Source organism: Peromyscus eremicus, chromosome 10 (genome assembly GCF_949786415.1).
Source record: "Peromyscus eremicus chromosome 10, PerEre_H2_v1, whole genome shotgun sequence".
NCBI classification, from domain to species: domain Eukaryota; kingdom Metazoa; phylum Chordata; class Mammalia; order Rodentia; family Cricetidae; genus Peromyscus; species Peromyscus eremicus.
Window position 1 is genome coordinate 56,345,555 of NC_081426.1, and position 144,179 is coordinate 56,489,733.

At 46.2% G+C, this 144,179-nt stretch overlaps 2 protein-coding genes across 2 annotated transcripts; one reads left to right on the plus strand and one right to left on the minus strand.

The window, feature by feature from the left end:
* Positions 1 to 10,499: 10,499 nt before the first annotated feature.
* Positions 10,500 to 12,123, plus strand: C10H4orf19 (chromosome 10 C4orf19 homolog). The gene has a single exon (XM_059274743.1). It carries the CDS (start codon positions 10,500 to 10,502, stop codon positions 11,430 to 11,432), a length of 933 nt encoding a protein of 310 aa, XP_059130726.1. The 3' UTR covers positions 11,433 to 12,123.
* Positions 12,124 to 26,339: 14,216 nt separating this feature from the next.
* Rell1 (RELT like 1) lies at positions 26,340 to 92,960 on the minus strand. Its single transcript, XM_059275066.1, has 7 exons — positions 92,741 to 92,960; positions 57,809 to 58,036; positions 56,006 to 56,077; positions 49,459 to 49,516; positions 46,464 to 46,700; positions 44,174 to 44,312; positions 26,340 to 27,534 (listed from the first exon to the last, which is right to left on the minus strand). The coding sequence occupies exons 1-6, from the start codon at positions 92,826 to 92,828 to the stop codon at positions 44,177 to 44,179; spliced, it is 819 nt and encodes a 272-aa protein (XP_059131049.1). The 5' UTR covers positions 92,829 to 92,960; the 3' UTR covers positions 26,340 to 27,534; positions 44,174 to 44,176.
* Positions 92,961 to 144,179: the final 51,219 nt, after the last annotated feature.

Here is a 144,179-nt window from a genome sequence, read left to right on the forward strand (position 1 = left end):
TACGATTCGTAACAGTAGCAAAATAACAGTTATAAAGCAGCAACAAACATAACTTTATGGTTGGGGGTCACCACAACACCAGGAACTGTGTTAAAGGGTCTCAGCATTAGGAAGGTTGAGAATCACTGCGTCCATGCTTTCGTCTCATTATCAACCCTGAGAAGCGAGAACCATTGCTCTTCCTGGTTTGCTGACTAGACAAGTGACTCTCAGAGGTAAAGAACATTGCGGGAAGGACTCCTCCGTGGAGCGAAGGAACTGGAGCTCATCTCTGACCTGAAGCTGTTGTTCACTTGTGTGTGCATTCCACTGCCAGGGTGATGCAATGGGTCTTCTCAGTGCTTGTAGGAACCTGATACCATTCCGTGCTTTTTACCCACTTCCACCCTACATACCTACCTCACCCCCTCCCCCAACACACACAGGGTAGCGGGGAAGGAGAGCCTGAGAGCACAAGAGACTGTAAGCTTTCCCAGGGAGCAATTCACAGTACCGCTGTATTCCCCAGACCCTAACACAGTGCCTGGTAGACACCAGGTGTGTACTTTGGAAGAAATGAAGATGCTTATCTGCCAATGATTCATCAAACATCTGTCATTTTATTTTTACTTATGTATATGTGTCTGTGCAAGTATATGCCATGTGCCCACAGAACCATGCTGTACAATGCTTAACTGCCAATGGTTCCTCAAACATTATCATTTTATTTTTACTTATGTATATGTGTCTGTGCAAGTATATGCCATGTGCCCACAGAACCATGCTGTACAATGCTTAACTACCAATGGTTTCTCAAACATTATCATTTTATTTTTACTTATGTATATGTGTCTGTGTAAGTATATGCCATGTGCCCACAGAACCCAGAGGCATCAGATTGTGTGAAGCTGGAATCACAGTAGGCAGTTGTTAGCCTCCCAATGTGGCCACTTAGAACAGAGTTTAGGCTCCTGTGTGAACAGCAAGGGCTCTTAACTATGAGCCCCCACCCCCCTACCCCAGTCAAGCATGTGTCTTAAAGACAATGGGCTAATTACTAAATCAGAAAGGAGGGTGGCATCAGATTTTAAACAAAAGACCAGACCAAATGAAATGTTTTTAAGATCTGTCAAAATACCTGCCCTACGGTAAAGAGCACAGCAAGACAAACAGGGGTATTATCAGGGTATTTGAAGGGAATGTGTCCCCACGTGCAACATGAACAGCCAGGGTCCTGTGGACCCTGCAGCGGTAAAGTCGGGGATCAGGACCTGGCCTGTTCCTCTTGAGTTCTGAAAGTGGAAGCTTCACAGTGGTGGTATAGACACCTCCTCATGTGGACATCCCTGCCGAGGCCAGCTGTGGAGGCAGCCTTCTGGGTGATGCAGTTCCAACAGGCCCCAGGCAGCCTTCCACTGAGAAGGGCCCGTGACAATCCAGCTGCGTCTCCTGAGGAGGTGATGACATAGGATCCTCAGTTTCCTACTCCAGATGTATGGTGGTTTGAATAAAAATGGCCCCCATAGGCTCCTAGGGAGTGGCACTGGGAGGAGGTATGGCCTTGTTAGAGTAGGTGTGGCTTTGGTGGAGGAAGTAGGTCACTAGCGGGTGAGCTTTGAGGTCTCAGAAGCTTCAGCCAGGTCTAGTGAGTGACATTCAGGCCCAGTGGCTCTCTCTCTTCCTGCTGCCTGCCAACCTGGATGTAGAACTCTCAGCTACCCCTCCAGCACCATGTCTGCCTGCATGCTGCCATGCTTCCCACCATGATGATAATGGATTAAACCTCTGAAACTGTAAGGCAGCCCCAATTAAATGTTTTCCTTTATAAGAGTTGTCATGGTCATGGTGTCTCTTCACAAGGTGTTTCAGAAGGCCCCGATGTCTGGACTTGCTACAAGCTCCCTGGTACTTATCACCTTCTCCAAGGCCTACCACATGAAGAAGAGGGTCCATCAGATGCCCCCCCACCCTCAGATGGTTTCCTTAATCTGAGTCTCTCATTCCTTCCAATCACTCTGCTTTTTGCACCTGTGTCCCTATCTCGGAGTCCTGGGGCCCAAGTTGAAGAGACCTAAGTCAGAATACCATAACGTTAGGGAGTGAGATGGAGAAGAGGGGCTAGAGGAGAGGACCCTGGAACCAAACCTTTCTCCACTGGGTCAGGATCATGACTTGAGACCCAGTGGGTCTCATTGGTCTCTCCATGAGGTTATGGGCTCCTTTGCAACCACTGAGCAAGTTCCTCAGTGCAGGGTAGTACAGATGCCACCAGGACCCCGCTCCAGCATTAACAAGTGCGTAAGCCAAAGCAAATCACAGGCAGATGATGGTGTGTGCCAGTTCTCCTTTCCCACTGTCACATCTGGATGGTGAGATCTGGAAGAGATGCAATAGGTTCCTGATGACAGACAAAGACATTAAGGACTCAAGAGAAGAAGCAGCCCTCCCATGTCTGTGACACTGGAGATGGAGTTGTGCCTAAGGTGCAGACTTCTGACACCAAGGCATGAACTACACCTGGCTAAGTGTGTTAGCCCCACAGTATAGCATAGATGTGTAAGACTTCTGATGATAAGGGCCATCCTCTCCATCATAGTTTTTCCCAAAGCATCCCACAGCATGGGTTCTAACAGTTGCTAATAAGTTTACTATGAAAGTAAGTTGTGTGAGCTAATGTTTTAGGGAAATACTGTGTTAACTAAGTAACACTCTTGTTGCTGAAGTTTTTCCCTGTGTCCCGCCTAGTCAGCAGCTGCTCAGACCCAAGTAAACACACAGAGGCTTATATTAATTAAAACTGCTCAGCCATTAGCTCAGGCTAACTACTGACTAGCTCTTACACTTAAATTCAGCCCATTTTTGTTAATCTATGTGTCGTCATGTGTTCCGTGACTTTACCTGTGTGCTATTACATGCTGCTCCCTGGATGGTGGGATGGTGTCTCTCCTGACTCAGCCTTCTTCTTTCTAGAATTCTCCTGCTTGTCCCGCCTACACTTCCTGCCTGGCTACTGGCAAAATGCATTTTATTAAACCAGTGTACAAAAGCATTATTCCACAGCACATTATCCTTTGTTATAACTCGGAATGTATTCATCTTTATCTCTGCTCTCCCCAAGCCTGTTTGACCAGGGAACCTCTTTGGGGGAGAAAACCTCTAAGTATGTCTATAGATGAAAATTTCTCCTGTCCTGCCTTGCCCAGCATTCCAGATGAATCTCTCCCACCTGCGGTCCCGCAGCTACTTATAAATTAATCACTCAGAGGCTATATTAATTACAAACTCTATGGCCTCTGGCTTCAGCTTCTTGCTAGCTAACACTTTCATTTTTAGATTAACCCGTACTTATTAATCTATATGTTGCCACGTGGCTGTGGCATTACCGGTCTGCCGACATCTTGTTGCTCCTTGGGCGTTGGGGCTCCCATCTCTCTCTATTCCACCCTTCTCTCTCTATCTCTACATGGATTTTCTGCCTGCCTCTAAGCTGCCTTGCCATAAGCCAAAAAAAAAGCTTATTTATTAGCCAACCAGAGCAACACATATTCACAGCATACAGAAAGACACCCCACAGCATATGTCTCTCTATACAACTGTCCCATCCGACCCAATTCTCAGCAGGACTTACTCATATCTAAAGCATGCCATCTAACGAAGGTATAAAGTGGAATATTTAAGGGTGTGGATAATAGGAGTTGCCCTATATTCTTTCAACATCTCAAATGTAACAGAAACTTGATGCTTTTGGGTAGGAAAAAGTCATCCCTGTGTGATTCCGAAGCCCACAGCTCATCTTCTAACCCCTCTTCATGTATGGAGTCAGCGTACTCTCACGTTAGGCTGGCTTTTCATGTGTCCTCCATGCACAGTCACACCTGCTGATGTTTCGTCCATTCCTCCCAAGACAGAAGCTCAGGACCCAGGAGTGGTTCCCTAAATACTTGGCCACTTTGCCCTCTGGCCAGGTTCTGGGAAATCAGATTTAGAAAACAGATTCTGTTTTCTAAATATTTAGCAAGTTTTCAAAACAGAGTTGTAATGTTAAGTGTTTCATTTTACTACAGCTTTCTCACAGATACCCCAGTAGCCCCCTAAAACCTCAAACCGTTTCTTGGGAGCGTCTTTAAAGTCTCATTTCACAGGACCCCTGAAGCAGCATGTCCTTGATGCTTGGGAGTGTACCACAGAGGAGGACAGTGACTGTGTCCCATCCCTCGCAGTCACTGGGTAGGGACCTGTGCGATCTGAACCTGGAAATGAAAAGACCCTCAGTTGGAATGGCTTATCCAATCTGATATCCCAAGGGTAGTACACACATGGAACCCCAGCACTCAGGAGGCTGGGGAAGGACCCTAGTGAGTTCCAGACCAGACATAGCAAGACTCTGTTTCAAAACAAAACAACAACACACAAGATAGCCAGCCCCGTTTTTTCCCACCTGTCACTCATCCGTCATTCCTACATTTGACTAGTGAGGACGAAGTGTTCCGTGCATTTGTATACAATATTTGAGGTAGATGTCCGGGGCTTCCCTCTGAGGGGAGGGTCGGCCTGAGGACAAGGGCCCCATCTCTGACTGTTTGGTGCCTCTGTCTTGTGTAGGCCCGATGCAGGTAAGTGTATGAGCTCTGCGGCTATGGCATGTCCAGAAGATAGTGTTTCACAGCCCTGCTCCCCATCATCTGGCCCTTTCATTCTTCTAACCCCTCTCGTTCCCTGGGCCTTCATCGGGGAGTCTTACTTGGATCCATTACTACTACGAGGAGTAAAAAATGGCCATCTTCCTAGTTCCCTTCCCCCGTGTATGTTTGTTAGCCGGCTTCCTACTTGCGTGACAGACCTGGCCCTTTCTCTTTCGAACTCATCTCACCGTGGTCTTGTTGCTCACGTTTTCTTCAGCGGGCTAGAATTCTTGATAGTCCTATTTGTTTTCACGGTCTGATAATGCCAGACTTGGCCAGTAGAACCCCCGTAAGCTGGCTCCAAGCAATCGCTCTCTACACCAGCTCTTACCCTGTGGTGCCCCGATGAATGCGGTCAGTTTCTCTTTTAGAAAACTCCAAGACTCCCCCTGTCCTGCTCTCCCCACCCCCATCCCCATCGTGAAACAGGATTTTCCTGCCTGGAGATTTCACCACACACTAATGCAGCCCTGACCGTCTTCAAACACAGGACTGTTTAATTTCAACACGAAACATGGGACAGAGTTAAGCAGTATGTGGGAGTCCGGGAGCAGGTGGCGCCAGCAGTAGGTAGACTCAGCCATCCTAATGGTATTTGCTTTTCCCCTGTGTAAACCAAACCCTGGCTGCCAAAGATGTGCCCTTTGCTTCCCTGTAGCTGTTTATATCACTCCAAAGACAAAGCAAATTTGGATTCCCCTTAGCTCTCCAGGGCTCCCACTCTAAGTCAGGGAGCTGCTTCCAAAAGACAATCAGGAAGAAGGTGGGTAGCTTGCTCCTTCGGAACTCGGTCTTCCTTCAAGGGCTGGTATTTTTCTAATTCCATGCGTGATGCTGGAGGAGGGATGTTTCCCTTTTGCTCAGAGAGTTCATTTTTCCAGGCAAGAGGTGGATGGGATATTGATATAGGCACAGGGAATTGATTGAACTTGATCTAATGTGTATAAGGAAGAATAATTGCAGATATGGGTGTGTGCAGGAGGGGGTGAGTACATTCGTCCCCACCCTGTTCACCTGTGGGTCATAGAACCTTGAACATTAGAGGCCAGTTGAGAGAAGGAATGTCACCAGGAAAGGAAATCACAAAGTGGAAAGAGAGGGCAGGACCTGAACCAGGAAGCGTGTCCCACAGCTCAGGCTGGTCCTGACTCAAAAGCATGGCTCTCAGGTATGAGACTAGATGTGAAGGAAAGCCAAGAGGTGGACCCTAAGGGAGGAGGTTTGGGAAGGAAAGGCAGGAAACTGACCCTAAAGAGGGAAAAGCTACTCCTACAGCCTGTAATTGCAGGGTTGGGAGAGCAGTGTGGATCCTGTCTCCGGAGGAGAGATGGGAAGCCTGAAGACGGCAGGAAACACGCACAGTTGAAGGACTTGGGTTCGGTCTCTAGCCTGCCCACCTCTGTCTGTCTGCCCTCCTTGGGATAAGGTGGTTTTGGAGGAGGAGTGTTAAATCCCAGCCGTTCTTGCGTTTCTAAGCAATTTACTCTGTGGCCTGAGCCCAGCAGAAGGTGAGAAAAGACTTTCAAGCTTCACTAGGTAATAGATCCCCAGGATCCAAGCAGCTACTAGGAAGCTGGGACGGACCAGCACTCCCAACCCCCTCACCCCCGTGCCCCACCCCCCACACCCCCGGGTGCTTCTTTCTCCCTCCCTTCCGGCCGCTAAACTAGAACTCCAAAAGCTGACCTACTCATCATAATATTCATTTACAGGGCTGTCTGCAGTCTGTCCTTTGTGGTTTCACAAACACTGCTGAGCCCCCCGCCTCTTTTCCTTTTCTTCAACTTTGTCTTCCCTAGTTACCTTCCTATCTGGATTTAAAAAAAAAAAAAAAAAAAAAAAAAAAGACTCCAAAGTAAGCGAAAGTACGGCAGTCAGAATTTCATCACCAGTCCTGAAATGGGGAGGGAAAGGTTGGAGGAGGGGAGAAATGTGCATGGTACTTTCAAATCTAACCTATTTATCCATCTCATCTATGAGTTAGAGCAGAAAGCGAGGCAGTGGGGCGCTAGAGCTAGGAGCATAATCCTAAGTCATTGTGTGTGTGTGTGTGTGTGTGTGTGTGTGTGTGTGTGTGTGTATGCGTGTGTGTGTGTGTGTTTACGTGCTGCTACTTAAGCATCCATCCCTTCTTTCTCTGAAGGGCTGCTTTACTTGGGTCTATGTATGTTTTGCACTTGATGTCATGACTGACAGACATGCACCATTGGTCTTTATTCCAGAAACAGCTACTTCTTGGTGTGGCTAACACCTGCATCATGGCAACCAGATTGCATGTCTTGTGAGTCCCAGATGTGTGTCTTTTAAAAATACATATGAGGCTTGGAGAGCTGACTCTGTCGGGAAGGTGGATCAGAAATGAATCTGTGACATATCCAGACGAATCTGTGACAGGTCTAGCAGGAGCACATGCGAGGAGGACAAGTGGGAGAGAGTCGAGAGGGAAGCCGAAGAGAGACGACTGTGTGGCCAGGCGGACCTGCACATTCAGGAGCTCAGGGATTCGGGGCTTGGGAGAAGTGGGGTGGGTCTGTAAGCACTTCCTGTGATGCTGGAAAAAGTCCAACAAACTTGGGGTTTTCAGACAAGCAGCCAGAGCTTTTAGAGCTGGCATCAGTGGGTTGCACTAAAGGACACTGAGTGTTACCAGGGCCCTGTTCCTCAGGGGTATGTGGCCCCTCTCACTTCTGCCTCTGTAACCACATCGCCTCTCCCTCTTCTGTCTGGGACCAAATCTCCTTTGGCCTTTGGCTTAGGAGCACAAATATAACTGAACTTTGGAACATCCCCATATTGAGGTCCTTGATTACCTCCACATTTGTTTGGTTGCTTTGGCCGTGGTGATATTCACAGATCCCAAGGATTCAAGTGTGTATATCTTTTAGGAAACAGCTTTTCCACTTACTTCGTATCATAGTAAATTGAAACCCCTGTAACTAACCAACAAACCTGTAGTTCATAGCAGCTGCAGACGTTTTCCTTACTGATGGAGTATTGTTATATTAGTATATTATAGAGTATCATCCTGGGGAGTCTGTAATTGAAAGAAAGTAGGTAGAAAGGAAGGAGGGAGGGAGGGAGGGAGGCAGACACAGGCAAATCATCTCTCCTCCAAATGAACTTTGCAGACAAAGGCACTAGGTTGAAGGTCCTGGTGTCCGTTTGTCTTCTGAAAAGCTGTACACATAAGAAACAGAAAACCACTAAGAGGTCCTCCCGTTTCAACACTTGGGATTCACAGAGGAATCCAGCAGGCCAGGGTGGCCAGCTTTGCATGAAAAGAAGATTTTGTTCAAAGGGAAGCGATGGAGAAATTCCAACCTGGGAAGGAGCAGGGCACAGTGAGCAGGTGGGAAAGGACTCCACTACCTTCACTAGGAAGCCCCAGGGCATGGTATTGCAGGCATGATGTTGACCGGCAAGTGAATGGAACTCATGAATGATGACTGGGATTGTCCTGGCTGTGGAGATGGCACATCAGGAGCACACTGGTTCAGGCTAAGCTAACACGGGCATCCTGCTCGGGCTGTACCACTCCAAAGGGCTGAATCAGGAAACACATGGTCAGCCGTCTTTAGTACTCACTGTCTATGCTAGTGAGCTTTCCATTTCCCTGACAAGTCCCTAAGCCAGTCAACGGATAAGAAAGGATGGTTTATTTTGATTCCCAGAAGGGATGGTTCATTTTGGTTCGGAGTTCTGAAAGTTTCAGTCCATAGTCACCTGGCCCTGTTATTTGAGGTTGTATCAGTATGGTACATCATGGTAGGATCATGTGACAGAAGATACTTGGTCACCTCAAGGCAACTGAGAAATAAGAAAAATAAAAAAGAGAGTACTGGGTCCAGATATTCTCTAGGCACACCCCCTAATGATCTAACTTTTGTCCACTAAATTCCACCTTCTAAAAGGCCCACCACCTCCCAGTAGTACCACAGACTGGTGACCAAACCTTCAACACATGGGCCTTTGATGGACATTCAGGATCCAAACCATTGCCTTCTTAATACCTAAGGAGGTGACAAGGAATCCTCTAGGAATGTTTACACCTCCTGCTGCTGAGCGGTACTGTGTCCAGGAAGATTCCTGGGTCCCTGGGGAAGGCCACAGGTCAAACTAAATGTTGTGGGTCCCTTTGCTTCCTGACATTATCCCATCATGCTTTTCTCATCTGCAGATGGGGGTGGAATATAAAGCTTGGATAGTTGAAAAGGAGTTTGTGTGGGTCAAGTTTAAAGAATGTTTGGGAATTCTGAATCCATGACGTCAGAGACATGAAGGGGTTCTGTCTTCATGATCCATGCGCTATCCTTGGACCAGAACTTACAACTCTTCATTTTGAGTGTCTCAAAAGGAAAAGTAAACTTGATTCTCACTAGTAGGACTAATGACATTCTCTTTTTCTTACTCTTTCTTTTCCAGATGGTAACAAAAAATAATCCAGATGGGGTGCAGGTGTTGTAAGATGATACAAAGGTAAAGTGAACAGAGATTGCATGGCAAAGGCAATTGGTAGTCAGTCATGTTGAGACCACGCCCATAAAGTAAGACATGAAAGTAGGAGAGGGACTCTAGGGGGAGAAGGGGACAAGTGGGGGTGGGGAGGACACAGTGGAGGGTGGGGATGGATATAACCAAAGTCAATTATGTACGGGTATGAAAATGTCGTCTTGAAACCCGTTGTTTTATCCAACGGCAAACGCTAAAGCAGTAGCAAGACCGATAGAAATAAATAAATACGTAAAGACAGGACACGTGACAGCAGCTCAAAAAGTCACCATGAAATTGTGACACCATCAGGGCATTTAACCAGCTCACGTTTGACCCACATTGCCAAGACATGAAGCCTTGGCTCCATTTGACAGCATTTAGAAAACTAGATTTTTTTTTTTTAATTTTCTCATTGCTCAAATTCCATTTCGGTCAAATTTATGTTTCTCACAAAGCCTTCAGTGAAAACAAAAAAGCTCAGCTCAAGTTTAGAGGATTCCTGAAGTGACATCGTTGACACTAAAGAGTCCAGTCACCTTTCTTGTGACATTTCATAAAACTTTGAGTGATGTGAATCATAAGGAAGACAGAGTCACTGGGGACATGACTTCCTGGGGGTGGGGTGGGAGAGGCAGGGCGGCGGGAAGCTCTGACTTTGAGTCCAAACACACACTTACAAGCTTTACTCCATCAGAGCCATGTGATGTTGGGCTTTGTTCACAAGGGTTTATTATCTACAGTATTAGTTCTCTACATCCATGGACTCGATAGCCCTAGAGTCCACCAACCATAGATTCAAATATTCAGAAAGGAAACCAAGTCTGTACTGAACATTGGGACTTTCTTCTTGTTGTTCCCTAAGCAGTACAGATTAAAGATAATCTATATGGCATTTATCTTGCCTTAGGTAGAATAAAGAACCTAGAAATGACTTGAAGTGTAATGAGGTGTATGCAGACATGCCATAATTTCATATGGAAAATTTGAGCATCTACAGATATTGTTATGTATGAGGGTCCTAGAACTAATCCCCCAGTGATTGTTTCTTTATTCTACCACATACTTCATATTTGTCATTTTCATGACTGCATAATATTCCATTGGAGAAATATACAGTTGATACTTGGTACTTAGCCCCTTATTTCCTTGTTAGTGGACATTTTTTTTTTTAATTTTCATTTTTAAAGTCCATGAAGTACTTTATAATTCACCTATCCCTTCCTTTGGGGTCCCTTTAGCTCTTTTCATTAGCCAAAGATTTCTATGCCAAGTATATTTATTCTTTTAGACACAATCACAGGAGCTGGTTCCTTCCCCAGCTCCTCTGTCCCGAGGCCAACTTAACTGATGCCCACTCCTCTCACCCCCAGCTATCTCTTTGATCCAGTTCAAGTGCCCTCCCCTGGTTTCGTCAACGAAGTCAACAACTGCAGGTTGGAGGAGGATGACACTGTCAGACTAAAAGGCACCCAGAACAGTGAGGTTGAGGTGCCCAGGAATGCCCTGCATGGTGGGAGCCTGACCAAGACGGAGAACAGAGACGGTACAGCTGGTCTACCTCACCAAGGCCCGCTCCCTCAGGAGGACTCGGAAGAGAGACACTGTGCGGAGAAGCATGGTATTGTCAATGGTATCAGCCCCACTGCCACTCTGCATTTGGTCAGGAGTCCCAGGCCGCACCCGGTTGACGGTGTCTCCTGGGCCAGCAGCTCCTGGGCAGGCACCGTAGACGGCACTCACCCAACTCAACCCTTCCTTGAAGGAGAGGACTGCAGGAAGCAGAGCTGCACCGTGCCCACCTCGGAAGAGACCCAGATGGTGGGACGCGGAGACTGCAGGGCCCCTGCTGAGGTCTTGGCAGGGGCAGACCACGTCCTACACATACCAGCCCCGGATTACCCCCAGCTCTGGAGCCCCACACTAGACCATGCAGACCCTGAAGAAAAGGATTGTCTTTTTGAGAACCACTCTGAGGTGGAGCCCCTGCCGGGAATTCACCCCAGGGTGAGTGAGCAAGGTCTGAGCCTGCCCTTCTCCCTGAAGAGAAGCTGGGACTCCCTGAATGAGGCGGTGACTACGGAAGTTCTGAATGTCTACTTTAAAGAGGAGGGTCCCACTCACCCCCCGCCAGCGGTTGATTGTCGAAATGAGCCGGAAGTCCCCCACACCTACAATGAGGACAGAGATGGGGTGGTGGTAGATGAGGACGCTGAGGTAGCCGAAGCCCTGGCAGCATTAGAAGCTGCGACTGCAGGAGAAGATGCAGAGGAGGCAGATTAGGGTGAGCTGCAGTCACACTGAGCAGACAGAGAGAGGCGAATGGACGGGCCGAGCTAACCACTCTGCAGGCGTGCCCAGGCAGCCTCACCAGCCGCACCACGTGTTTACATCCGTTCTCTTCCCATCGCCAGGACCTGCGCCACCCTGCCTGCCTGCCTGCCGTGTGCAGCATCCCTCTGGGTAGCTGGACCCTGATTCAGAACGCTAGGATCAAAGTCAGCGTGGGCCTCCGTGTCCAGGTCCACCACACATGCAGAAGTTAAGCAGCTTGCTTGCCGGCCCTGGAAGCTCCCCCAGAACATCTGTCCAGATGTGCATGAGAATGCCCTGATATCCCCACACCTGATCCCAGGGGGGCACACAAATATGGGCCATGCTGTTTGAATGTATTTCTTTACCTTGTTTTTGAGAGCCAAATAATTCACCCAACCTAGAAAGGGTAACTACCCACTTAAAGTGCCTACTGTGCGCCAGAGCTTAACTTCAGGGACAGTCACCCAGGGATCTACTAACTAACCACTTGTTGAATGTCAGGTTAAGCTTTGTGGCCTTTGGGGTGGGACAGATGTGACCAGTGAACCAATGGTTAGGCCTCAGCTGTGCTATGAAAACACCTTGACCTTAACTTTTTTTACACTATTACTTTTTAATCTCCTTTGGGATGCGGGAGGCTGGCCAAACTACTTCTTAAAACGAGTGTTGTGCTTTAGTTTCAAGTTCATGAGTGTCTTGGAACAGCAAAGCCATTTACGGAGGGGTTTGGGTCATTAAATGTCTGGTTCCCATTAAAGCGTCATAGCATTATGTGTGTGTGTGTGTGTGTCTGTCTTGTCTCAAAGCTGGATAGGATGGTCCCAGACCATCAGTGACCATTGGTGTTTCCTCCACGTTACACAGGTAGACATTCATTCGCTCTAATAAAAAAAGGAAGGGCCAGACATGGCACCCCCTCTGTGTTAAGGTGGTATAGTCCCACTTTCTGTTTACACCAGGCTGGTTAGCATCTGGTCACTTGGCCACATCTCGCTGGAGAGAAGAGAGAATAGAAAACATAATCAAGCTGTGTATTCGGGTATCCCACATCAATTTGGGATCTAATCCCTGAGGATAGGAGAGAATGGACATTGATTTTGAGGTGAGCAGCTGACAGTCTCTGCCACATCAGAACTCCCAACCCCACAAGCTTATGGTACAACTGATTTGTGAGAGGTCCGAGGATGGCCCTCAGATTGAGTGTGACATATGACATCCTTAAGCCTTTGGATGAAGTCCAGGAGAGGGAAGTCTTGAGAGCTACCACCAACCCAGCTTCAGTCACATCCTCAAAATGGACCCAAAAAGGAAATTCGGACAGGGCCCAGGTAAAGAAGGGATTGACGCAGACAAGGCTGTCTGTGCGTCCCGGAAGCACTGCAATGAGTGCGCACATTCGTTTACTCTCGGAATGGCCGCTGAGTTCGGCAACCCTGACAGCTCTCTCAAGCTGGGAGGCCTCATTTTGCCAAAAGCTGCTTTGAGAAGGTTAACAGATAGCCAAGGATTCCAACCTTTTTTATGAAACAACCTTGGCCCTATTCACCTTTACCCCCACATTCAGGCTTCACCAGAGGACCTCAGAGGAGACGCAGAGCTCTGAGACCAAAAAAAATAAAAATAAAAAAAACCTCCCCAATCTGGTTTTCTCTATGAGGTGGTCTGACAGCCGCCAGCGTCTGTGTGTGTGTGTGCGCGCGTGTGCGTGTGTGTGTGTGTGCGTGTGTGTGTGTGTGTGCGCGTGTGCGTGCGTGCGTGCGTGTGCGTGTGTGTGTGTGTGTGTGTGTGTGTGTGTGTGTGTGTAGTGTGTTTTGGGGGGCACTTAATCGCAAGCGTGATGCTGAAGACAGGGAGCCCTTTGGAACGTTCTGAACATTTTCAAAGCACAGGCACACCCACTGTGAGGGACCAACTGAGGTCAGGCTCAGACATCATGGGTCTCTACAATCCATAGTTAACTGTAGCACATGGAATTTACAATATTAAATCTCAATTTTGTTTTTTTCCTTTTTTTCTTATTAAGAAATTTTCTATTCATTTTACACACCAACCGCAGATCCCCCCTCCCTCATCCCCCACCCATCCTTACCCTCCAACCCACCCCCCATTCCCATCTCCTCCAAGGCAAGGCCTTAACTCTCAATTTTGATTTAAGTTTTTTTACACTGTGTGTGTGTGTGTGTGTGTGTGTGTGTGTTGCATGCATATGGAGATCAGAGAACAACTCATGGAACTCAGTGTTCTCTCCTTCAACTACATGGAGCCCAGGAATGGAACTCAGATCGTCCCGAGTGGCAGCTGGCACCTTTACTGGCTCAGCCTTCTCGCCAGCCCAGGATTATTTTATTTATTGATGATTGCATACTGCTTGCTTTCCTGAATTAAGACTTACATTTCACTTTTCGCTGGTAGAAGCTGAACTACCCTGTATATGAATTGTCATTTCTCGGTTGCCAAGGCAGAAGAGTTGCGGATTGTTAAAATTGTCAAGTCCTCAAAGGAATGAAGAGAATTTAGGTGTCTTGCATGGCACATACCTATTTGTCAGCGACTGATGCCACCTGTCATCTGCCATCTCCCTTTGGGCCTCTCTCATCAGTACGTCCTTTCAGCTCGAGAGAGCTGTCAGTCCTGGGGAACTCAAACCGCAGTTCTTATGTGTAACAGTATGAGCACAAGGAAGTGCCAAGTGCAGGGCTATGAGCAGATCTCATGACTTGCCTGGTGTACTCACCACGGACACACCATAGCAGGCAGGACAGTCCCTACTGTAGCCTGGACTGGAGATGTCTTCCCATCGAAGGCACTCTCATTTGCGCAGGTCTTTGTTTAAAGAATATTATTTTTGATAATTCATATATGTTTGATATACACACATATTTTTCTTGTTTTGTTTTGTGGGTTTTTTTTTTTTTTTGGTTTTTTGGTTTTTTGAGACAGGGTTTCTCTGTGTAGCTTTGTGCCTTCCCTGGATCTCACTCTGTAGACCAGGCTGGCCTCGAACTCACAGAGATCGGCCTGCCTATTGCCCGCCCCCCCCCCCCCCCCCAGTGCTGGGATTAAAGGTGTGTACCACCACACCAGCTTGTTTGCAGTACATACTGAACATATCCAGCCAGGCCTCCATCCCACCCACTCAGACCCCACCATACATCCCTTCCGACCTTCACATCCTTTTCTTTTCTTTTTTTAATTAAATAAGCCATTGAGTTCAGTTGGGGCTCCTGCACATGCAGAGGTGTGGAGACATCCTTTGGAGACTGGGCAACTTCCAAGTGGCCACACCCCAAAGGAAGCCTGACTCTACAGGAGCCATTAACTGCCAATAGCTCCTTGGCTAGGGATGGGGTTCCATGAACCCTCTCCTGTCCATGCTGGAATATGGACTGGCTTTATCTTGCATGCATCTTTACCATGGAAAAAACAACTCTCCCTCTCTGGTTTTATTTTACTTTTTCTCTAGAATAAACTCATCCACTTAAAGATACTCTGTTATAGAGACAGTAACAAACACACAAAAGCCAACATTTGCTTAGGGTAAGTGCTTTCCCTGATCATGGAAAAGTAAGCTTGCATTTTCACTTTGGGCTTTTTGAGACAGAGTCTCATGTAGCCCAGGGTAGCCTTAAATTGACTGTGTAGCCAAGGCTGGCTTTGAACTGCTGATTCTCCACCTCTTGAGTGCAAGGAATCGGATGTGTGTTACCTGTTTATTTATGTACGGAGTATGTAAGTTTCTCACCTGGGTCAAGTTCCAGAAGGTTTAGGGAGCAGACTACAGAAGCTCACCAGCCTCTGGGGAAAAAAAAAAAAAAAAACCTTTGGGTGTCAGCCAGGATGCTGACTGAAGTCAGTCACCTGCATGTGAAAGTCAGCCCCTTGAAGTCAGCTGTCTGCTGTCCTTCCCACTAAAGCAACTAGCAGACAGGTGCCATTGGCCATGCTGGAAGATCAGGTATGGCACAAGCGGAAACCAAGTTCAGTCTTTGCTGAATGAAAGAATAACCACTCTGCACACGGCTTGAGGGGACGTCAGTCAAGACTGCCGAGTGATGACTGTGCGCTCATGTCCCAGTGATATATACATGTATGTTTGTAGCCTGGAGGAGCTAAGGCCCACATGAATCAGGTTTCCTGCAGGCAGTTCACCCCACACTGTTGGCTGTTTGAACCAGGCTGTCTGTGAGCTAGGGAAGGGTGGCCACAGAGTAGAACATCGAGTCCCTTTTCACCTGACAGTGGGAATCCCAAACACAGTCAAAAACCTTAAGAAAGCCAATGTTTAGGCCAAGCTGTTAGGGGCTTGGTGACCTCAGTTTTCAGTCATCTTAAATTTAATTTTTAAAATCCTGAAGAAGGAAAAGCAAAAGACAGGTCTTGGTGGAGAGCTACCCCCGCCTCCTTTCTCTTGATTCCAAATGGTGAAGAAAGTACCTCGGGCTGGCTCTTGACATAAAGCTACAGCCAAGCATCATCAGTCCAGAAGTTCTGACCCCAGGACACTTGCTCAGCACCTCACACACACATGGGATTTAGTCACATTGCTCCTGGAGTCCCCTGTGTGTCTTGCGATGAACCAAAGGTTTAGATTTCTTTTTCTGAGTCTCAGTTTTCTTGTCTCTAAAGTGGAGACCATTCCTCTTTTCTAGCTTGAAAACAGATACTATCCAGCTTTAGTGTGCCCTGGAAGCATGCACTATGCTTACCTTTAAAAAGAAAGAGGAGGAAGAAAACAGATTTCTAGACCTCAGAACTTAGAGACTTGCTGGACCTTGAGTGGGTCCCTGGCATCCACACTGTTGATAGGGGCAGGTTCCTAGGCTTGTCTAGCGACACTGAGGTGGTGGCATCAATGGCCACCACCTTGTTGACCTCATACTGGTCATCAAGAACAGATACTGTACACTCACCCCTACATAGACATAAATAAATGTACTGTCTTATGGATTCTACTTACAGACCAGTGGTAAGAGGAAGCCATAATTAAAACAGCAGAGTTGAAAATTTCTTTCCCTTAGCACCAGGACCTGTGAAACCTACTTAGGAAACCTCTGGTTTAGAAGACCAAATGAACGCACATTTATAGAAGCACTCTGTAAATAAATAAAAAGAGGCTTATCTTGACAGAATATACAGCGTCCGTGTGTGAGAGCCTCAGCCTGAGCACACGCACGCTTGAAAACACCCCATGCCAGCTGCCTGCAACTGTTCCCTCACCGAGGCTGCTGGGGAGCCACTTTCTGGCCTTTGGAAATAGTTAATATGAAACTAGATTGAAATGTGACCTAAAGGCCAGAAAACGGGCAAAGAATTTCACTCACTTCCCTTATCAAAACTGCACATTCCAAACCAAGGTGGGGGAGGGGTGGACTAGTCTAATTAGAGTGATTAGTTAGAACCTTGCTACTTCGTGCTTTCCACTCTCCCAAAGGAAGAGTACCCACACCCCAGCACCCACATTGGGCCACCACTCTAACTCCAGCTCCAGGGGGTCTGACTCCGTCTCCTGGCTTCCAGCTTTCCACAGGCACATACACACACACTGTGGACACAGGTACACACATAAAAATAAATCTGAAAAAAAAAAGGAGAATCTTGACACTTTGAAATCAATACAATACAACAAACATCTCCTTAGAAAATAGTAACTTAACTGCCAGGTGGTGGTGGCGCATGCCTTCAATCCTAGCACTCGGGAGGCAGAGCCAGGTGGATCTCTGTGAGTTCGAGGCCAGCCTGGTCTACAGAGCAAGTTCCAGGACAGCCAGGGCAGTTGCACAGAGAAACCTTGTCCTGAAAAACAAACAAACAAACAAATAATAACTTACCAGCCGGGCATGGTGGTACACACCCGTAATCCCAGCTCTCAAGAGGATGAGGCAGGAAGATTGTGAGTTCCAATCCAGCTTGGGTAATAGAATGAGATGTTGTCTCAAAATTGAAGGAAGCAAGCCAGGAAGGAAGGACAAACACAGACAGATGAGAGGGAAAAAGAAAAGTCTGGGGATGTAGTTCAGTTGGTAGAGTGCTTGCCTAGCATCCATTTCGGAACCTAATAAAACCAGCCTGTGGTGCACGCTTGTGATCCAGCCCTCAAGAGGCTGAGGTAGGAAAGGTCAAATTCAAGGTCAGGCTTATAGAGATGGCTCAGTGGTTAAAAACATACACTGATCTCCTATAGGACCAAAGTTGGGTTCTCAGCATGAACATCAGGAAACTCACAACTGCCTGTACCTGCAGGTCCAAGGAATCTGATGCCTCCGTGGGAAACTGCACTCACACGCACATACCCACATACAGATGCACATACATCCAAATAATTTTAAATAAACATTTTTAAAAATTCAAGGTCATCCTCAACTACATAGCTAGTTTGAGGCCAGCCTGAGCTTATAGGACACCCTTTCCGGAGAAAAGAAGAAGGAAGGAAGGAAGGAAGGAAGGAGGGAGGGAGGGAGGGAGGGAGGGAGGGAGGGAGGGAGGGAGGGAGGGAGAAGGGAGAGAAAATCCCAGGAAAACAAGCCTGATCTCCAGGTTATAGTCATCCTTTTCCATCTTCCAAAATATTCCTAAAGCTCTAAGAAAGGATGCATGTGGCCCTCAGACAAATATGAAAGGAGGATTTCTCAGGTTCAAAAGAGGCAGTCTGTGGTCTCGGGTCCAGCTGAGCGGCTCTCCCAATCTAAAATATTGATGGCTGAAGAGAAACAAAAACGTTTAAATGACAAATTTGCAAATCCATGAGGCTTGGACTCAAAAATTTTCATGACATCAGCCATAAGCCAGGTGACAGTCTAGCAAAAACAAGTATCATATTTAAACTATAGATTATTTATTTGTTTAGAGCTTATTTATTATCGCAAGATGAAATAACTACATAAACCCTACTTCAGAATAATTCAATGAATTAGACGGTTATTGATTGAACTATGGACTGAAATCCTCTTCATCTGCCGTCTCTGGGAGCAAATCCTGCCAGTGCATGTTGAGAGTCATTCTCCACCTCTTGTCACCTGTACAGCAGAGGTGATAGCCAGGCCTCCCGCTACACCATAAGACCACACTGAGACACGATCCAGGGAGAATGTCAATACTAGCTGTCATTTGGACACTCAGCTAAGGTCACTGGCTCACTTTCATGAGTTGCATTCAACATCTTTTTAGTAACTAAGTCTTAACTGCCATGCACTAAAGCTCATTCATCTCTAAAGTGATAAACCCTTTCCCACCTACATCACCAATTATCACCCAACATTAAAAATACAGCACAGAGGCACTTATCTGGAACATGCTCTATTCTCCTGTGGTGATATATTGTGCACCCCAATAAAACTTCTCTGGGGATCAGAGGACAGAGCCAGCCACTAGATTAGACATTGAGGCCAGATAGTGATGGCACACACCCTTAATCCTATCACTCGGGAGACAGAGATCCCTGTGAGTTCAAGGCCACACTGGGAACAGAGCCAGGCATGGTGGCACACACCTTTAATGCTGGCACTTGAGATCTCATGCCTTTGCTTGGGAAGCACACCTGCCTTTAATCCAGGAAGTGATGGCTGGGCAGAGAAAGGTCTATAAGGCTTGAGGAAACAGGAATCTCACTCTCTTGAGGCTGAGGATTTCATAAATGTAAGCTAGTGGCTGACTGTTCTGATCTTTCAGCTTTCACCCCAATATCTGGCTCTGGATTTTTTATTATAAGACCTTACAAGATTCGTGTTACATTCTCCTTTATTTCATCCCTTACTAGCTAAAGCACACATAGAGGCATATGCCCGCTTACACCTTTACGTCACATTGCTCTTGACATGAGTGCCTTATTAAAATGGATCTTTATTTTATCCTTCCTTGCCCCCAAATAAAATTTCATACAATAAAATGCATATTTGATGCATAACAGAACCCTTGAGAGGGCCAAGAGGGTTGGATGGATACTCTGAGGGGTTACATTTGGTTTGGTTTTTATTTAGTATGGCTTATGTTTGATATGGCCAATGTTAAGATATCCATATATAATACACTAACCCATGGTTGCTGCAATTTGAGCAGTGTCATAAACTCTGAGGACATTCTGCTTATGGTTTCTCAGGTAAAATAATTCAGAAGTAACAATAAATCTAGTTATTTCCTACCCTACTAACATGCTCATCTCTTTTTAGTAATAAAATTACTAAAAATTACTAAAATTACTGCTAGTCCCTTCTCTCGTACTTATGAGTCCACTCAACCTCAGGGAAAGACAATTATTTACTCAAATAAGGTGTGTGATCTGCACTAGAAGACTCAGACCCAGCAGGGCTGGAGTCTTGCCTTCCACCTAGCCTTCCCCTCAAGTCCCCAGTCCATCTTCAAAGGCAAAAAAGCATTGTGGTTGGGAAAGAAACAGCAGCTGGCCAAACTCTCAGCATTTAGTCTCAAGAAAGAAGGTGGGAATCTAATTTTGTGTAATTTTGGTATCAAGCAAGTTGAGTGCCAACTCTATCTGGCCCTATACACAACACACTCAAGCTCGGGTAGTGCTTAAAAATGCCATCCAAATAGCACATTATCTTAACACAGTTTGTAGGATGGGCAAACACAACTGGATGCCCAACCTGTGCTCTTACTGGATGTTTAATAATGAGCCCTGTGCTAGATCAAGGAGAGAGAGCAATAAAGTGACCGTGCTAAATCGATGACAGGGAGAGGCATTTGGTTTGCAAGAACTGTGCATGACCAGAACTCCTGGAGATGGACGCAAGGCAGCTCTGGAGTCTGAGCTGCTGAGGACCTCTGAAGGTGCGTGGATCTGGGACTCCTCACTCATCTCCCTTTCAGGAGGTAACTATATTAGTCACCCACTGTCTTAGTCAATGCTGTGAAGAGACACCATGACCACGGCAACTCTTGTCAAGGAAAACATTTCATTGGGGCTGGCTCACAGTTCAGAGTCCACTGTCATCATGGCAGAGATCATGGTCGCAGGCGAGCAGACATACGGCTGGAGTAGGAGCTGAGAGTTCTACATCCAGATCCGCAGGCAGCAGGAAGAGAGAGACACTGGGCTTGGCTTGATCTTCTGAAATCTCAAAGCCCACCCCCAGGACACTTTCTTCAACAAGCCCCCACCTACTCCAACAAATAGTGTGCTACTCCCTAAGCATTCAAACATATGAGCCTATGGGGGCCATTCTTATTCAAACCAGCACACCCACCATATTTCAGTGAATAACTCCATTGATATTTGGAGTCTATTGTTTGTATGTTTGTGGCTGCAAATAACAAGAGCCCAAACTATGTAAGGCAAAAGAGATGCTTCCTTGAAACGTTCATGAAACTCAGAACACCATGCCACAGGGCCAGGTAAATCTGAGATTCCTGTCTTCCCTCTGCGTGCTTCCTTCTATCCCTCACACCAGTTGGTCTCTCACAGGCCCCTGGGCCATAGCTTTAGCTCCAATTTGTAAACATCTCACAGAGGGGCTTCTTTAGGCCAGGAGTCCACTCTGAGCTGCTATGAGCAGAGGAACAGGGTATTCCACTGAGTCCAAAGGAGGAACCATTGGTCCCTAAAGGGACAAGGGCACCATTGATGAAGCCTGGGTGTCCCACTGCACACTCTGCCTTTCCCCCTCAGCTCCTCATCGTATCCTGGGCTTTCAGCACCTGCTGGCCATATGTTACAGTGAACATTAAGGGCTTCACTAAATGTAGCTGTCAAGCTTAGACTTTCCACCACCAACCCCAAACTCGGGACCAAGTAGTCCTTTTTTCCTTTTAAGGGATTCAACCCCAGGTACTGTGTTTATAGTCACACAAAATGCACCAGTAGCCACTAAAGTAGCAGTGCCCTCTGGAAGTGGATGGGGAGACGATGGCAGGCATCATGATTTTGCATGCATTTTTAATTCCCCATAGGGGATCCCTCCAGCAAGCTGGCTAGCTAGACTAGTTGAATCAGTGATTTCTGGGTTTAGCAAGGGATCCTGCCTCAGTCAATGATGTGAAGAGCGATCGAAGACTCTCAACATTAACATATGCATGCACATACTTGGGTCCCCCCCACACATGGGGATGCACAACACACAGGCATACCACAAAACACACACACACACACACACACACACACACACACACACACACACGCATCCACATCACGTGCACATATGCAAAAGTAAATCAGTAAATCCACTGTGAGAGCAGTGACTCTGGAAAATGCTGAGCCTCCAAGAAGCCAAGAGCATGGTTCCCACCTCACAGCTTGAGAGGTGGGGCTGAGGCTTAACACCAGGGCAAACGCCAGGCTGCCTCTCTGAGTCTCAATTATTTACAATAGTCACACCATTTCCATGAGACTTAGGGCCTGACGTTTCCTCTAGAATGCGACATGGTCATGTCTACCTTCATCCAATACAACGCCTTTAGGAACGCAGGAGTCCATGTAAGATAAGGAAGCATTTCGATGGGAAAAACAAGATAGACTGACAGGATCAGAAAACGTGGTCTTTTACTCTTATGAGACATCTAGTGATATCCTTTATTTTTAAAGGTTTATTCGTTCCACAAACACATCCTGGGGGCTCTGCACACCAATGCCTGAAAGATGCAGCAACAAATGGCCAGACCATCCTCCCTGCAGTCCCTACATCCAACCAGAAGAGGGAGGCAAAGTGCCAGCCCTGTGTAAGGCGGATGCTCAGAGCCAAACATTTGCTACAAACCTACAAGTTGTGGGGACCCCACTTCCGAGCAACCAAACGCTTCCATTTCAGACTGTAAGTTTTGGATAGAGCAGGGCTGGCCAGCAAGACAGGCTTGAGAAGGGAACGCACCAGCGTGGAAAACCATGAGCAGTCGCCCCTCTGAATCCACAGATCTTCCGGGAGCCCAGGCACAGGGAGCACTAACCAGGGTGTCCAGGCTGGCCATGGTTTGCCACATTCCCAACATTAACAAACATAAAAGCCAAACAATGTCTTGGCATCTCCAATCTGCATCACATGTGTACCCCAAAAGGCTGATTAAAAACAAAAGATGCCACCCCAAGTAACCCCTTTTGACTATGGAATGGGGAACCTGGGCCATTTCCAGGATCTCCCCTGGTGCACACAGTCCAGGCTTCTGGGTTTTCATGGGGCAAAAGTTATGTGAGCCTTTTCATTTCCCCAGCCTATGCAATAGTACATTTTCCACACTCCAAACCAAAATCACTCAACTCCACAAAGAGTGAAGTTGACTGAATAGTCATTTGAAACTTTCAGCCTGCATAAAGGAGAGCTGGAGTGTGGGCAGTGAGTGACAAATGCCTCTCTGTGTCCCAAATGAATCCTATAACCACACTGGGGGACAGGCACCAAGGGAGCTGACCCAAGGAACCAGCTTTGTGGACACCCGAAGTCCAAAAGGAGAAAGAGCTGAACCTAGTACTGTGTTCTGTTAGTAAAGGTGGCTCCACCGGGGTCCCCCAACTGTGTATGCCTGCAGTGAACAAGTACATAAAATTATTGTCTAGTAAGAGCCATATGATCTACAAAGTTGCAAATAACAAGTTAACATGAATGTCATGGAGCAAGTCTAGAGTCAGGGTTTCATGTGGACTTGGGCTTTTTAACATACAACCACACAGAGATGTGTACACAGACATGGTTACCATACAGTCAAGGCTGGGGCAACCAGCATCAATGAGCACGTCCTGTGGCCTTATTTTCATTCCCAAAAAATCATTCTCTAGTAAAATGATTTAAGGCTCCTTGGAGAAGCAGTTGGTCCCAAGACAGGAGAAAGAAACATGAAAAGAAGAAAAGCCTGGAGCATTTTCTGGGGCCAGAAAGTAATAAAGGTTTAGAAAAGGAGGGACAGAGGCCTGTGAGGAAAGGAAAAGCAGAGGGCCACCTCGAAGATACCACCTTAAGAGCTTTCATTACAGGCACCATTCCCTAGGGAACAGAACCATTCCCCACCCCCCAAAACCTATGTTGATACTGAAATCCCATTTTCTGGAGCAGGACTCATGTGACCATACTTAGAACGAGGATCTTTGCAAATGTAATCAAGAAGAGTTCTTACGACAGATTTTTTTTTTTTTTTTTCAACAGGCCCTAAACCCAAGGGCAGATAGATGGCCTTATAAGGAGGAAAAAGACACCCAGAGACAGACATCTCCAGACACAGATCTTCAGTGACCCAGTCTCAAACCAAGAAAGGCTGAGAACGTTCTAGCAACCACCTGAAGTTAGGAAGGAGGCATGAACCACCTCCCTCAGAGCATCTGATGCACCCAACCCTGGGGCGAGCTTGTTTCAGGCTCTAGACTCCTGGTCTGAAATAGCCTCATGTTGCTTCAGTCACCAAGTTCTTGGTGATCTGTTGATGGGAGCCTGGGGAGTCAACTCCAGTGCATGGTAAACTATCAGATGAAGAGTTAACCACAGGGAAGTTACTGGCCTGATCTCCAAGTATCTCTCCTTTTCATTACAGAGGTAAAAAAAAAAAAAAAAAAGTAACTCTACTAGTGTGTTTATCTAATTCTTTTTCCTTTTTTGTGGGGGGGGGGGGGGTGGTGGTGGTGGTTTTTTTAGACAGGGTTTCTCCGTGTAGCTTAGCTTTGGAGCCTGTCCTGGAACTCACTCTGTAGAACTAGGCTGGCCTTGAACTCAGAGATCCATCTGCCTCTGCCTCCCTATTGCTGGGATTAAAGGTGTGCGCTACCATGTCCAGCATTATCTAATTATTCTTTATCAATAAAAAGTTGAGAGTTAGATATTGGGGTAAGAACCTGAATGATCAGAGAAGCAGTGGAGAAGTGACTAGTGACCGCCCATCTCTTTTGTTCCTCCATCCAAAAGGGCCAAGGGCCCAGACCCTCTCTCAGACCTGCCCTACTACCTCCTGTGTCTATCTGTCCTCAGTCCTCCAAAACCTCTATGGTTAATTTTGGTCAGCTAGTAGCTAGCTTTGCCCTGATTCAAAACAAACTTTATTATCAGTCTTGGGAGCATCAGAATGCAATCAAAGTATCACACAACACTTTACCATGGTGAAACCTGCTAGACAGGCCAACCAAATGACTAGAAATCACAAAATGGCACATATCAACTACATGGTCCCTGACATGTGCTGTGGGATGTCCTGAATGCTGTAAATATGTTGCTATGATTGATTGATAAATAAAATGCTGATTGGCCAGTAGCCAGGCAGGAAGGATAGTGTAGGCGGACAAGGAGAGAGGAGAATTCTGGGAGGTGGAAGGCTGAGGTAGGGAAACACTGCCAGCCACCACGAGGAGAAGCATAATGTAAGATACCGGTAAGCCACAAACCATGTGGCAAGGTATAGATATATACAAATGGGTTAATTTAAGATATAAGAACAGATAACAAGCAGCCTGCCACGGCCATACAGTTTATAAATAATGTAAGCGTCTCTGTGTGTTTACTTGGGGGACGTGAGTGGGAGAGATTTGTCCTGACCGTGGGCCAGGCAGGACCAGGAAAACTTCAGTTACAGACATGAAGCATGGGGAAAAACACATCACCCAGGTAGCATTCTTCCCGATGTAAAAGGTCAGTCTATCCATGAGAAACTGCTACGAAGGACACTGTACAGAGCTGAGCAGCTTATTATCAAGTGTCATGATCAAGACACTAGACTAGTGAACACTCTTAAGGTGATACAAGGGGAATATTAGGGCCAGGTGGGGGAGGCCCCTCACCCCTAAGTTCTGGTTTATTCATCAGTCTTGAACCTATGATTTCTTAGTCCTGATCATGTTCCTATGGAGATATAAGATGTGGATGAACATTAAGGGTAGCAGAATGAAGGGTACACACAAACTCCACACTATATTTACTTCCCCATGTCCAAAATTATCCTCAAATTAAGATAGAAAAAATAACTGGGAGGCAGAGGTGCTATGAAGGGAGAAATCCAAGGAAGACCAGCCTAAAGATCTTTCAACAAGCCAAGACTTAGGACGTCGCTCACTCAGACACACTGGTTTAACGCTTTTATTTTTAACCCCGCGTTGGTAGTACAAAATTCATAAAAAGTACAAACCAGACAGTTAAAAATACATTTGACACTGGAAACAGTGAAAATTTTTCTTTACAATTTGTTTTTTCTACATCAAGGTGGCAAGTGACTCCTTCGTCACACCAAGAAGCTACCCATCATTAGTGTTGTGGACAGTGAGCTCGTCTCGGATCCCCGATCCTTCTCAGGAAGAGGGAGAAGGTGGGACCCATAAACGTCAGTGGGGCTGGGGACACTCCAGATTCTCACCGGACGGTACAAACCAGTACGACACTTACTGACTGAAAAGTGTTGAAGGCTGAACTTTTGGCATCTCTGGAAGCCAGTCACCCAACTGCTCAAATATTTAAAAATGTTTAAAATGTACTCTTGGTATATAAATACGATTTTAAATATCTTTGCGTAGTATTCTTGGTTTTTTTTATTGCTATAGAAAGTGCTCTCTAGAGTGAATAAAATTAAAAAAATAATTAAAGCTGAAGAGTATCTTACATATTAGCCCATCACCACTTAAAGGACATTATGGTTTGTTTTTATGCAAAATGGATGTTTTGTTTAAGTGAAAATATTGGCTTAGCTGCACAAACATTACTCCCACGAACACACAGTCCTCTTCCTGGACCACGGTGAATCCTGCATCCACACTGGCTTCTCGGCTTTGCAGACACCACACACACGCCAGTCATCAGCGGCCAGTGTGAGGTCACATCAAACTGCATCTACCACGCACATAAAACGTTAGAAAAAAGTTAGCTTGTTTCCAGGAACAGAATCAATCTTATCTACAGAAAATACCCTGTGGTACACTTTTACAAAAAAATGTTTTTTTTCCTTTTTTCTTATTTTTGTGGAGCCAAACAAACCCTTTCTCTTTGAAATAAATGAAGCACTCAATGCGTCACACCCGTGGAGGCAGGGCATAGAGCTTGCCCCACCCCCACCCCCACCCTACACAAATACCAGCTGTTTCTGTACACTTCCGGGTGCTTTATAAACAAAGCTACGAGAGAGACCAACCTCTAAGAGTGGCTGAGCATGCCGGGAAAGTGCTCTACCACTGAGCTACATCCCAGCTCTCTTTTCACTTTTTTGTTTTGAGACAGGGTCTGGCTCAGTCACCCAGGCTATCCCTTAACTCTCTCTGTAGCCCACGCAGGCCTTGAACTTGCAGCCTTCCTCAGAAGCCTCTACTGAGCATCAGTTACAAGAAGAACCGCAGGACCCAGAGTAAAACCCACAGAGGTCTCAGCAGGGGCTCATTTACTTAAGGAGTGTTTTGTTTTGGTCTCTGGTTGTCAAAACTGATTTTTTTTTAGAGTGACTTTAAACCATTTCCCCTTTTACTCAAATACTAAAGGAGAACTGTTTAGATTAAGTGAAATAAAAACAGTAATAGTCTCTGTATTTTCTAAGTGACCCAAGAGTGACAGGCGTGGCCAGATGGCAGCAGGAGTCAATGCTGAATTCTTGGTCCAGGAATCCTAAGTCTCCAGGGCTGTGGTTTCCATCTGATTCCATGATCTCCTGGGGGATGGGCTTCTGAGCACTCACTAGATGTTTCCAAGGACCCCTTTTGGAAAGGGTCTTCTGTAACAGCCCAACTGTGAATACGAAGATCTTATAACCAGTATCAAAATGGAATCTGGCTTGAGTAACAGACGTGAACACACCAGCAGAAGCTCAGGCCGTGAACGGCTCCGCTGTTCATAAGGTCGTGATTCCAAGGGAGGAGCTGCTTGTGTACGGAACAGCCGGGAATGGGCAACCGGGAACCATGGTGGGTGGCTAGGGACGGTCCACAAGTACAAAAAAATAAAATGAGCTCTTTCCCTCTGGGAAACCGAACTAAAATTCCCATCAGACTTTGAAGTCCCAAACTTCTTTCAAAGCAAACTGAATTCCGTGTTCAGCATAGCAAAAATATTCCCTTTTGGGTTTGAGCCACATGCCCATTGACTTCATGATAGAAACTGTAAAAAACATATAAAAATATTCCCCAGTCAACTTCATATCTTGCGAGTTTGGAGTCTCTTAGAACGCTTCAAGAAAGCCACTGCTGCAAGAGAAAACAAGAAAAAATGTGAAGCTGTAATAAAAGGGAACCATACCACAAGCTGATCTGCCTGAGGATGTAAACCACAGGAAAGCTGTGATCCCTCCGCACCCCAGCTGACCGCATCTCACTTCTCCCTTCCCCATCACACATTTCCTTCCAGAATTTAGTCTAAGGACGTTTAAGTACCACCCCTGCAAAGGACCCTTTCACAGGGGTCACCTAAGACCATCCGAAAACAGATATTTACATTACAATTCATAACAGTAGAAAAATGACAGTTACGAAGTAGCAATGGAATAATTTTATGGGTGGGGTCACCACAACATGAGGAGCTGTGTTCAAGGGTCGCAGCATTAGGAAGGTTGAGAACCACTGCCCTGGAGTCTGAGAACCAAGGAAACAAGACCGTGTTCACATCAGCTCCCCCTGTGATCCCTGCTTCACGTCTCCAGGGAAACAGGCACTTGAGCCCTGCCCTCAGCTGCCATATCAGGAGCTGCAGAGAGATGACCTCAGCCATACTTATGAAATGGCTTTTCCTCTAATTGACAGCTTTATACCCTTTTATTCTGAAGACTGAGATAGCCCAGGACAGGACTGAAATTCTAAAGATGTCACTGTATACTGAAACATGCATACTGTGCAAGAAACCTATGCAAGGTTAAGGAGCAAAGCGGTCTCTCGTCCACCACACGTTTGCCTACAAACACTGAACAAAAAAGAAGAGGCTAGCTTGCAGAAACATGAAGGACTAACAAGAGTTAGCTGCTAAATCTTAGTTTAAGAACATACTATTGCCGGGCGGTGGTGGTGTACCCCTTTAATCCCAGCACTTGGGTGGCAGAGGCAGGCCAGCCTGGTCTACAGAGTGAACTCCAAGACAGTCAGGGCTACATAGAGAACCCCTGTCTCTAAAAACAAACAAACAACAAAAGCATATTGTTTACAAGGCAGGTCTGGGGGCACAGATTTATAATCTGAGCTAGAGGGTGTGGGCCACACACTAAGTTCAAGACCAAATCAGGCAGCTTAATGAGACCCAATGATAGGTAAAGAGAGAGCTCAGGGGAGAAGCATTTGCCTAGTGTGTAAGGCCCCGGGTTCGATCCGCAATAACTAACATACAGGGGAGGGGAGGAGGAAGAGAAGGAGGAAGGGGAGGAAGAAGAGAGGGAGGGAGGGGAGGAGGAAGAGAGGGAGGGAGGGGAGGAGGAAGAGAGGGAGGGAGGGGAGGAAGAAGAGAGGGAGGGAGGGGAGGAGGAAGAGAGGGGGGAGGGGAGGAGGAAGAGAGGGGGGAGGGGAGGAGGAAGAGGGAGGGAGGACAAAAATTTACCCTCTAAGATATGTACTCTAAGATGATCCATTATTTTAAAGATATATTTATTTTTATCTTATATGATGAGTGTTTGCCGGAATACATGTTTATATACGGAGCTGGTGCCCACGGAGGGCAGAAGAGTGTTAGATAACCAGGAACTGAAGTTAAGGATGGACACGAGCCATGCTCAGAACTGAACCCAGATCACCTCCAAGAGCAGCCAGTGCTCTTCACCACTGAGCAAGGAAATAAAGTTGTTGTGGGATGGTCTGTATGTCAAGTGTGTTGCTGATTGGTCAGTAAATAAATCACTGATTGGCCATTGGCTAGGCAGGAAGTATAGGCGGGACAAGGAAAAGAATTCTGGGGAGTGGAAGGCGGAGAGGGAGACACTGCCAGCCGCCATCAGGACAAGGAAGATGTAAGGTACCAGTAAGCCATGAGCCATGTGGCAAAGTAAAGATTAATAGAAATGGGCTAAATATAAGAGTAAGAGCTAGACAATAACAGGCCTGAGCTAATGGCCAAGCAGTTTAAATAATGTAAGAGTCTGTATGTTTATTTTATAAGTGGGCTCTGAGACTGGCGGGACTTGGTGGCGGGAGCTGGAGAAAAATTCTCCAGCAACAAATGGCGTCCAACGTGGTGGCAAGAGTTTCCACCTAAAAACTTAGAAAAAAGATTCTAAAACGGAACTAAAAACAGCTTCCTAATTGTCTCTCTCAAATAAGCGGCAGCTGCCGGTTTGAGCTACTGGCGGGTTCCTAGCGTGCGCTCTCGACCTGCAGTATGGTGGGAATGAGGCCTCTGCAAGTAGCACATTAAACTGTGTGGTGAATTTAGCCTTTGCTAGTACAAAACAAAAAAAGAGGTTTCTGGGCTACACGCTACTTTGGTAAAAGTGTAGACCCACTATTTCTGAGAGTTATGGCTCCCAGAGCTGGCGGAAAGCGGACCGCCGCCATGTTGGGAAGCTGAAGTGGGCGGAGCCAGCAGCCATAGCGCCAGCACCGTTTCAGGCTTAGAAGGCTGCAGTTTAAAGCAATAGGCTCAAGGTAATATAAAAAAATAAGCCACGTAAAGATGGCTACCACACAAAGAATCTGGATTATGTTCTCTTTGATATTTGTAACTGCAGAAAAACATTTGATTGTAAAAGCTGTTGAGTTATGCCAAAATGTATATTTTAAAGGTACCTTGACTTCAAAATTTGGATATAAGGATATGTTGCTTTGGAAAAGAGTCTCTGCTCTTGTTTCCACAGAAAGCCAGAGACTATGGATTTGTTCCAGATTAAGATACATCAGGTTTGACCAGCCAAGACCCCCTGAAAGGTCTCCAATGACACCATGGCCCAGATGACTCAACATCCAGAATGGTTCCAAGGCAACTGGCTCAGACGATACAGCCTCATGGACTACTCCATGATCCTAAAATTTTCTTCGTGTCCCCATAAGATACAGCGCCCCCCTCCAGCAGGAAGTAGTAAGAAAAGCTACGCCCAAATTCCCAAATATACCAAGCTGGCTTTAGAGATGGAATTGGCTCACTCCCCCTCTAAACCCAGACATATTGCTCAAAAAAAAAAAATGGTTAAGAGATTCTTGTGTCCCAAATCAGAAGAGCCCTCTGGTGTGGGACAGAGAAAAAACAATATTTTTATTTAAATCAGGTTGATTATAAATACAATCTCTTTCTAAAACAAAAAGGGGGATAGTTTAGATATGATAGGATGAAAGGGTAGATTAATGAACCTACTTTTAAAGAGTAACAACTTGTTTAAAATGTTTTGCATTGCTATAGATTTTAGTTTATTGATACAAATTTAAACTTAATTTTGTTATACTGTATATATATTTCTATTCTTGTTTGAGGTATTATGTTTATGTAACTCATTTAAAATTATAATGGATAATTAAAAAATAGATTAATAATTAGTCATCTATGATAATCATATTTGTAGCCATGTTAGTTAAGTCTTCTAGGTATACATAGTTATATTTCAGATAGATAGGTAGTCTTCAAACACTTCAAAGACCTACAGAATATGGCATTTAAAATGTTTTAAAAATTTAGACTTTCTGGACAGTGAGACATGTCTGCTCCTGACAGCACCGATTTACTTCAGAGAGGAGGATGGGCATCGAAGACACTCCATATGGAGTTTATCTTCACCTTGACAAAAATAGCCATTTGGGCAAGAAACTGTTCTTGCTTGGACTGCCTGATCAACTGGACATGCAGGACCCATACAAAGGTGACCACTGAACTTTGCTTGACAAAATGGTCTTTCAGGTTCCTGCTTTGCAGAGAAAACTGCCAGACATTCTACAGGACACAGAAAAAAGTGAATAAGAGACTCTAGGCCTGTGGGCTGAAGACAGATGCCCCAACTTTACAAGAGAACTTTGAATGACTGTCCAGGCTGCCAGCTGTCTCTGTCTACCCTACAAGACTCCTAAAAGTTGCTTATATCCTTCTCCATTTCTCAGGTAGTAATATATCCTTCTGAGGTCTTTGATGTGGTTAAAGACTAGATACTTACAATTTTCCTTAGTTATAATAAAAGATAAGTTAGATATAAAACCTTAAACTTACAAATAGAAGATAGGATCTCTTCTTTAATATTGTAACTGTAATTCTTGCTTGATAATTGTTTTGTTATATGTAATTTTACTATGTTAAAGTTAAAACCTTCCTTTTTAAGAAAAGAAAAGGGGAAGTGCTGTGGGATGGTCTGTATGTCAAGTGTGTTGCTGATTGGTCAGTAAATAAATCACTGATTGGCCATTGGCTAGGCAGGAAGTATAGGCGGGACAAGGAAAAGAATTCTGGGGAGTGGAAGGCGGAGAGGGAGACACTGCCAGCCGCCATCAGGACAAGGAAGATGTAAGGTACCAGTAAGCCATGAGCCATGTGGCAAAGTAAAGATTAATAGAAATGGGCTAAATATAAGAGTAAGAGCTAGACAATGACAGGCCTGAGCTAATGGCCAAGCAGTTTAAATAATATAAGAGTTTGTGTGTTTATTTTATAAGTGGGCTCTGAGACTGGCGGGACTTGGTGGTGGGAGCTGGAGAAAAATTCTCCAGCAACATAAAGTTAAAACTATATTAGAATTTTAGGACATTACCTAGGAACTATGTATTGGGCTGTTTTTATGTCTCCTCTTTAAAGTGACATTTTTATATCCAGGAAAGCAACAAAGTCCAGGGCAAGAAGGTCAGGCCTGGAATGCAAAACTTCATCAGAGTTAAGAGGGTGTGGTAACTCATGCTTGTAATTCCAGAAAGCTGGGGCAGGAGGATTGCCACGAATTTGAGGTCATCCTGGGCTACAGAGACCTTGTATCAGAGAGAGAGAAAAAAGGAAAAAGAAAAAAAAAATCACTCCAACCCAAAATTCATCACTAAAGGAACCATACAGTAGATTCCACTGACTTCTAGGGGTGGGCACTCAAGACCCAGGGTGGCCAACATGAGTGAAGAGAAGAGACAGAGGCCTAGATTCCAACCTAGATCCTTAGCTCAAGCTGCTGAAGGTGTGCCGTCCTCTGGCATCTCCAGCAGGGTTACTGGGGTTTGACCTAAACTGACACTCAGTGCTCAGTATGGCGTCCAGCAGTCAGACCAGCAGCATCAGGCCCTTTGGTACCATCCAGTTCCCTGCTCTAAACCATCTGGTTGGCGTTCTTCAACAGCTTTCTCCACAGCTGATTAAAACTGCCCTGTGCAGAACAAGGATGTGGAAAATCCACACTGCTGCTTAGAGACCTCAGAAACTACATGCAAATAAGGGAAGATACCTTGACAAAAGCCCGTGCAGTCTGGTCTTTGCTCACTGAACGGCAGCTTTGAGTTTCCAGGTGGACACCTGCCTCATCAGAATGATAATTTAGAGGGGGATGCGGGGGAGACACCACACAATCACAGATGTGTCCGGCCTACAGCCCAGAAGCCACAGGCAGCTCCATCCAAGGATGGCTATGGATGATCCAACATAAAATCCTAAACTTCCATAAACATCAAGATGGTGTGTCCTGTCTTGTTTCGGGTACCATTCTCAATTATGAGTTGTGTCAACACCACCATGCAATGTCAAAAGGTTGGACACATCACACCTGGCATGGCTTGCAAATGTCCAACTGTGGTCCATTCTGTGGGGAAATGAGGGACCTAAAAAATGCAGACTGCATTCAGCATGTTTTAACAACACCAAATTCTTTCCATATATTATTCGGGGAGACTGGATCCTTATCGGCAAACAAACCCACTCTGAATCAGCAGCACTTCTTTACCACTAGAAACCAACAAAAAACGTTCAAGGTGCTTTCCACACTGTCCAACAGAGACCAGAGCCTCGTGTGGCTGCCGCAGGAACCAGAAGAGGCCAACAGGAATGGGCAGAGGGCAGAGGAAGGAAATGTGTGCTGTAGCTCATGAGCTGCCTGGCTTTGGGGGAAACGTGATGATAGATTTAGATAAATAGATGTGCAAACTGGAAGAGATCGAGCAAGACTCTGCTGCGTGGAAAACAAGCCAGAAATCCCAAGAAGAACCACTTCCCTCACAAAACAAGACTGGTGGGAAGAACGAAGGCCTTCATTCCCTAAAGACTCACCAGAAGCGAAGGAAAAGATCGCCAGCTTCTCTGAAGCTTGTAGTATATGTGTGTGTGTGTGTGTGTGTGTGTGTGTGTGTGTGTGTGTGTGTATGTATATGTATATATGTATATGTATACACACACATATCTTAGCTGTAAAGACAACAGCATAATGACAATATCAAACAATAAGACATAGCTCACAGAATTGAGCCTCCATTGACGGATACACTTAAAATTCTCTCTAGTGGCTGGTCATTAGGAAGCTAAAAGGAACAGCTTCCAGTACTATCTTCACACCTCTGCATGCTATGTACAATTGAGATTCTTTGGTCAGAGTCCACCTTTAAATTTCTGCCATTTCTAGATCACCACCACAAAGATCTCCATCAGTGAGGCTCTCTGTGTGATTCCCGCCACCTCCCTTCACCCTCTGGACCAGTGGCCAAGTTAACTGCTGGCAGCCAGACACGGTGACACATACTTATAATCCTGGCACTCGGAACTCAGAGGCAGGAGGATTGCTACAAGTTCAAAGCCAGTCTAGGCTATAGAGTAAGAATCTGTCTCAAAAAACACAAAATAGAACAAACAAAACCAATCAGCTTGACTGGGGGGGGGTGTCTCATTCTGATGTGTTCATCCAGATTAATTATTCATTCATTGTCCTCTTGGACCTCAGAAGACTCTTTGGATGTGAGTTACACGGTCAGGCTCATGTTCACATCCACCTTCGTTAAAAGAAAGACAAAGCCTTTTGAATTTCATTACTAAGAAAGTTGGGCTGTGTGTGTGTGTGTGTGTCTGTCTGTCACTGTCTCTGTGTTTCTCTTTCTGTCTCTCTCTTTTTCAGACAGGGTCTCACTGTACAGCCCTGGCTGGCCTGGAACTCACAGAGATCCCCCTGCCTCTGTCCTCTAAGTACTGTCATACACCACCATTCTCACACTAAATTGGGCATTTTTCATGTTTACTGATCACTGTACTTTCAATAACACACAACACTCAGATTTTGATGAGGGGTTTAAGTAATTAAAACCTTAACTTTTAAATAGCAGTAGGGAGCAAGTGTTTACATATTTGGATTAGTTTGGGAGAAAAAAAAAGTGCTTTTAGATTTTTTTCCATTCAAAAATGAAATTAAAACAAGCAAACAAAACCTAACATGGACATCAGTGAATATTCCTGCAAATTCTATTTGTCTTCTTTTCTGTATAATGTCCATGAGAAATCAAGCCTTATCAGAGCCTTGGCTTGTGGTGCTTTGACCATTCTGGGAAGCCTGCAGGCTGTCCTGAACTGGGTTACACGCTAGTGGCAAACCACGTACTTAGCAACACGGGCTTACTCAAGTGATGAGAACTTAAGATTTACCTGCCCTTGGACAAGTGAAACTCATGTACGCTATGTGACATGCCATTGATGTCTAGGTGGCTCTCTACCTGGAGGAATAAGGACTGAACAGTCCTCAGAGTCTCAGCTCACCTCTGACCTCAGTCTCCACCGAGCTACCCTTGGGATCCCCAAGGTCTGTCTTTAGGGCCTCCAGAGTCCCTAAGCCTCTGATGCTCCAGAGTTTGTGGTGAACAGAGCAGATACTATGGCCCCTCTTCTGTGTCTTGTCAGGGCTAAAGGGGAGGACAGATGAGCTCTCTGTGTGGCAATTCATGGTCAGTTATAGAGAAGGGCCTAGCACAGGCCTACCCAGGAGATGATTTGCTTTGTTGACGACAAAACAGAACCTTCTGGTCTCTCAGATCCTCTGACCCAGAAAACACTAGTAATGTATCTCGGGATCTTCTGTGAACAGAAGCAACCTGTTGAAGAAAGGCTTAGGAAGAGCGCTGACATGGATAACCCCAAACTCCCAGATGATGGCCATAACTACCGGGAAGGCTCTATCTCCAACAATAAAAGACAGCGTTAAAGGCACCCAGCGTGTGGAGCACAGTCATGGCTCCGGCAGGGTGGAAGGGGAAGACTGGCTCCTTCTCACGTACCTGTTGGCAGAGGAAAAGCTCAACAGCTGGACCCACAGAGCCTAAGCCAACAGCTGGAACCACAGAGCCTAAGCCATCAGCTGCCACAGAAACCAACTACTGGAGAGCATCCGTGCTCTCAAGTGGGCAAAAGGACCAAGGGGACTCCATACACAGACATGCTGCCCAAGCGTACACATGCGGGCGGTACACAGGACACTCAGAACCACAGTCCCTTTTGGGGAACAGGATGGCGAGATGAGTCAGGGCTATAGACGAAGATGGAAGGAAGGCCTTTGTTTGTTTTTAAGATGTTTTTTTTTTTTCACTAATCCTGCAGCTCTTTCTATTGCTTTACTACTTTACCATGGGTATGCTCAGAATTTACTATTTCCATTGCTGAAAAAAATGACTGCATCTGTAGACCGGAGCCTAGCATAACCATCATTGGGGAGGCTTCATCCAGCAACTGATGGGAGCAGATGCAGACGACTCCCCCTCCCCCGCAGTCAAACATCAGGCAGAGCTCAGAGAATCCTGCAGAAGAGGGGGAGGAAGGATTGTAAGAACCAGAGGGGTCAAGGACACCACAAGAAAAACTCACAGGGGCTCACAGAGACGGAACCAACAATCCAGGAGCCTGCATGGGACGACCTAGGCCCTCTGCACATGTTACAGTTGCGGAGCTACTAGCATGAGTAGATCCGGGGGACAGGGGAGATGGGGAGGGGGGCTGGGAGGAGAGGAAGGTGGGGTAACTGCAGTTGGGACATAATACATGAGAGAAGAATAAACAACAACTAAAAATGACTGCATCTCATACCTTATAATACGCATTAGAGACAGTCAAGGGTCCAAGCCATCAGAGAACCATGTGTAGCCTCCTGTCACCATGACCTTAAACAACACCGTGGCGTCCCAGCGGTCCAGTCTCTTAACTCTGAACCCAATAGATCAACATGCGAAGGGAGAAAAATCTACTACAAACCCAGAACAGACCAGGAGCAGAACGGCATGTGTAGTCATGCGCACTGCTGGTCCCTATGGCCCAGCCTAGCGCAGTGTCTGGCCCCAAGGAAGGGCTCGACAGACTCTTGAAAGATAAAATTATGTCTGAGTTGAACTGTGTCCACAATCGCTGATCCTTTTCGATCTAAAGGTCTGTGACTTTGGTGTCCCTGGGTGAGGACTGAGTCAGGTGCTCACACGCTATCGGCCACCTTGTCCAGGCAGAGCTCTAAAAGCTAAGGACATCAGATGACTCCATGGGGGGGGGGGGGGCAAAGGAGGCGGCCTATAGGCTCCTATGTCTGCATACTTGGTTCCCAGTTGGTAGAACTGTTTGGGAAAAATTAGGAGGTATGGTTTCGGTGTGTCACTGGGGGTGGGCTCTGAGCTTTCAAAAGCCTATGCCATTCTCAGTGTCTGTCTGTCTGTCTGTCTGTCTGTCTGTCTGTCTCTCTCTCTCTCTCTCTCTCTCTCTCTCTCTCTCTGTGCCTCATGCTTGCGGATCAAGATGTGAACTCCAAGCTGCTGCTTCAGCACCCGCCCGCCCACCCACCACCATGCTCCCCACCATGATGGTCATGGACTCAACCCCTCTGAACTGTAAACCCCTAACAAACTGTTTCTTCCGTAAGCTGCCCTGGTCATGGTATCTCTTCACAGCAACAGAAAAGTAACTAAGACACTACCCCTTAATCAAAGCCAGAGGGTTTGAAATGCTTACTATTGTGAGGCCATAGGCATGTTTCTGGTTTATTTTCCTTTTCAAAGAGAGCAACATTGCCTCACATCCCACGGCTACTGAGCACGTGAGCTCCAGAGCTCCAGAGTGTGGATTTCTTTCCACCCTAAGATCTAGGAAAAGTCAGTCCTAAGCCTGGCTCCTCATCTATAAAATGGGGGTGTTAGTACTTCCCACAGCTCCCCAAATCACTGCTATCTCAGACCTTGACTGGACTTCGTGTCTTTCTGACCAGTCCCTGTATATTCCACACACAGGGGCCTGGACAGACACGCCCCCCCTCCTCCTCAGGTAACATCATGGCCGCACCTCCCACACACAAGGGACAGCCTAACCCTGGAAACCAAACCAGGTGACCCTATCCAAGCAGTTTCCTTTGATAAATATGTATTCAATGACCCTATAAGGCCAGTCAATTAAACTAAGGGTCTTTATTCTACCCGAAACTTGTTTATTTAATAAATAAACAATGTCTTTTCCACAAAAATTCTAAAAGCTAGGGGGAAAAAAGGACAAGCTGCTGATTGCAGCTGGCATTTCCCACCATCACCTTTCTCTGTGGAATTTGAATGAATGAATGAATGAATGAATGAGAAAAGCAATACCAAGAACGTGAATGTAAGCAAGGAGGGCACGCTCTGGAGAAGACCCCAAGTATTCTACCAGGCACTTGGCAGCCAGCAGAAGGGGAGGAGAGCTGGCCTCTCTCACTGAGCGGGGTCAGCTGAGGATCAGGAATGCTGACCTGGGATTGGCTGGATGCTTGGGAAAGCAGGCCTCTCATCCCAAAGCGCAGGGGCACCCAGTCCAAAGAGCCTGGGTCAGCAAAGCCTTCCCATCCCCTACAAGGCGTGGTGACTTCTAAGCCTCCTCAGCACAGACAAAAATGGCTCAAATTCCTGAGGGACTTGTCTACAGCTGGGTGTCCTGAGAATCCAAAGCTGTTTTGTTCTTAAGAAGGGGGAATTTACAATGCTCAAGAAATAGCCTAATAAATAACAAAGGCCACTGGGAAGGGCAGGACAGATTTCAGTAATAATGACGACGCCAAGGACTGATTTAAGAATTATACATATTCCTGTCAGGGAAGCCGGCTCAAGAAGGTTAGGGATGCCTGTAATCCCAGCACGCTGGACACAGAAGCAGAAGATGCAGATTGAGAAGGCCAGCCTTAACTACACAGCAAGTTTAAGGCTAGCCTGGGCTATGAGAGGGACACAGCTGTGTGAGTATGGTGATGTGCACCTGTAATCCTAGTTCTTGGGAGGCTGGAGGGGGGGGGGGGGAAGGAGACTGGAAATTCAACATACAGTTTGGGCTAGATAGTAAGTCCCAGGTCAGCCAAGGCTGCACAGCAAGACCCTGCATCAGAAAGGTCAAATGAAAGGAAAGAGGGTTAAGCAATTTGCTTATAATCGTCAGTAGTTAAGTGACAGAGTTTAAAGGAAATCTATACAGTTTAAAGTCCAGCTTTTAATCACCAAAGTAAACAAAGTAAATAACCAAAAATAGAGTACTTTCAATAATAAAAAAAAAAAAATTTTTTAAAAAAGAGATCTCTACAGGGGTGAGGGGGACAGAGGCTGGGGTGAGAGTAGTCAGAATGCAGTATACACGTGTGAAGTCCTCTGAGAACAAATTTAATTAATAAAAATAAAAAACAGAAATGCCTAATAATTAACTTGCTTTAATTTTAAAATTCTACCATAAAACTACTAGAAGAAAACATAGGAACAAATCTCCATAACACGGCCTAGGCAGGAACCCCAAGAATCACTCTCAACAAAGTACCCCAAAAATTGTACTTAACAAAGCACTCCAAGAATCACACCCAACAAAGCAAGAACAGACAAATGAGGTTTTATAACCCTGAAGCTTCCACACAGCCAAGGGAACAACAGAGTGAAGACCAACTTATAGAACAAGGGAAAATATTCTCATTCTCTCTCTCTCTCTCTCTCTCTCTCTCTCTATATATATATATATATATATATATATATATATATATATATATATATATAAAATGTGTGTGAGTGGGGGTGTGTGTGTCTGTGTGTGTGTATGACAGGGAGATAATATACAGAATCTATACAGAATTCCAACAATTCAACAGCAAAAACGCAAAACTCAAAACTAAAACCAATTTTAAAATGAGATGAACGTTGAAAACTAGTTAAGATTAAAAACGTGTGAAATGTTGTGCAACTTCCCAAGTCGGTGTTTTCCATGAGGCGCAGTCAGAGTGGGGAAGGAGGACACACCTCAGAGACGCGCGCCAGAGGATGCGAGCTGCAGCATCATTTTTAGAACAAGCCAGAGAGCAAGGACAATGAAGACAAGGCTGTGGCATCTGGAGACTGAAAGCAATCCGATTTATTTAACTTTGAAGAACAAAAGCTCATTCTTCTAAGGGAAAAATCAAAACACATTTTCTGTGTGTGTGTGTGTGTGGGGGGAACCATTTTGACGGCATTGCCAAAATAAACCAGGCGGAATGTAAGTCAGAATGAGATACAAAAGGAGTTCAAGCCACAGGGGCAGGGAGGGGATGGGCAGAAGGAGAGGACAAACAGACTTTGTTTTTAAAAGAGGGAAGGAGAGAGGGAAAGAGAAACCCTACTCCGTCTGATGTGCTCTATGTAGAACACGCAGTGGTCCTTGGTAGCTCTAAGGGTCAGCTCCAGGACCTCCAGGGACACAAAGAGCTGTGGGTGCCCAGTCCCCTGTATAAGAAGGGACAGTATTTGCATATCACCTGCACATGTCCTCCTGCAAATTCTAAATCATCTCTAGATTGCTTACAATACCAAACGCAAATGCAAGTAAATGCTATGTAAATCGTTATCGTGCTGTGTTGTTTAGGGGACCATGGCATGGGAAGAGAGTCGTATGTGTGCAGTACAGAGGACTTGGTGAGAGACTTTCAGTTGCATATTGGATGAATCCAACAACAGAGCATCTGTGGATATGGGAAACTGACTTCCCCAAGCATAGGTTCTGTTAAAAACAAGAAAGAAGGCGGGGGCGGGGAGTGGGGGTGAGCAGGGAGGAAGAACCTTATAGTGAATGTACAGTAAATTAAGGTACTGTGGTTAAAACCCAATTTAAACAAGCTACCTTTAAGGGGAAAAATACAACTTCAAAGACTAAGTCAACTACATAAAAACAGGACAGCCTTTTACTGCTTTATGAGCTTCTCCCCCCAGACTGGGTCTCACTGTGTAGCCGCAGCAGACCATTAGACACTATGTAGAGCAGGCTGCTCTCCAGCTCACAGATCGGCCTGCCTCTGCCTCCCGAGGACTGGGAATAAAGGCCTGCATGCATCTCACACCCAACTACTGCTACGTTTTATGGCAAATCTTCTCACTCCGTCCAGAACCAGAGATTTTAGCCCAGATGAAAACTCCCAGGTTTTCTCGGTTGAAAGTCAAGCCCAATTAACTGTCCCGAGCATACCTTCTTCAGAAACATAAGAAAATTAGTAGGAAAGTGTTAACTATTATCTAGTATTTTAAATACTAATAACTATTGCTTCCTTCTTTTTCTGGGTCCATACTCTGCATAATTCAGCATGGTCACTACCCCAGACCTGTTCTTGGACCAGGTTGATGTCTGTGACAGCTGAAGCCAGGCTACCTGGGTTCCACCCTAAACTCCACTAATTCCAAATGAGTTGTTTCAACTGAACCTCACCTGTAAAGCGAGGTACTCAACTGATTCCATGAATTGCAAATACTCAGTTACTATTCTCTGCTTTTGATTTTTTTTAGTTTCCATAATAAAAACTTTTCAATTTCAAAATCAACTACAGTAAATTGGAGTCTCAGAGTAAATGTTCCCGTCTTAAGACTACTAGGTGAATTTCACTCTTTTGGACAGCACACCACAGTATGGCTGCCCTCCACTGAGAGTCAACTTCATCATAGACACTCTTGGCACTTGCCTTGAATCAATGAATTAATATCTTTATTTCATATAAAAAGGAGGCATGGGCAGTTAAGAACTATTTATTTCCAAATGGACTCATGATGGAGCTTGAGCCTTCTGGTAGAACCCAATTATGTAATCCTGGTAGATGTCAGTGTGCCTTGTAGAGAATATCAAACTGTAAACCGGTTCACTGTGGTCAGGACTTCGGGTAATTAGATCAATTTCCTGAATCTGATACAGTTAGAAGTCGGGCCACGAAAGCCAGCTGAGCAATCTTAATTCCTTTAACCTTTCTAAACCTCGGTGTGGCTGTAACCAGGGCGGAGTGTGGCAAGAGGGTGCCCTTGCAGTCTGTTCCTGCCTGCCACTGGGCAGTGCTTCTTAAGCAGGCAACTTCTGCTGGGGGTGGTGGTGGTGGTCCCATGCACACTCAGCATGAGCCCACATTTCCTGCTGGGCTTTCAGCACCTAAGACTTCAACAACAGGTGTGTCCCTTCCCAGACAGGGACTTCAATCAGCTTCTCTGATTTACCCAGGTCACTCAGCAGTCCACGTCTAACATCAAAGGTACCACCAGCTCTGTTCAGTACTGCTTTTCTGGGTGATGGGCATGTCCTATGTCTGCAACACCCAACAGGGCAGACTCCAGCCTTGGCTATCATTTGAAATGTGACTAGTACAAAATCTAAATGTTTATTCTGAATTAATTTATATGTTAGTAGCTGTGGTTATTTGAAAGAAAATGGCCCCCAAAGGGAATGGTGCTATTAGGAGGTGTGGCCTTGTTGGAGGAAGTGTGTCACTGTGGGGGCGGGCTTTGACGTCTCTTTTGCTCAAGCTTCCCTCAGTGTGACTGTCAGTTGACTTCCTGTGGCCTGCAAGATAAAGCACTCTCAGCTCCAGTATCATGCCTGCCTGCACACTGCCATGCTCCCCGCCATGATGATAATGGACTGAACCTCTGAAACTGTAAGTGAGCCACTTCAATTATTATTTGTTTCTTTATAAGAGTTGGCCTCAGTCATGGTGTCTTTTCACAGCAACAGAAACCCAAACTATGACAGTAGCCTAGCTGACTAGAAGCTTCCCTAATAGACAAAGTTCTAGAATGATCTGTAGTAACATTCCCCAGCCAGGGCCTAGGGCCTAGGCTTCCTTCTCAGGAGCACCCTAGGCCGATTAGTCTGGCCCATCATCTCTATCTTACAGTCAGAGACCTGGGTACAAAGCTTGGATCTTCTCTCCGGTGACATGACCATTGATGCATAACCTATCTCCCCCCACCCCCAACCAGTTTCCTCGTCTGGGGTGACGGTGTGAGCCTCGTCAGGAAGCATTTATAATGATGACATGGTAGACATCAGCACTAGGTCCAGAAAACTAGAATTCCAAGCTAACAGCAACTACTGCTACTAACTATTTCATCGCCCTCTTTCCCTAGCTTCCTCTCAGCTGAGAAGCCGAACTTTTCTGCCTTGCTCTTCCTCTTTAAAGAAAGTCGCTAAGCCAGGAAAGGTAGCTCACACTGGTAATCACAGCAGGAGGCTGAGAAGGGACTTGTGAGTTCAAGGCCAGCCCAGGCTACATGGTAAGTTCCAGGCCAGCACGAATATAGTTCAGAGATTCTATCTCAAAACAACAACAACAAAACAAAACAAACAACAAACAAAAAAGCCCGTTTAGCCCCTAAAATAAGAAGTGGCCAGATCTCTCCCAACACAAGCCTACAAGAACCAGCTCTAAAGAGGAGCCAGTACCTCCATGCCTTAGAGAGTTAAGGAACACAGCTCCTCCAGATGACTTCCAGAATGTCGTCAGCCTTTTGAACCTGCAGACTATCAGAGGCTTCAACCAAAACCTCCTTTATCCCCTCCACTCACCCTCCCCCACCAAATGCAAATTAACTCAGGATACCAGCAGCACTGTCCAGCATGGCCAGGGTCACCTCAAGGCAGGTAGTGATGGCTCCATGTGCCAGTGAGACATAAAAGGCTGCCACGCCTGGCCCAAGCCTCAGTGTTAGAGTGACAGAGAGAGATTTGAACCTGGAAGCCAGATCCCAGCCTCAGGCTCAGCTCTGCCAGCTTGCTGTACTGTTCGAGGACATGCCTGATGCCATCTGCCCTCACACCCTTAATACGTGACAACCCTTCCATCCTGAACTTCAAGCCTTGTCCTTTTACATAAAACAGCATAAAGACAACAGATGCTCCTCAAGCCAGAAAGGAAGGAGTCAGAGGAAAGCTACAGGAAGTCAGTACAGGGAAGTGGCTGATTGGAGAGCTCTGAAAACTTCTGAACAAAGCAGAGAAGCGGTGACCTTGAGTTCTGAGTGCTTCAGAACAGCCCAGGGAAAGAGCAATGTTCCCTCCTGGTGGGGGTGGGGTCTCAGAATAACGTTATTACTTGAGTACTGCAGAGTAATATTCCAACTGGGGGTATTTGCCTCGATACAATAAATGAGGCAAATATGCTGTTTCCAATTCAAAACACCGGCATGCTTGTTCGAATCTTTTTCAAACACCGTTTCCTTAAACACGGTAAGAACACACATCCTTTGCTCTGTGGCTTTTGTTTATTTGACATAGGGTCTCACTGGCCAGTCTCAAAGTCACAATCCTCCTGCCTCAGCCTCCCAAGTGCCGAGACGGTCCTGTACTACCACTCCAACCTGGGGGTTTTGTTTTCTTTTTTCTTCCTTTTAAGCAGAAAACTTAATAAGCTTCAAAAAGCTTACTTGTTGTACATTCTAAAATTCTGGATTTTACTCTTTTTTGAATACGAGGATGCTGGAGCGACACTATGGACTTCCTCCCTTGAGGTGATGCACCTCCCTGCATGCTGTGTGACTCCTGGTTCACCAGTCTCCACCCCTCTCCATAAGGGGCCCTGGGCAGACAAGTAACGGTTCGCTGCCCTACAGTCACATCAGCTTCAGGGAAGTCCTCTCATTCCCCTCCAATGTCATTCCCACGGGGCCACAGACCCCAGAAGGGCTCCCTACACCTCCCCCCTCCTCTCCCACACTCTGCCCCCATGTCCCCAAACCCACAGTTCACCTGCTACTCCGTGTCACTCCGTTCTCTCTTCACGGGCGTCACGGGCACGTCGCCGTTGACACTCTCGGTCCCTCCGACGGACATCAGACTTCTCCGCTCCTTCTGGTTTGACTTGTGCTCCACTTTGGTGACTCTAAACCTGAGGAGGCAAAGGGACGTGTGACGGGGTTTGCTTTCCCAATAAGCAGGGACTATAAGTAAAAAAAATAAAAATAAAAATCACTCGCCTGGAGGACACCAAACAAACTAGGACTAAAGAGAGAACAGTAACCAAGCAGCTGCCGGACAAGAGGGGCGCACTCCCCGGCAGACCCTGAGCAACCACCCCTGACAGTTCACAGAGCATGGAAAGTCATCAGAAAACACTTAGTCTGAACTGCTGAGTGGCCCGAGAGCTGTGGTTTCCAACAGTGACATGGGCATTAACCACAGATCCCCGGGGAACGGGAAAAGTGGCTTACATCACAGATGGACATAACCAAGATGGTCACCACGTAACCAACTGGAGCAAATCCACACCTGCCAGGCGGAGGAGCCCAGGGGTGTGCCTTCACTCCTGTAAGCTGTTTCTGCTTCTCAAAGCCAAATGTAGGTTAACTGCCACTCCAGATTGGAGAAGAAAAGTAAATAAGTTAAAGAAGAGAATTTCATGGAGAAAAGTCAAAGCCATCTACTCTCTGCTTTTCTAGAACAATACCATCAAATCCCCAGTCTTCCAATACCAACATTTAGACAGCTATGGTTCTACTCTTCTTTAAAATGACCTAAAATAAAAATTTCCTTCTTTGTCCAAAATGAGATCACCAGCCACCAAGAGGAGGAGTCTGGGAAGCAGAGAACTGTCCTATCAAACTAAAAGAGCCTGAAGCAAGCACTCTGAAAACCAGCCTGTGATGATTAAAAACCCATCGTACCCAACAGCTAGGAGGGGGTGGATTCTGAGCCCTGACCAATGCACACTGGACCCGAGCGGAGAACTAACTTTCCGCACGTTTTCAAAGAGAAAACAGAATGTGCTCCGTCTAACAGCTTCAGTTCTCGTTCACTGCACTCGTAAAGTCCCATGACTCGGCCTCTTAATGCGGACCTTTATTAAGTCTGCTCATGAGCTGCGCTGCTCTGCTGTGAGCGGCAGACATTCCTCAGCCTTGTGGTTACCGTTAACACGGGACGAGACTCAACCAAGTGAAAATTACAATCACAGTGTTTAGAACTGCCACTGTTCCTTGAACGCTTATGAGCCCCAAACCATTCTGAAACCTTTAACCGAGTCACCATTTTAGTGTTTTGACAGAGGCTCTGAGAGGTGGGTGTGATTGCCTTCTCACTTTGTGCAGGGGGAAACTGAGGCACGCTGTGACGTAACAGTCTGTAAGTAGTGGTGCCAGGACTGGATCAGGGTCCATGCAGTGAGTCCAGGCAGCTCGCCCTAGAGACTTGTCCTAACTTAACTGCATCGCTTACCTTGCCTGACTCCCGCAGGGCTGACCTTTCCCCGTGTGACACATTCCTAGGCAATGCACTTCCTGTATAAGCTCAAACTCCACAAGTGTCCCCTGCAGACTTGCTCAGGTCAAGTCTCACTAAGATGTCCATCAAACAGCAGGATCTTCACCTCACATGTGGGTCACAAGGAAATGATGCTTTGGAACTGAGGTACCCAGTACACAGCAGAGGTGACCTCAAAGAAAGCACTCAGTGTCACTGGTGTGGCTCTTAAGTGGCAGAGACTGGAAAGTTCTGGACCAAATCTGTCTTTCTATATTCTTGATGCACGGCAGCATGACATTTCCTGACTGCCGGGAACTCTGGTGAAGACAAATGATCAACAGGAGCCAATGGCAGGTGAGTCAAATAAATGATACATATCACCCACCCTCAGGCTGGTTTCACTAAGAACCCCTTTTCAGAGCGTCTCCCCCACAATCTCTGTTTACAACCTGCAGAGTCATGAACGCAAGGGGCCTGAAGCTCTGGATAGCTGTGTGAAAAGCCACACACTGACCTGATCACCTGTTTTAGATTCTCACCAGAGAAACAGAAACGCGTGTGTCCTGGACACAGTTGGGAGTCTGGACTCCAGCTATTACAGAGAGTAATTAATTGCCTTAAAACATGTTCTATATGAACTATCAAAAGCTGTCTGGTCTGTCAGAAACACCCAGGATTCAGACCAGGACACATCTAAGAAGCCAGGCTCAGGAGAACTTACCCTCAAATGAAAAGTTAAGTATAAAACCTGTAACCACGGCAACCAGGTCCCACCCAAGCAACACCAGGGACACCTTACCTGCCAACAGAGAGGACCGTGACCTCCCCTTGACGCCGCGGCCGGCCCTCTTTGGACTTGTTGGTGGGTCTTATGAAGTGCCATCGCTTGTGCCTACAGCGTTGGCACACGTCCCGCTCAACGACACCTCCCACTGTGTGCAGATGGTGGCCGCAGACATGCTTCCCTGGGGTGCCCCCTGGTGACAAGGGCCCAGGACTCACAGGTGGGCTCCCCGGGGTGCTAGGGGTCACAGGGCTGAAGGTGGGGAGGAAAAAGAGAAAGAAAAGATAAAAATGGCTACTTAGACGAAATCCCGGTGATGGCAGTTGCTCCCCAAGATGCAGGAAGGTTTAAGCAAAACAAACCTTCAATTGTACAAATGAACTTTGGGAACCGGCCCCAGGCTCTCACGCAACAACTGCTCATTCTAAACAATGGGCTGGGGGAATATGCCACTGTTTCCAAAGACGATACACAATTTGACTTCACAGTATTAGATTCTTCTCCAATACTCCCATCCTCCTTCCCATGCAATCACACTGATTGCTCACACACAGCCAATCATCTGTCTGGAACTCCAAGCAAGATGCCCGGCATGTGCCATGGGGTGGGGGATGGGGGGGAACCACAATTATCAGAAGACTTAAGATTGTCAGAAGATAGAATCCAATCTGTCTATTACATCAAAGGAAAATCTTAGGTCAAGACATAGAAATAGATGCTGATGTGGCTGACTGGAATAGGAGCCAACTGTCTCCTAAGAACGTTTTATGTGTTAATTTAATAAATCCTCAGAGACCTTTATGGCATATGCATTAATTTCCTCATCATAAAAATGAGGACATTTGTAGCACAAATCTTATCAGGTCTTAAGCCAGGTATTGGGGTGAATGCGGGAAGATCAGAGAAGCAGAACAAGCCACAGCTTCCTCACCTCGCCAATTCCTCAGGTGATCCTGTTTCCTCAGATTGGATGCCTCTCAGCTGAACTGTGCTGCTCAAAGCCTAAAAGCTTAACCAGCTCTAGTTCCTGGTCCTCACGCCTTCTATACCTTTCTGCTTTCTGGGATTAAAGGCTCACTTCCTGGGATTAAAGGCGTGAGTCACCATACCTGGCTGTTTCCAGTGTGACTTGAAACTCAGAGATCCGGATGGATCTCTGCCTCCCAAGTAATAGAAAATGTGTGCCACCATTTTCTGGCCACTATATCTAGTGGCTGTTCTGTTCTCTGACCCCAGATAAGTTTATTAGGGTGCACAATATTTTGGGGAACACAATACCACCATAGACATTGGAGCTCAAAGAAGCCAAATATCTTACCCAGTAAAATAAATAGCACCTAAGTGGTTTGGAGATCCAAACCTAGAAATAAAATCACACTGTTGAGCCCCCACACTCAGGCCCACAGCTACAGACTGTGTTTAGAGACAATGGTGATCACCTGGCGAACCCAGAAGACATTTGGCCAGAGCCCCCTGGGCATGCAGCCCGGTGTTCTACAGGACCCCTCTAATGTGTACATCCAACATCTGACAAACACATTCACATTAAAGAGGTGTTAGGTGTACTTTGCAAGGGCCACACAAAAAGCAGATGCTTCTTTTCACACCACTCCACCCTAACCCAACATCCTGCCACTTCCTGCAGCATATCCTCAGCCACCCAAACCACCATTCACAACTGGACTGTGTACAGGACCTGTCTACACCAGCACCTGTTTGGAACACCCAGCACAGGGGGCACTTCTTTCTTATTGACCTTCTTCTGGTCCCCAGAAACCCCAAACTCCAGTCTGCACCTCTCATAAGCCCTTACACACCCATCTCTATGCCCCGCCGGCTGAATCCCTTTAGAGCCAAGATCTGTGACCGCCCTGCTCTATCCCACACTGTATCCTGCACCCAATCAATGCTCCTGATTAGCAAAATGGAGACTTGTCTAGACATACTGTCATCTATAGATAATTACAATGGAATCTGGTACTCCACAGCCATACCCTACAACCGGTAATACAGAAACAGATGGCAGCAGGCATTCTAAACCTGAAGTGCTCTGTGTTCTTGGTCATAATGCAGTGAAATTGGCACAGTGGTTTGCAGACAATGGATCTGGAGCTCAGCAGGCTCAGTTAACTTGCCCACCACACAGAGGCAGGACATATCTCTCTACAGCTCTGAACCTAGGCTCTCACTCTTAGCCACTGACTTCCCTTTCTCCAACGCTAGCCTTGAACACACAGTTGTCAACCAGGGTTGCCGGGCGCTAGGCTGATCCAAGCTTTCTCTGAGGCCCTGGTGTACATATGGAGAAGCAGCATGGCTCCTTGTCTAAAACCAGGACTATGCTTGGCAGAGCCAGCCAAAGCCTGGGGGCAGGGCCTTGGGGGAGCCTCAACTTCATCCTGAGAACTCAATGCTTCCCAGCCTAAGGAGTGGTGGTTAGCAGTCCCCCGGCCGCTGTGGGCTCAGCAGTGGAGCACTGGAGTTTCCCTTGTGCAACACCCTTGACTGGCTTCCTGCTGACTGCACCCCGTTGTATGATCGCTTTCCACCGACTGTATCCCATTTTCCACACGACAACTGCATATAAGATGCTGCACTTCTTAATAAACTTGCTTGGCACAAGCCATCGGCTTACACAAGAGCTCCTGGTCCCAGCTTTCTGTCTTCTTTATCTTCTAATCCCCCCCAGCTCTCGCCCTCGACACCGAGTGGTTCTGGACCCTATCCCTAGAGTGCCAATCGATGGGTGATGGTCTCCCAAGGAATACTGACAGTGTGTGGAGACATTTTAGGTTGTCACACTCTGAAGGCGCGGTAGCGCTCTGTCACCCAATGAGCAGAGATGAAGGACTCTGTTTAACAGTCCTCCTTGTACCTCTCAGCAAAGACCTGCCTGACCTCAAACGTCACAGTAGCCAAGGCTAGAGGCCAGCGCCAGCTGAGCAGAATACCAATGGCATCCATCTGAACAAATGAAAACTGTCTCCATCCACAGGAGAGAGACACTCACCTTTCAACATCGGCCACGCTGTTGTCAGCTACCATGGCTTTCAAAATATCTGCATTCGCTGAAGAGAAAAAGAAAAGGAACTAAGTGAGGTGAGTGAGTAATCACAGCCACCACGTTAGAAAAGCTGTCACGGAAACACCTCAGGCCTCCCTTCAGTCCACAGAGGAGTTCCCGGAAGAAGGTTGAGGAGATTCCAGGGTCCCGGATGAAGAACGGGGAAGGCTTACTTTGCAGGTGGCCGACTGCCTTTGCTCTCCGCTTGGACTAACAAGAGCCCGAGTCAGGACAAATCATTCAAATTTATGTGACACAGGAGGACTTAATTTAGACTTACAATGTTCAGTCTTTAAAATCCCAAGTATGTGCGTTGTCAACAAAAGCAAACCCAGCCTAAGCTTTCAGGCTTGACCCACACCCACGCCCTCCGATCCTACTTCTTACAGAGTGGTCAGTCAAAGCTGCTCTGAATGCCAAGTGTCGTTTGGCCACTTAACTGCCAGGGCCGAAAGCTATTACCAACTCCTAACCTTTTCCATTGGTTCTTAAAGCACTGTTCTCATGACTTATCACAGTAAACGCCCCAGAGAGGAAAGAATAAAAGAATTACTATTTACCCTGTGAGCAGATGGTGGCATGTAACATTTTACATTCAAATGACATCCCCAGAGGACAATTACCTCTAGCTCCAACTCTGATGCTGGACGTGTTGAGAGCTAAGGATTCACATGCTACGTGTGCCTCACAACCTGACTTCCTCATAGCCCCATCCAGTTTTTGTTCTCTACCCATCCCCTCATAAAAATACGATACCAAAGATCCATATCTGCTTATGACCTGTGGCATATCTGTTGCCTTATGTATAAGAGAGAATAAAGTTCTTGTTGTTTTCATTTGGGGCTGCTCCATGGTCTCCAACACCTCACTCCAACTTTTAGCAATCCATGAGGATGAGGGTTATTTTTAAGAAATACTTATACATGTCACCCCTTTCCTAAAAAAGTACTTTTCTTTTTTGCCCTTCACAACTGTGAGGGTGTCTAAAACCATTGCCAAACACAAGTTTTGATATAAAACCAAAAGCTTTTTTTATTAAAAAAAAAAAAGCACTAAAATTAGATCCACAATATCTCCACCCACATAACAACAACAAAACCACATTGACTCCACAAAACACACTTCATAATCCTGTGATACAAGTCATTTTCCCTTTTGACTGTTCGTGAGGAGTCAGGAAAATAGTTTTCTTTCAGATAACAGGCCGGTTTGTTGCTTTGGTTTGGATGTGGCTCGTCCACCACCTGTGTTGAGAGCTTGGTCCCCAGGACGGCTTCTGTAGGTGTTACCATTGCTATCCTTGGTCCCCAGGACGGCTTCTGTAGGTGTTACCATTGCTGTCCTTGGTCCCCAGGACGGCTTCTATAGGTGTTACCATTGCTATCCTTGGTCCCCAGGACGGCTTCTATAGGTGTTACCATTGCTATCCTTGGTCCCCAGGACGGCTTCTATAGGTGTTACCATTGCTATCCTTGGTCCCCAGGACGGCTTCTGTCCGTGTTACCATTGCTATCCTTGGCTACCTACTCTTTGATGCTATTCTCTCTGGAGTTTGGTACATGATGGCAGCACCCTGGCCACGTGGGAGGTGGTGCTATGGGAAGTGGTCCACCCTTTGAAAATCGAGTGAAGGTGATAGGTTACTGGACCCACCCTCAGAAGTCAGACAGCTCTTGAAGTACCCTCTCTCCCTCAGTTCCCAAAAGGGGTCGGTATAAAAATGAGAAGGCTGGGGGGTGTAGCTCAGCGCAGAGTGTGTGCTTAAGCATGCACAAGTCCCTGGATTTGAGTCCTAGCCTGCACAAGGAGGGAGATGCGCTCGCCCTCCCTCCTTCTCTCCCTCCCTCCCTCCCTCCCTCCTTCCCTCTCTCTCTCTCTCTCCCTCTCTCTCCCTCCCTCTCTCTCCCTCTCTCTCTCTCTCTCTCTCTCTCTCTCTCTCTCTCTCTCTCTCTCTCTGCTTCCTGGTTACCTGTGTTCTCTTCCTTTCACCCACACTTCCAACATGCTGCTGGCCACTAAGACGGGACCCAGCCAAGCGGACCCTCACCAGAGTCAAATCAATGAGGCTGCCTGATCTTGGACTTCCATCTTCCAAACTGATCTACAGCAACCACTCTTCCTTTAAACAAGGCTAGCTCTGTGTGCTTCCTTAGAAATAACAAGATGAAATAGCAAGGTACATAGTCTCAGATACGGCTTATATAAAATGGACAGTAAGTGGCCAGTTTGTACTTGGCCATCACTTACCAAACTTTAACAAAAGAGAAAAAAAAAATAACAAAAGGGAATGATGCCAATGCTGGCTGTAATAAAAATTATAATGATAAGCATTCGTAAGAGAATCATTTAAAGTTCCCTGAGAAAACAAGAGCCTGTTAAGTAAAACATGCGTAGCGTAGCTACGTAACCACATGGGTAGGGGATGGACCTCTAAGAGCGGGTTCCACCTATTCTTCCTTGCTCTTCCTGCACAGTCATTCCATAGGCCTATGCACACCCCTTCTGTTCCCTTCCCCTAATAAACTCTTACAGTGGGTTTTGTTGTGCCTTGTGGCTTTTCTCCCACGGTAAACAGCGCTGCTTAATGAATAACATTGTACCCGCTTAATAAATAACACTTAATGCTTTCCAAACTTCTACACAATGCACGAAAACCCCACTGACCACACGGACACTGCTCAGTTCAGCTCTATAGGGCAAGATAACTTAAGAGACGGCACTTGGGTTACTCTAATGCTTGGCATCAGGAAGAAAAACGATCAGTGTGTGTGGGTGTGTCAAAGAGCTCCTAAAACCCTGAGAATTTCCTGAGTGAAATTTCCTGAGTCAAAGAGGAGTGTCCTTTGTTATTCATAATGAGCTACTGGATCATACCTGAGTGTATGTTAATGAGGTGAGTCAGGGTGCAGTCAGTAAAAGGCCCCGTGATTAGAGGGCGGTAGCTCTCAGCCCCAGCCCCTGGCTCCCAATACCTGGCCCCATGCCTCTCCTTCCATCCTTTGTCCTGTGTTCTATCCTTTTAACAGATTGCTAAATGTAACAGTATATCCCTGAGTTCTGTGAGCTGTTCTAGCAAACCAGCAAACCTGGAGAGGGGCCTGGAGGGATTCTTAGATTCTCAGTGTGTAAGTTAGAGGAACAGAACTGGCCATGTAAAGTCGGGCAGCCTTGTGGAACTAAGCTTAGCCTGTGGTATACCACACTCACTCCCAGGCAGAGTCAGAGGTGAACTAAATGGGCTGTCGAGCGGGCATTCAGAGGTGAAGAGCTGCTTGGGTGGGAAAACTCCGCACACCCTATGTTGGAAGCATGGTATGGTTTGGAGATACGACTCGGTGGTTAAGAGCACACACACCGCTCTTGCAAAGAACTCAAGCTTGATTCCCGACACCATGGCGATCAGCTCACAGCCACTTGGGAGATCTAACACCTCTAGCCTTCCCAGGCATCTGCAGTACACACACACACACACACACACACACACACACTTAAAATTTCAAAATAAATCTTCAAGAACTATGTAGTGCCACAGTGACAGTACAACAATAAAAATGTGCCTGCCCAGCAGGTCAGCTGCTAGAGTCAACCCCCGAGGGACAGTGACCTAAGCCAAAACTGATCTCGAAAACCAAAGACAAGGCAAGAACGCCGCCGCCAGGGGACTCTGGCTTCTTAGTGTGTACACCTTCGGCCTCATTTTCAACCCCTTTCTCGGGCTTAAATCTATATTAAATCTTATTAAACCCCAGCTTTGCTTCATTTGAAAAACATCATGGCTATAGATTAAATTTACCCATCTGACAAATTAAAAATTCAAGACAGAAAGCTGCTCATATATCAATACCGTGAATGTTTAAAACTATGTGACAGAGGGGTAAAAAAAAAAAAAACATGGGAAAACGTTAATGGAGAGAGTGTGCTTCATATTATTCCCTTTTAATTTCTTAAGAAAAGTTTGGAGTATGTTTTTTTTTTGTTTTTTTTGTTTGTTTGTTTGTTTTTCGAGACAGGGTTTCTCTGTGTAGCTTTGCGCCTTTCCTGGAACTCACTTGGTAGCCCAGGCTGGCCTCGAACTCACAGAGATCCGCCTGCCTCTGCCTCCCGAGTTCTGGGATTAAAGGCGTGCGCCACCACCGCCCGGGGGGCGGTTACAATTTATAAATATAGAGTGTCAGTTTTGGAAAGTGACAGTAAAGTTTAAATTGAAATAAAGTTTGAAGTTGGGCTAACGACAGAAACAAGTTGGGACAACGATGTGCTTGTCCCTTACAGCGGAGAATTTTCGCTCAGAGTCAACATGAAAAAGACTAGATCATAAACTAGTGTGCGCAAACCCAGTACTGGCAAATCCTAGGCCCCGATGGGAAGCCTCAGGAAGACAAATCCTATGTTGTCTAAGTTGGTTTACCTACTTTTTTTTTCAAACTATCAAAACTGAAATCGAGACACAGCGCTGCGTGGTTGAAAGGGGCCCTGTAGCTGGAACTAGACAGAAGGCACTAACCAGGGGAACCTAAACCCTGGGACCTCCCTTGCTTCACCTGTAAACTGAGTACACACCAACTTTACATGGATGTGTTGAGAATTAGGCGAGAACCCAGAGCAAACTACCAGACCTAAGCCAAAGACATAAGCACGGCTAGAAAACAGCTGAAGATCTCAGGCTGGACCAGGCGGACACGCTCACTGAATACTGGCGTGGGGGGGTCCCAGAAAAGGGCTGATGGGGGAAGGGTGTTATGTGCTGATGGAGACACACACATGTAGCATGTCAGCAAAGGGGCGAGGAGTGCCACAGACCTTAAAAATTACTCAGAGCAAAGATGTTACCCTGGTTCGGGTGTGGCCTGAAATTCATTCATGTGTTGGGAACACGATCCCCCAAAGTCACACTGATGGCATTTGGAGGTGGGGCCTCAGGGTGACTGGGTCAGGAGGGCTCTGCCCTAATGAACATTCCGGTCTGCTCACGGATTCTTGGACTCATGGGTAAGTGAGGGAGTGGCCTTGTCATAAAGGCACGTTCTTTTTGAGATGATTGCTCTGTCTTTTCGGGTCCCCAGGTCAGAATGCAGTGATGAAGGCCTTCCCCAGACGCCAAGCAGATGCTGGCCCCATGCGTGGATTTGCTAGCCTCTGGAATGGTGAGCTACATAAACTTCTGTTCTTTATAAACTATCAAGCTTGTGCTACTCACTTATAGCAACAGAAAATCTTAACCTATTAAGATAACCCCCACCATTCAGAACAATGTCCCTAACTTACTTAATAACAATTGAATTCTTCACTTCCAAAGTTGGCTTGAAATACATTTCATAAGTCTGAGCATAGTGGCACGTGTCTATAACCCCAGCATTTAGCTTCCCGGGGGAAGGATGACCTGGGTTCAGGACCATCCTTAGCTATATATTGAGTTCAAAGCCAGCCTGGACTACATGAGACCCTATCTCAAAAAAAAAAAAGAAAAAAAAAAAAAAGAAAAAACACTGAAGTCCTAGTGCTTAAGCTCTTCCCATAAGATACAAACCTCAGAGGCAGGAAGCAAAGCGGCGTTTGCAAGCAGTTTGGGGAGGAAGGAACAGGGTGAGAAACAAGCATATTTCAGGGATATTGAGGAAGTTCTGGAAGAGTGATGACACTCGTGTAGCACTTGGAATGGACACGGATGCTACTGAATTCTCCACCTCCAAATGGTCAAACTGGTAAAAGTGTGTGTGTGTGTGTGTGTGTGTGTGTGTGTGTGTGTGTGTGTGTATGTGTACACCCCCCCACACACACACACATACACAGGCAGGTGTGGTACATGGGAAAGTGTATGTATACGTGTGCACACATGGAAGCTGAAAGTCAAAGGTGTCTTCCCCAATCACTCTCCTCTTATTTGGAGACAGGTTGTCTCAATGAACCTGGGGCTCACCAATTGGCTAAACCGGCTGGTCAGTGCACGCCAGGCCCCTGCTGTACCCACCCGCCCAGCACCTGTGTAACAGGAACTTGCTGCCACTCTCCAGTTCTAACCTGGGTCCTGGGGATCAAGTTTATGTCTCACGTTCGTGAAACAAGCATTTACCCACTGAGCCTTCTCCCCGGTCCCTGAAAACAGTAAATTTTACGTTTTATAGATTTTACAATGTTTAAGTGTGGAAAACCAAGAACTAGGTAAGATGTGAATCCTTATGACATTCAGCATTTCACGTGCGCTATTTCACAGTGCCGTGTACCAAGCAGGAGTGTGGCTCTCACTCTCTGGGAGGAAACGGAGGCGTTATAAAGTCATGTAAAGCATGGTTTGACCAGAAGCTATCAACTTGAGGGCTGGTCCTCTGCAATGGACACTGAGGCCACCAGACACCCACAGAGGCAAACGTCGTTGGGGCAATGCCAGAAGTTGAGGTATTACAGAGCTCAGAGAAAAGCAGTGAGAAGCCGTTCAAATTCTGACTCTAGATTGCTAATGAGACAGACACGCCCCGAAACAGGAACATATTCCTACCTTCATTCTTCATGATGTAGTGGACAATCTGCCCAACGGTGTCACTGTTTTCATTTACACTGTCATTCAACTCTAAAAGAGAAAAAGACAGGACAGTATTATAAATGTCACCAGCGACAAGAGCAGCGAATGGGCTCGAGACATTCACCTTGGAGCCCAAGACCTCACCGAACCACTTCCAGAAAGTTCAAGCACCCTCATACAGTGCTAAGAGTCTGCCTTTGGTCCTTCAGCCCCCACCTTCCCGATGTCACAGCTTTGAGTTCCTTGGCAGAACATGTTTTAAAATCAAAAGAAAAAGGCTCAGGGCTGTCCATCAATCCCTCCTCAAGACCAAATACCCACTCACTTTGTATGACAATACAGGAATGCATTTACATCTGTCCCCGCTGTTCTTATTTCTCCTTATTACCTTAAACCCTCAGGGGAAACACGAAGGCTAACTAAAAGAAACACCACCGTCCTTGGGTTTCATCTAGTTGCAGGCTTGCTGTCTAAAATGGGTCTACTGACCTATGTTTTCAGCTGCCTTAGCAAGTATTCATCCATGTTTATAAATGCTCTTTTCCTTCTAAACAAGATACCTAAATTTGGGCACTTGTTACTTGTTTACAAGTTCAGTTGACTTGGAGAACTCAGTACCAGCAGTACATGTGACAGTCAGCAGGAAGAGGAACGAGCCTCCGCTTGGAAACGATCTGTATAATTTATTTAGCAGAAGAGACTGAATGGAGACACTGCATCCCACTTGGGAAGATGCATGAGGAGGGCAATGGCACACCCATGTACCTGCACGAATGTCCTCTGCACCCCAAGGGAAGCTTCTCTCCCATGGCCCAGGGATGTTTGGACAGGCCCAGTGGAAGCTGCTGGCTGAGCCAACCTACACCAGTTCTGCTCTGCTGACAAACACTCAGGGCTGGTTTGCTCACTCGCTGCTCGTGACTCATCATGTTCACCCGTGTTCCTCAGCCTCAAAGGTCAGTGGGGGTGGAAAAAATCAACAGTCCGGCAGGCTGGCAAGGACTGAGAAACCTTCCCCCACGGGCCCTGCGGGTACGCTCCACGGGTGACCAGCTCCAAATATCACCTCTCTGCAAAGATGCCACGGAAGGGCTGAGCGGGATGTAGAGCGTGATCAGCTAGCCCTCGGGCCCATCAGGAAACCTCCCTAAGGCATGACTGGAAAGGAGGGGAAAACAGGATCTGTGGGGTGTATCCCGACACTAACAACTCATATGCAGAGGAAAAGGTGAGCCGCCCTGACGTTCCCATGGGAACCCCAGTTCTTGCCATACCTCCACTGCGCTATGCCTACATCCATTCGCTTAATAAGATAAAGTCCAGTCACTCAGATTTTTAGCAGAACTCCCTCCCGGAACATTAACACCAGAAACCTGATGAGACTCGTTTCATGTTCCTACCATCCTTATTAGAATCTTACTCAATACGTAGCAGCAAGGATTAAGGTTTATGAGTGGCTATAAGTGCCAATCACCAAAACGCCTTGTCTCAAAATTTCACAATAACCCTTCAAGGTGGAGGTTATCCTCATTAAAGTGAATGTCAATAAAATTAGAAATAAATACACACAGCAAGAATAACAGGCCCAAGGCTACCAAGCTCTGAAGTAAATACTCAGCAAGTATTCAGTAAATGTAGGCAAGGTTTCAAATGCTGATTACTGCAGAAAATACACAGTTTCCTCATTCAAAAAATGAATTATAAATGAAGGTTTTTATTTAGTATCTGTTCCTCGACCCATTTTAAAAAAAAAAAAAAAAAGAAGCAAAGGTTACTTACCTATCTTCTCTACTTTTTCCTCTTCAACTTCCTGTTCGGCCTCTGTCGTACACCGATAGCCTTTCTTCTTAAGCAAGTGGCAGATGAGGACACCAAGGAGACCCATGATGAAGAACACAGGGACAAGCACATACGCGATATATTCCGGGTGTCCATTCCCAGCATTATTGGTGGGTGACGACGGAGTCGTCTCTGCTCGGGAGTGTAACGCATGGTTGCCAGAGTTGTCTACAAAGAGGGAGACACACAGCTATGTTAGATGTTTGCGATGACCCTCTGGAAACATTTCCATTTCCATTCAATGTTGTGTGCTCCAAAAGCTGCAAGCTATACACAGGTCTGGGGTCTGCTGCATGGGGACAAAAGTTGAGATCACAGGCTACAGCTGAAACAGTCCAAAACCACCTGCAACTATGAGATCTCTGTAACAGGATGGAGAAGGCACAGGGTTTTAGTAGAGTGCCCCGCACAGAATATGCATGCACGTGTTAGGGGTATTCCAGCACAGTGCTTAGAAGTTATGTGTGGGGGCTGGAGAGATGGCTCAGTGGTTAAGAGCACTGACTGCTCTTCCAGAGGTCATGAGTTCAATTCCCAGCAACCACATGGTGGCTCACAACCATCTGTAATGAGATCTGGTGCCCTCTTCTGGCCTGCAAAGACACATGCAGGCAGAACACTGTATACATAATAAATAAAATAAATCTTTAAAAAAAAAAAAAAAGAAGAAGAAGTTATGTGTGAGGACTCAGGAGACACGGGGTGAACGCCCAGCTCCACCTTTTAGCAGCACTCTGACAAGGAACAATGATCTAAGCACCAAATGTCTCTGTTTCTTATGAAACCAATTATTGCAGGTCAAACACACACAAGCATTTCTGCCGTAGCAAATGCTTACCCTCCTGTCCAGCACTTTCCAGGAATGCAAGTGCATCACACCGAGTCAGAGAGACAAACATCTTGTCCTCGTGTAGCTTATGTTCCAGGGGGATTTAGTGAACTAAGATGGTTAGGGCACAAACAAGAGGGAGAAAACCAGGGGTGGCCTCAGATTTCTGGCCAGATGTAAGAACAGAAGCCCATGCACCCGGTCATTCATTGATCTCAATAACATGTACTGTGTGCCTGCTGTGTGGAGAGCGGCTGCTGGGAGCTGGGACAAGAGGGACAAGGACACTAGCCCACTGCCAGGTGGCAGCTGGGAAGGTAGCATCAGGTCACATGGAAGGAATTCATGTGTGCTCAGAGACAACAGCACTCGGGCCCGTCCACAAGAAAAAGGAAGCTGTGGTTTGGAAAAACGAAGTTTGCTTTTCGATCTATCACATGGACTTCTCCCAGAGGCAGCCTGAAAGGGCAGACAGTGTAAGAGCCATGTGGCCTCTGGAAAGGAAGGCAAAGAAAGCCTGGGCACCCCATCATGACAAGTGCCTAGGAAAGAGAGAAAACAGACTGCAGAGAAAACCTGTGTGGGACACATGGGGAAAACCATGAGAACATGGAGACGAAAGGAGCCTCTTCACTCCAGAGGCTGACTGAAGCCTCTCCCTAGATGAGAAACAAGAACTACAGCACAACAAACAATTGTGTAGGCTACCGACATACAGATGGATGGACCGACGGACAGATGAATGATGGGTGGACGATGAGTGGGTGGATGGATGGATGATGAGTGGATGAATAGATGATGGGTGGATGGGCAGCTGGGAGAGTGGATAGATGGATGGGCGGGGTTGGAGGGTAGACAGATGGAGAGGTGGATGAATAATTTATCTTGAAATAACAAAGAATCAGACCGGGGCCTGAAGGTATCTGACCCTAGTCCTCATGACCCCCTATTTTCTGGGGATCTCAAACAAGACTATGAACTCTACACAGTGAGTCCGCTTACCTTCTGGTATCCAATGATCTACAGTTTCACCTTATTAATTGTAACCCTGTCCACGCCACTCCTCCCGAGGAACCTCCTGTGCAACCCTCTGAAGAGAATAGTTTCAAAACCCACCCAGGCGCTCTAGGTGTCCCTTGTAAAGACAATGGGAGACCCTGTAAGAGGCCCACGCCTGTGCTCCTGTATGTTACTTTCTTCTGAGCACCTCTCCTGCTTTAAGACCTGCTTAAAAGTTCTCCTGATAAACTCTGCCTCTGCTTCACACCAGCTCGCCTTGAAATTCTTTTCCATGTTAAAGCCAAGGTCAATTTTACCTGAGTTGGGGTGCCTAAAAGATTACGGGAATTCAGGACGCCGCCAGTTACAGAGCGGAGCTTAGTCTCTGTCCCTGCTGCCTCTGGCTGAGCAATGCCACAGAAAAATAAGTAGCAAACGAGAGGAGGAGGAGGAGGTCAGGTGGGCGCACAGCAAAGGACAAGGCAGCGTTTGGCTGGAATGAAGTCTCAGCTCGGACTCTGGAGTGGCAAAAATGAAGCTTCCTACAAAGGGAGTGTCACCTACCCTGCCAAAGAAACCGCCAAGTCAGAAAGACAGCATTCTCGAGAACACGTTGGTAAGAAGGATGAGTGTTGTGTGACTGTAGTCACTCGGTAAAACACGAGCACCGGCCATAACAGCAGTCAGCAGTATCAAAGTGAAGCGTAATTGTGCAAACCGGAGCCCATGAAACAAAGGGCAGCTTCTTTCTCACATGGAAATATCCATTATCTTTGAGCAGTGAAGGAAACTGCCGGTTTCTTCCGTTTGTAAATGGTTGCATTCATTACTTTATCAGGCAACGTCTAGAATTTGAGAGAGCATATTTTCTTTCTTATTTCTCAAACACATGCACATGCACACGCGCGCGCGCGCGCACACACACACACACACACTGCACACACATACACTGCACCTGACTTTTCATAACAATGCATTGCACATATAATAGAGACCTCATTGATTATTATAAAATTTCCCCCTTTTTTTAAACTGTTCTTTTTGTAGTTAGATACACAAATACCACTGTCTAAAGGATTTGGTAGGGTAATATGTTGTATAGGTTTATAGCCCGGGGTCAACAGACTATATCTTGTAAGGGACAGCAGGCTGCACCATCTAAGTTTAGGTAAGTGTACTGCTGTCCGATGATGTATTTCTTACAATGTATTCCTACCACTAAGCAATGCAGATATACATATAAAAAGTACGGATGTGCTGGGTGGCGGTGGCATACGCCTTTAATCTCAGCACTTGGGAGGCAGAGCCAGGTGGATCTCTGTGAGTTTGAGGCCAGCCTGGTCTACAGAGCAAGTTCCAGGAAAGGCACAAAGCTACACAGAGAAACCTTGTCTTGAAAAACCAAAAAAAAAAAAAAAAAATGTATGTATCTACATATGCATAGATATGTGCAAGACCAGAAACATTTATTTAACTTCTTTATAGCTCTGCGTAAGCCTGGTTGGTTGGCTGCCTGCTTTGCTTGCTCCTCCCTCCTTCCCTTTCTTCCTTCCTCCTCCTACCACACATGCACTTCCTGTCCCAGGGGCATCTGAGGACAAAACAGCTTTCCTCAGTCACTGCCTGTTTCAGTCAGAAGGTGAAGATCAGTTAGCAGTTGGGAAGCAGGGAAGACAGCAGCGTCTCAGAACTGGAGTCCAACAGCATCTCTGAATCCTCAATCAGGTGGCTGAGAATGTCCTCACTGTCCGCTTGACATCTGGTAACCTCGCTGCACGGACAGAGATGTGTGATTTGCCAACAAGAACCATTTCCTTAATCTCAATTACTGTACAATGAAAGAGCTGCAGATGATAGAAATCTAAATTTGTGAGCCATGCAATTCTAGAGATACAAAAACACTGAAGTTAAAAGTTCAGGCTGCCGGGCGGTGGTGGCGCACGCCTTTAATCCCAGCACTCGGGAGGCAGAGGCAGGCGGATCTCTGTGAGTTCGAGGCCAGTCTGGGCTACAGAGTGAGTTCCAGGAAAGTCACAAAGCTACACAGAGAAACCCTGTCTCAAAAAAAACAACAACAACAACGAAAAGCTCAGGCTGTCTGGAAGATGGAACAGCTCAGCCACTTAGGAGACATCTCATCTTTAGTGAGCAAAATGTCAATGTTCAATGCTTGGTTTCCTCATCTGTAAAATGCAATCAGAGTGACCGCAGCTGAGCCAGGACAGGGTGGCACACACCTGTAATCCCAGCACTGAGAAGACTGGGACAGAAGGACTTAAGCCCAAAGCCAGAGAGAGCCTGTCTCAAAACAAGCAAAGTACTGATTGCAGCCTCAATGATTTTAAAACACAGCCCATTTTTAGATGCCGCTCTCACGGACAGGTGCAGCCACTATTTCCTCTCCTTAAAATTTTCACTTTTGATACAGAATTTGTTGGGAGTTGGTGTATTGTCAGTGTTAGACCCCAGGCCTTAAGGAACTGACCTCCTACTTTCTGTATCTTTAGGCATTTGCTCTTGGCCCTCAGCCACTTGCTGTACAGAAGCCCAACCTGTCCACACAGAAAGATTAGCAGCAAGCATGTTTGAATGTGCACCACATGCCTGTATCTGGTTCCCAGACCTTATCACAACTGATGCCATGATGGAAGTACCATTCAGGCCTATGAAGAGCCTAGCACGTAGGCAACATCTACCAAAACAAGAACAAAGACCTAATTCATCAAAGTCCATAGTTCTGGGAAAGTCCATAATGTACTAACCTTGCTTTTGGTTCTGTAGTTCTGCTTCTGGCTAACTGCTTCTGCTAACTTAGTTATGTCAACCCGGGATGTGTTTTTTTGTGTTTAAAAGCTCACTGTGAGAAAGGTTCTGAGCTACACTGGGATCCTGAATATGCAGTGTAGTTGCTGGCCAATCAATAAAAACTTTCTATTGGTTGAAAAGAAAAGAAAAGAAAAGAAAAGAAAAGAAAAGAAAAGAAAAGAAAAGAAAAGAAAAAAAAAAGAAAAGAAAGGAAGGATGAAAGACCAGTAAGTAGCAGGTATCAACTTGCCCCCAGTAAACAAGCTGGCTTGGACATGGATCCTGTAGCCAAGGGATGCTGAGATGTTGCACGTAGCAAAGATGAGCTGTCCACATAAACACTGCCCAGACTGTAGATCCTTACACCAATCAACGTTTTAAGACACTAAGCTTTGAGGTAATTTGTTATGTAGCAACAGCAAGCAGAAGCTCTACCCCAGGAAGTCACCGAGAGGATTAACTACATTAACATGTGAAGCACTCGGAAGGTAAGTAAGCATTATTAAAGATGGTTAGTGGCCAGGTACCTGTGGTACCTGGAAAAGTAGCCGCCAGCCACCATGGAGCTACTTAAATGTGAATTTAAGGCAAATGAACTTAAAATTTCAGCTCCTTGGATGCATTAGCTGCATCTTGGGTGTGCATCAGTCACGTGGTTGTTTGCGGTCCTCCTGGGCAGTTCAGATAATGAACAGTCAGTCCATCACCGCAGAAAGTTCTGTAGCTCATCAACATTGCAGATTTCAAGGAAGCATTAACAAAAAAAAGTATTGGCTGGAGAATCCACTGTGACCTACCTAAACAATTCTATGAAGAATAACTTTCAGAGAGCACAGTAACTATTAATTAACAGAAAATAGGAGTGAATGCTGCTGAAAGCATGTAATATCTGCCAACTAACTAATAAATTGTCTAGATGACAATAAATGGTGATCAGAAATACATTGTATGAAAGTATGAAATTTTCAAAAAATAAGTTTAAAATGTTATTTCAAAAATTCCCCCTCCACCCCTGCAAAAAGCCAAGCAGTGGGTGCATGCCCTTAATCCCAGCACTTGGGAGGCAGAGCCAGGTGGATCTCTGTGAGTCCAGGACAGGCACCAAAACTACACAGAGAAACCCTGTCTCGAAAACAAAACAACCCCCCCCCCAAAAAAAAAAAAAAACCCAAAAACTTCCTATTGCCTCCAGCTGAATTGTCAGAATTATGAATAAATCACTTAGTGAATAACCAGAGTATTATTGATCTAGGTCAAATAACAGCAACACCTACATGTCTGACAGGAAGAGGTCATATTTTAAAGCACTCATAGAAGTTCTGAGGAGATAAGGAAAAACTCAAACAGTCCAATGCTGAATGCCCAAAGTTGGGGTCAAAGTCTTAGGTGTAATACAATCTAATTAGTAATATATATATATATATATATATATATATATATATATATATATATATATATATATATAATTTATATTGATGTATAAGGACCAAAAGATTAAATGATTCTGGTGAAACAATGAGATTAAATTTTATTCTCCATGTTTTATTGTAATTTCCTAAAATATGAATTGCCCTTTTTTTTTTTCATTTTTTCATTTCCCTTCCATTTTAATTTTTCTCTTTCAGAACCTACCACTCATCATTTCTGGGAAGTCCTTCCAAAGTGGTAATTGTTAAAATAATAATAGTAGTAATTATAATAAATCTCTGGCAGATGATTCTAACTTCAAATCTTACATGCAGTTTCTGTAAGCTCTTGGGCCCTAGGGTGACAGCTGGGCATGGAATGAGACATAGATGGCACCTGAGACGGGGAATTATCTGGGAAAGGCGATTCTGTTTGGTGTCATGTATGAAGTCTTACTATGGCACCTCTCAAGTTCCTGCTGAACTCCCAACAGTGCCACTGGCTTGAATATCACCCTGAAGTTTAGCTCCCACTGTAACAATACTAAGAAGTAAGTGCTTTAAGAAAGGATTAGGCCATAGGGTTCCATCTAATATATGAGTGTTCTTCTCCTAGAAATGGGTTGGTTATCACGAGAGTTAGTTATCCCAGAGTAGGTTAGTTATCCAGGAGTGGATTAATTACCATGAGTTAGTTATCCAAGAGCAGGTTAGTTATCTCGGGTTCCTGATGAGAGGGTAAATGTGGCCTCCAATCTCTTCCTCTCTCTCAAGCATGCTCTTTCACTCCTTACCCTTCTGCTACATAAAGCAGCAGCATGAAGGCCCTCACCAGACGTCAACACCCCGTTCTTCAGTTCCTGGAAACCAAATAAATGCAGATGGTTTGCAAATCGCCTAGCCTGAGTTATAGCGATGCTGGCACAAAATGGGCCAAGAAAACTCAGACCTAGAAGCTGTGGGAAGGAGACAACACCAAGCCACTGAGTCTGCTCCCTGCAGAGCTTGGCAAAAGAAACCACGGTCCCGTACTGGGATCACGGTGGAAGAACTTTCTAGGTGCCGTGAGTGGCAGAGCTCCAAGAGAAACTAAAGCAGGAGAAAAATGAAAGAAAAAAAAATTACAGAGGTTCCTCAAAAAAAAAAAAAATTAAAAATAGAACTGCCATTTGATTAAAAAAAAAAAAATCTTACAACTCTGTTTACATCCAAAAGAATTTTAAGTAATGACCTTGAGGGTCTATCTGTGCTTTCCATGGTCATGAAAGTCCTGGGAGGGAAGAAACATAAATGCTTCTTGATGGACAAGGGGCACGTATGGGCCACCCCTCAGCTGTTTTAAGAGGGGAAATATCCCTATATGATAGCATAGATGAGCCCTGAGGATGCTACACTAAGTCAGTCACAGAAGGACAAATATCACATGACATCACTTTTATGAAATTTCTAAAATATGCAGTCCTCACTTATCTGCAGGGACCCCCCCCCCCCCAGTGGATGCCTGGAACCACCAGGAGTACCCAGCCCCCATCCACTATGTTCTTTCCTGTATGTGCACACCTGTGATGATGCAGTGTAGCTTTAAAATGAGGATAAAAGTGGCAAGAATGCCCCCTGTGGTGGCTTGAATGAGAACACCCGCCTCCCTAAGCTCCTATCTATGAATGCTTGGTCACTAGGGAGTGCAACTGTTGGAAAGACTTAGAAGGATTAGGAGGTGTGGCTTTGTTGGAGAAAGTGTGTCAGGGGATGGGTTCTGACATTTCAAAGCCCATGCCTGGCCCAGAGTCTTTCTCTCCCTGTCTGTAGATCTGGATGCAAAGCTCTAAGCTGTTGCTCCAGCGCCATGTATGCTACCATGCTCTCCACCATGATGATAATGGACTGAACCTCTGAAACTGTAAGCCAGCCCCCAATTAAATGCTCTTATAAGAATTGCCTTGGGGGGCTGAAGAGATGGCTCAGGGGTTAAGAGCACTGGCTGCTCTTCCAGAGGTCCTGAGTTCAATTCTCTGCAACCACGTGGTGGCTCACAACCATCTGCAATGAGATCTGGTGCCCTCATCTGGCCTGCAGGGATACATGCAGGCAGAACACTGTATATGTAATAAATAAATCTTTTTTAAAAAAAAAAGAATTGCCTTGGTCATGGTATTTCTTCACAGAGATATAACAGTGACTAAAACATGTCCCCTAATCTTTCTTACTGTACTTTCAACTTTTCATGTAAAAGAAGCCTTTTTATGGCTTCTTTTTAGCACATCAAAACTTCCAGTGTCCTTCCTGCACTTTGGGGACATTATATTAAAAAAAGATCACCTGCAAACAAGGACTGCCGTACAGTCAGTCGGTCTGATGACCGAGATGGATACTAACAGGTTGGCAGCCAGCAGCATGGAACTCTGGACAAAGGGATGATTCATGTCCCAAGCTGGAAAGAGCAGGAAGGAGCAGGATGGCTCCGGGTTTCGTGGCACTAAGCAGAGGATGCACAACTGAACGGGTGTGAATGTTTCATTTCTGTAATTTTCCATTTAATACGTTTGGACCGCCGCAGCTGATTGTAGGTAACTAAAACCACAAAGAGCAAAACCGTGGCTACACAGGGACTTCTGCGGTCAGAGCCCTAGAAAGAGAAAGCAGACAGGGCTGGGGGAGGGGAATATGAATGGTTGCTGTACAGAGGGTATAAAGTCCCGATTATGTAAGATAAGTAAGTGGTAACAATACTATACTGTTAATTTGTGGGAGGAAGAACACACATTAGGCATTCTTACAGAGGAAGGAGAGGGAGACAGGGAGAGCACCTTAAAAAAATGGTTAGAAGAGACCTTTGAGGACCACAGACAGATCAGATCACACACACAAGAAACCTTTCATTTCTAAAAAGTGAAATCTTTTAACTTCTCTCTTGCTGGGTTTTACTCCCTATTTCTTGATAGTTTCTTGAAGTAAACATTCTTTTTTAAATCCTAGAACAAAGTCAAGCATGGTGGTGCACACCTTTAATCCCAGCACTCGGGAGACAGAGGCAGGTGGATCTCTGAGTTCAAGAGCAGCCTGGTCTACAGAGCAAGTTCCAGGACAATCACAGCTCCATAGAGAAACCCTTATGTGAAAAACAAAAAATAAACAAACATATAGATAAATAAAACAAACTAGAATCAACTGAGGAAAGATAAGACAACAGAAGAAACAGCAAAGCACAGGAGGTCTCTGGTGGCCGTGGACAGCAGTGCCAAGGGACTAAGGTCAGGGGGACAGCAGGTCCCCAGGTGAGGAACTGGGAGCGTGGGCCTGGTTTGCTCTGTCCAGAAGTGCAATGCGAGCAAGCGCAGCGGGAGAGGAGTCACACTGTGGGCGAAGGGAAGAAACTCTTCTCTGGAGGTTTTTCTTTTTCAGTACAAGAAACCGAAGTGCTGGTCCTGTGCCTGGATCACTAAAAGCACCACAGAACCTAAAATCGGGTTCTTTGTAGGAAAAAATACGCTTACTTTGGCTCCAGGTTCTGGAGGCAGGAGTCCAAGAACTTGCAAGTCCCCCGTGACTCCGGTGGGAAGCAGAGCGGGAGGGTTCAAGTGCAGGAAAGCGAGCCCGAGGCGGCCCTCATTAATCAATGCTCTACCATAACGAATGGGTCTTGGGGCAGCAAGAAGTCGCACAGACTAGCCTTCCATCCACTCACAAGGGCTCCCCTCCTACGCCCCTAGGCCCACCTTCCCCAACACAGGAACGTTAGGGGCCTACTCAAACCACAGAGGCACTTCTTCATACATTAAAGGAAAGGGGAAAAAATATGGAGGGTTGAACGTGAGATGATTGCCACGCAGAGCAAACGCTCCAGCACTTAAACAGGAAGAGCTATTTCTTCCCGGGCGATCCTGAGGTAGGTGGAAGGAGCCAAGGAAGCAGGTGGATGACATCCTCTATTTTTCTATTATATAAGAAGCGACAGCATGAATTAGGAACAACAGGGGCGGAGCAGAGGGACATACAGAGAGAACAGCTCAGCGGCGGCGGGGACTACGGCATGGGAGAAGCTGGTGGAAAGCATGCACGAGGGCGCGTGTGCTGGGGCGAGCACTCTACATCCTTCCACGGATGCTGACCCCCAGAGGTACACAGTGCAGGCTGTAGGCCCAGCAGGAGGGTGACAGCAATTGGGGTGAACATGGAAAGGCGGTGGAGCTAAGGCAAGGGAGGGAATGGCTGACCGGGAGATGGTTCCGGGGGTGCAGAAGAAAGCCTGACTGACCACTTTAACACTCCTCCTACCTACCATCGGCTACCACTTCAACGCCAGGCAATCCTGGGCCCACATCACACCAAGCACTGAGTGACTCTGCGCAGTAAGCCTAAGTGGACTGACATCATGCAGAAGGCTGTGATCCACAAGCTCCAGATTGGGAAACTGAGACACAGGAAGGCTAGGGAAGTTCCAAATCACGCTTCCTGAGAAAGTGGCAGTGCCTGGATTGATCCAGTCAGAACCTACCTGTTCCTTCAGGCTTCCTGTTACCCTCAGTTGTCTGCATCAACAAAGGGCTCGGAGAGTCCCAACCAGTGCCAACAGGCTTGATTTTTAATAATTTCAACAATATTTCACCGTTTCAGTCATTTTTCTGCTAAAATGCTGAATGCTATCCTGCTCTCCCATCTACGACTTCACAACTCCGTTTTAAAGGCTCCTGGGTTCCAATCAGGACAGCAAGAAATAAGGTGCGTTTTGAAAACTGTCAACCATTTTGTCAACGATAAAGCAGTTTTCCAAATGAAGGACTGCCACTCTGGTCCCAATCTCCTTTCTCCCAACTCTCAGATCATGGCCCACTCTATCCAAACCATAATCTGGGGACCTCACAGCTTTGCTGTGTCTCCAAGAATAAGCTATCACCTCACCTTGAGAGCCTGTAGTGCCCCGGAGCAAGCAAGTCAAACAGGCCCTCCTCAGCCCTGACTTCGAAGGTGATCCCTTCCACAAACAAATACTGCCCAACAAAGGCCAGCTTTTATCAATATTGTTTGGGTTTTGTTTCCCCCCTAGGCCTGGCCAGCTTTAGTTAATTCACAGTTCTCTAAGGGCTCACTGTGTGTCTGTTTGGCCAAGAGCCTGCTGAGCAGAATACAAAAGAAGATGTGAAGGAAAAGTGACTGAGGATGTGCGGGAGTAAGAAAGGGTGAGTGAGTCAACCGAAAACGCCAAAAGCAATTTTCTACTGTTTCCAAAGTATACTTGTATTTCCAACTGGTCAGGGAAGCTGAGACAGAATGGAACAGAAATGGCATTCCTAGAGGCCATCAGGTGTAGCCAGAGGGCTTCAAAAATAATGAGAAAGAGACAGCAGGAACCAGAGATGCCAGACAAGTGGCCCCTGTAACCGGTTCCAACACAGCTTTGGCCAATGACGGCAATAAGGAAGCAAGCGTTGCAAGGGCCAGGATAGCATCTCCCAGCATCTCCTGCTTGTGCACGGGTGTGCATTCAGAAGTCCAGGTTTCCTGCACAGCCACCAACAGACGATAGGAAGGAGACCCCTCCCCAACACACATTCAATCAGCTACCACTCCAATCACACAGTGTCCAAGAACAATTATTTAAAGTCTAGAAAACTGACTGAGATGGCTACCCATTCATTGTGCTGAAGAGGTTTTCCTACGTGCACCTCTGTGACAATGAACAGGATACTTCACCTGTCTCAGCCTCAGTTTGCTGACCTGGAAAATCCTGTGTTCTTTATGGGTCTCAGAGTCTCACAACTCGACAGCTTTCTCTACCCCCATCCATCCATGATTCTCTGGAGATAGAAAGGTCCTCCATGTCCACAAGGACAAGCCAGAGGCCCTCGATCACTACTTCTTTTACATCTCACTTCATAGCAAAGTGAAATCTTACAAAAGCATTCCGTGGGAAAGCCAGTACTGACCTGACGTGTGGCTTACGACCTCTACCCCACTTACTTGGCTGCACAAATATTAATAGACGTGATTAGACGGTGGATAGGGAGAGCCACAGCATTCAGAGTGCAGACCACAGCTCCAAAGGCCGTCAATCATAACGTCGAATCTCTATGGGGCAAATGCTACTTCACAGGAGAAGAAACAGAGGGTCAGATATGGGGTAACAATTGCCTAAGGTCTCGTAGTTTAAAACACAAAACTGACAAGAGGTCAGCTTTGGGCAGTACACTCACCACCTCTAATCCCAGCACACGGGAAGTTGAAGCATCCCTGGAAGTTGGAGGCTAGCCTGATCTACAAAGCAAGCTCCAGGCTGGCCAGGACCCTGTCTCAAAAAAACAAAACAAACAAACAAAATAGTAACAACAACAAAAAAAAAAAAAACAAAAAAGCCTGGCAAGGGCCTGGACAACCCCAAGTCCTGAAACCCTCAATCAGAACCACGATTATAACAATCCATTTTCTCCCTCACAAACCTCCGTACTTCCAGAACTTATCGGTTAGCCCCAAGACTTAGCAGGCAGTACATGGCTTCTGAAATTTTTCCCACTTGCAACCCCTTTTTTAACCTGCAACCCTAAGTATGTAGATATATAGAAAAGGGTACACAAGTCAAACACTTACTTTATAATATAGTAAATCATAAGGAAGCTTCGAACAATTCTTCTAAACATACCATCTTTCCATTTAGTGACGGGAAAGCAAATCTGTATACTAATGAGATGAACTTCCTTGTTTAGTTTTGCATGAAGAATTAAATCTTGGCTGAATATCTGACACTATAAAGAACATCTTCAACACTTTTCAGAGTTTATTAAATACTTTGATTTTTGTAATCGTCATTGCTGATAACTCTGGTTTGCATGAATATACAGTACCAAATCACTTAAGTATAGTCATTTCAGAAGTTATTGGAAGTTCTGCCCCAATTTCAAGGCAAAATTCACTTGATTTTTTTTTTCTGAAACTCATGTCAGCGACTCAAACAGCAATTTTTAAAACAAAGAAGTCTAATGCTGCCATCCAAAGATACATTAATTTAATATGTACATGCTGAAGAATGATTAAGGCCCCTCCTCATAATCACATCGTTGTGTATGTACAGTCAGCGTGCAGCAATCCATAACATAACAGTCTCCATCTGAGCCGGGGGTCCCAGGCAGCATTCATCAGTCCTGCCTGCGATAGAAGCAGGTACCAGGCAAAGCGTTTGGGGCGGGGGTTCAAATCAGGGGTGCAGTGAAGCCACAGAACCCAACACGGGAGAGCTCTGCCAGAAACTCTTCGGGTTCCTTGCACATTTTTATTTTTAATTAATTTTTGGCCACTGTGCATTCACCTTACCATTGCCATAGTTTTCATGACACCACATTCAGTGTGGAACTCCTTACGGGGTCACTACTTACAGGGAGAGAAGCTGTGAACTAGGAGGACTCCGCCTGCTCTGGTGAAGTTACAGTTGAAGTACAGTCAAAACTAATTACCTGTACCCTAACAGGAACTTAAAGCAAATTCTGCAAAATGAAACCAGCCCCCAAATATTTCTGGGTGTCTATGGAGACAGCTAAAGCCACAGAGCCTGTATGACTGTGTCCTTTCTTCAAATTCAAGAAGTTTAACAACGGGTGAAGTGTAAAACGGACGGCGAGAGCAAGTGAACCCCCGTGGGCACTGAAGAACAACTCGAGTCCGAATAGCAATGTGCTTATTAAACTTTGTGGGTCGGCTCCTACACAGGTAAGCAGCGACTGGAGCCCCACCCTCTGCACACTGTGGCCGAGATGAGGGCAGGGACTAAGGAGCACCTAGCTATTTGCAGAATCCTCCCAACCCACTGCATATAGCCAGCCCCTCACCTACCCTTACTGTGTCAAACCCTCTGAGGTTGTATAATGCGTGAGCACCGGTTGCCTTGGCAGCAAAGACCACTTTGGAATCGGATGGAAGCCTAGCTGGACTCCTCGGTAAACCAGGTGGGAACCAGCACTGCCGGGATCTGAACCACTGACTTCCAGCTGCACCCCGGGGAACTAGCACTACGAGGTTAAGAAGGGAAGTACTCAGAAGGGATGAACACTTAATAGACCTACGCAGAAAAACCGAACCTGGCTACACAGAAGAGGAACAAACACTCTCTACAGGAGGGAGGCTGGGAACAAAGCAGAATCACTCCGAACCCCGGATCAAAGGACCGAAACTGGGGTGACGTCAATATAAAACAAGTAAAAAAAAAAAAAAAACTAATCTAAATATTTGCCATCCCTGGTTTCAATTTAAACTAAGGTTGGAGGCGTGATTTTAGAGTCTAAGAAAGTCCCTAGCATTCTCTAACACTGGAGGTCATCTCTTAATGTCACAGAACTCCCTGACCAAATAAGTCCCTTACGGGGACAGAGAGGCTGACCCTATCCCTAGCTACTTCTTCCTAGCTACTTCTCGGGACGGGATTAACTCCAGGATCCCAGGGCATCTGGAGAGGTCACTTGCTTAAGTTCTGGACTCTTCAGGAATCTTCCAGCCTACCGCAAACAATGCCTAGCATTCAAGACACAACCGAAGCGGATCACACCAGGCCTCACCTAAAATGGGGCACAGTCAACTTACCACACTTCTGCTCTGGCACAAGGGCCCGGAAGCCATCAAGCATGCCTCTAAGGCAGAGAAGGCTGAGGAGTCCCAGAGGCACCCCAAGGGGAAAGGCACATCCGTGAAGTCACACAGAGGATAATGCCAGAATAATATCAGGGATGGGGACGGCACCTCTTTTCTTGTTCTCCTGCCCTCTTCCTATGCCCATCCACCTGTCCATGCACCTGCCCAGCTACCTGCCCATCCACCTGCCCATGCACCTGCCCGTGCATCTGCCCAGCACCTGCCCAGCCACCCTTAGCTGTTTCCAATGCTGTCATTGGAGGATTTTTTACATCTTCAGTTCTTGGTAGCACTGTCTGTCTTGCTGGAGAAGAGTTGGAGAGAGGCTTGCACTGTAAACCTATCTGAGCATTTCAAGTTGTGAACCACACACACGCACAGCAGAGGTTGTCTCTGAGTTTATTTTTGAAACATGCCTTTCAAAAAATACATGGCTTGCACTGTAGAGGGTGACTCAGTGGTTAAGAATACTTGCTACTCTTTCAGAAGACTCAGATTTCGTTTCCAATAACCTCATGGCAGCTCACAACCATCTGAAACTCCAGTTCCAGGAGATCCAATGCCCTCTTCTGCCCTCCAGGAGCACTGAACATACCTAGTACACACACACACACACACACACACACACACACACACGTATGCTGGCAAAACACTACTATACACATAAACTTAAAATAAACCTTTAAAAAAAAACGAACAGGTGGGCTACACCTTTGTCAACTGACCCCAACGATGGCCGGTAGCCTAAGCCCGCACATGCCACCCCAGTACCTCTCCAGGCAGCGGAGAGGTGCCTCCTTCCAAATGAGCTCACTATGTACTATCCACATATACATGCATCTTCCCTCAATGTAAAAAGTCTCTTTAATAAGAAGTTAGCTGTGAGGAGATGGTACTGGCAGCATTCAAAAAAATACAACTCAGCATCATAAAAAGCTCCAATATTAACTATGAAAAGCATAGGGTCATTCAGAAGCCCAACTCCAACGTACTTCGTCACAAGCCTTAGAAAGGCAGAGGGCAGAGGACTTGTTTCATCGACTGACACGTCCCGACCCACATATGCGTTGGTTCACATGAGTCACAACCTAATTTTATGCAATGGGTGCCACAGACATGACTTGTACCCTCAATGGTAATGGCGTGGCATCTAAAACTCTCTCAGGAGGGAAGACAAGAGGGAAAGCCGGAAGGGAAGGAGGTAAAACACAGTCACACACATGAGCTAGAAACACAGTATGTAAGGTATGAATGTCCCGCTCAATTAACACGGTGCTGTTCGGTGCACTTCCTCACTCGAAACTGGATCTAGACTCCGTGGCGGAAAGGAGTTAGCCTGAGTGATAACCCATATCCTAATTTGGTAAGTACATCCTAGCCTTCCATGCATCACCGTAGTAACGACAGGAAGACAAGTCCAGCAGGAACAGCAAAGGGCAGACATTTTGTCCTCTTCCCCGCCCACTCACCACACCGGCCAACCCCACGGAGACACTGGTCAAAGGTACCAAACACGAACGGGGAACAGAAATCAAGAGAACCCCTCAACTGAAGTCTAACACTTCTGAGTGCCATGTGGAGGGAGGGCAGGTACCAGTCACAGCTTCTGGGATACAGTGACGACACCCTGAACCCCAGCCACATGCAGCCCGTGACAGCAGAGCCATTGAGAAGGACTCCCAGATCATCCACAGAGCACATCCATCCCCACTCTAACTTGACAGGTACTTTTGTTTCGATCTTAACTTGGGTTTGGGTCTGGTGCAATTAGCTTCCATTTGCCAAATGCCCGTGGTTCCCAAAGACATAAATAAGCAGGTTGTGTTCAAAGCTGAACAACTGCTAAGCCTGAAGCTGTGCACACTGGTCAGGAGGCCTTTCCTGAAAGACAAAGGATGCTCATCTACACCAACAGAGAGCTCCAGTCTGCAAGGATGCAAAAGAAGGATGCTACAAATAGCAGTCCATTCCTAAGCCAGCTTGGGTCAAAGGACTCCAGCCCTCTGCAACTTGCCAGGTCCCTACAGGGACACTAAATCCAAGTTTATGTAACCTCCCCAATGGCCACTGCCCACTTTTCAGAAGACTGTGATCCTAACAGATCTGTTCATGTTCCTCTCAAGAAGCCAGGCAAGACGAGGCTAGAAATGACTTAAGCTACAGAAGAAGGCCAAGTAGTACAAGCCAGAAGAAAACGATCACACAGGAAGCAGAAGACAGGTCCAGATGGCCTATTTCCTTAGGAGGGGAGCACTGGATATCCCTGAAGCAATCAGTGGCTCCCCTGAGACTGACAGAGGGGAGCTGATACAGAGGACCAGGCCTTTGGGGGCTGGATACCTGGCTTCTGGGTACAACATCCCTGCCAGGGTTGGGAGGTCAGCCAAATCTTTCCAGCAAGCCCAGACGAGAGCAGGAACTACCCACACAGGAAGTAAGGGTCCTGAGCAGAGCAAAGGCTTCCCACAGGAGCTGGCCCACCTCCCGTCAGTGGGGACAGGGAGATTCTCGTCCCCAGGAAGTTCTAGCAGCTGTGATTTCCATGCTCTGAGCCTCTGGGGTGCTCAGATACTTTGCCACCAACCGCTAAAAGCAACCCAACTTCAGTGACAACCTCAGTGTTTTCACTTGCCTTAATTTTCTTTAATGCTCACAACTCAGAGAGATGTTAGTGTCGAACATGTGTGTTGCACAGGTGCACAAGCATGTGTGAATGTGTCTGTGGGAGCCAGAGATCGGTATCAGGTGTCCTCTCCGATTGCTCTCCACCTTGTTTTTTTGAGACAGGATATCTCACTGACTGGCTAGAATAGCTAGCCAGCACATCCCACAGATCCTCCTGTCTCCACCTTCACACACACACACACACACACACACACACACACACACACACACACACAATGGGACCACAGTTATCCGGCGCCTGGCTGTTTATATGCAGGTGGGTGCTAGGGAGCCAAACTCGGGTCCGACACAGTGAGTGCTTTACAGATGGAACCATCTTCCTGAGCCAAAGTTATTATTTTGTGTGTGTGTGGGGGGAGGGGTCTTTTGTTTATTTGCCTGACTGGTGTTTGTTTGTGGTTTGGTTTTTTTGTTCTGTAGTAGTGGGCAAAGAAGCCAGGGACTTGCATATGCTAGGTGAGGGTTCTACCACTTACCTAGCCAAAGAGATGGCCAGCCAACAGATGCTATTACTAGACCCATCTTAGAAAGGGAAACAACACAGAAGAAAGCATCGGGTCAGTGGTTCTTCTGGGGAATGGCTGGGTAGACTTGAACCTAGGATCACTGCAGTAGAGACAGAGTCAAAGCTGCTCCTCAGCAGGGCAAGGAAACAACGCAGAAACAAAATCTTTCTTCTCTGCACTGTTTAAATTGCCTCCAGGCTATGAGACCCCCAGGGCACGTTGATAAAAGTCTCTGTGACTCAGTTGCCTCATCCATAAAATGTGGACTAAAGTTGAAAGGTTGCTGAGTATTCTCTGAGATTAATTTGGCTTTATCCCAGTGCGTGCTCAGTGTAGGTGACTATTGGCAGCAGTCACAGACATACAAAGCCAGACACACAGGAAGACAGTGAACCCCAGGAGCCTAAGAGGGGGCACTGTTCATGTGACGTACAGAAAACACGAGCCCTTGATGTGAGGGAACAGCAGCCATGGGCACCGCCATGCCACATGGCAGGCTAAGGAGATTCACAATTAGTAGAGCCATGAGCCATGGTGGTCAGTCAGGACCACGGTGCCCTCGCCAGTGCCCGGAGCCACAGCGAGCACAGCCAGAGCAGGCAGGTTCCCACACAAAGCAGAGCCAGCGCAGGCGGGCTCCATCCACATGCTCTCGCAACCGTCACATACAGCCAGGCTTCTCTTCCTTCCAGGAACAGGAAAGGGAAAACGATTAAACAGAAAACTACAGAAGTCCTAAACAGAGGGCATTCTGATTAGTCACAGGTTCAGTCAGGCAGTTCCCACACGCCAGGCACGTGGGTCTGGCTTCTGAGAACCTGGGAACTGGGAAGTGATGAGGAACAGCCAGGAAATCTCAAGGTCTGAGCCCACTGAAGTCACCTGATGTGAAATCCCCTCGACTGCATCTGGAGAAAGAGCCAAGGGAAGAGGTAACCAAGAGGGAAAACAAAGATCAAATAGAGAAAATGCTGGAAAGATGAAACAGAGGCAATCAGGAAAACCCCAGATGGGAGAAAATAAGTAAGAAAGGTCATTAGCATGACGCCCAAAGGGGACTCTGAAAACCTGGTGCAGGACTTTAACATCAGAATACAGAAGCTGGCTGGGCGGTGGTGGTGCACGCCTTTAATCCCAGCACTTGGGAGGAGGCAGAGGTAGGTGGATCTCTGTGAGTTCAAGGCCAGCCCGGTCTACCAAGTGAGTTCCAGGAAAGGCGCAAAGCTACAAAGAGAAACCCTGTTTCGAAAAATAAAAAAAATAAAAAAATAATAAAAAAATACAAAAGCTGAGGCAGGAGGATTATGAGTTCAAGGGCTGCCTGAGCTACAGAGCCAAAAATTTTTTTTAATTATAAAAAATGAAAATCTGCAAAAATCTATACATAGAAAAAAATATTATAACCATCACATATTGCTATGTATTTGTGCCGTTACTACACGAAGCACTTTATAGAGATATTAACACATTTAACCTTGACAATAATCCAGGGAGGTAGATATTATTTTAGACCCCATTTTACAGACATTAAAAACTATACCACAGAGATGTCAAATACTTTGCCCCAGGCTGCACATGTAGCAAGAGGTGGAGGGGAAGCAGGAGGCACTGTACCCTGGTGCTCTGCCGTCTCTGGGGTGCTGGAGGGAAGCTTTTGGCATTCAGTACAATTCCACAGAGTGGGATTGTTCACAGTTCTTCCTGCTCCGGGTAATACAATGCAGAGTTAAGGCAAAGCCTTAAGTAGACAAGTAAAAAATGGACTCCTGAAAGATGCCCTCATTGACACATCTGTGCAATGACATGTGAACTCCCAAATATATGCACATGAACACACACACATAATAAAAACTTTAAATACAAAAATAAAGACAGTAATTTATCCATAGAAAAAAGTGTCAGACAATGCTTTCTCAATTTAGTTAATATTTACTTTTGATTAGTAGAACATTAACATATTTTTTTCTCTATTTCTTTACATTTTCTAAAAATATGTTAGTGATAATCAGAAGAGTTGGATTTTTCCACAACAGATGATAAAATTAGTAAGGAGTCTTTATTACTATTGGGTCAAACATGAAACTGCCAGAACCCTAGGTGGAAATAGTTGAATACTGGCATTTTCACATGGTCTAACCTAACAGCAGTATTCATTCTGCAGACGTAAACCAGAATACAGAACCAGAATCCCCCCCTAAGGGGACTGCCCAAAGCTACAACCCACAGTGACGGCCCAGATATTTCCTCTGGAAGCAGAGCCAATGCTGAGACCTCTGATCCACACCACAGGAATCAACGATCAAAGAAAACAGAACCATGTGCCTTGCACTTTCATGTATGATAAAGCATGATGCAAGCTTTATCATGATGAACAGTGAGGCAATGGCCTGATACTTTTGCTTTCATGTTATTTTGTACATGCCTTTTGTGGTGATGTATTGTGTCCCCCAATAAAATTTATCTGAGGATCAGAGGAAAAAGCCAGCCACTATAAGTAAACATAGAAGTCAGGCAATGGTAGCACACGCCTTTAATCCTATCATTCAGGAGACAGGGATCTGCCTGGATCTCTGTGAGTTCAAAGCCACAAGAGAACAGAGCCAAGCGTGGTGACACACACCTTTAATCCCAGCACTAACCATAGAGGTCTGAACAGACAGGACGTGATGGAGCTGGACAGGAAGAGGAAGTGATATAGCAGAACAGAAAGGCATATAGGCGTGGGTATACAGGAAGTAGCTCTCTTTGGAGACTGAGGTGTTGGTGAGGCGAGGTTAGCTTATGGATTTTCCTATTTCTCTGATTGCTCAGGTTTTCACTCGTATATCTGGCTCCAGGTTTTTATTTAATAAGACCTTTTAGAAATTTGTCCATATGCCTGTGAGCCTTTCTCTAAGCAGAATGCAAGTGTAACTACAGAGATGATCCCAAGCATGTTTTAATATTGGGACATATGGCTTCCCAATGAGATTCAACTATTTCAGTTTTCTAACATCCACTGGGTGTCCTAGGGTTCAATTAAATTCTGATGCTAACAGCCTGGAGTTAGTGCAGACCCACTGATTAAGAGCTATCCCCACTGGACAATCCCCACTTCAGAGGCTAGCCTCCAAGAAGTCTCTTGGCTAACTTTTCTCGGTCTGGTTACAAATTTGGGGGTTTCCACAATGCCCCCTCAGTTTCAATAATTTACTGGAGTGACTTACAGCACTCAGAAAGCAGTCTTGTATGGCCACAGGTTTATGAAGAAGATATGGCACCAGGACACCCAAATGGAAGGGATGCAGAGGGCAAGGTGAAGACAGCTTCCACACCCTCTCCAGGGGTACCACCTGCCAGCACAGCCCTGAGTTCACCCCTAGAAGCCCCCTCACTGCCCTGGTACAGAGCTTTTAGGAAGACTGACTGAGTCAATCACTGCCTGATATCCACTGAACTCCAGAAGTCAAGGAATGGACAGAAAGTTCTGGCCCCTCCACCGCATGGCTGGTTCTTCTCATCACCGGCTCCAGGCTGAAGCTATGTGGGGCGCCACCTACAGTCACCTCACTAGTGGAATCTCAAGTGTGGTCAAAGGGGTTCTTTATGTACAAGAGAAGCTCACCCATCTACACCTCCTTTCACAGGTTAGTGAATTCAGGGGTTTCTAAAAGACGTCTGCACCAGAGACGGGGAGCACAGACTAATCATACTGACCAAAGTCAAGAGCTCTACTCAACAATACTTCCAGGTACAGTGCTGTCTCTGCATGGGCCTCAGCATGGAGAAGACCAATTCTCCTATCACTCTGTTCAACAAAACAGTTCCCCCCCCCCTCCCTCAAGTCCCCTCTCATCCTTACCAGAGATGGAGTCTACTATCTACGTAAGGACTGTTGACACAGCACACAGACACCAAACGCAGCATGCTAGATCCCTCTCACACTGCCTTCTCCCAGCCTGTCCAGTGAATTACAAAGCACTGAGGAGCAGAGAAACAGACCTGCAGGAAGTGACAGAGATGGAGGCCTTGGCCAAGCTAGGCCTTTAACTCACCCCCACGCTGACTTGTGTTTACTTTATAGACACTGCCCTAAAGGTGACAGCACTCCAACCCGGAAGGAGAAGCAAACAATGTGTACTTGAACAGCAGGGCTGAGAAATACAAACGTCCAACGGACTTCCAAAAATAAATGTTTAGCAGATAATCATCCTGTAGGCGAGCCGAGTCGTATGAGTTCCAAGGAGTGGCCCGCTGGAGACAAGTGGGTACCATGATTGCTTCTTGGCTGTCACATGACCAGGACTCCACCCACTACACTGACTTCATGATTCTTGCTCCCTGCATTCCTTAAACTGAATGATTCTTCCTATCCACACATCACAGGAAACCTACTGTATTATATATAGATTATGGTTGTGTCGCTTACAAAGGATGGCATTATTTACTCGATCCTGCCCATGATGCCGAGATGTATAAAAAAACAAAACAAGCATTATTTTGTACTTGGGCTCCCTTGAGCTCTCCGCCCTACCCCCATTCTACAAAAATACAGGAAAAGCAGCCCAGCCACCTCGCTGACAGTATGGGACCTGCTACAAACTCAGGTCCTATTCATATCAATGCCCAGGGCTCTTCCATCCCACGGCAATGCCCAGGGCTCCTCTGGCCCTCCATCCTCCACTCCCCGGCCTGACCTCCCCTTCCACAGCCTGCACAATAAAGTGCTTCAGGAGCTCAGGGGCCTCCCCTTAGCCTCCCCAGTGGAGCTTCCCGTCACACAGCATTCACTGAGAAGCTCTCTTCCACATGAACTGCAGTAACTTTTGTTCCTAGCTCCCGTGCCTTCGCCCAGGCTGTTCCACGGGGTTGGTAGGTGCAGTCCCCTATAATTCCCTTTGTGGATCACTTAAATGCCCAATTCTGGGCTACGGAGTCCTTTCCGTCCTTCACTTCAAAAAGCAAGTCTCCTCTTGTGATCCCACGCAATACTTAAGTCTGCGATTCTGATCACACCAAACTCCCTCTTCCATTACGCCACAAGGACTCCCATTCACGGCTTATCTACACTTCTCCATTATAAGTTTCACAGGGCAAAAACTAAACTAGCTGTTCACCAGTTACACATCCACTACAGCGACCCAGCAGTATCTCGGATAAAGAAAGCCCCATGTTTTGATTAACCGTGTGCTATGTGTACAAAATTATCTACAAGTTTTAGCTGCAACAACTATCATCGGACAATCCACTTGGCAAATACAGGTGTGAAATGTGCTTCCCCAGAAAAGCCCAACTTCCCTACCCAATCCCCCAAACTTAAGCACCGCCCAAGGCCTTCGCTTTTGTCTGGCTGGTGGCTGTTTTACATATTTTGCCTTTAGCAGAGGCAAGAAGGTGGAAAGACCAGGGGGAGCGGTGGAACACGCCCAGGCCATGCTAGCATAGACTACACACGTGCAAAGAAAAATGAAGCCGGTCTGTGGCTAGCCACCTGCCACCTCCCCAATGCCAGGAAGTCATAGCTGTGGCTTTCTACAACGTGACTGACTGTGCTGGGAACTTCCAGCTCCAGAGGGCCATGAGAATGGGGGGAAATGGGCGCCCTCCCTCCCCCACCTCATACTGTGAGACAGAAAGTCCAGGGAGTGCCTCAAACGTCCACTCCATAGAGGAGTCCCAGAAGGCCATGCCATGCCCGCGTGTAGGCAAAGAGGAGGAGAATCTTGGCAGGTCATCAGCCCTGAAAACAGTTCTTCCTCCTTGGCCCTGTGTGGCCTGTGACACACAGGTTCTTCATCCGCTACGCCGAACAAATGAACCAGCTGGCGAAGAAAGGTTACCTAATTGGTGTCCTTCGGTGAATTAAACGCAATTTTTCGTCCCTCATATCTCTATCATGCCAAAATTTTAGAAAACATTAACTTTTATGGGGGGAAGAGGTGACTCACTACGTAGTCCTGGCTGGCCTAGAGCTCACTACGTAGAGCAGGCTAGCCTAGGATGACCTGCCCTTGTCTCCTGAGTGTTGAGATTAAAGGTGAACACTACCACACCCAGAGGGACAAACATTTCTAAATCTAATCACCGGTTTATTGCGTTACCATTTTCAGATGGCAGCACAGCCTATAAGCACAGCATCCATGGGCCTGAAGCAGGAGGACAACAAATACACAATTTATTTTTTTTATTTTATGTGAATGGATGCGTCACCTACCTGTATGTATGGGTATCATTTGCATGTCTAATTCTGTGGAAGCCAGGAGATTGCCTGGAACTGGAGTTAGACACAGTTGTGAGCCATCATGTGGGTGCTGGGGACCAAATCTGGGTCCTCTGGAAGAGCAGCAAATACTCTTAACATGTGAGCCGTCTTTCCCACCTCAGGACTGTACACTAAAAGCCTGCTTAGACTAACAGAGTGAGTTCAAGGCCAGCATGAACTCCAGTGAGACCCTGTCTCAAAAAGGGAGGGAGGGGCCGGGCGGTGGTGGCGCACGCCTTTAATCCCAGCACTCGGAGGCAGAGCCAGGCGGATCTCTGTGAGTTCAAGGCCAGCCTGGACTACCAAGTGAGTCCCAGGAAAGGCGCAAAGCTACACAGAGAAACCCTGTCTGGGGGGGGGGGGGGGGGGGGGAGGGAGAGTACCAATATCTGAAGACTCCCTAGGTTAATTATCTGGTTTTGACTAACAACAAAAATCTATATTCACTTGCTAAGATGCCTTGGTCTCCTCTTTAAGTAGATGGAGCAAGAATAAAAAAGACAAATATAAAACTTTCCTCCAACTGTTGATAAGAGAGGGAACATGTCATTTCACATCATACAAGGGACATTTGGGGACCAGGAATATCCACCCAGCTTTGGCTTCCCCTCTTCTGTGATGAGCAACAAATCTTGCTTCTTGTCCTGATTACTCCCTGGAAGTCTCATGACCCTTCACGCCACAAAAGAGACTATGGAGACTTGCTCCTTGCAGTGATTGCAAAGGTTCAATCTGATCAAGCAATCAAATATTTAACACATCTCACACACGTGGCCACCACAGAGAGTTCTAGCTCAGAGGGAGCATATACAGTGGAGACAAGTGCATATAACTGAGGGCCAATAACATCAAAGAGAGACAGTACACCTGACCTGCATTCAGGTCATCACAGGAACACAGTCTGAGGAGTCACAGGAAAGGTTTCCTGGAAGTATGAGCCTTGATCTCAGCTGGAAACCTGGGTTCAAGACAGGACAGGATAGCCCTAGACAATGGGGGGGAGGGTGGGGAGAGCTCAAAAAAGGAGGGGGAAACCCACCATCTCTCCTCCCCGACACTCCCCTGCTCACATCTGATACTTAGCTAGCATCACCAGAAAATGTGACAGAAAAGCACACTTCATCTCAGGCCTACTGTACTGTCTTAGTTGTTCTGGGGCAGGGCTGGCCACTTGGGCCATGACCAGCCTCCAGCAATCGAGACACCCAAGTCTGAGAAGCATGGCCACGGCTTAGCTCGCTCTTCCCTCCTCTATCAGCCCATTTCAGCTGCTGATAATAGTGGGCTAGGTAACTTCGCAAAGGAGAAGCTGACGTAGCTCACATTTCTAGGGCTCCAGGGACCCCATCAGATGATGGTCTTTTCACTGGCAGAGTCTCAGGGTGGTTCAGGGATGTCCATGCAGACATAGGGACCATGCACATACGTGTGTATGAATAAGAAAGACACACACACACACACACACACACACACACACACACAGAGAGATTGCATGTCTACCTCTCTGGCCTCTCTTCAACTGTGAAACTGTGAGCATTCAATCATGAGGATGCCTCACTAATGGCTTTATCTAAAGTTAATCACCTCTAAACAGGGCATCCAGTACGTTTCCAGCCTCCTAACGCCTTACAATGTGAAATAAATGGGAACATATAAGCCCTTAGGGAACACACTCAAACCATAGCCAAATCACACACACACACACACACACACACACACACACACACACACACACACACACATCCCTCTCTTCCGCAAGCACAGATTCCTTTCACCCAGCTACTGCCTACAGCTGTGCCGTGGAAACTTAAACCTTGTTTGCTCTAGTAAGCTTGCCCAACCTGGCCTGGATTCTCGATTCTCCATGCATCCCACTCCCAGCCCTGGGTTAGCACTCCGGCTCAGTGCCTCTCTTTCCTTACCGAGGTGCTAACAGCACACATCTTTTCTGACTGCTCCACGGGGTGAGGATTCCACAGACCCTGTTCCCATCACTCCATCCTCGGTGCCTTGTATGTTGTAAGGTGCTTTGTTAATGTTTGGTGAATGATGAAAATCAATCAAAAGAACCCAGCGCTATGGTTTGAGTGTGCCGAGACTTCATTCCGAAATCCATGTTTGTGGTGTATCGAGGTGGGGCTGCGGTGGAGGAGGTCATGAAGACGAGGCTCCATTGTGACATTAGCAACTTTATAAGCAGAGAAAGAGGGACCCATAGTGACATGTCTGCTCTGGCTTGCCACGTGATGTCCTCCACTTTGCTGTGATGCAGCTTGGAGGTCCGATCCAAGAGATGTCAACAACATGCTCATGGACTTCTCAGCCTACCAAACCATGAGCCCAATGCACTGCTGGTCTTTATAAACTACCCAGTCTCAAGCATTTTGTTATGGCAATAGAAAGCAGGCCAAGCTGCTTGTGAAATAAATGGTTTTAAATACTTCGTGTGTTGTGATATCTAAAGTGTGATACACACACGTGGCATGGCTGTCAGAAGACCACTGACTCTGCCTTTGGAGAGATTCATGAATAGATCTGGAGTTTAAAAATCTTTACGCTAAGAATGTCCACTAAGACCCCCTCTCAACATCTCAGTTTCTCCTGGTCTCCTTGTGGCTGGCATCCTCTCTCCATGACTACTTTTGCCACCTTTGGGGGGAATAACTTCCCACACTAATATAAAGAAAAAGGGGAGCCAGAGAGATGTCTTAACTGAACCTGAGCTCAGTTCCCAGCACCCACGTTAGCCAGCTCACAACTTCCTGTAACTCCTGGTCCAGGGGATCCAACACCTTCCTCTGGTCTGTACACACATGCACATACATATGCGTGCACACACACACCAAACACACGGATATACAAATATACACATAAAAAATTTTTTTAAAGAGAAAGTCTGGATTCTAGTTCTAGCTTTCTTTCTTCATTCACATTTTAAATACCTATTCTAGAGCTGGAGAGATGGCTCAGTGGTTAAGGGCACCGACTGCTCTTCCAGACGTCCTGAGTTCAATTCCCAGCAACCACATGGTGGCTCACAACCATCTGTAATGAGATCTGGTGCCCTCTTCTGGCCTGTAGGCAAATACGCAGGCAGAATAAATAAATAAATAAATAAATAAATAAATAAATAAATAAATAAATAAATAAATAAATAAATAAAAAACTATTCTATTCCTGGTCTCACTTTAGCCCTGGGCTTCCAGCAGTGAACAAGATCCACACATGATATCACCCTAATGGCTGCTAGGGATAAGCTGCCCCTGACTCCCGCAGGCCACAGAATCTTTCTGGGCTCAGTTTCCCCATATGCACAGCAAATAACAAGATGAACATCTCTAAATGCATGTGACTTAAGAACAACAGTCACTCCTGTAACAGTCAGTCATTCTGCTGAGGTCAGGTTCATCCCACATCCAAGAGCTGGAAAAGTACACCTTAGAGAGTGAGCATCAGGAACGGGAGTGGACCAAGGAAACCTGCCAGGAGCAGAGATGACTGCTGGGTCCACGTCAACGCAACGACACCCCAACAGGATAGGAGGGTCCCAGAAGGAGCAAAGGAGCATTCTTAAATCTTGGTGGTGCCAGCTCAGTTTCCTCTCCACTAAATAAACTCCGAGGACATCACCAGGGACCCTTCCAGCTCCTAATACTACACTCTGCTTTTCTGTCATGAATATTATTTCATCCAAACATCCCTGGGAGTTAAGAGAAGTCCAGTAACCAATTAGATCCTCCATAACCAAAGCATGTAACATGATCACTACATCAGGTACTAAGGAAATACAGTAGCATTTTTGTGCCTACAACTACAGATTGGCTGACTGGATTGATTTATCAACCCCCCAAAGTTCTTCCAAAAGAAATCGTCAGGGTCTATCTTTACAAAGGTAATGAATGGTTCCTTTGCGTCCTCTTTCCTTCCTCATATTAACGTGACTATCAATGGCTTCACCTCTACCTCCCAGGAGATCGCACACAGTCAAGCCCACTGTCCCCCATTCCTCCTAGGGTGGAAATGCTGCCCCATCCCGCTTCCCCAAAGCTGCCTCTTGTCCCTTCCATCAACAGCACCAGAACCCGGAGCCCCGTGGTATAGGTCAATGGATGCTGGGGAATTGGCAAAGAACCAGAAATGACACTTCTGGAGTGCTTACGGTGTTGGTTGGTTTGATTCCTTTTGGTGGTTGTTTTGCTTACACATAGCTTCACACGGTAGCCCAGGTTGACTAGGAATTCACTAAGCAGCTCAGGCTGGCTTTGAACGAACAGTAATCCCCTACCTCAGCTTCCTAGTGCTGGGGTTACAGGCTTCAGACCAGCTTTGGAGTGGTTAAGAGCTTTGTTTCATCCTTTCGATGTGAAACGTTAGTGTCTGAGGACAAACAAATAATGATGATAGCAAACCCTTTTAGCACACCTGCACAGCAAACACTGCTCCAAGCGCTCGAATGCTGTGTCTCACAAAATTGTGATAATCACCACAGGAAGCAGCTTGGCCTTATTTTCCCCGTTTTTCACCACAGGTAAGAAAACGTGGTTTAGAGATTTGTTTTCTCTGTACAACAGGCACTTTTATTAGTGGTTGGAAGGTTGTTACATCCAGGGGTTTTCAAACCAAGGGAGGCAGGGCGCTCACGGGAGGCTCCTCGGGAGGGCTGGCAGCTGCCACAGGACACAGGAGAACCCGGGCTGGGGAATTGTTCCTTTCTGGGATCCCAGGCCAGTGCCAAAGGAGGAAAGGCAAGGGAGGCCTTGGGGTATTGTGAGCGGGAATGGAAACTGGGTCTCCTGAGTTCAAGCAGGCTGGCCAAAGGAGCCTCAAGATAAGATGACTGGTCCAAAGAACTCAGATCGCCTGGGGTGCCCACCACCATCCAAAATCCCTTGGTGGATTCAGTTTCTCTCCCTTACAAAGAGAGCCGTGTCACTAACTGGCAGAGAAGTGCAGAGGAGGAAGCCAGCCTCGCCTCTCGACTTACCCATCAAGGTCCCATTACAACGAGCGCTCACCCATAGCGCTACCGAATAGACAAAACCCCAGCTGCATCCAGGTGGCTTGATTAGATGCCACTCTAGGATGTCAAGGCAGGCTTTCTTCTCCTGAAGTCTGTGCATTAGAGGGGTTATTCATGGGCATCTGGCTGTTCTTAAAACTCTTTAATGGCTATTTGTCATTTTTCAAATCTCTGTAAGATTTTAAGATGGATTTTATTTTTACTTTATATGTGGAGTGCTTTGCTTGCATGTATATGCACTATGTTGGTGCCTGGTGCCCATGGAGGGCAGAACATGCCTGGACCGAGAGTTACAGATGAGCTATGTGGGTGCTGGGAGTCCAATGTGGGCCTTCTGTAAGAGCAGTCACTACTCAGAACCATTGAGTCTTTTCTCCAACCACTCTCTGCAGGATTCCTGCTGTTTCTCCATGGGATTTTTTTTTTTTAGATATTTGCATGGGATACTTATACTTGGTTCCCAATAAATGTGAGAAAACGTGGATAGGTCAGGAAAGGCAGATGCAGGACCATGAGTCCTTGAACTGAAAAACCTGGAGGCAGATGTGGGATTCCAGAAAGGCAGCAGAGAGCATTCAATGTACACTGTGTCATACTCAGAAATCAAACGAGCTGGATTACTGCAGCAAAGCAGACGGCTAGTGAACCTATGTGAGATCAAACATACACTTGAACATCTCACGCTGGGGCAGGCTGTGTGTTACCACCACCAGAATACATCAAAAATCCTCAATCTTCAGAGTGTTTTGCATTTGAAAAATCTCCAGATTACAGCAATGTGTAAATGCCTCAGATACTTGGGGGGAGGGGGGAGACACACACACACACACACACACACACACACACAACCTGATAAAGGATATTAGAAAAATAGCCATTTAAAAAAAAAAAAAAAGATTATAACAAATTAAATAAGGTACCAACACTTGCCTTAACAAATTAGCAAGTACCTTTTTATTTTCAGGGGGAAAAAAATACGAAGAGCGAGAGATGAGTGCCTGAGACCACTGCTCTATAAGTACAGACCAGGCCAACCTTCAGACCACCAGTGCAGTGATCAACAGCCTAACTGTTGTAGCCCATCTAGGTTTCCTGGTGGCTTTATCCAGCAAGTCTGCATGAAGAGGATGATTGGACCACGGGCCTGAGTGCAGGTGTTTAGAAGGGTCTACCCTTGGCTGTATCTCGAAAGGGGGAGGTCTTTGCTCCTCCCCTTGGCATTGTGATAAAAAGCCCTTTGGAATAAAGTTCTGGCCCTCCCGAGGCTATCGTGTGCTTCCTGTCTTTCCTCTCATCGTCTAGGTATCTCTTTCTAGCTAATATTTCTCACTTCTCCCTACTCAAGAGTACCCTGGGTCTTTTTTTGTTGGTTTGTTTGGTTTTTTCAAGACAGGGTTTCTCTGTGTAGCTTTGCGCCTTTCCTGGAACTCGCTTTGTAGACCAGGCTGGCCTTGAACTCACGGAGATCCGCCTGCCTCTGCCTCCGGAGTGCTGGGATTAAAGGCGTGCGCCACCACCGCCCGGCCGCACCCTGGGTCTTAAAAGTGGTGGCTGGTCCACCACACCTAACAATGGTGAACATCACTGATCTGCATGCTGCTTTCCCAAGAACCCATTTTCTATGCAAGTCATCAACTACTAGACCAGGCCTTGTGGACAAAGGTGTTCACTGAAACAACCAAGTTTGAAGTCACATTTTTAAAACAATGACTAAGAACTGCAACCTCCCCGAAAGGAGGCACAGTGAGTTAAAACACCGGGAAGCCACATGAAGGAACATCCCAAGGCACCTCTCCAGTGTATCAGAAAGGGAGATCGCATATAACAAAGGTAAAGGGGACCAGGGCTCATAAAGTGCACTGCATGAAGATCCTATCCAAGGTCGAGATGCATAAAGACGGAAGGAATGCTCACTGAGGCAAGGGCCTCTAGGTAAGAGATCAGGGTAATTCCCTCCCTCTTCCCACACAAACTGTGGGAGGAACTTCTCAAAACTACCTACAACACTGCAGAGGGAGTCACACTACTGTGACTCCATAAACATTTCAGGATGAAAAGAGTTTTTTTCAAAGGGGGGGGGAGGTTTAGAATGCACTTTGGAACTGAACGTCTATGACAGAATGGCAAAGCTCGGGTAATACCATGGGACTCTGCCACCTCTTGGACGCTCCTTTTCTGCAGACATAAACATGGGAATGAAATCAGTCCTATGGAATCATAGGTATTAAATGATCTGAGGACAAAGCCCACCACCTGCCAAACAACACTGAATTCCCCTGTCCAAAAACAGTAAAGACGTCACAAGGCACTCACGCCAGCTTTCCATTTTAGCCCTTCAGTCTTACACCAGATCCTTTCGTTGTTTTCCTTTTGTTTGCTTGTTAAGACAAGGCCTCACTCCACAGCCCTGGCTGTCCTGAAGTTCACTATGTAGCCCAGGCTGGCCTCAAATTCAGAGATCAGCCTGTCTCTGCCCCCGAGTACTAACATTAAAGGCGTGTGCCACCATGCCCAGCCTTCTTACACCAGATTTTTTTTACTATCTTAGCTTGGCAGCCCCTAAAACTTTACCAACTCCTTGTTGTGTATGACATTTTACAGAAAGATCATACAGTATTAAATCTAAGTAAATTCTAACATATGAATGATATATGTTATAATTCCTGGAGTAAAGACCAAAATTACGATGTCATTTACATGTAAATAAAAAAATGAGATTTTAAAATCTTTACCAGCTCCTACATCACAAACACAAAGATTACTGGACAACACTAAGAATAATAGTTTTAACTAATGACAATTTAAATTATTCTTTTATTTCCATTTCTCTCTTATTTTTTTTAATTCTTATTTTTTTATCTTATTTTAATTTGGGGGGGGGGCTTTTTGTAGCACTGGGGATTGAACCCAGGGACTCCTGCACATGGCAGGCAGGTATTCTACCCCTGAGCTACACCCAAAGCCCAGAAGCCACAGTGCACTGATGCCAAGTTTCAATTTCAGTCCTTCAAACTTACGCCCAATTTTTTTTTAAATAGTATCATTTTTTAATGTATGTCATTTTTAAATAATGAAATTAAAATGTCCCAACGCGTAATAAGACTTCAACATCAAAGCCAAAGTAAAAATGAAAGTTTTCTGACTGAATCACCTTGACCGTGGCTTCTCACATTCCAACCTAGCTCCTCCCCAAGTTTCCCCGCCTCATTCTTTTCTGAAGGGTAGGAAATACACAGAGAAGAAGAAATGACAGTCCCTGGGAACATTCTTCATTTCCTCTTTAAATTTGGAGTAAGCATGAAATCCCAAGCTCCAAACAGCGTAAGTTTTCAAAACACTGCACCCAGCGTCCGCGTCTTATGTGGCTATTCAGCTAGGCAGCTGCCCAGCCAAAGGAGAACCCAGAATTTAATCAAACCTATCTTCAGCATCTAAGTGAGGAATGTGAGACTGGACGGACGCCCACAGAGCCCAGGGACTGTGCATCTGTCACAGCACCAGACCTGGAACTGTATCACTCACCTCGTGTCCACTGCCGGACAGGAAAATTGAGAAACCGATAAGGCCAGAGGCTGAGTAACCAGAGAACCTAAGTACATAAATAAGGCAAGACATGGAAAAGCATCCCCGGTGCTGGTAGAGTAGTTCCTAATGCCACTTTGGAGACAATTTACAAAAACGGAAGTGAAAGAGACTTCTTTCACCACCCAGTGTGAAGCTATCTGTCCTTTCTCCGCAGCAGGGCTGCACATAACTAATGCTCATGATGATACGATGTTTGGGTATCTTAAAACTATCCTACCATCCAAGTCATGTTGCTGAGGGTGACTTGTGCTCTGTTTTCTCTGGGAAGCAGTGAGGGGCAATAGAAAGGAAATGAGTTTAAAATCAAGCAGGCTGTATTATCCCAAACACAGATAGATAAACAGACAGACAGACAACACACACACACACACACACACACACACACACACACACACCCATTATCCAATTCTTACTGATACAATACCTATGTGATGGCAGGCCTCAGTTGCTCTACTGAAAATCAATACATCTTGGTTTATGAGGAATAAGTTTTAAAATACACATAAAGTGCCCAACCAAAGCACAGAGCATGCTGACTATAGGAGTTCCCATCTCTTACTTCCTACTTCTCAGCGTTGATGCCAAAGAGATCAGAGGCCGGCTGTTAGGGTTCATCTCTTGCTACAGGCCTCAAGGCCTGCTAGCAAATTTGAATAGATACTTCGTTCTTCTCAAGCATTAATTTTCACCCAAAAAAAGTTACTAGTAGCACTACTAGATAAGACTTTCTTCAGTCACAGTGCAAGCCTGATACCCGGATGTTCAGAAAACATAAACCTACCCTAGGAATGGAGGAAGGCTGATTTCATGCCTGCGGTACTAAATTGTAACAATCTGATTCCCAAGTTAAGCTTTTTTTTTTCCCCCAACTCTGCAACAAGTGATTCCAGCTGGGTACTACCTGCAGCCTCCAATCGCGTTTGAACCTATTTTGTATTTACAGGCCCCAACAAAGAAACACAGGATGCACGTGAAAATGTCCCGTCCAATGAAATGTGTCACTAGCTTCCCATTCCCCTGGGGGAATGGCTGGAGGAAATGTGAACCTGCTAATCAATACTCAAGAGACACATTATCTATCTATCCTGTTCCCTTCCTAACACGTTCCTAGGAAAAAGTAAAGGCCAAGTGACAAGCCAGTTCCAGAGCTCTAAGTGACTGGAATGTTCAGGACTGAAGAGGAGCGCATGTACTTTATAAAGGAGACAGTCGCTGTTGGAAGCCTTCCAGCTGCTTATTATTTGGGCCTGAAGAGGAGCCACCCCTGAAGGCAGCTTGGCAGAGACTGCTGACGTAAGAATCAGCCTGTGGTAACCCCAAATGGCCAGGAAGGCTTAAGTCTATTTTTTTTTTAACTACTGCTGTGAGGTGGCAATTAAGAGGGGGAAACAGTGATTAAGAATCCCTGGTGTGTGTCTTATAAAAACAGGAGTGTGAGACAGGGCTTCCTTAAGTAAAAGGTAGACCTCAAAAGAGATTTCAGTTAGAAGAAACTCCTGCTGATCGCTCCTCCTTGAGCACAACACTCAGCGTCTCAGCTGGTGGCTTCCACCCTGACCACAGAGGGTTCCTTTTGTGATGACAGAGTGTGATACAAAGAAAAAGCAGTGTGCATTACAGATGTGCCTTTCACCTTTCCCGATCTAATTTATCCAGGATACATGGGAAGGAGTGTGAAATTACCGAGTTACTACAAGAATCCGTAACCACCTGCAAAGACTGGAACTTTCAAGGCTTTAACATAATAAAAAAGAAGAAAATGGGAGAGCGAGGAAATCAGCCGTAGAGCAGCACCCGGTCCCGGGTAACAAGATCTTCGGCTGGCGAGGCCTTTGGGGATCAGGACGGTAGAAAGGGGGTCCACCGCCGGGCACCTAGGGCACGCGGCTGGGGAGAAAACGCCCCAGCAAGGCGACCTTCTAAAGAGTTCGGGCTGGGGTCCCGCGGTCCTCAGAAGAGGCGGGAGAGGGAAAGCGGGAGCCGGGGAGGAGGGTGGGGAGGGACCCAAGCCGCGCCGCGCGCCGCACCCTGCCCGGGCCACCCCGGGACACCCAGATGTTCAGAGCCGGATCCGGTAGCCGAGCAGGACGCGCGCAACTCAGGGCGCGGCGGGGCTGCGGGCCCCCTTCCTTCCGCGTGCAGACCCGACTCAGCACCTGGCGTCCCCGCCGGGACCACGCACTCACCGGGGGCCACCAGCGGCGAACTCACGGCGCCTCCCACGAACACCGCAGCAGAGAGCACAGCGGACCCCGGGAGTCCCCACGGAGCCATCGCCGCGTTCCCTGCACCCTCCTCTCCCCGGACGCCGCGTCCCGGTCCAGGAAGATGGTGAAGCTCCAGAGACGCCCCGCAGATTGAGCCGGGGAGCTCGGCCTCTTCTAGCCCCTAGCCGCCCAGCCTGGACCCGCCGAGGCCCCGCCCACAACGCGGAAGCCCCGCCTCTGCCCGCCGCGCCCGGGTCCCCGGAGGCCTGGCCCCGCCCTCACGTGCATGACCCCGCCCCCCGGCGCCTCTCCCTGTCACTCCCCTTTCCCCTAAGAACCCTACGGCCGCGTCAGCCGCGCGGATAAGCCGTGGCCCCGCCCCCAAGCCCAGCCCCGCCCCGCCCCCTCTGGTTGGGCGGGCTTCCTTTCGAAACCCTGCCCTGCAAAGTGGCGGGGCTGCGCGGGAGCCTCGGGCGGGGGCGGGTTGCTCCTTCTCCTGGGTCCTGGAACTAAGTAAGCATGGAAAGAAGAAGACTGAGGTTGGGCCTGGAAGCCCAGGATAGACCCCAGACAGAGCGGGCAGTGGATTGGCGCCATGTTTTTATTCTCTATTAGAGTCTCTGGCCAGTTAATTAGCCTGGGTTAGTGGTCTAGGAAGGCATGCTGCGTTAAAAGTCACGTTTGGGTGTTTGAAAATCAAGGGGGAAAGATGAAAAACTTTTCATTGTTCCCATCGCTGCTGCTTCCGTCTAAGCTACTTCTGTTGAGGAACACTTCTCCACACATTTCCAGGAATAACTTTCAGGGCTTTTGTTTGATTGGTCGGTTGCTTGAGTTGGGTAGGGTTTTGTTTTAATCATATGCCTACACTGCATCTAGCAAACACTACCCTGAAACAGCTCTTCAAGTTATCTGGTCACTTCTTAAGTCTTTATATCGGCTCTGTACGACGAGTATTATCCCCATTTCACAGGCCAGGAAGTGAGCCCACATGTGTAAGCCACTGTGCTTACAGTAATTAACTCCAGTGTTTGCTCACGCTGCAACCTGGCACCTGACTCAAGGACAGCATGCTGTCAGAACAGTTTTTAAAGGGGAATGGGCCTTTTTCAGAATTGCTCGGTCTTACCTTCACTAACCCTTGGAGACTCCACAACAAGGTCCTTAAAACCTCGACTTGACAGACTTGAGTTGAGCAAGCCCTGAGCAAGAGCAAAGGGCTGAATGCAGACTGGGTCTTCAGCCTCTTCTGTAAACTGACTGACGAAGGCCTCTGAGTTTCAAGGGAGAGTTTTTTTTCTCCTAACAGCCTCTGTGCATTCTGCTTGTCTGTTACAAACATCACTGATGTGAGTGTTACCAGGGACAGTGGCTGAGGCTGAAGGTTGGATGCCCTGCCCTTAGGCACCCTGGGTCCTGTGCTCAGTTTGTGGCACATCCTGTAGTCTGGCAGACTTAGAAGAAAGCCTTTCCTACTTGAATATTAAAGGGAAAAACCTGTGAATGAATGCAAAGGATGACTAGTTTTATGTCAACTTGACACAAGCTAGAGTCATTTAAGAACCTCATTGAGAAAATGCCTCCATAAGATCCAGCTGTAGGGCATTTTTTAAAATTAGTGATTGACAGGAGAGGGCCCAGCCCATTGTGGGTGAGGCCACCCCTGGGCTGATGGTCCTGGGTTCTATAGGAAAGTGGGCTGAACAAGCCGCAAGGAGGAGCAAGTCAGTAAGCCGCACCCTTCCATGGCCTCTCCGTCAGCTCCCATCTCCAGGTTTCTGTGCTACTTGAGTTCCTGGCCTGACTTCCTCCAATGATGAACAGCAGTGTGGAGGCTTAAGTCAAATCTTTTATTCCCTGGGCCGGGCAGTGGTGGCGCACGCCTTTAATCCCAGCACTCGGGAGGCAGAGCCAGGCGGATCTCTGTGAGTTCGAGGCCAGCCTGGGCTACCAAGTGAGTTCCAGGAGAGGCGCAAAGCTACACAGAGAAACCCTGTCTCACAAAAACAAAACAAATCTTTTATTCCCTGTGGTCGTTTAAATAGGAATGGCTTCCATGGACTCATTGTTTGAATGCTTGCTTGTCAGCGAGTGACACTGCTAGGAGGTGTGGCTTTATTGGAGTGGGTGTGGCCTTGTTGGAGGAAGTACGTCACTGTGGGGTGGGCTTTGGGGTTTCAGGAGGTCAAGCAAGGCCCAGTGGTTCATTGTCTCTTCCTGTTGCCTGAGGATTGGCTGTAGAACTCTCAGCTACCTCTCTAGTACCATGTCTGTCTGCACGCCACCATGTTTCCCTCCAGATGATGATAGACTAAACCTCTGAGCTGTAAGCCACCCAATTAAATGTTTTCCTTCATAAGAGTTGCTGTGGTCATGGTCTCGCTTCACAGCAATAAAACCCTAAGACACTCCCCAAGTTGTTTTGGTCCTGATGTTACATCGCAGGAATAGTAACTCTAAAAAGTAAGCAGGAAGACAAACATTCAATGGATATCTAACTATTAAAGGAGAGAATCCCCGGCTTAGAAATTAAACTGTAAATTATCAACATTGCCAAGACAGTTATGTCATTTGCTGGACCCAATGCATGTTGAAAATGCAGAGCTAACTGTTAGAAATGTGTCCTGGATCCCAGGAAAATGCACGTGATCCAAAGTATTTTGGCAAGGCAAAAAAGTTTTGCATTTGCAAAAGGGTATGTAGCCACACCAAATCAGACACCCAGTGGGTGTCCTTCGGGTGTTTTTATTCCTAAGCAAAAGGGGTCCTGTGCTTCACTCTGGATGATCAGAGCTCAACTTCACATTATTATGTGATTGGCTAGTTTAAAGTGACCAAGCTGATAAGCAGGATGCAGTTTTCATCAGGAAGCAAGCACACGTTGAGACCATATTTTGATTTCAAGAACTGCTGACCCTGGAGGAATTTGAATTTCTGCTACGCAGCTTCTTTACAATTCCTTTAAGTGAAGATTTGTCTTCTTTAACCCTTGGGAAGAAAAGACAGTATATTTCTATTACATTTACCAAATAATGAAGGAAAAGTTTATGTCGTTTGCAGGAAACGTGGATGGCACTGGAGACCATCATGTTAAGCATAATAACGGGTTGGGAAAACCAAACATCACATTTTTCTCTCACGTGGAATCTACATTTAAAGAAAAAGAGGACATGAAAGGAGAAAGGGACCGGGTTGGTGGGGGTGACTGTAACCAAAGGACAAATGTCCTTTAAAAAGCCATTATTTTGTACAATTAATGTACGCTAGTAAAAATACATGCAGGGCTGTTCATACAAACATCACCAAGAATTTCAAGAACACAGCATCAAACCACTTCTCCAGCTTTTTTTTAATAAATATTTTTATTTTATAATTAATTTAATTTTACATATCAGCCACGGATTCCCCTGCCCTCCCTCCTCCCACCCCCCAGTCTTCCCTCGAAATCCACCCTCCATTCCCACCTCCTTCTCCGGGCTTTCTTAAAACACATGATCACATGTGTGGCTGGTGCCTGTAGCTGTCAGAAGAAGTAATCAGATCCCCCTGAAAATTAAGCTGTGGTTGTGAGTTGCAGGTGGGTGCTGGGAACCTAGCCCAGCTCCTCTGCAACAGCAACCAGTGAGCAGGAGTGTGGCTGCTGAGCCTTCTCTCCAGCCCCTGGGTCCCTAACCTTGCAGATTTGTTTACTTGAGGAAAAACTTTCATAAATGCATATCTAAAAGCCTACTGTTTCATTTTAAATGTGAATGACTCGAAGGTCCCTTCTGTCTTACAAGAAGTTACATTTCTCCTGATGACATAAAACTGGCATTATGAAACTTGGTTTCCCAGGTTTTTTTTTCAGCAACGAAATTAAGTGGAGAAATAGTTGTAGCAATAGCCTTCACTTGTTCATCTCCTGGACTTGCCGAGAGAAATCCTTTTCCTGTGTTTATTTCAGTAACTCCTCAGAGCAACGTTTGATTTGGAGACGTATCATTAGTCAGCCTCACTTTGAAGCTATAGAAATTTGGAATTAAAGACGCATGGCATCTACCTGAGTGACAATAACTGCTGCCTGGCCCAACTGGGATACAAATCTACTCACCCGTGCCTGGGCTTGTAACCTGCACACACACAGTTCTGCCAATGAAATGCAGGGCACTGGTCTCTCAGCTCTTCCTCTGAATTTGTCACTGCATGTTTAAACTGGGCTTTTCGAACTTTTCCCCTGGCGTTCTACAGCCCTATGCCCCAAGCCAAACCGCCGCCATCTTCATGAATTCAGTTGTGCTTGCTTGCAGAAGATCACAACAGCTGGTGTGGGAGCTGGAGTTACGTTTTAGGTTAAGATTACTGTGCTGAAGAGAGCTTTAAAACAAAAATGCCTCTAACCTATAAGCCCCACTTGCCCGAGGACAGATAACTTTCTAGAATGCTGGGGGCTGTTGTTCATGTAAGATAACCAGCCACCGGTTTTCGCTTCTGTAAACCAGGTTGGTTGCCCCAACTGGACAGGCTCTGCATGATCACTCACGGGCAGGAATTACGTCAGGATGTATGCGTGCCCCTGATTGGACTAAAACAGGAAGTATGTAGCCTGTGGATTTTGCTTTTATAAGCACCTGACTGATGTAATTTGTGGCTATTCTCTGAGAAGCCCAGATATGGGACACCTGGCCAGTGTCCATCATCCTGACCAGTATTTAATAAAGTTTGCTTCTAATTTGGCTCAAAAAAATTGTAGTATTGGTCTTGTTCTTGCCTGGTGGGATTAACACTGTAAACTGTTGGTGTTTTCTACATAGGAGGGGATGTCAAGGATCACTGGACCCTTACCTGAGTTTTCCACCCCAACCCCAACCAGATGTATGAAATTCTGCACTAATCACCCTTGGCCGTGGGTTCTTGGAGAGAGGCTAGAATATACAGGTTGAAGGAGAGTAGGAGAAGAGATTCCCTCTATGTACTGTGGGAAAGCCAATATCCATGCTGAATGAATATTTACTGTGGCTACTTTGGGATCACCCATACTCAGAAAGTAAGCCCAATAAATTCATTTGTTCCCCAGTAGGCAGCTTTTGCGGAATCCAACTTTGGTTTACCACCGGGACCTTAAAAGGGAGGGGAGGAAGCATTGCCTAGTTCCCCCAACACACCAGGACAAAATTTCTCCAAGCACCGTGATTGCTGTGAGGAAAACACCATGACCAGAAGCAATTTGAGGAGGAAAGGCCTTATTTGGTACTTCCACATGTTCATCATCCAAGGAAGTCCAGACCGGAACTCAAGCAGGGCAGGAACCTGGAGGCAGGAGCTGATGATGCAGAGGGCATGGAGGAGTGCTTCCTACTGGCTTGCTTTCAAGATTTGTCATCCTGCTTTCCTATAGAACCTAGGATCACCACATCAGGATGACCCCACCCACAATGCACTGGGCCCTCCCCCATCAATCACTAATTAAGAAAATGGCCCTCAGGCTTGCCTGCAGCCCAATCTTAAGAAGGCATTTTCTCATTCCTCCTGACATAAAACTAGCCAGCATAATTGCTTACAACTTTTTTTTTTTCAAGAAAAATTGATTTAATTGTGGGAATGGGTCATATATCAGAGTGCATGAGATGATTTTGAAAACCTTATACGCTGGGCAGTAGTGGACACTCCTTTAATCCCAGCACGCAGTAGGCAGAGGCAGGTGGATCTCTATGAGTTTGAGGACAGCTTGGGCTACAGAATGAGTTCCAAGAAAGGTGCCAAAGCTACACAGAGAAACTCTGTCTTGAAAAACCAAAAAAAAAAAAAAAAAGAGAGAGAGAGAAAACCTTATACAATGTGCTGTCCTTTTTGGTGTTTTGTTTTCTTCTAGTTTCTCTGTGAGAATTTAGTTAATCATTCTCCTTAGTAGAAACCTTTCCTGTTTTCTTCTCCACTGCTAACTGGTCATTTTCATCACCACCATGTAACTGCACGAGTCTCTGGTGACTGGTGTTTACTCTAATTAACACTGAACGTTCTCAGTAGAATTTTGTCTTTCTGTGATTTAGATGTAGTCACACATCCTTATGAGCAGTTATATCTAGGAAATAAGTTTCCGGGGTTTTTTTTGTTTGTTTTTGTTTTTGTTTTAACAATTAGAACTTCAAGGGAGTAAAACAGTATTTTTAAAAATTTAGGTCTTTGGACCTAACAACACATATACATTGCATATGTCGAGAGTAGGAAGACTGAGGGACAGGATTACTGCAAGTTGATAAAAGATCCCAGCACTGCTTGTAGAGATTTCCAACTTAGCTGGAGAAAGAGAACCGCCAGATGGTGAAATGGAAAAGGTCAAGGGCCCCAGGGTCACACGAGGGAGCCTGGTTAGTATTACTTCCGTCACTGGGTTCATTTTCTCTGCTGATTAAAAAAATCAAAGGGCAAGAAGGATCTTAGACACCACAGGCCTCAATGGGTGACAAACTGTTAGAAGCCAGGAGAGGGAGGAGGAAAGGGAGAGAGAGGGAGGAGGGGGGGGGGGAGGAGGGGGGAGGAGGGAGAGAGAGAGAGAGAGAGAGAGAGAGAGAGAGAGAGAGAGAGAACGAGAACACAAAGCACACAGAGAAAAACTCCCTGCAGAGCAGAGAGGAGACCAGGATCCTTTTTTTCCAGGAGGTCTCAGGGTTTTAAGTGTTTCTGGTGGCCTAGGACGGGCCCCCTTTCCCTAATTGTGGTTTGGACAGCTTAGACAGAGAAAGGGAAGCTGGCAGGCCACAACTTCAGGTAGACATGTTCAGGACAGGCTTTGAACATAATCTGGCCAGCCTGGAGTGGTCAGCCAGAAGGGCTGCCCTGCCCTCCACCCTGCCCTCGGGAGAAAAAGCCCTGCCTGGCCTTTTTTATTGTCTGTGGCCCCTTTCCCTCTCTGTCCGCCTGTGGAGATCTGTCTAGTTCCTAGTTTCTCACGACTCATCTTGGATGAGTGTCCTGTAAGATTGGAGGGGCGACAGGACGATTTCTAAGAGCTCCCACCCTTACAGTGTAAAGGATTCTACAGTCTAACGGGCAGCCAAGTGATAGGGTGCCAGAGGCTGGCTAGACTACAGGGTTCTCAGCACGAGGGACCTCGTGTGCTTGCCAGTGCTGTGTTCCAAAAGGCGTGTCCCTGCCTCTATGAAATAAATGCCAGCAGCTTCCAGACCAGTTGTGATACCAAAAATGTCTCTAATGTGACCAGATGTTCCTGGGGTGTGGGGAAACCAGCCCCCATCATTATTTACCCAAGGGACTCTTGAGGAATGAGGGATAAGAGACTTAGAAATATGGAGAGAGAAAACACGGGATAGACTCGAGTGGGCCTGGATCCTTATCCACTGGCCCAGAACTTGATTCCAAAGGTCCATTTATAACAATGCCAAGGGGTGGAGCAAAAGACCTCCCCCTTGCTGGCTACAGTCAAGTGTAGACCCTTCCAAACACCTGGTACGCAGGCCTGTGGTCCAATTAACCTCTAATGCAGTCCTGCTGGGTACAGCCACCAGGAAACCTAATAGGCTCCAACACTGGGGTGGGAATGAGACAGAATTTCTTCCCATTGAGGATCAATGAACTAGAGAAAGTCCAAGGAGCGTAGCTGGTCTGCCACTAGACACTCAGAAAGGTGACTGGAGAAGGTATAACCTGAGCAGACTTGTGAAGGAAGCGTGTAAGAGTGATGGACAGCCAAAGAATGTGCCCGTGTCTGATGCACAGGGATGTCATACTCAAGAGGAGAAGAGAAAGGCCTGCACTCACTGAGTCAGAGCGGAGCATGACAGCCGATTAAAAGAGAATGGAGAGTTTTAGATGTCTCACACGTCGTCACCTATTATAATAAATAACCGTATCTCCAAAATAGATTGGATCTAAGAAGAATTTCTAGTGTTGAATGTTAAATTAGGTTCTTTTTTTTTTTTTTTTTTTTTTTTTTTTTTACCACATTGTGAATCAGATAGGTCAATCCTCCTTTTGCCAACATGCTCCAGAGAAGCCAGGGGCACATGAATTAGCACTGGTGTCCTTAACCTCTGTCCAGTCTGCCTGGATCGCATCAAGGTGTTCTTTGTGGGCCTATACTTTCCTAAGTGTTGCAGTAAATGGCTCAGACCATTGGCTGCCTCATGCTCAGGAACCATAACATTGCTCTGGTGATCATCAAGACAGAAATACAGGGCAAAAACCATATGGCTTGGGAACAGATTTATGAGTAAACATTTCAGAGGACAGACTGTGCTCTTGGACACACCTCCTGCAGATTACCACCAGCAGGGGTGTAAACACTGGCTCTTTAAAGAGTAAAGACAGTTCAGTAGAAAGGGGAAGCTTTGACAGGTGTAAACAGAGCTCGGTCTCAAGCTCTCCAGCCAAGGTGCCTCATGGTTCCTTTCCACCCAAACCCTGCTCAACATGACTGTGACCGTTATAGGCAGACTGTAAACTAGTTTTTCTTAATTCAGAAGAACATGAAGCTACTTCCCAGGAGCTTTAAATATAGCTGTTAATCCAAGACAGGGAAATTAGACATAATCCTCCCACCAACAGACTAGGTAGGGGTAAAGAGTGTGCACATGTGCATGTAGCTAGAGTTTTCCTGACTGGCCCACAGTCAGAACAAATCTCTGTCACCTGCCAGTCCCACAGCAGCTCAGACCCGACCAAGTAAACATAGAGACTTATATTGGTTACAAACTGTATGGCCATGGCAGGCTTCTTGCTAACTGTTCTTACAGCTTAAATTAATCCATTTCTATAAATCTATACCTTGCCACATGGCTCGTGGCTTACTGACATCTTCACAAGCTGTTTGTCATCGTGGCGGCTGGCAGTGTCTCTCTGACTCAGCCTTCCACTTCCCAGCTTTATTCTCCTCCTTGTCCCGCCTACACTTCCTGCCTAGCCAATGGCCAATCAGTGTTTTATTTATTGACTAATTAGCAACACATTTGCCATACAGAACATCCCACAGCATGTGCATGATTGGGTTCTATGTCAACCATGCTCTAAGCACCCTTGATTTTCCCTCTGCTGCCCTAAGAGGTCTCATTTTGCTCTGGCAGTAGGGTAGAGATAGCACAGAATGCAGGCTGCTGACACTATAGGGTTACAGGCAGAGGTGGAGAGGTTAAAATGTGAGCGCACACACTTCCCTCTAAGACCCTGGATATCCCTACCCGCTGAGCACCAGGGCAGATCTACCCAGGTTGAGCAATAGTGTTCTGTTAAATCAGCTGGAAGAAGGGGTGTTTGTTTTGCTAATTATAAAGACTGCTGAGAGCCATAAAGATTTGAACCGCTACTACAGGTAATGGGAGGTCTGGCTGATGTGCACCACTGTGCATGGCTGAGTAGACATCTGGGCTGCAGCCTGAGAGTGTTTCATGGGCCAGTCTGAGCAGGCGTGTGATGCCCTGTGCCCATGCACAGCAGGAGGAGAAAGCAGTTTAGGAGATGGATAGAGGTACAGGGGTGTCCCTATAAGGAGTCTGATACCTGGGGAGGCTTTTCGACCAGTTTTGAAAGCTAAGGGGTCCAGATGACAAGTTTCATGTTAATGTAGACAACAGAGGGACTCAGCTTCAGAGGTCAGAGAGGATTTGAAATGTCTGGCAGTTCATGAGACATGACATCAAGATGATGGGGTGCAAGGTTTAAGAGAGCACAGGATGAGAGCTGCCGGTTTGGCTGGACTGCTGAGAATCCCACATGAGACATTCTGCTGCCTGGGTCCAGCGTAGTAACATGGATTCCTCTGGTCTCCTCCTCAATACTGCCAGCAAGTCTGCCTGCTTGGCCAACCTCTGGGTACCCACTGCCACAAACTCTGTCCACTTATGGGTGAGGAGAGCTCACCCCTCCCTAAACTCCATGTGGACCATCACATCCATCTCACAAGTCCCACCTCCAGAATGTCACATCAAAAAGAATGAGAGACCCTTTGAGAGCTAAGAGGTTTCCTTGCAAGGACTATGCACAGCCAGGAAGGGAGGGAGGGAGGGAGGGAGGGAGGGACAGAGAGAGAGAGAGAGAGAGAGAGAGAGAGAGAGAGAGAGAGAGAGAGAGAGAGAGAGAAAGTTACAAAGATTAGATTCTGACAGTGTTTATGTGTGTGTTGTGAAAGTCCTTTCCCTATGGAGAGATGTGAATGTCTACTCCTTCCTGAGGTCCAAATGACGAACCTAGGTATGATTCCACCAAAGTTCACCCTGTGGAACCAATGAATATATTAGACTCATTTACAGAGCATGGTTGAGAGGTGACAGATAGAAACATGGGTGACCCCACAGTAGCCGCACTGGTGGGTTTTATCCCCGCATGGATGTTGGCTTCTACATAACCCCCTCCCTAGTGTTCCCCACTCTATAGACTTTAACCCTTCTCTGAGCCTCCAAAGCCACCTGCAACTGAGGCCGAATTACATACAGACAGCTGAGAGAAACGGCTGGATAGTCCCTTCCTTCTAGAAGGAAACGTCAAGAGTAATGGTGACAGACTTTCCATTCAGCTGAGAGAATAGCACCTCACAACAATAAGCTAAGCAAGACTATAACTGCGTGAGTTTTATGAGTGTGGTAGTTTGAATGTAATTGGCCCCCATAGGCTCATGGGGAGTGGCACTATTAGGAGGTGTGGCCTTGTTGGAGTAGGTACAGCTTTGTTGGAGGAAGTATGCCACAGAGGGCAGGCTTTGAGGTCTCAGATGCTCAAGGTAGGCCCAGTGTGTCTCAGTCTCTTCCTGCTGCCTGTGGATCCAGATGTAGAACTCTTAGCTACCTCTCCAGCACCACGTGTGCCTGCATGCCACTATGCTTCCCGCCATGATAATAATGGACTAAACCTCTGAACTGTAAGCCAGCCCCAGTTAAATATTTTCCTTTATAAGAGTTGCTGTGGCCATGGTTGTTGGGTTTCAATCCTGGAACAAATGGCTGTGGTACCTATTTAACACATCAAAGCACACCTGTTCACCAGGTTCTCCCTGCATCCCTCAGTCCCTACCTGTTACTGGGCACTCTTGACTGGCATACCCTGCTGCCATACCCTGAATTTCTCCAGCCCAGGGGAGTTGGGTTTCTTATCCCTATATAATCCAACCATTTTGTTTAACCACTTTCTTTGTTTTGTTGTTGTTGTTGTTTTGTTTTGTTTTTTTTGTGTATACTCTGGATTTTCCCAGAGGTCCTCGCCTCTGGCTATGCTCTCTTACATAACTACAATAAACCTCTACCATACCTAGGAGCAATCATGTTTCCTTTCTTTTCTTTTTTGTTTCTTAGGTAGTGGCTGCTAATTGGGATTGGTGGAACAGGGAGCACCCATTTCCAAGGACAGACAATTTGGGAATAATCACTCAGCTCCAGAACTGCCTTATGGGAAAGGCTGAGACCTTCATTACAACTACATTCCACTTATGATCTTCCTCCACCCAGCTCTAGCCTTCCCCACCACATGCACAGGTGAGAATCAAGGACACTCCCTGGGAAGCCCCCTGTAAACAGAGGCTGTTCTCTGTCCTGCTCCGTTCTGGAGCCAGTTCTAAATAATCACTCGGGGGCTTATATTAATTATAAATGTTTGGCCGATTGCTCAGGCTTATTACTAGCTAACTCTTACATTTAAATTAACTCATTTCTATTAATCATTGTATTGTCACATGGCCTGTGGCTTACGGGTGCTCTGGCATCTTGCTTCTTGGGTGGCTCAAAGCGTCTGCCCTGACTCCACCCTTTTTCATCTCCATCTTTATTTTGAATATACCGAATAACCTTATTCTGCCTTGCCATTGGCCAGACAACTTTATTTATCAACCAATGAGAGCAACATATATTCCCAGCATACAGAACGCCATCCCACAGCAGCCCCCTCCATGCAAAGCCCCCTTTCAGAGTCTGCACCTGAGGAACCTGGTCTTTTTCTCTCCTTCCCTGCCAGGTCCTTTTGCTCCCCATTGCCCACCCTATTGTCCATCCATTTGGGGTTTGGGGTTTGTTGCTTTCCCGGGGCTGTGATGGAAAGAATGGGAAAGAGCTGTGTTTGCCTGTGTTGCTCTCATCAGAGCTCAACGATACTGAAAGGACTTAGACGCAGACTCATTGCCTGAGAATTTTCTTTGGAAACACATCCAGCACCATCCCATGCCCCATATACATTGGTCTTCACCCTAGGAGACACGACCCTCTTCTGACTGCTTACAGAGTAAGGACATCCATTCCCACCCACTCTTTCATCCTCAGGACTTCCTCTACCTTCTATCCCCTGAGGAACAAGCCCCGTTTCTGGCACATTGGTGACCAGATCTGACTTCTTACACACTTAAGGAACATCATCATCATCATCATCATCAAACTATGGGATATACTTCATGATGAAGCTGCTCCTGCAGGAACGAAGATCTGGGTTGGTGTGGTAGATAGGAGCATCCAAAGTTGTCCATGTCCTGATCTCTGGAACCTGTGAATATGGGTGATAGCATAGTAGAGGGGAATTAAAGTTGCCAATTAACTCAAAATAAGGAGCATGTCCTGTATCACCTGAGTCGGGTCAATGTGATCAGAAAGGTTACTTAAAGTAGAAAAAGGAGCCAAGCCACAGGAGGATTGTGTGGAAGAAAGACACTGAGAGACAGTGTCGCTGACTTTGAAGATGAAGGAAGGAGTCACGCCCCGTGGATGCAGGAGCCCTCTGTAAACTGGAAAGAGCACAAAATCCAATTTCTCCTGGAGCCTCCAGAAATAACCAGAAGCCTACACATGCTTTGATCCTAGTACAGTGACACCCGTTTCATGCTCCTATCCTACACAGCTGCGAGGTAATAAATCAGGGCTGATTGAGCTGAGGATTTTGTGGTAACCTGTTCCAGCAGCAATAGGGAAGGCATACAACAGGGTAACTCAGCTCCACACAGTAAGCCCTGGTGGGCTGCTGAAGAAATGCTAAAACTGCCGATGTCTTGAACCTAAGCCCTCAGCTGCTGCGCTTCAAGTCATCCCTGGCTGCCATCATGAATGCAGAGTGACACCCTTCCAGCCACATTCAGGTGGGGCTCAGGGTCTAGAGATGCCAGGGGATTCAGGGATCCTGGGAAAGCATCCACAACCCGTAAGAGGTCCAGTTGTCACCAATATGGCAGCAATGTCCAAAATATAAAATAACATAACACAAACTAAAATAAAATAAAAAGACATCGGTACACCGTCCAAACCTTCTCCCTGCCAATTCTCTCTCACCCAGAGCTCAAAAATGAGACCATCCCTGTATCATGTCAGCTTAGTTACTGGAAAAAAAAAAAAAAAAAGAGGTTAAAAATATGAAACTGATTACATCTGGCTCAATATTGTTGGCAATGAACAGTCCCTGGTGTTGAATCTGTTACATATTCAATAAATGTGTTTACCAGCATGGCTTCCTTTGTGATGTAAATAAATTCAAGCGTCCTGTGACAGTCATGTGAATTCGGATGACTGTCTCAGCCAAGATCATTATGCCAAGAACTGAGGAAGTGAAAATCATGAATTAGAGAAAGAGCCTAAAACACACGCGTGAAAATGCCATCGTGAAAGCCGTGGCTGTGTGTGTGCTGACTTAAAAATTAGTAATAAAAAAGAACAAGCGAGCGGTGCTTTCTTCCTGGGGACCCTTGGCATGCTCTCTGGGTTTGGGAGCACAATGAAGAGATTAGCTGCGACGTTCCTAACAAAGCTTGATATTCCAAACTGACATCCAAAAACAGCACCGTTTGTTTTCTGTTCCGTCTCTCGTAGTCGAGGGCTGTCAAAAGTCAAGAGCAGTTTGGTCATGGTCGAGAGGGAATAGATTGAAATGCCACCGGAGGAAATCTGTTCTGGACTTTCCTTAAGCAGCTGGCAGCTAAGTGGGAGAAAATACTGGGTGGTTGTTTGACATGTTTTTAATTTAAAAAAAAAAAATTTTTTTTTTTTGAGTCATGGATCCAAGGCTGTATTTGTACTGCTTTGAACTCTCTATGTAACCTAAGACAGCCCTGAACTTCACCTTCCTGTCTCCACCTCCCGAGTGCTAGGATTATAGCCATGTACCATCACGGCTGGCATATGCATGTGCATGCTAGGCAAGTACTCTATGGCTGCAGCAGGTGGTTGATTTAGATGCCGAATAGGAACGTCCTCAAATACTGTCTCGATGGAAGGGATTACAGTAAGAACTTTAAATTTCATCAAATGACCCTAAGGTAGATTGGCAAGGAACAGTAATGAAGTCCTGATTCTGGTCCGTAACATGTTCAAGCAGTTTAATTATGGATGCTCTGAGGCAAGAGGACTTTCAAGACTTTGGCAGGGTATAGCACGAATCCTAATTGGCCTTAATAATAAAAACCCGGAGCCAGATATTAGAGCAAAAGCTGAAAGATTAGAGAAGCAGAGCAGCCAGCCACTAGTTCCTACATCTATCAAGTTCTCAGCCTGGAAGGGCCTCAGTTCCTGTCTCCTCCCGCCTTATATTCCTCTCTACACCCAGTCCTATCACTTCCAGTCTCCACTTCCCAAGTGCTGGGATCAAAAGTGTGTGCCACCACTGCCTGGCTCTGTTTCTCTTTTAGACTGGATCAATCTTGTGTAGCCCAGGCTGGCCTTGAACTCACAGAGATCCGTCTGCCTCTGCCTCCAGAGTGCTGGAATTAAAGGCCTGTGCCACCGCTGCCTCTGGCTAATTCATGGCTTAGCTCTGCACTCTGATCCTTCAGGCAAGCTTTACTTGTTAGATCACAAACAAAATATCACCACAGCAGGGGTTGCCTCCATCATGATATTGGGCAATACTACCAAACAGATAAAATTTTTGGCTGCCTCACTGTTTAATCCATTCTCTTTTGATCCTTCTTCTATCTAACCCTCAAGAAGTGTCCACCTTACTGGACCTGGTAGTGCAGGTTGGTGATTCCAATTGGTAATAGGGCTGAGGCAAGAGGAATGAATTCAAGGCCAGCCTGGGCAACTTAGCAAGATCCTGTCTCAATATGAAAAGTTAAAAAAAAAAAAAAAAAAAATGGGAATGGTGGTGGGGTGATAGCTTAGTGTTCTTACTGACTAACCCTTGCCAGGGAGTTCTCTGCAAAAACACTTGGGTGAGGATAGAAACAACCCATTGGTGCCAATATGTAGCCTCTAGCCACACACATGATCACTGAACACCTGAAATAAGGCCAGTGAGAATGAGAAATATAATTTCATTAGTTTATATTTAGTTAAAGCTAAATGAGGTTAGTGGCTGCCATGTTGGACAGTACAATGAGGGAAAAGCACGACACCTTTGAATGCCCCTGGGCTTATCGAGAAACGTTTTTTTAAAGAGAAACCACTTTAAGTGAAAAATCAACACCTTCTCGAATTATTAGCGTTAAATATTGTTTTATTTATTTATTATATTTCCCTACAGCACATCTCCCCTGCCCATTATTTTGTTTGATGATTAGTTTTGATAATAATAATATATATAAATGATATCTAAAAATCCAGACAACTTGTATTTTTATTTTACAGAAGTCATGGTGATTTTAATTGCCACAAAAGACAAAGACTATTATTATTATTATTATTATTATTATTATTATTATTACCATTGTTTTGAGTCAGGGTCTCTTTCTGTAGGCCTTGCTGTCCTGGAACTCCTTGCATAGACCAGAGTAGCCTCGATTCACAATTCACAGAGATTGCCTGCCTCTGCCTCCCCAGTGCTAGGATTAAAGGCGTGCATCCCCATGCCCTGGCCAACTTAAGGACTTTTAAGAAAGTGTATTGACACACATTTTTTTAAAAGTAGTTTGAGATGGAGTGAATCTTGGGCAAATCTGAATACCCACCCCAACCCGGTCCTCACCCTCTGAGCAGGAAAACTTACTTTACATTCCAAGGCCTGAAAACAGACTCCTGCTGCTCAGTGCTCCGCCCTCACAGACTCCTGGGGCAATGATCCTGCCCTTTCACCCTGGGGCAGTTCTGTCAGCCAGGCTCCTGGATCCATGGCTTCTGCCTAGGAGTTCTTCTTCCTTCTTCTTCCTTCCTTCTTCTGTGTCTGTCCTCTTTAGTGTATGCCAGAAGCATTCTGCTGGAACCGCATTCTTGGAATCCTTGTCAAGCTGTGGAGTCCGAGCCATCGGAGTCTCCCACATAGCTTTCCTGAATGACCACGTTTCTGTTCTGGCTTCTGCTGAGAAGCTTGATTGGCTCTGAGTCACACCTTAATCTTTTCAGCAAACAGCTTTCTAACCCACGTAACTTTTGCTCTCACAACAGGATATCTGGACAGCCTGAAAAATTTCCGGAACATCAACTGCTCAAGCCTTTCTTTCACTTAACAGTTCATTCCTTAATTTTCCCTTTTGTTAACTGTAAAGAGCAAAGAAAAATCAGGTGGCACCTTCCATTCTTTCCTCGGCTATTCCTCTGACATAGCATGCTTCCCCCAGTGCGGGAACCAATTTCACAGTTTTCTGCCACTTTGTAAAAAGAATTGGTTTTCCTCCGGTACCCAAAAGCATGTTTATCATTTCCTTCCAAGACTTCACCAAGAACCCTCAATGCTCATCTTTCTGCCCACCATCTCTCCAAGGGAATACAGGCTCTTTCTATCACAAACTTCAAAACTCTTGGTGTGTCTACTGAATACCCAAAGTAACTTCCATTTTAAAAATACACAGTGTTATAGAAATTCCCCACTTCCTAATGTTAAAAATTTGTATGGATGGCTTAGAGTGTCTATAAAAAAATGGCACAAATTGTTTGGCTTAACATCAGGCATTCCTTATCTCACAGATCTGGAGGGTTATGCTCACTCTGAAGCCTTTAGGAGAGGATCCTTGTTTCTTTCAGCCTCTGGCATCCCCAGGCATCCTTTGACTTGGCCTGTTTCTTCTCCCTGTGTAAGGACACCAGGTCCTATGGTGTTAAATGCCTACTCTACTCCAATATGACCTCATGTTAGCTAATGAAGTCTGTAATGAGTCTATTCCTAAATAAGGTCACATTCTGAGGTACTAGAAGTTAGGACTTCAACATATCTTAGTGGGGACACAATTCAATCTGTAACTAGACAGACAGACAGACAGATAGATAGATAGATAGATAGATAGATAGATAGATAGATAGATAGATAGATAGATAGATGGATAGATAGATGGATAGACAGACAGACAGACAGATCAGTCTCTGGAAACATATACCGAAGGGCACAGCCCAAACTCAAAAGTTCATGTAGCCAACACCTGGATCAAGACACAGAACAGGAACAACACCCCAAAGCGTCCTCAGCCCCTTTTCCAGCCACTGCTGCTGACCATTGCCAGTAACCGCTTCTGTGACTGGCCTAGTCTGAGGAGCTCTATTTCTACACAGATCAGTTTTTCTTTTAGTTATATTTCCCATCCACAACATTCATGCTTTTGAAGAACACAATTCAGTAGTTTTTAGTACAGTCCCAAAATTGTGCAAGTATCACCATAACCTAATTCCAGAACATTTTCATCATCCAAAAAGAAGCTGTGCTCCCCATTATCATCCCTCCAATCATTCCCCACCTAGTTCCTGGTAATCACTAATCTACTTTCCGTTGCTACCCATTTGCCTGTTCTGGATATTTATATAACACAACTGGAACCATACTACTACACACAACCTTATACTTCTGTCTCCCTTCACTTTTAATGTTTCACGATTTATCAGTACCTCATTTATTTTATTTATTTTTTTTGGGGGGGGGGTTTCGAGACAGGGTTTCTCTGTGTAGCTTTGCGCCTTCCCTGGAACTCACTCTGTAGCCCAGGCTGGCCTCGAACTCACAGAGATCCACCTGGCTCTGCCTCCCGAGTGCTGGGATTAAAGATGTGCGCCACCACCGCCCGGCTTTATTTTTTGGTTTTTCAAGACAGGGTTTCTCTGTGTAGTTTTGGTGCCTGTCCTGGATCTTGCTCTGTAGACCAGGCTGTCCTTGAACCCACAGAAATGCAATTGGCTCTGCCTCCCAAGTGCTGGGATTAAAGGCATGCGCCGCCGCCGCCGCCGCCGCCGCCGCCGCCACTGCCGCCCGGCCAGTACTTCATTTTTCATGGCTGAATAACACTACTATGTACAGACATGTCATACTGACTTTTCTTCAATTGATAGATATCTCTGTGGGCTAGTTTTCTAGTTACTATAAATAATGTTACTATACACATACTAAAACATGTGTGGGCATATGTTTTCATTCTTTTGGCTATACATTTGTATTCTCTTGAAGCTTAATCATCAAATACAGTTTAAGGTTTTGTGTAGATGTCAATTCATTGATTTTAAGTTAAACGTCATCTGATCCTCAAGGACTAGAGAGAGGGCTCAATGATTCAGAGCACAGGCTGCTCTTGCAGAGGACTTGGGTTTGATTCTCAGTACCCATGTGGCAGCTCACAACTGCCTGTCATTCCAGGTCCAGGGGATCTGATGTCCTCTTCTGGCCTCTGCAGGCATCAGGCATGCACATAGTGCACAGACATACATTCAGGCCAAACACTCATATACATAAAATGAAAATAAATGGATCTTTAAAAAAAAGGGGCGGGGAGACCAAAATTCTCCTATACCAGCAAGCGACTTGGACTCTTGGGAGAACTATAGCTTTCTTGGTTTTGATGTATATATAATCACTTTCTGTGCATCCTTCCAACTGCTAAGTGATTAATTGCTTTCCACGTCAGTGTTATTGCAGAAGCAAGATTCTGCTTTTGTTTTCAAACAGCACCATATAAAGTTACAATAAAATGATGCCTGCTGAAAATGGAAACTGCTGATTTTAGGGACAGTGGTGGGTGGGGGTATTGAGAAACAAAGCACGTACTCATCCTCCTTCCCTGGTGAGGACATCAAAGAAAAACAGTGGAAGCAAAATCCCCAGGGATCTGCTCTATGAATCTGGCAGCAATGATCAGGATATATATGGTATAGTATGCCTCCCTCCCTCTCTCCCTCCCTCTTTCCCTCCCTCCCTCCCTCCCTCTCTCTTCCCTCCCTCTCTCTTCCCTCCCTCCTACCTATATTTTTAATATTTTTAAAGGAATGAATGAATAGACAGATTCCTCTAAAGGGCCATGCGACAAATAAGATACAGAAGATAATAAAATGAATACACACGTACAGATCAGCCCAGCTGAACAAACAGTGTTGCCAGCACTTTTGAAGTTCCTCTGTTTTTCTCTCAGTGAGTATAGTAAACACACCGCTCAGTTTTGGTGATGGTTTTTAGTCTAACCATTGTACGTCTATATGTACTTCTAAACAACACACTCCTTCCATTCCTTTAAAATCTTACATAGCAGATCCCATTGCTTGTATTGTTCATACATTTGTTTTTATTTCACTCAATGTAGTGTTTGTAAGGTTAATTCATATATGCATCTTGGTTTATTGACCATTACAACTCTATTTTATAGGATAGTGTATATCATTTGTTCTTCACGCTGACAGTCAGGTGGGTAGGATGTATTCTTTCCTCTGTGAACAACCCTGTTCCAGGCGTTCTCGCCCATGTCTCTGGAATATGCTCTTTTCTAAGCTGCATTCCCCCACACACACCCAGGAATGGAACTGTTAGACATAAAGTGTCTTGAAGTTTTTGTTTTGTTTTTTGAGACAGGGTTTCCCTGTGTAGCTCTGGCTGTCCTGGGATAAAAAATAGTGGGATGAAGCAGCAATCATGGTGCCTAAGCAGATCTCTCCCTTTGCCCAGTGATCTGCCTTCCTGGCTACGTCTGTCAAGAGTCAAGCTTCTGTAATCATGTTGTCTGTACTCAGCATTTCCCCTCTGTTCTCCCAAACCCTTTTACAGCAGCACACTCTTCCTCAATTGTGACTCAAAAAGCAGTTTTCACATCTATGATGGCAAGTCTCTGTGTGTTTTAACATCAAGTCATCCAGTTCTGTGAAAAGGCCTTGGTCAAGGTTAGAGTTTTCTATAGATCACACATAGGGCAATCTGATGTTTTCACGTGTTATAGTCTCTCTTTCCATGACCTTTTCTGCTGTGGGATGGTCTGTATGTCAAGTGTGTTGCTGATTGGTCAATAAATAAATCACTGATTGGCTGGTGGCCAGGCAGGAAGTATAGGCGGGACAAGGAGGAGAATAAAGCTGAGAAGTAGAAGGCTGAGTCAGAGAGACACTGCCAGCCACCAAGATGAGAAACAGCATGTGAAGATGCCGGTAAGCCACGAGCCACGTGGCAAGGTATAGATTAATAGAAATGGATTAATTTAAGCTGTAAGAACAGTTAGCAAGAAGCCTGCCACGGCCATACAGTTTGCAATCAATATAAGTCTCTGTGTTTACATGGTTGGGTCTGAGCGGCTGTGGGACTGGCAGGTGAGAGAGATTTGTCCTGACTGTGGGCCAGGCAGGAAAACTCTAGCTACACTTTTTGATATCTACATTTGCTTAGGTGTATTTTTTTTTTCTTGTACATTTTAGTTTTCTCTATAGGCTTACTTACCTTTGTGAGTTTCATTCAATGGTGCTCTAATTTTCTTTCTATGATGGTTAAAAAGGTCTTTTTCTAGTGTCTATTTTTTCAACATAATATTTTGTGTTGATTCTTTGGGGATTTCGCATGATACACCCTATCACATTTGCTTCCCTGTCTACCCCCAGCCCTGCCGTTGTGACCTCTTCCCCCCCCCAAAAAAAGTTCAGTTTGTGTTATCCATACACTCACTGGAGCGAGGTGAAACTCTCAGTGGCCCTCCCCTTAAATAGAACTGAGTGTTGTTGTCCCCCCACTCCCACCCCGCAGCCCTGCTGGAAGGCATCTCTTGTGCAGAGCAACACTTCAGCATACCATCACAGTTTTTAAGAGATCTCCTCGATGGCTTTCAGTTTAGGCTATGACAGTTTTTATTTATTTATTTATTTATTTATTTATTTATTGGTTGGGGGGTAGTTAGGGTGGAGGTAGGAGTCTTCACAGAAATCTTCCAGGTTCCTCTTTCCCAACTGTTCATCTGCAGTCACCAATATCACTGCCACGGCAGCTTATTTGCTCTTTATAGTCCTTGGGAGCATGGATGATGGCTGCCACATGGTTTCTGGGGTCAGCACAGACCATGCACAGGGCTCCCCGTTGCAGTAGGACTACGAACCCAGACAAGGACCTCCGAGGCAGCAGGGACCATGGACATCAACTTGGATTCAGGCTGCAGTATAGACCACAGACATCTGTCCAGCTTTTGGTGGCAACATGGGCCATGGACATCAACACAGACCTGGCCTCAGTAAGACCATGGATCCAGACTTGGCCCTCTACATCCGCACAGACCCAGACACCACCATGGCCTTAGGTGGCAGCTCAGGCCACTCAGATCAGTGGCCTCGGGCAGCAGCACAGCCCAAGAACATGAGCCTGGCTTCAGGCTGCAGCACAGACCAAGGACACCTGCACGGCTGCAGACATCACCTCAGGCTTCAGCTGCAGCAGGACTTTGGACCCAGACATAGCCCTCAGCGGCAGCCTGGACCCGGACACCACCACAGTCTCAGATGGCAGCACAGGCTACCCACATGAGCATGGTGCCTTGGGGGCAGCACAGCCTAGGGACATCAATATGGACCCAGGCCATGGCACAGGCTATGAACATCCACCTGCCATTAGGTTCTCAGACATCAACCTGGACTCCAGCCATATCAGGGCCCCTGCACACATGGCTGGCCCTCAACAGTATCACAGGACATGGTGGTCCTTCGAGAAGGTTCAATCCAGAAAGTAGACCATTCCTCATCTTGGGCCTCCATCACGGCCCAGAGCTAGGGTGATCCTGCACTGGGCAGCTTGTTTCGGGGGCTGAGTCTGCATCTTTAAGCTGCAGTTAAGCTGTGCGTTGCTTTACACCATCCCCTCGACCCCACTGGGCAACGACATGATCCACCACTGACCTCAGCCACAGCGCACACACACCGCTCCGCTCCTCCACCACTCCCATCTCTCTATCACCTGTTCCCTCCTCACAGTGGCACCCGCCCATCAGGGCCCACCACACTCAGACTAGTACAGACATACATAATTAATGCTGTTCCTTTTGTTCTCCTAATAATAACAATATTGGACCAGAGAGATGGCTCAGTAGTTAAGAGTCCTTATTGCTGTTGCAGAGAACCTAAGTTTGGTTCCCACCACCTACAATGCACGTATACATGTAGGAAAAAAATACTCACATATTCCTTTAGGAGTTTAATGCTCTTCTGGAGTTTTACCTCTTCATTTATCAAGGTTCAATAGTTTGCACATCCCCTAACCTTTTTTCAAATAATAAAATGCTCACTATTTTTATATTTCTTTTTATGTATTTGGTTATATATAATAGTGTTTTTCAAACATTGAAATTTTTAGAAAAATAAATTGTGGTGGTTTGAATAAGTATGGCCCCCACAGACTCATGTGTTTGAATGCTTGGCTGATAGGAAGTGGCACTTATAGTAGGTGTGGCCTTGTTGGAGGAAGTGTGTCACTGTAGGGGCGGGCTTTGAGGTCTCATATGCTCAAGCTATGCCTAGTGTGGGAAACACTTCACTTCCTGTTGCCTGTAGATACAGATATGGAACTCTCAGCTCCTTCTCCAGTACCATGTCTGCCTACATGCTGGCATGCTTCTTGCCATGATGATAACAGACTAACCCTCTGAAACTACAAGCCAGCCCCAATGAAATGTTTCCCTTTATAAGAGCTGCCGTGGTCATGGTGTCTCTTCACAGGAATAGAAACCCTAAGTAAGAGAGGAATAAACCAAAAAGAGATGGAAAATATTCAATATTCGAAGCACTTTCTTTGTGGCTTTCTATATATTATCTCTTCTTTAATCGCACAAGAGCAGGCTCTTTTAGGGTAGCTCTGTCCTCATACTTCAGTGATACTACGCCTGTGCATTTGTTCATATTTTGGCATCTCCGGGTTAAGGGTATGTCTTTCAATCCCCGTGATCAGAAAGGACACTATCACAGTCCTATTAGCTGTTTTCTTTTCTGAATTGTACGTCAAATAACGACTCAGATTAAAGCTCACAGCAGCTTTTGTTCAACAAAACACAGTGAGCCAATTTACAGATGAGAAGACTGGGACTCAGCAATGGAAGGAAATGTGCCTGAAGCGTATCCGCCAGTGACGGATTGGTCTGGAAGAGAAACGTGTCTGTCTTACACGGAAACATGGGCTGCTGTGCTGGTTTGAACAAGAACGGCCCCATAGACTCATAAATTTGAATGCCTGGTGTCTTAGTTAGGGTTTCTATTGCTGTGAAGAGACACCACGACCACAGCAACTCATATAAGGAACACCTTTAACTGGGGCTGGTTTATAGCTTCAGAGGTTCAGTCCATTATCATCATGACAGGAGCATGATAGCGCTAAGTTAGAGACAGTCAGCTCAGTCTACAGTGGGCACACTAGAGCATGCTTGGAACCCCAGCATTTGGAAACTGGGGCAGAGGATCTCAAGATTGAGGTCAGGCTGAGCTATGCAGGGAGACCCTCTTTTGAAAACCAGTAGTGAGTTCCAGGACATCTGGGGCTACATATAGAGACCCTGTCTCAAAAATTAAATAAATAGCTGCAGGGGACAGGGGACATAGCCAACCATGAGTCACTTGGTACTTTCCAGCCCTGAGCCAGTGGAGGACACAGATAACTCCCCACCAAGACCTCTTGGTCTAGGGGCTGCACAATCATCACGAGCCCCACCATACCAAGCTCTGCTCATGGTTTCTAGGCCTGGGCACATGAGAGAAGAAAAGCAACAGCTGTGTGCCATGTCTGGTGGCAGGGGGCCAGCAGGACTCAACCAAGTGCCACTTTTGACTCAACCAGGAGCCCTGACACTGGGTGATGGGGTACCATCGTGGTGAGTGGGTATAGGGGGTGGGAATGAAGAGAGAGGGGGCAGAACAGTTCATGGGCTGGGGAGAGAGGCAGTTCAGGAGAGGAGAGGGTGGTGAGGAATGGGCTGATGTGAATGGCCTGCTGGCCACCGAGTTCAAGGAGACGTCTGGGCCTGGGCTAATGCCAAGGGTCAGGTCTTGGTCCAAGGCCTTGAAGCAGCCGAGGGGTCCTGTGGTGATGTCTGTGGCTCCTGCTGCTACTGAGGGCCCCACAGGGGCCTGTAGTTCTGGCCACCACCTGGGGCCGTGTAGGTGTCTGAGTGCCGCACTGCCATGGGGGCCATACCAATCTAGGTGGCTGGCACTGCCACTTGGGGCCATGGTGACATCCAGGCCTGGGCTACTGCCTAGGACCATGTCTGAGTCTGTGGTCCTGCCACAGCCAGGGTTTGTGTTGATGTCCTTGGCCCATGTTGCCACCAAAAGCTACATAGATGCCCAGGGTCTAGACGGCAACCTGTGGCCATGTTGGTGTCTGAGGGCCATGCTGCCACCAGGGCCATGTTGATCTGGGTGACCTGGGCCATGGTGACATCTGGGCCCAAGCTGCTGCCTAGGACCATGTCTGGTCCATGGTCCTGCTACAGTCAGGGTCTGTATTGATGTCTGTGGTCCATGTTGCCATCAAAGACTATATGGACGCCCAGGGTCTAGACAGCAACCTATGGCCATGAGGGTGTTTGAGATCATGCCACCATGATCTGAGTGGCCTGCACTGTCACCCAGGGCCATGGTGTCGTCTGGGCCAGGGCTGCTACCAAGGGCCATGTCTGTGTCCATGGCTCTAAAGAAGCCAGGGTCTCAGTTGATGTCCATGGCTCCTGTTACCACTGAGGGCCATGCAGATGACCAGGGTCTGTTCAGCCACTTGAGACCATGCTAGGGTCTGAAGACCAGGCCACTGCCCGGGCCATACTGATCAGGGTGGTCTGTGCTGCCACCTAGAGCCATGGAGGAGTCCAGGTCTGAGCTACTGCCTAGGGCCATGTCTGGGTCTATGACCCTGCAGTGGCCAGGGTCTGGAGTGATGTCCATGACTCCTGTTACCCTGAGAATTGTGCAAATGCCCGGGGTCTTGTCAGCCACCTGAGACCATGTTGTTGTCTTGAGGGCCATGCTGAGGCCAGGGCCATACTGATCTGGGTGGCCTGTGCTGCCTCTGAGGCCATTGTAGTGTCCAGGCCTGAGCTGCTGCCAAGGGCCCCACCTGGATCCCTGATCCTGCTGCAGCCTGATCCTGCTGCAGCTGGGATCTATGATGATGCCCATGGCCCGTGTTACACAGGGGTTCATTGGAACCAGGCTGTGCTGAGCCAGCCCCACCTTTCACTGGACCTAGAATAGCTGGCCATGCCCTCCACTGAATACTACACCAGAAGAGCTGGTCTCACCCCTGGGGGCAGGGCGGAAAGCTGGCCCTACCAAAACTCGGGAAAGATGGCCTCATCCCTCACCACAGGCGTGCACCTCACCTGGGTAGCACACCGGAGCTGACCCTGTTGGTGGGGGTTGGGTACAGGTGAATCAGCCCTGAGGGCATGAGAGCAGAAGAGCTGATCCTGCCCCCCATACCCCCCTACAGCAATAGAAGGAAAGGGTCCTGTACCTCACCCGGGCAAAACAGTGGAGCTGGCGTTGGTGGTGTGAGCGTGAGTGAGCTGGATCTAAAGACCTGAGAGCAGGAGAACTGGCCCTGCTCCTTGCTGCAGGGTACATTGGGTGCGTTAGCTGAGGCGGCGGTGCTGGAGAGCTCGCCCTGGTAATGAGGGAAAGTAAGCGAGCTGACGAGCCCAGCCACCACCCAGGCCTAGAACCAGGGGTATGAGTTGGCCCACACCAACATTCACCTCACCTATGAACTTTTCGGGCATGTGAAGGGGACGAACCTACAGATCCAACACAGCAGGATCTCCATGACACAGGACAACAGGATATCGGAGAGGAGCCCCAATGAGAGTCCAGTATCGGTGTAGCAGAGACCAGAGGCCTCGAACCAGACCAATGACTCCCGGCCTTGAACACTTGTGAGTAAAGATGAACGGACTAAAGGGTAAACTGCGTGACTCACAGGCCACAGGACAAGACTCTTCTCCTTTGTTTTTGTTTTGTTTTGTTTTGTTTTGGGTTTTTCTTTTAAACTTTGTTTTGCGGGGGTGATTGCGAGGGCAGAGGGCAGATGAGAGAGGGACAGAGAGGAAAAAAAAATGGAGATCAGAATGCATGATGTGCAATCCACAAGGAATCAATGAAAGTTAAAAATAAATAACTAATATGATAAAAGCCCAAATAACAATAAAAATGACAACCTCGGCATACTTCCTACCTCTTTCTCATTTCAACAAAACTCTGCAAAATGTAGTAGCAGAGTCCAAGCTGCCTCTTCCACCCACTAATGAATCATTTAATGCAAATTACCTGGTAGTTCACGGGAGGGCAGGGAGAACTCCCGAAGGCTGGCAGGCTTCCCAGTGCCCGGTAACGCAATTTAGCTTAAAATATAGGCGTTTATGTATAATGACATTATTTGGACCACAGAAGTTCCCTGAACTATGCTCTGCTTAGTGAATGTCTCTCCACGTCGTCTGCTGACTTGTCTCTTGGCCAGGCCTGGCTGTTTTTCGTGAGGGAGAGAGAGGCATTGCACTCTCTGCTCTTGGCACAGACTCCTGCCCATTAGCTCATTTTATCCTCACATCAACCTGGTAAAGTCGACAACGGGCAGCTTTCCACTCTTACCTCACAGTCCTGTTAATTGTTATGCTTGCAATATAGCCACTTATATTTGATACCCAAACCAGAACCTACTTTTAGGGCCACTTGAACTGTAAATATGTATTTCATCCTTCCGAACCCTATGTTTCTATGCTGAGATGGAAAAAACCAACAACAAAACCCCGAAAGAACAGCAATAAAGACAACGGAAATAAAAAACACAACAAGAGCCCTTGGAGTTCAGACCTAACTTCAATCATCGTCATCTAAAAGCTTCCTCTTCCTCACACCTTTTCAGATGATCCATCCATAACCTGAGTCCGTTTTCCATCAAGTGTTGGTTCTGGAGGAGTAGACAGAGCATATAACAGGCAAAGTAGCTTCCAGAGGGATAATGAGCCCTGAGTGGGGGGTCCACAGATGTCAGCTTGGTGACCACAGGCCCCTTAGAAAGAGCAGTACATGCCACGTGCCAGGATGCCATGAGAGCCGGGGTCAAGACCCTGGCCTTGAGAGTCAGGCCTGCACCAAGTGTTTTACTTCTCTCTTTCCGGTCCCTCTATCAAAGCAAAGGTTTGCTTTTGCAAATGTCAGCTGCCTTCTAGGATGATGGCCAGTGCTAGGCTCGTAATGTAAGTCTAATACAAGCAGATCATTCACAGCGATACAGAATTAACCATGAAGGAGAAGATGGGTAAACTTGACTTAATTAAAGTTAAAGAAGAAGCCGGGCGGTGGTGGCACATGCCTTTAATCCCAGCACTTGGGAGGCAGAGCCAGGCGAATCTCTGTGAGTTCGAGGCCAGCCTGGGCTACCAAGTGAGTTCCAGGAGAGGCGCAAAGCTACACAGAGAAACCCTGTCTCGAAAAACAACAACAACAAAAAAAAGTTAAAGAAGAAAAGGTTCCTAACTGTAAAATGTTAGCTGTGTGGAAGAAAAGCCCAACACATTGTTGTTTCCAGCAACACCTATGATTCTTCCCACCCATAAAGCTAATTCAGCATGTTGCCTCTGTTCCTTCCAAAGGCACAGTTCATGTCCATCACTAGAAGGACTCACTGGGTGAGTCTTTGTGACTATTTTGACTAATTCAATAGGACAGAAGCAATACTTTATAAATTCTGGGGCTACTTGGCCAAAGATTATAGTTTTTAGCTCTCTTAGGACACTTGCCTTGGAATTCAGCTACCATATTATAAAGTGATATAGGTGAGGACTAAAGAGATTTCATATTAGTAAAGTATTTGCCTTGTAAGCACAAGGACCTGAGTTTGATGCCCTTGTTGATCATCAATGTTGATGATTCATGTAAAAAAATAAACAACAACAAAATAAAACAAACACACACATGGTGGTGTGTGTTTAAAATCCAGCACTGGAGTAGAATCAGACATATCCATGGAACCTCCTGGCCGGCCAACATAGTCTACTTGGAGAGCTCCAGGCCAATGAAAGACTCACTCTCAAAAAAGGAATCAAGAGGGATGGAGAATACCTGCTGAGGAGTAAAAGTCCGAGTCCTTGGGCCTCCTGTGCATATGCACACAAGCTCATGTCACGCACCCACGGGTGCACCTTTACACAGACACACACAGACACACACCACCACCACCAATAGCAAATCAAAAAATTAAAAAGAAGAAAAGGAAGGAATTAAAAACACAAATACCTGGGAAAAAAGGAACTGAGGCTTCTGCCACTCAGCTCAGCTGATGGTACCAACTGGTCAAGTCCCTTGGGAGTAATGTTCCTGCCCTTGGTTGAGCCCTTCTAGCTGATGAGCCTGTGCAGAGCAAGCCTTTCCCATTGAACCTTCCTTAAAGTACGCATGCATAAGCAAAATAAAGAGATAGCGTTACTGCAAATAACAGTATTTGGGCCAATTTTTAATACAAGGATCGATAACCAGAAAGTCCCCAAGCACAGGTGCCTTGCAGCCATAACAAATGTAAACTATATGACAATGGTTTGGGCTGAGGAGCAGGCAGAAGTGAAAAGGTGTCATGGAGGCCCAAAGGGACTTGGTGACTATTGTAGCCAATACAGTATTTCTTCAGGGAAATGAGAATTAAAATACACTTATAAGCAGAATGGCTAGAATTCAGTTAATGTTATCAACTACCAGTGTGTGCAGGTCACAGAAATGATCTCAGAATTGCTAGTAAATGTGTAAACTGGTAGAATCATTTTGGAAAACTTGTGTAGGATCTACTTATGGATATTAAACACACACGGCCCTATAATCCATTCAGTTTATGTGTACAGTCTAGGTGCGTATCTAAAAATGGCCAGCATCAACTTTCAACTTCCACATGTGCATGCACACACACACACACACACACACACACACACACACACACACACACACACAGAGAGACAGAGAGAGAGAGAGAGAGAGAGAGAGAGAGAGAGAGAGAGAGAGAGAGAGAGAGAGATGAAATCTCAAATCTGATCATTTTCCTACCCTCCTCCTCCACTAATGCATCCCAGAAGCTCTCTGTCGTCTTGTAGACAAACACCCAGTCCTTTGCTTGGTCAGAAGGCCCTGCCTAATTTTGTTCCTGTCCACCTTTCCAACCTCACTGTGAGCCATGCTCCACAGCCAGAACTACACTTGGGCCATATTGTACCTTCTCTTCCCACAGAGCCTCTGGACACCTAGATTGTCACTGTCTAGTGTCTTTATCTTTCCCTTTACCTCGTTAAATTCCACCCAGGTTCCATCTTTCTTCAGATTTTTACCTCCATCATGACTTACCTGGGAAGACTTCTACAACCTCCCAGCACTCACTAGTTACACATTTTCCACTTGAGGGTTTGCTTAGCGACCAACCCAGTTGGCCTAAGATGTCACTAAGATGCTTGTCTAGTGACAGACAGGGGGTACTTTATTCCTCACTAGGTCACCAGTGTAGCAGGAATCTTAGAAGGTCTTATTAATAAAATCAAACCTGAGCCAAGTATTGGGGTGAGCACTGGAAGATCAGAGAGACAGAACAAGCCACAGCTAACCTCACCTGGCCAACTTCTCAGCTGATCTTGTTTCCTCAGACTGGAGGCCTCTGAGTCCTCATCCAGAATGGCTCTCAGCTGAACTGCTGCTCAAAAGCCTGAAAGCTTAACCAGCCAAATGCTTAACCGGCCAAATGCTTCTAGTTTCTGGTCTCCACGCCTTATATACCTTTCTGCTTTCTACCACCACTCTCTGGGATTAAAGGCTCGCTTTCTGGGATTAAAGGCGTGAGTCACCATGCTTGGCTGTATCCTTGAACAGATGGATTTCTCCCTCTGGAATGCTAGGATTAAAGGTGTGTGCTACCACTGCCTATCCTAAGTATCTAGTGGCTTTTTCTGTTTTCTGACCCCAGATAAGTTTATTAGGGTACACAATATTTTGGAGAACACAATACCACCACACACCAGTACCTGGCTTGGTCCCCAACACAAGTGGGTGCTCAATGACAGTTATCTTTCTTTTTTTTTTTAACTACCAAGAAAGATACATGTATGACTTAGGACTCAATACCCCCAATCATTGGCCCTAGCCATAGTCTATAAAACCTTAACCGAAAGTTCAGTCTAAGAGTGCTGTGACAACGCCGGGCAGTGGTGGCGCACGCCTTTAATCCCAGCACTCGGGAGGCAGAGCCAGGTGGATCTCTGTGAGTTCGAGGCCAGCCTGGGCTACCAAGTGAGTTCCAGGAAAGGCGCAAAAACTACACAGAGAAACCCTGTCTCGAAAAAAAAAAAAAAAAAGAGTGCTGCGACAAGGTAGATTGTCATAGGTTGCAGACATTGCCACGCTATCACAAAATCACCCAGTGCCACTTGACATCACTCTGCATCCTGGAGAGAGGTGACTTTAGTCACCATCTTTATATGCTGGCTTCTGCCTGGTTGTGCATAATGATCACAGAGTCAGCATGCCCAACACACATTCCAGTGGCACAGCCTTCAATGTCTAAAGCAGAGAAGAGGAAACTAAAGGATTCCAATGACGCCAAGAATTCATTTCAGAGATGATAGCCTCTGAGAAGACAGACAGTATAGACAGAAAGTTGAACAGTAAGATAATTAATAATGGGAGAGTGCTTTCAACAGTGCCAGCGTACAAGGAGCATACAGAAGGGCTGTCTACAATTTCTATTAGCATCACACAGGTGGATGAATAATACAGCGACACATACTTGTGTTCTCTGTACTCAAGAGGTTGAGGTTGGGGCATCGTGAGATTGAGGCCAACCTGGGCCATATACTAAGTTCCAGGCAATATCCAGACCCTGACCATAAGACAAAAGAAAAAATTAGGATACATTGGGTACTCTGCCATGAAGTCATCCTTGGCGGCAAGTTTCTATTTAATTCTGAGATGGGAGGCGACTTGTGCTTGAGATCTGTCTGAAACCTAAGCAGCGCACTGGCAACGATTGCTTGAATGGCCTCTTAGAGTGACGGTCTGTTTCCAAGATAAACTGTCCTTGTCATTTGGTCCTGCCAGCATGAAAAAGTTGGATGGCATTTTATTTCCCAAGCATAATGTCTCGAAGAAAGTCTCATATTAACAGCTCTAGCCCCTGGCTAGATAGACTTAAATTTGCCACATCCTAATTTGAGATGTGGAACTCTTTTTGACTCGCCACCTTGCAGTTAGAATCTCAGAAACACATTCTCATGACAGCCTCAGTGTGTGGACTGTGAACTTGGGTGATGGATGGTTCTAATACGCTGCAGAATGCATTCCAGCACCCACCCGATGCTGAAATCCCAGACGTGACTCAGGAATAGAAAGGGAAGGTGCCTGACCCTGGGATGGCCTCACCTTCATGACAGCGGACTGCTCAGCCTGAGGAGGAGTTGTGTCACTCTGTTCACGATTTGGAAAAGGCACCACGGTGTGTCTCAATGTCTGCCAGGTACTGAGAACTTGTTTTTCCTTTAAACTCCCATTCTAAAGATGTAGACTCTTCAAAAATCTAACATTCAAATGGTACCTCTGGTACCTCTAATGCTATAGCAGTGTCTGGGTCTTATATTTATAGCTATATTGTAAATTGGTTGATAAGATTATCTCCATACCCTAAGCCAATACATTCCTCTCCACCATCAATTATTGATGGGAAACCCCTGGGAACACTAATAGAGTGTAATCAATAATGGGGGAAAATGCTGAGCTACTGGATGTTCTCTGCTCAAAATCCATGAGTCACCGAGTCACAGTTGCCCTCGGCAGTTTTTCTACAATTAGTGCCTGCTTGAGGCTCCTCAATGTTACTCATGAGAATAAACTTGTGCGCCCGGAAAAAATATGTGCAATATTTGAGGCTAAGCACAAAACTAAGTCTCCATCAAAAGCTGTGTATACCCCACCCCCACTGTCTAGAAAGGCAACGGATTCCTTCTAAATAAAAAAGAACTAAATGAAAAGTATTAATAACTTTAAATCATTTAGTATCTACTAGAAGCGTGTGCAGAATCAGATGGATCTATGTTTAGATATACCTTATCAAATAGTAAGTGAAAAAGAGCATTACTCATTTATATACTCATTTTCCGTGGTAAATTCTAATAGAACTCATTTCATTCAGATTAAAAACAGCTTCCCAGGGACTTAGGAAGTAGCAAATAATGTAATTGCCATAAAGCCAAAAGTTTTATGGTTGAGGAGTCAGATGAATATTCTTCAGTTTTCTTGTTACAACAGAAATGGAAACAACGTTTGTATCTATTTTTCAAATGCTAAAATCATAAGGAGACATTTCAAATTATGATACATCTCTGCTACCAATATTGATTTATTAATATATTCTGTTTTAGATACAGTGGGGACTTTTGATTGTACTGTGCTAACCACAATAAGACTGAAACTTTTCTAATAGATAATCATGAGCTAGATTCCAGAAAAAATATTTTTAAACAACTCTTTGTGTTTGAGTTTTAATAATTTCTCTGCAACAGGTCACACATTGCACGTCAAATGTGGCCAGTATTTGTGGATTGGCTAATGCTAAGTAATCATTTTACACTGGTGTGAACATTCCACACCGTGTCTAGACGTCTGCTTATTCAACTAGAACTTGGGGCTTCTTGGGGCTCATCTCAGGTCTTGGACTCTCTGCTTACTCCTGGATGAATCACTGCCAATCCCCAGAGGCCCTTCCCAGTTTCTCAAATGGGATGACAGTCTGCCAGCTTGTCCATCGTCTGCTCTCCGCAGCGCCTAGTGGAGGACAAGATGACATCCGAGCTCTCACAGGAAAAAATGCTGTGTCAAAGATGCAAGGTATCTGTTATGATGTAGCTAGAGAGCCTTATAATAGGTGGCAGACAAGACAAGATGTGTAAATGGTTAAGGAAAGGTCGCACATTCAGTATAACCGTGATGTTTGTGACTGCAAAGATGAGGAACTCATTTTTGGTTAGAAAAACGTAAAATAATTAAAATGAAGATGAGACAATAAAAACTCATACTGTAACATCTCCACACAAAAACATCCAGAATACATTTCTGATTGATTGTTTATTCCATTTCCTTCTGCAAGAATACTTACAATTACTCATTGGTTGTCTAACATTATGGTCATTTAATTAAATGAATTAATATAAACTTTCATAGTGGATTTACTTATCTAGGAGAAATGTGCCAAAGCCCCCATTGAGAAAACTTCTGTGGTGTTTCACACTAATGGAAACACACACAACTTGGGTTCCTAGTCAACTTTTACTTTCTTCTTTATCCCCCGGTCAAGCTGAACCCCCCCCCCCACACACACACACACACACCATTCTGCACAGCCTGGCCTCTGGGATGTGTTGGATCACACTTTCCATCTTCAAGGCTTTCTATATCTGTGTGTTTGATTCCTATGGTGCCAAAGGGTCATGGTGGCTCAGGAGTGTGGGCTTTAGAGCAACATGTCTGGAAGGCAACTCTGAACCTTCTGCTCTAGGACCAAAGCGAGTTCTTTCACTTCTCTTTGTCTATTTCCTCACCCAGAAAATACAAATAATAAAGGCGCTTACCTCGGAGATTAGTTATGATAACCAAATGCCTTAAAAGTATGATCTGAAATCCTAGAGGCTAGGTGGTACTGTGTGTGTGTGTGTGTGTGTGTGTGTGTGTGTGTGTGTGTGTACGCACATGCCTGATGTAGCTCATCAACAGAATGTTTGCCTAGCACTCATGATGCCCTGGGTTTAATCTCAAGCCCGATAAAAATACGTGTGTGAAGCCAGGCGGTGGTGGCACATGCCTTTAATCCCAGCACTCAGTAGGCAGAGGCAAATGGACTTCTATGAGTCTGAGGCCAGCCTGGTCTACAGAGAGAGTTCCAGGACAGCCAGTGCTACACAAAGAAACTCTGTCTTAAGAGAGAGAGAGAGACAGACAGAGAGAAACAAAGAGAGACAGAGAAAGAGACAGACAGAGACAGAGAGAGAGAAAGAGAGAGAGAGAAAGAGAGAGAGAGGAGAGAGAGAAAGAGAAGAGAGAGAGAGACAGAGACAGAGACAGAGAGACAGAGAGAACCACATGCAGATCAAGGTAGACGGTAGACCGACCCTGGCTTTGAGGAGAAAACACAGGTCCGCCTGGACCCTTTCAGCCCCAGGAAGATGGGCATTATTATGGCGAGCAAATGTATGGTGTGGTATGGGAGAGAGAGAGAGACAGAATGGTTCATTTCCTGTGGACGGGGCACATCTGAAGAGGTGAAAGTGGCGAGGAGCTGGCTGAGGTCGGTGACTTAATTGTTGCCCAGGGCCATGGTGATGTTTGGCCTGGGATGCTGCTGGGGCCCATGTCGGTGTTCATGGCCCTGATGCAGCCATGATCTGTGTTGATGTCAGAGTCTCCTAAAACCACCGAAGGCCGAGAGGCTAGGGCTCTACATAGTTGGCTGCACCCCTCACTGGCTGCAACTCTAGGAAGAATTGGTCCTGCCCCTCACGGCTGAAGCACTCAGGAGAGAGGGTCCTACACCACACCTGGGCAGCATAATAGAGCTGACCCTGTTCACAAGAGCATGAGCGAGCTAGCCCTGAGGGCATGAGAATGGGAGAGCAGGTTGCACCCCTCATCTGCCATGTGGTGGCATGGATGAGGAAAAGATGCCTCCCTCCCCTCACCCTTCAACACCTGCAGTAGGTGGGGAGCCTGACCCAACCCCTCACCAGCTGCTGCACTTGGGAGAACAGGCCCTGCGCCTTGCCTGGGCAGCACAGTAGAGTCAACCCTGTAGACGGGGGCATGGGTGAGCCAGTCCTGAGAAAATGGGAGGGGCATAGCTGGTACCACCTCCCTCGTCTGCAGTGTGGTGGTGGGGGCAAGGGAAAGATGCCCTCCCCCGCCCTTGCCCCTAGACTTCCAGCTGATCACGGAGGGAGCTGATCCTCCCCTTTACCAGCTGCAACACTCAGGAAGTGAGCCCGGCACCTAGCCTGGGCCACACAATAGAGCCAGCCTTGTTGGCAGAGGTGTGGATGAGCCAGCCACGAAGTTGTGAGTGTGGAAGAGCTGTCCCCACGACTAGTCAGTCTGTCATGCAGCAGTGTGAGTTGGGGAGAGATGCCCCCCCTTGTCCCTCCCCACTCACTGCCTGTGACAGACAAGGAGCAGACCCTCCTCCTTACCAGTTGCAGTACTCAAGAAAGGGGGGCCTGCTCCTTGCCTGGACAACACAGTGGAGCTGACCCTGTTGGCAGAGGTGTGGGTGAGCTGGCCCTGAGGGTGTGAGAGTGGGGTAGCTGGCCACACCCCCTCATTGCCATGTAATAGTGAGGGTGAGGGAAAGATGCTTTCACTCCATTGCCCCTGTCACAGGTAGCGGGCAAGAAGAGAGCTGACCCTCCCCTTACCAGCTGCAGCACTTGGGAAAGCGGGCCCTGCACCTTGACTGGGCAGCACAGTAGAGCTGACCCTGTTGATAAGGGTGCAGGTGAACCGGCCCTGAGAATGTGAGCATTTGGGAGAGCTGACCCAGCTCCTCATCTGCCATATGGTGATGTGGGCAAAGGAGAGATGCCCCCCGCCCCCCCTCCCCGCCCACCGCCCTCCCCCCCCCTTGCTGCCTGTGGTAGGTGGGAGAGCTGGCCCTGAGGTCATAGGAGCAGGGGAGATGTCCCTGCCCCTCACCAGCTACAGTACTTACTGGGCAGCACAGTAGAGCTGGCCCTGAAGGTGTATGTGTGGGAGAGTTGCCCCTGAGGATGTGTAAGCAGGAGAACTGGTCCTGCTCCTTGTTTATCACTGCAAGGGCTGAACTGGCCAGGGCAATGCTGGAGAGCTCATCCTGGTGATGAAGACGGGGAGAGCTGGCGGGCTGACCAACCCATCAACTATCCAGGTCCAGAACCAGGGTTATGAGTTGACCCACCCCACCCATAATCTCCTGGAGCACGTGAAGGAGGCATATCCTGCAGATCCGAAGCAACAGAATCTCCATGACACAGGGCAACAACAGGATATCCAAGAGGAATCCCAGTGAGGGCCCAGTATTGATAGTGTCGCAGAAAACCAGAGGCCTCGAACCAGACCAATGACTCTTAGAAATGAACACCGGTACATAAGGATATAGGGATAAAAGGGTCTATTGTGTAACTCACCATGTCACACTACAGCTTTCAGGATGAGATTTTTTTCCTTTTTTCAATCTCTCTTAAATTTTATTTTATTAGGGGCAGTTGCAAGGGCAGAGGACAGATACAAAGGGTTGGGGGAAATGAATGGGATCGAGATGCATGATGTGAAAGACACAGAGAATAAATAAAAAGCAAGTTTAAAATACCAAAAACCAACTAAAAACAAAAAACCCACGTGTTATTATTTTAACTATGCTGCATTTGTTTAACTGTGTAAAGATGTGTTGCTATTTCACCTTACCTGCCTAAGGCACCTGATTGGTCTAATAAAGAGCTGAACAGCCAATAGCTAGGCAGAGAAAGGATAGGCGGAGCTGGCAGGCAGAGAGAATAAATAGGAGGGGAAATCTAGGCTGGGAAAAGAAAGAACAAGAGAAAGAGGAAAAGAGGAGAAGGGACATGCCGGGGCAAGAAGCCAGCCATAAAGAATCAGGGAAAGTGAGATAGACAGAAGAAAGAAAGGGAAGAAGCCCTGAGGCAAAAGGTAGATAAAGAGAAACAGGTTAATTTAAGTTAAAAAAAAAAAAGAAGAAAAAGAGCTAGCCAGAAATGTGCCTAAGCTAGGCCGAGCATTCAAACCAATAATAAGTCCTTGGTCAAGATTTTGGAGTTGGTTGGTAGCCCAAAAGAAAAAGCCTGGCACCCACATGTGACATACATACATCACACACATGTATGTAAAAACTTCTATACCCAACTCATAGAACATGGTGGGGAAAGGCTATGCTTCTTCTTTGCTCCTACTGATTTTTTTTTATCAACTCCACATACACATTCATTTTTCACATATGATGCTCTTTAAATTCAGAATGCTTCATAAAATCAGTGATGTCAAAAAACTACTCTTAACTTAGGTGACAGTTATGTGAGGGTCCTTTGAGACCCTCCCGATGACACTTTCTGATGGAGTGAGTGCCAGCATCCAAGAGTGTTCACGTCTGTGCAATATCTACTCCGAGAATAGCTGAGGGCAAGGACTTCAAGTCACCTCCAGACCCTGTTTCAACCCAACCAACCAAAATAAAACAAAATTCCCTGCCAGTTCTGTTAATTCTGGCATCTCTGGGCAAGCTGCTAAACTTCTCTAACTCGCTGCCCTGTCCTTAAATTGCTAGTAATAATGGCTTGTAAAGTTGTGCCACCGTTGAATTATAGAATGAATGGAAAGGGGCTAGAAGAAGCACATACTAAATACTATTTAACAACTCATGATAACAACTTAATAACACCCCCCTGTGTGTGTGTGTGTGTGTGTGTGTGTGTGTGTGTGTGTGTGTGTGTTGCTGGGAGTCAAATTCAGGGCTAAGTGCAAGCTAAGCAAGTATCTACCACTGAGCCACACCCACAAGCTTTTAATTGTAAATATTTTTCAGCATTTATTGTATTTGTATTCTAAAGGTTTTAAACGGCTGGTGGGATTATTCTTACTTAGAGACCAGGAACCTGAAGTGGAGACAGGGGTGGGGTGGTGGTGATGATGGTGGTGGTGGTGGTGGTGGTGGTGGTGGTGGTAGTGATGGTTATAGTGATGGTGGTGGTGAGGATGGTGGTGTGTGGTGGTGGTGGTGGTGGTGGGTGACATTAATGCCTGCAAATGAGGAGACAACTGGAAACAGAACCACCCATGCATGCTCTCTGAGTTCTCAAGAAGGACCACCCTCCTGGTGGATAGGTCTGTCTAATTTATAGGAGTAAGAGCCTTCCCTCTTACCCTATGGACATGGTCAGCTAATGAGGGAATGGACAAAGTCCTCATGATCCAGTCCCACTGTGCTGACCTTTGTGGAGCTCAGGCAATTCTTTATGAGGGCCATAAATTACAGAGCTGAGTAGGAAGGGACCTGTAAACAGGGCCTCACCCTTGGGTCTCTATCCATCAAGAGACAAAAACACTAAAGACAGTCTCTAGCTTCCGGCCATGAAGGCCGGTTGTTAAGAAATGTTACCAGTTTCCTTTTTGTGATGAAACTCCAGCTTCCCAACCAGAGTGGCAAACTGCACTTGCCCCAGGGGTCCAGAGGCTGGGGTGGGTATGGAAACTTACAGACGAAGAACAGGAAAACCCTTCTGGCTAATGGCCTTCTGCTGATTCCTGGCAAAGGTCCTTGGTAGCCCTGAAGCAGACTGGATTGAGTTTTGCTCTTCCATGTCATGCATGGTCCTTCAGGCAACACCGGAAAGGAGCACGGTATGGATGGATCTGTAAGCAGCCCTGAAGAATCTCAGGAGAGGACGCTCTGGTGCTGGGCGGGGATCCAGAGCTTGGTGGAAAGCACAAGTATTCTAGCCCACCATGGCTTGACCTCAGGGTAACTGATTTGGCTAGAGGCAAAGGGCAGAAAGGATGGGGTGTCAGGCTACATCTGAGGCTACATCTGAGGTCAGGAGTGCTTCCTGGGAAGATTGGCCTCACCATGGCAAACATTTAGGTCAATGACCTCTGTGAATCCTCTGGAACTATCTAAGATAGTTCCAAACTCACTCATGGTCTTAAGCAGAAAATCAATCACATGCCTTCTGCTGAGCTGAGATAGACTTCTCTTCATTGGTTTTTTTTTTTCCATCTTTTCTCTGCTTGCAAAATAAGATATATATTCTAATAAATACATGTTCTAGAAGACTGTCTTGGGGTTGGAGAAGTGTCTCCACAGTTCGGAGCAGTACTCACTGCTCTTGTAGAAGACTCAGGTTTGGTACCCAGCATTCACATGGTGGTTCACAACCACCTGTCACTCCAGATTCAGGGGATCTGACACCCTCTTCTGGCCTCTGAGAGCTCCTGCATGCATGTGCTATACATGAATTCATGCAGGCACGCACGCACACACACACACACACACAAAATAATAAATGAACAAATTAATCTTTTTTAAAGGACCATCTTCTTCTTCATTGTATCTAGCACAAAGAAAGCATTCAAAAAAAGTTGTTTTAAGTCAATGTGACATAAAATGATGCCTCAAGAATAACTGAGTTCCATCCTGTTTTGTCACATAAATAGAATCCTGGGTCACACCTCTCTGGTTCCCCCATAGTGTCACTGTTTCTCAGTCACATTCACATTCCAACACACTCCTTGTATCTTCTAGAAAGGAGAGACAGAAGCCTGCTACAAACAGCAGTGGGAGCCTGGCATAGGGGCTTGTGCCTATAATCCTAGCATTTGGAGAATATGGCAGGAGGGTAGCCACGAGTTCAAGGTCAACCTGCGGTATATAGGAAGTTTCAGGCCAACAGAGTTAGGCCTTGTCTCAAAAAAGAGAAAACGTGGTCAAACATAAAACAAAGGAGCAGTATGCGCCATGGGTTGGGGAGTGGAGAACCAAACATGTGAAGCACAGGAGGGTTTGTTAGGTCAGCACAGTCATCCACTTCATACCATCATGGTGGATGCATGGTACTGTGCATTTGTCAAGACTCAAAGCAGTGAACAGCACAAAGAATCAACCTGGATATATGTGATTCTGAAACATATATAATATTATTATTATTATTATTATTATTATTATTAACAACATGTGTGCATGAAGTGTGCATAGGGGTCCACATGCCACAACATGTATGTAGAGGTGAGATGGCAACTTTTTTTTTTTTTTTGGTTTTTCGAGACAGGATTTCTCTGTGTAGCTTTGCGCCTTTCCTGGAACTCACTTGGTAGACCAGGCTGGCCTCGAACTCACAGAGATCCGCCTGGCTCTGCCTCCCGAGTGCTGGGATTAAAGGTGTGCGCCACCACCGCCCGGCGAGATGGCAACTTTGTAGCATCAGTTCTCTCCATCCACTTTTCTGTTTGTGGGATTGGACTTAGGTCCCCAAGCTTGTGGAGTAAGTACCTTTATCCACTGAGCCATCCTGCCAGCCCCTACAACATCATTTGGATAGGAGTCGTCTCTGGGATGAAGTGAAGAACGTGCCGATGTCTCTATTGTAAATAATGAAACCATTTTCCTCCAGGATAGGGATGGTTTGCTGACCCAGACACTTTATGAAAAGAGTCTGAGATTAACCATGGAGGAAACTGCCCATGAACACTGTTCTGCATAAGGACATTTCCCACTGGGCCTAAAATTCTACTGCTGCTATTTGTGCATACCGAGGGGGTACAATTTAATAATGTTTGGCTCCTTGCTGCTGGATGGTCGACGTAAATAATCCAGGAGGAGAGAATAGGAACGCCCATGTGGGAATGGATTAGAGTCCCAGAGAACAAGTTTTAATTTATGTTTCATTTTGTACAGGCAGTGTCTTGTTGGCTTTGTGCTGCCGTAGCGAAGTGTTCACGGCTGCTGCTTTACAACCAGCAGATGACTGGCTTGCAGTTGAGGAGGCTTTGAAGTCCAATACGGAGGTCTCCCATCTGGCAAAGGACTCCTAGCTGTACCATTATGTGTTGGAAGGCAGAGTGAGCGGGCAAGAGAGAGCCCAAATTGCCCTTTGATAAGAGTAACACTTCCTTCCATGAGGGCCTAATCACCTCTCAACACTGTTCAAACAGCGATTCCGTTTCAGCCTGAACTAAAGTGGGCTTTCAAAGCACAGCAGACAGCTGAATGCATATTCCTCCTAGGTGAGTCAGTAGACATAGTTAACGTCACTGTGGTCTGTCAGCTGAGGGAACATAGAAACACAGGCATCCCAACAGCACCAAGTCCATCAAACCATACTTTCTAATAACAGAATCAGGAAGCATTGGTTAAGGCCAGGACTGAATTGGAGATAAAATGATCCCGGTGTATTTAGTACCACTAGAAAGTAAGAAAGCTGTAACTCACGCATGCGCACATAGTTGAGATGTCACATGGACACAAGAACCAACTGAAGGTTTTTTTAAAAGAGTCAAAGATGGGGCAAATTGGGGTACCAAAATAAGTAAAGTAATAATGATCTATAACCCACAGCATGAAATAAACATTCAAGAACTCATACTGGTGTTTATAAATTTAGAGAATCAACCCTGTAAAGTTCACCTCTCAACTTCACATGCACACCCCACCCCAATTATACATATACGCAACAACAATAAATACAAAGAAATATAAAGAAACTATCACAAGCAAGAACCCTAAAGATATCTGACAGCTGAACATACTGTGGTGCCCTCAATGGGATTCTGAACAGAAAAAGGCTATTAAATGGGATTAGGAAAAGTACAATGACTAAGAAAATGTAACTGAAGTACAGTCTTTAATTAATAATAATATGATAATATAAGCTCATTGCTTGTGGCAAATGTACGAATGTTCAAGGTTGGTAACTGGAAAGTGGGTGCAGGCTAGAACATATGGGAACTTTCTGTATGGTTTCACAACTTTTCTGCAAACTCAGAATTGCTCTAAAGTAAAAGGTAAAGAAACAAACAAAAAGATCCTAGAAGTTTTATGTGGAGGTTCCTGGCAAGCTTAGTACACTCTTCTATTAACTGTTAGCTCCACACATGTTGTAGAATATTATTTTAAGGTGGGTTACTTTTGTCTATGTTGCATTTGTTTCACTCTGTGAAGCTGTGTTACTGTGCCTGTCTAAAACACCCGATGTTCTAGTAAAGAGCTGAACGGCCAACTGTGAGGCAGGAGAGAGAAAAAGGAGAGACTGGCGGGCAGCGAGAATAGATGGAGGGAGAAATCTGGGAGGAGAGGTCTAGGAGCCAGAGAATGAGGAAGACATCAGGAACCAGTCACCCAACTACACAGCAAGCCACGGAGTAAGAGTAAGATTTACAGAAGTAAGAGAACGGGAGAAGCCCAGAGGGAAAAGGTAGATGGGATAATGTAAGTTAAGGAAAACTGGCTAGAAATAAGCCAAGCTAAGGCTGGACATTCATAATTAAGAATAAGCCTCTGTGTGATTTATTTGGGAGCTGGGTGGGGGGGCCCCCTGAAAGAGCCAAAAAACGAGCAACACCACACATGCTCTCCAGCTTCTCCCTCCGGTGCATTCCCAGCCGCGTCTCTGAACTCCAACAAACACAGCTTCTCCAAGTCTCCCAGCAGCGCAAGGGTTTGTCTTCAGCCTGAGCAGTCCCTCCCCTCAGCGGAACAAACGCGAACACTTAGCTCTCCTGCATATCCAGTTTAGGGAGAGGTGCCCAAATGGCTTCGTTCTGACTCACTGTGTGGCTTCCAGAGAAAAATGGGGCGTGGAAAGTGCCTGACAGACCTAACCTCAAACCGAGAGATTGCATCTAAAAGTCCACAGGATTGGGGATATGTGTAGACTTCGGGAAGTTCCACTATCATTCCCACAAAAATTAAAGAAAAGGATGAGAACTCAAAATGCAGGCGCTTAGAAGGCTGGGAGGTAAAACAGACGCATGCCAAGAGGATGCAAAAAAAAAAAGCACTAAAAAAGGGAAAGGTTCCTACTGAAATCTAGGCTTCTCCATCACTCAGTCAGTGACATGGAGGGCCCTGGGACATGGCAGGGGTCAGCTGGTCCTCAGGTGTCGGGCAGGTTTGCAGACTCACCCACTCTGTCTCCCGGTTGTTTCAGACAAGCAATCCTCACGTTTGAAGAGGAAATTAAAATTTCAGACAGGGGTCTTTCTATGTAGCCCCGACTGATCTGAAATTTGCAACGGTCCTCCTCTCGCAGCTTCCTAAACACAATCATCTTTTACAAACAAAACACCGTTGTTTTATTTTATATGATGAGCCTTTTTGCCAGCATGTATGTTTGCACCCCATGCAGGTCTGGTGCCCTTGGAGGCCAGGAGAGGGCATCAGATCCTCTGGAACTGGCGTTGCAGATGGTTGTGAGCAGCCATTTGAGTGCCGGGAATCAAACCCAGGTCCTCTGTACGAGCAGCCAGTGCTCTTACCTGCTGAACTATCTCTCCAGCATGAATGCTGCGGGTGATCAGGGTCAGGAGACAGAGGCAGGTGCCGAATGCCCGTGGCCTCATTTAGCCACATTCTCACTGTCCTCTACCCTAGTCAGAAGGTCGTACTTTAGTAGGCAGAGAGGGAAATACATAAATCGTTGGAAGCTATTGGGTCGTTTAATAATCCGCAGAAGTGCTGTGGGATGGTCTGTATGGCAAATGTGTTGCTGATTGGTCAATAAATAAATCACTGATTGGCCAGTGGCCAGGCAGGAAGTATAGCAGGACAAGGAGGAGAATAAAGCTGGGAAGTGGAAGGCTGAGTCAGAGAGACACTGCCAGCTGCCATGATGAGAAACAACATGTGAAGATGCCGGTAAGCCACAAGCCATGTGGCAAGGTATAGATTAATGGAAATGGATTAATTTAAGATATAAGAACAGTTAGCAAGAAGCCTGCCACAGCCATACAGTTTGTAACCAATATAAGTCTCTCTGTGTTTACTTGGTCGAATCTGAGCGGCTGTGGGGACTGGCAGGTGAGAGAGATTTGTCCTGACTGTGGGCCAGGCAGGAAAACTCTAGCTACACAAAAGGAATGTCATTTAAGGGCTAAGTGGCTAGTGCTGCAAACTAGCCATGCCTTCCAGAAGAAGAAGAGAGTGAATGATACACTTGGGAGGCTGAGGCTGCAAGATCGTGAGTTCAAGGCCAACAGGCCTACTCAAGGAGACCCCCATACACACTTTTCTTAATGTATTTGCATAAACACATTTGAATATGCATATGTAGAACTTTAAAAAAATTTTTTCCAGTGTCTTCGGGATATTTTATGCCTTAAGAAACAAATACACAGTTTAGTTTTGTGTTTGGTTTTTCAAGACAGGGTTTGTCTTGTGTAGCTTTGGTGCATGTCCTGGATCTCGCTCTGTAGACCAGGCTGGCCTCGACCTCACAGAGATCTGCCTGGCTCTGCCTCCGGAGTGCTGGGACTAAGGGCGTGTGCCACCACTGCTCGGCCATATACACAGTTTTTTGTTTTTTTTGTTTTGTTTTGTTTTGTTTTTTTCGAGACAGGGTTTCTCTGTGTAGCTTTGCGCCTTTCCTGGAACTCACTTGGTAGCCCAGGCCGGCCTCGAACTCACAGAGATCCTCCTGGCTCTGCCTCCCGAGTGCTGGGATTAAAGGCGTGCGCCGCCACCGCCCGGCCATATACACAGTTTTATTTAGTGCTAACCTTATAGGGAATGCTAAGCAATCTACCCTCCCCCATCAACACCCTGCCTTTGCGCATACATCTCCGAAGTTTCCTGTGCTCCGTACTTTCCCATCACCATGGACTCAGAAGAAAACAGACAGTCTGAGCTGAAAACAGAAAGGCGTTAGAGTGGTGGCTGAGAGCTTGTGTGGCTCAGGAAGACTAAAACCCAGACATCACAGGAATGGAGCTTGCCAATGGCATTCCCGGCCAGGGCAAAGCAGAAAGTGCCTAAAAGGCAGAAGCTATAGGATGGGAGGGGCAGGGAGATTTAGAACAGACCAACCCAAGAGTCGTTATGACTCAAGCACAATTAGAAACCCAGAGCGTAATCTTGAAGTCTTTAGTACATACACTGACCATCTCAAGTAATTCTGGCCCTTCCTTCTGTCGCTCCTCCTCCAAGCATTTGACTCATGTGCAATGACAGACTTTTGGAGTCTTCCAGGAAGACTACAAAGCCTCATATTTGATAGAAGACATGCCAAGAATTTGGGCTGTATTTTAAAGTGCCAGAGTAGCTTTTGATGTTAGCCCATAGCCGTGAGCTGCCAGTAAGAAGTTTCACTCCCTTGGGGTTGCCTCGCACTGAGGAAGCCCAAGAGACATGGAGAGGTTGGCACTCCAGTCAACAGCCCTAGCTGAGGTCATTGCTCAGCCACCTCAGCCGTGAGTACGAGTCACTGCAGCCGACGGCACAGACATGACACAGAAGCTGTCTCCCCCATGCTGTTCTTGAATTCCCAAGCCACAGACTCCAAGAGCATAGTAAATGTGACACTGGGTTTAAGGCATTTGTTCCAGAATGACATTCTTTCTACCCACGTTGTTGCATTCCCAGTGGTACTGTCAGATAGCCAGCATCCTAGAGATAGGAAAACTGAGTCTTAACGGCATTCTTAGGACTCTATGGCAGATCACAGCTCAAAGAAAAAAGTGGTGGCCAGGTTGACTCCCATGCTGATTCAAATCTAATGCTAAAGCTCTTACCCTTCCAGGGAACCATGGGAAATCACTCCAACCGAAAGACAGAGTCAGGGTTATGAGTTGTTCTCCCAAATACACATTGACTCTTCCGTATTGAAATCATAATGTGAAACACACTGGCATTGCATGCCCATTGTGACACATTGAGAGGATGGAAATTCAATCTATGATGTTTAGAACTGAGGCTTTAATGGGGGATTTGGACGGCATAGGGTCACCAAGGTGAGGGCTCCACAACCGGATACTGGCAGCTTTATAAGATGACATAGAGAGTCTAGGACTTACATACTTACAATGTCCCATGCTGCATCAGGCATCTTCCAGGAAGATGGCTGTCATCAGTGCCATAGTCCCAAGTAAACCTCTTTCTGAATCACCGTGCCTGTGGCAGTGCGCTGTTAGGCGCAGGGAGCGGACCACGGTGAAGAACTTCATTCTCCTGAGCATTTCTCTTTTTCACTTGAAGTCTTCCCAGAGATGAGAGACACTGTGGAGGCCCAAATTACTCAGGGTCATAGAATCTGAGCTTGCTCTACCCAGCAGGGCTGCATAAGGGGATGATCTGACCACGGGAGTGATTACCAGGTGTTTGGAAGGGTCTGCGCTTGGCTGTACGGTGTGCTTTGATCTAGCAAGGGGAGGTCTTTTGCCCCTCCTCTTGGCATGGTTATAAAAAGCCCTTTTGAAGAGGCAGAAGGGACCATTGGCTAGTGACCCAGGACCTCCCGAAGCTATCCTGTGTTTCTGTCTTTCTCCTCTTTGCTATCTTTCTACCTAATGTTTTCTTATCCCTCTCTCCTCCTCATAGGAACCCTGGTAAAGGGGGCGCTGCCCACCCACATGACACTTAGCACTAAAAATGTCTCTGCTGTCTATAACTTGCAGGGACAAAGTGGCTATCTTTTTTAGGACAATTTGAAGTTGCTCCTCTGCTTGCTTAAGCTTATAAAATGGCCTGGCTGATCTGTGGACTCAGCTGGTGGTGACCCAGATGGGACAGATATTCTCCTTTCTTATTTTTCTTTTTTTTTTCTTTCTTTCTTTTCACTGATGCTATTTGAAGTTTCTGAACTAGTGACCTCCACAGCTTCAAGTTGGGGGAGGGGGCACAAAAGCCAGGGGAACCGTCCTGTGTAATTTGGTTGGACTCAGTTTATATATCACCTAATTCTCAACTATGTCCTCCCCCCCAAAAAAAAAAAAACCCACCTTAGACTGGCAAGATGACTCAGAGAATAAAGACTAAAGGCTCTTTAAGCCTGCTGACCTTTGACCTGTGGACCTGTGGGATCCATATGGTAGGAGAGAATTGACTCTCACCAGTTGTAGTGCTGTGGCATGAACACATATGCTCTCTCTCTCTCTCTCTCTCTCTCTCTCTCTCTCTCTCTCTCACACACACACACACACACACACACACACACACACACACACACACACACATACACAGAGAAATATATAAGCATAATTAAAACCTTTTTTTAAAAAAAAGCAAACCCCCTCACATTGATCTCTTTTAAGTATTTTTATTTTTCTAGCTCTGAATATTCTAACATCTTCTTACTAAGATAAAAGCCCTTAAATTCTATGGCTATGATTTATTTATTCCTTTCTAGATTCATGTCACTTGTGGATATTAAAATAGTCCTCAGTTGGATTCTGGCACTCTCATGGCTTTGCCAGTGACTTGGTGACATCATTCTAATAAGTATCAAGATTACTTTCATCTTAGAGATTTAAGTCTGAGATGGTAAGGTGTTTCCTTAGGTAACAGAGCTTATAAGCACCAGAAACAAAAATTTATCAAATATCTTCTAACACTGAGATTCTATTTTCTTTCTTTCTTTTTTTTTTTAAAGCTTGTTTCATGGACTTTCTTTTTTTTAAATTTTATGTGCGTTATGTTTTGCCTGCATGTATATCTGTGTGGGGGTGTCAGATCTTGGGGTTACAGACAGTTGTGAGCTGCCATATGGGTCCTGGGAATTGAACCCAGGTCCTCTAGAAGAGCAGTCTGTGCTCTTAACTACTGAGCCATCTCTCCAGCCCCCTTTCTATTTTCTATACCGTTACAAATCTGTAAAACATGAATTACAAATTATCTTAAAAGTACTGCCTTTAAAAATAGATAATTTGGCCAGGGCGGTGACACATATAATCCTCACAATTAGGAGGCAGAAGCAGGTGATGCTCTGTGAGTACGGGGCCAACAGGGTCTTCATAACTAGTTCTAAGCCAGCCAGGGCCGCAGAGTGAGACTCTGTCTCAACAAATAAACAAGTAAATAGAACTTAAAGAAAGGTTCAACTTAGCCACTAGCTAGCACCCTGCAGTTATGAGAATGTCCCCTCCACTGAAATTTTGCTTTCTTACCATAAAGCTTTTCTAGAATATTCCAGACATTACCTTGAAAAGATGATGGTGGCTATTGCCTTTACATCCAGTTTAAGCATTTATATTTATAACTTATGATGACAAAAAAAAGTGTGTTTGTTCCAAGGCCTTGAGCATGTTAAGCAAGCATTCTACCACTGAGCTATACATCTCTAGTACAGCAAACAGAATTTTGAGTTGGAATTCTATGTTGACCAAATGCCTGTGTGGCTGGGATAATTCATTGTTTGCTCTGGGCCTATAGTCTTGAAGGTTCTCCTCAACTCAAAATGCAAAGTCTAACTTGAAACACAACTCAACATCTATTCACCACTTTGCAACAGATTCCATGTTTCTGTCTCCTCAACATTTCTTAGGTTGAAATTCTAATTCCACTATGACGGTATTTTGAGGTGGAGGACCAGGGAAGTGAGCAGATCAGGAGGGTGGAGCCCTCATGAGTGAGATAAGTGTCTTCATGAAGAGGTCTGGGGATCTTGCTCACCTCTTCGTACCATCAAGGACACAAAAGCAAGGACTCTCCAATACCACACCTGCTGGCGGGTGGTCTTGAACTTCCCAGCCCCCAAGAATGATGAGAGACGCACTCTGTTGCTGTTACCCCACCAGTTTTGGTACTTTGTTCCTACAGCCCAGCCAGCAGAGTGCCGATGGAGTAGTCACGCCCAGGCTCAGCATGGATCAGTGTGAGCTGAATCTTTTACAGTATCGAACAGAACTGTGTGACACAGCCTGGATTTGCCTGGGCCTGCTTGCTGATCCCAGAGCAGAACTTACACAAAAGAGAAGGCTCTGCAGCACTTCTCCAAGCATCCTCCCCTCCCTGCAGGCGAATGAATTACTTTTTAACGTGTGTTTATATTTTTCCATCCAGCTTCTGGGCCAAAGTCCTACTCTTCCTCTTTAGGTGACTATAGCTGAGCTGCTTCCTGGTTTATATTTCAGTGCCTTTTAAACCATGATTAAAGGACTTTTTAAAAAGTCCAATGAATCCCACACTACTAATCTGCTGAATTTTCAGGCACAGTAAAGGAAGTTTGTATTAATTTCCACTATTTTCACCGACCCCTTCAGTGAAATCTGGAGAGACTGTATGAAATGACATTTGGGGCAAGGTGCACATCAAGGATACGCTGGGTCCTGTTCCTGCTAATAGACAAACTAGCTATTGTATAAGCATCTTAGTATTAAGTTCTCTGATATCATGGAGCAGGGAAAAACCTCTCTTTAAAATGCCAGGCATAAAAAAGTAAATAAAATAAAGTGCCAGGCATGGTGATACATGCCTATAATCTCAGTGCCGTGGGTGGGTGGGTGGGGGGGCTTGAGGCAGGAGGATTGTGAGATCTAAGACAGCCTGAGCACCATACCTATTTTTAAAATATATATGTATATTATATATATATATATATATATATATATATATATATATATATATATTCCTTACCATGTGATGAGGTGTGCAATAAGTTAACTTACTTTTGAGAAACAGCTCTTTATCAGCTATTGCACATCTCCTTTCTGGCTAACCGTGTTCCATCAGCATTTGACGGTGGTGATGGAGGCAGTAGTGTGTGTGTGTGTGTGTGTGTGTGTGCACATATGCATATATTCACAAGCACTTACTGGAATGAAACTCAAGCCCTTGTAGATGGTAGTCAAGCACTCTAGCCCTGAAGCTGCCGTAGGCTGGCTCTCCACTTAATTCTGTCAGTTTCCCTCTCTTTATTGAGCTGTCCAGGCGGCCTATCCTCCTGGTCTCTGCATTTTCTGCCTCCTCCGTCGGACTTCTGAGGCTCAGTCTTGAAGAAGCTGCTCCCTTGTCATCCCCGGGCACCATCAGTCTTCTTCCAGGTAGCCTGGCACTGAACGCCCGATGCAAAGGAGGTGCTCGATTGTGCTTGCATCTGTCTTTGAAGTCTCCGCAGAGTGTTGCTCACTTATTAGGTTCTTGGAGTCTGCCTCCAGGCTCTCTTTGGAAAGCAGCCTGCTCTTTCCTGTCTATATCTAGGTCAGGGCCCAGCCTATGATCAGTCCTTGGCAGTCATGGTTTGAGTGAACAAAAGCTGAACAAAGGCCATAGGAAAACCCACAATTCATTCTTTAAACATCAACCAGCTTGGCTGTCCGTGCTGTGGGAGACAGGGTTGGGTACCACAGTCCCTGCTCACCGTTTTCCAGTCTACCTTTGAGAAAGAGACACATCCAAGGCACTGTAAATCAGTCAGTGTAATGCAGTAGCCACAGAGAACTGCAGAACTTTCTCAAGGTTAGTCCCATGGTGCAGAGGATATGCTTTTGACTTAATATCCAGGGTTGTATTTTGAGCTGGATTTTGATGAATGAGCACAATTTGAACAAGAGGAACTTTTAAAGGTAAGGTATTTGGATGCATTTCTCACCAATCAGCGTTCCATATGAATCCCAGTCCAGAGTTTTGCATGCATAGGAGCTGTGCTGGTAAGTTTTTGTCAACTTGACACCAACTGCAGTCACTTGGGAAGAGCGAGCACTGTTCCAATCAGATTGTCCTGTGGGCAAGACTGTAAAGCATTTTCTCAATAGTGCTTGGCAAGCACCCAGCCAAGTATGGGCAGTGCCATCCCTGAGCGGTGGCCCTGGGTTGTATAAGAAAGAAAACTGAGCAAGCCATAGAGTATAAGCCATTGCGCAGCCTTTTTTGATGGCTCCTGTCTGTGTTCTTGTTTGAGTTCCTGCCCTGACTGCCCTCAGTGATGGACCGAGACTGGGCCAGGTAAGCCAAATAAACCATTTCTTCTCCAAGCTGTGTTTGGTCATAGTGTTTATCATGGCAACAGAAAGCAAACTAAGCTTGGTCATCAGTGGAATAAAGCGACACCTCAAACTCTCCATTTCCAGTTTCCCGAGATTCTTAGGCCTGTGTATATGTACATGGGAACTACATTCAGGGAAACAGTGAGAATGTGGTTGCCCAGCTGGTTTCTGAGCAGACCAACCTGGCAATGATTAATGTAAATAGCATGTCGAATGCTGAGTTTTCAGCCAGTGAGACTGCCGGTCTGAAAAGACAGCCTACCAGATGTCACCTACCAGATAGACATCCTTGGGTCATTTACATGATTTTCCTCAGCTTCTGTCCTTTCCTATAAAAGAAGATTTATATCCTCTTTAATACATTTGGGGAGGATTAAAAGAGATAATCATGTCAACTACCTAGCACAATCTAAGCTCTTAATTAAAATAATGCATAGATTTGCTCTCCACTTGAGCATGGCAAACACTCCCAATCTTTTAATGTCTGGTAGTAACCAAATACACTTTAATTGATTAAATCTAGATTAAAGGGTCAGCTATACACATGGACATTTCCAGAAGCTTCTAACGGGTGAAGGGTTTAACGTATGCTTAAGAAGCATCTAGTATATGCTAGGCATTACGCCAAGCATAGAGGATAGAGGTAAAAATAGAAAAGCTTCACACATCTATCTTTAGAGCTTAGGGTGGGCAAAACAAACAAGGACTATGTCAATCTGCGAATCACGGTAGCTAGGATGATGATAAGGGTTCCTATAGTTTGCTCTTGAATGTGCTTCAAAGGTTCGTGTGTTGAAGGGCTGGCCCCAGCCTGTGATGCTACTGGGCGATGATGAAATCTATCTCTTGGATGGAAGTGACCCCAGTAGGAGGAAGTAAGTCCTGTCATTGTAATT

Bases quoted from the DNA above. Each gene is read 5' to 3' on its own strand.
- Rell1 (XM_059275066.1), bottom strand. From the start codon at position 92,828: ATGGCTCCGTGGGGACTCCCGGGGTCCGCTGTGCTCTCTGCTGCGGTG. The intron at 58,037-92,740 runs GTGAGTGCGTGG...CCCTCTTTGTAG, and splicing joins TTCGCCGCTGGTGGCCCCCG to ACAACTCTGGCAACCATGCG. The intron at 44,313-46,463 runs GTAAGGTGTCCC...TTGCCTCCTCAG, and splicing joins ACGGTCCTCTCTGTTGGCAG to GTTTAGAGTCACCAAAGTGG.
- C10H4orf19 (XM_059274743.1), top strand. From the start codon at position 10,500: ATGCCCACTCCTCTCACCCCCAGCTATCTCTTTGATCCAGTTCAAGTG.